This window comes from Myodes glareolus, chromosome 15, assembly GCF_982192425.1.
Source record: "Myodes glareolus chromosome 15, mMyoGla1.1, whole genome shotgun sequence".
Taxonomy (NCBI): Eukaryota; Metazoa; Chordata; class Mammalia; order Rodentia; family Cricetidae; genus Myodes; species Myodes glareolus.
In genome coordinates, this window is record NC_142040.1 from 12,305,363 (window position 1) to 12,449,541 (window position 144,179).

At 38.2% G+C, this 144,179-nt stretch overlaps 1 protein-coding gene and 1 long non-coding RNA gene across 6 annotated transcripts; one reads left to right on the top strand and one right to left on the bottom strand.

The window, feature by feature from the left end:
• Positions 1 to 16,149: 16,149 nt before the first annotated feature.
• Positions 16,150 to 23,084, bottom strand: LOC125414078 (uncharacterized). The gene is made up of 2 exons (XR_007236138.3): positions 22,974 to 23,084; positions 16,150 to 22,675 (listed from the first exon to the last, which is right to left on the bottom strand). It is a non-coding gene; the product is annotated as an uncharacterized LOC125414078 (long non-coding RNA).
• Positions 23,085 to 23,121: 37 nt separating this feature from the next.
• Positions 23,122 to 106,303, top strand: Tmem161b (transmembrane protein 161B). 5 transcript variants are annotated; one of them, XM_048455854.3, is made up of 13 exons: positions 23,122 to 23,270; positions 24,920 to 24,978; positions 59,695 to 59,798; positions 71,615 to 71,698; positions 74,294 to 74,391; positions 83,157 to 83,313; positions 95,887 to 96,038; positions 96,469 to 96,529; positions 97,126 to 97,266; positions 99,879 to 99,992; positions 102,899 to 103,073; positions 103,896 to 103,992; positions 105,072 to 106,303. In XM_048455854.3, exons 3-13 carry the CDS (start codon positions 59,725 to 59,727, stop codon positions 105,344 to 105,346), a joined length of 1,428 nt encoding a protein of 475 aa, XP_048311811.1. In that variant the 5' UTR covers positions 23,122 to 23,270; positions 24,920 to 24,978; positions 59,695 to 59,724; the 3' UTR covers positions 105,347 to 106,303. The 5 variants fall into 5 exon arrangements, with proteins under 5 accessions (XP_048311811.1, XP_048311809.1, XP_048311810.1 ...); XM_048455852.3 differs by lacking the exon at positions 24,920 to 24,978 and having other exon boundaries at positions 23,138 to 23,270; XM_048455856.3 differs by lacking the exons at positions 23,122 to 23,270; positions 24,920 to 24,978 and adding an exon at positions 68,085 to 68,151.
• Positions 106,304 to 144,179: the final 37,876 nt, after the last annotated feature.

Here is a 144,179-nt window from a genome sequence, read left to right on the forward strand (position 1 = left end):
TGGATATTTGAATCCACAGAAAGCCTGAGAAAGTTTAGGAAAGAATAGAGTAAAGCATGTTTTCTTGGTGGCAGCAATTTCTCAGGTCTGTGCTGCTTGCTAGAGGCAAGCAAGCGCTCTCATCTAAGAGAGGCTTCCTGACTCAGCTTTAGCTGCACAACCCTACAGCTCTTTTAAGAGATCCTGCCATGAAACACTTAAACGGTATTGATGAAAAGCTGAACGCATGCTTTTCAGTTCTCAGCCGTAGCAAAAAAAAAAAGTTGTGCTGTTTTAAAATGTCGGCTTTCTGGGCCGTCCTGCCAGGGCAATCTCTGACTCTTTCAGGCAGGCAATTTGACTGAGTGTGGTCTGTGAGCAGAATGCTGCAGCTTGCTTGCTGGCAAGGACCTTGAAACGCCGTAGAGTTGTGGCAGTGAACACAGCTCTGGCTGGTATCTCAGCCACGAGGTTGGAAAGCTAAGGAATGGGCTGGATCTAACTGTCAAAGACATGGCTTTAGTCCTACCCATTAAAGACTCATGTGGTCAGAAAAAGAGAGATATACAGTAAAGAGAGATTCAAAGACGAAGAAAACCTCTAAATGGTTTACAGTGTCTTAAAAATATATGCAGGCTAAAGGTTAAAGTCATTAAAAATAAAAAAGAAAGAAAGGGAGAAATAGGGTGTGGTGGCACACACCTTTAATCCCAATGCCTGGGAGGCAGAGGTATGTTGACCTCTGTGACTTCAAGGGGCAGAGGTAGATTGACTCTGTGACTTTAAGGTGTGGTAGCACACACCTTTAAACCCAATGCCTGGGAGGCAGAGACAAACAGATCTCTGAGTTCAAGGTGTGGTAGCACACACCTTTAATCCCAGCACTGGGGAGGCAGAGACAATGAGATCTCTGTGAGTTCAAGGACAGCCTGGTCTACAGAGTTATTCCAGCACAAAGATAGATACAGAGAATCTGTCTCAAAAAGTAAAAGTAAAAATAAAAGAAATAGAGGTTAAAGTAAAGCCACATAAAGATGGAAAATATACAAAGAATCTTGATACTGTATGCTATTATGCTCTCTTTGAATTGTTTAAATGCTGAGGAAGGAGCAGCAGCTGCTAAAAGACTTTTGTTTATAAATGCTGCTGAACTAACCCACGACTGGTATTTTTAAAATACCTTGGCTTCAAAATTGAAGTCAAAAGGTATGCTACTTTGGAGAAGAGATTTTGCTTGTGTTTCCACAGAAAATGAGAGGCTGTGGATTCATTCTGAGTTAAGAAAAATTAGGTTTGATAAAGGAAGACCACCTGAGAAATCGCCGGTAGGAACAGATGGCCTAGATGTCTGAGTTCTACATCCAGAATGGATTCAACATGCTGCTTGAGATGATCAAGACACAAAGGATTCTCCCGTCAGGACCTGATGATAATTCGAAATTTTCTTTAGGTCCCCATAAGATTATCAACGCCCCCAACCAGCAGGAAGGAGCCTGAAATACTATGCCCACATTCCCTACAAATGGACTATGGGTATTTTCCTTTGTGTTTTTTTTTTTTTAAAAAAGAGGGAAATGATGTGGGGGAATTGTCTGTATTCTGTCAATCATATTTTAATAAAATGCTGATTGGCCAGGGAGGCAGTATAGGCGAGAAAGTCAGACAGGAAGAGGGGTGGAGAAAAGAGACTGGGAGTATTCTGGGAAGCAGGAAGCTCCCTCCACCATTCCGCCACTCCAGCCCAGATCATCAAAGAAGCAACATGTAAGCTGACAGCTGAAAAAGGTACCAAGCCACGTGGCTAACATAGATCAGAATAATGGGTTAATATAAGCTATAAGAGTTAACAAGAAGCCTGAGATAATGGGCCAATCAGCTTTATAACTTATAGAGATCTCTGTGTGATTGATTTTCTCTAGGACTTGCCAGCTGTGGGGTACCGGGCGGGAACAGATACCCCAACAAGCCAGCCCTCATGTTACAAGCCTGCTTTCTTATAGAACCCAGGACCACCAACTCAGATGACACGGCTCACAAAATGGGCTGGGCCCTCCCACATTGATTAGTATTTGAGAAAATGCCTTAAAGTTAGATCATTTCCTCTGTCCTTTCTTCCTTCAAATCTTCCTTTATACCCCTCCTTGCTGTCTTTCAAATTCATGGTCTCTCTCTCTCTCTCTCTCTCTCTCTCTCCCCCCCCCCCCCGTCGGTTCGTCCATCCATCTGTCCATCCTTTCTTCCTTCCTAAATTATTTTTTATTTTCAATACATCCAAACTGCAGTTTTTCCACCCTCCTGCCATTCCCCCCACCACTCCATATCTCACCATGCCCCAGGTCTACTTCTCCTTCATTTCCCTTTAGAAATGAGCAGTCCTCTCAGGGATATCCCGCCAACACTGTGTAACAAGATACAATAATATACCAATATATCAAGGTTGGATGTTGCCACCCAGTAGGAGAAAATGGGTCTCAAGAGCAGACAAAAGAGTCAAAGACACCCCAGCTACCACTGATAGGGGTCCCACAAAAACACCAAGCTAAGAACCATATTATACAGGAGAGGACCTAGTGCAGACCAATGCAGGTGAATTGATTGCTGCTTCAGTCTCTGTGAACACCTACAAGGCATACTTAGTTTACATTGGTAGACCGTGTTCTCCTGGTATCCTTGAACCATCTGGCTCCTACATTTCTTTCTCCCCCTCTTCCCAGGGTTCCTCAATCTTCAGAATCTCCAACTTGGGTTCTCTCTGCAACTAATGTTTACCTATGGGTTTAGCATGTACTCTCATTATCTGCTCTTGGTAGCCTCTTCGAAGATGACTGAGCTAAGCACCAATGAATGAGTATATAAAGATATCAGTAGCAATCATTTTATAGATTTTTTTCTATCATAAGTTTCTGAGCTATATAACCTCAAACTCCTGGTCATCCAAGCAGTACTGGGCATGAGTTCCATCTCATGGTCATTGTTCTCAAATTAGACCCATCATTGCTTGACCTCTCCTTCAAGTTCTGTGTCTGTATGTCCATTGCCCTGTACATCTTGCAAGTCGGACAGATCATAGTCCAAATGTTTGGTGGCTATTTTGATGTCTTAGTTCCACCTCTGGAAATCTTGCCTAATTAGACAGGAAGGTAGGTTCAAGCTTCGGATCCTCAGTAACTAGGAGTCCTCACTAGGGTCACCCTCACAGAAAAGTGAGAGTTTCTATTAACTAAGTTTCCACATAACACACCCCCAAAATATCCTCTAATTCCAGTACTTTCTATCTCCACACCCCAAAGAACCCTTCTTGTCACTTAGCCTTTCAGGGTTCATGGATTGAAGCATGATTATCATTGACTTAACAGTCAATATCTACGTGCTCTCTTTTTTATCAATTATTGTTAAGTGTATATATGTATCTACACATATTGATGTATAATGTATAATATACCAGTAACATTATGCAGACTGAACAGGTTATATTTAGGAACACACACACACATACACACACACACACACACACAGATATACCTTTTGGTATTGGATAACCAATTGGTGTGCTCTTCCTTGGAAAGGATGATTCCTCCCATTCTTAGCATTTATTTTCCTATAGTCTTTTGTAAAGGATTGAGGCCTTGTGGTCTTTGCCCTATTCTGTTTGACATACCTAACGTTGTTCTTGTTTAGTTCATGTTTAGGCAACCATTTATTTATGTGTATGCTTGCCTGCTTATCTATATGTGCATCATGTACATATGGCTGTCCACAGGAACCAGAAAGAAGTGCCTAAACACCTGAGACCATAGTTTCAAGTGCTTTTTAAGCCACCTGATATGTGTGCTGGGAACCAAACACATGTCCTTTGCAAAAGCAGAAAGCGCTTTTAACCACTGAGCAATGTCTGCAGCTCTCTCCTTTCTCTTGACTTCCATTATGAAATACATAGCTTTGCTCCATCATGCATTCTCAAAGTGATGTTCAGCATTACTACATCCTAAAACCAATCAGCCAATTAACTGTGCATGGAAACCTGTGAATTTTAAGTACAAATGGATCTTTCATCCTTATAAAATTTCTCATATTTTGTTACAGAGTAAAAAACCTAACAGAATTAATGAAAACAAAAGAGAACATGATATATTTCTCCCCCCTTTCTCTGTACAGATATGTGTCATGATACCTACATAAATGTCAGAGAATAATTCTCACAACCTTAAAATAAACAATTATTATTGACGTAGTTCAATATATTTTATTATATGCAATATCATATAGACCACCATAATTAGGACACAGAACTATTCCATCATTCTCAATAAACTTTCTTACATTATTTTTCTTTTATAGTTACACTTCCTTTCCAAATCTAACTTTGGGCACCACTGACTGACATGTCCATCACTATGATTTTGCTATTTTGAGAATGTCTTTTAAATAGAATCATACAATATGGTAAATGAGATTGACTTTTTAAAATCAGGGCAATGCCCTCAAATTGCTGTATGAATTAACTGTTCTTTTTCACTACTATTGCCCCACGATGCGAATGGGCCACAGTTCATTCTTTTCTTTAACTGAGGGCATTGGAGTTGATTTTAGTCTTAGGCTATCACAAATAAAAGTTGGTATATAAATGATTTTCTGTGAGATTAAGCTTTCATTTCTTTACAAACTTAGTAGTTGCAGTTATAGAGTATGTGAAGAATATATACTCATTTAATACTACTAGGTTCATTGTGCCCTCTTATATTTCCATTTGCAACTTGTGGGCACTTGCATCAAAAAAAAATTAATTTTATGTTTCATTTTTTCTTGTATCCGAACTTAAGTATTTATTATCTGTGGTCACACTACATATTACTTTACACTCCTAGAAGGCCATGATTTATCAACTAGTCCACTTTAATCCAACAGGGGAGAGGTGTCATGATTATCCAATGCCACACAACTAGGAAGCACAATTTCTGCACTAGATTTTATTGCTTTTTGTGTACTGGATATTCTAGTATCAAATGTCAGAAGAAACACACAGAACAGTACCACAGGAGCTATAATGTAGGTGTGTAGGCTTCTTTAAGGAGACGGGGACAACCAGAACAGGGAAACACACCCAGAACTTGACTCTAGTAGAGAATAGAAACTGTTTGGGTGTGTGTGTGTAGAATGGGGGTTTGGCTTTGAGCTTGGAACTCTCCAAGGAGTTGGGGGATACTCAACCTCTTCCACCCTGAGTCCAGAGGACTCTGGTAGTGCTTACAACTGCTGTTTCACAGTCTGGAACTATTGATCCCTTTCATTCTTATTGCAGCATGGTCCTTTCCTCCTTGTCAGATCAGATGACCACTGAAAATTGAATTGTAAATGAACTGGCATGTGTTGATTAAAACTTATAGCAATTATGGGAACTTGACTGGCCACTTCGTTCAAAGCAATGTCAGTATTAGTTTCTGGACTAGTTGGCCTTGTTAAGAGATTGAGTCTGAGATGTGCGGAGAGCTAGAACCAGGGCCATCGTGGCCTTCTCCATCCATGTATTTTCAAGGCAGCATTCAATAAGCACTCTGGAACTAAGACCATCAAGTCCCCTCATTCTATTATCAATAACAATTTGTGTTGAAGAATTCAGAAACCCTTTTTGGCTTATATGATTTTCAATAGCTTCGTCTGTAAAATGGGTATATCTCCAAGGAACCTCTGGGCTTTGTGAAAACTCAGATATAGTTTAGATGGTAAAGTACCATACACAGAGTAAATGCTCAATAAATACCCTTCCTTAAACTCTTTGAACCTTTTTTTTATGCTGTATCTTATCCACACATCTAGGCCCGTTACAAGCAACCTCCCTATTCTCTATTTATTCTTTGTGTCTTTCACATCAGACATCTTTATTTATTTTCTTTTCCCTTTGTATCTACATTTTTCCCTTGCTATCTCTCCCCTATAAAATAATAAAATAAAATTTAAGATAAAAAAGGAGAAAAAAAGAAAAAATCTCAGTAAGTCACATAATACACCCTTTTCTCCATGTATCTGTACTTGTAAATATTTACTGCAAAAAGTCGTTCATCTGGTTCAGCCTCTGGTTTCTGATACCCTATTGATACTGATGTGCTGTGGAATAAATCCTTTTGTACACTATGAAGATTCATCACTGTGATTGGTTTATTAAAGAAGCTGACTGACCAAGAGCTGGAAAGGACAAGGTTAGACAGGAGAAGCAGAGTAAGGACACTGGAAAGAAGAAGCAGGAGCCAAAGGAGATGCAGAAAGAAGTGAGATGAATGTCTTGTGTTGGAAGAAGACACTGCTACATGGCAGAGGTTAGAGAAGAATTATGGGTAAATTTAAACTGCAAGTATTAGCTAGTAAGAAGCCTGAGCTATTGACCAAACATTTATAATTAATATTAAGCTTCTTTGTGGTTATTATTTGAGAACAAGTGAGTATGGAAGAAATGTCTGCCATATGGTTCTCTAATGTGGGGCCAGAATTTCCACATAAGACCTAACAAAGCTTAATAAAGGATTCTAAACACACAAAAACAGAGTCAAGCACAGCTTTTTGGTAAACATCTTTTCTTGGTAGATTCTGCTTGCTATAAGAGATGCAAATGGGCAGGTTTTTTTTAAGAGGCTCTGCCACTGAACAATTAAATGGGGTTTATGAGCAGTGGGTGGCACACTCAGTGGTAGCATGAACCCAAAGAATTCCCAGAGTAGTGGCAGTAAATGTGACTCTCATTAATACCTCCTCCATGAAGCTAGGCTCTCAGGGAACCAAGCAGTGTGGAAACAGCTGCCACAGCAGAAAGATCCTAACCATGATGCCTACCAGTTAAAGATTCATGCAGATTATAGATACTCAGTGAAGGGAGAATCAGACAGAAAAAAAAAACTTAAACAGTGTGTTTTAAAATGTACAAAGGCTTTGGAGAGGAAAAAACAAAGGATAAAAGCAGTCATTTAAGAAAGAAATATGTAGTTTTAAAATAATAAAGCCCTTAAAGGTAGTAAAGTAATATAAAACAATAACAACAACAACAAAAAAAACCGCAAAGATGGGAAGGACACAGAGTCTGGATCCTGTTGTGATTTTGTTGTCTTTGAATTTTCTGGCTTCTAAGAGACACTGGATTATGAAAACTTCTTGATTAAACCATCCTATACTTTTTAAAAATATCTTGACTTCAAAACTTAAAAGGTGTGGTGCTTTGGGGGAAAGATTATACTTTTATTTTCACAGAAAATGAGAAGCTGTAGGTTTGTTCCTGTAGGGCTCTGTCTTTCCTGTTCCTCAAGGCCAAAGCACAGGATGCAAGAAAAGTTTACACTAACCAGCTTAGCTTCCCCTGCTCGATTCTGCAGGTGGCCAACATTATGATCTCACTCCCAGGTGGGAGGGGGCTCTCATCCTTTTTCCCCCAAGTATATATACCCAACATGTGCGCAATAAAGTCGACATTTACCCTTTGGGCAAATGATCCTGGTCTCTGTGTGTGTGTCTGTTTTCAATTCCTAGGATATTGATCCAGTCTCACGGTTTGATATGGGAAGCGCGCCCTGTATCGGAGAGTAGGATTTTGCAGATTTGAGCGGGACATGTTCCAAGCTAAAGGAAATCAGGTTAGATCAGGGAAGACCCCCTGAAATTCTGGGTACAAATATAAACAAAAGAAACCTTGGGAGAACTACAAGACACATAATGAATATTTTACCTGCTCAAACATAAAACAAAAACTCATCTTTTAATGACGTGTCCACATCACATATTCCATACTTACAATGTATGTTACCTATAAAAGTTTACATATTTTCTGAACAAGGGAACCAAACACAAATGAAAATGGATGGTCCAGGTGATTCAGTATTTCTTTGTTACAGCCTCCTCGGAATTCTGTATCCAAAACATCTTCAAGGCTGCTGGCTGAGATGTTCAAACCTTACAGATGACTCCAGCTGGGACTTCATCATTATCCCATTTTCTCAAGGTTTCCTGCCCCACAAAACACCAGCACCACAGACAACAGAAAGTACTCTAGAGAACAATGCCCACATTCCCAAACTATTGGTTATGGATGTTTATTATCATTTAAGGGAGCTTGGTTACAAGAATTATTAGTTGTGATTAGAGAAAAATAAACAAAGAAGATTAGATTCAGGGATCTTGTTCTGAAAATAAAAAGGGTGATATAGAAATGATAGGACAAATGGGTAGATTATTGAATCAAGTTTTAAACTATAAAGGCAACTTCTAGTCTTAAATATTTTACATTGGTATAAATTTTGGTTTATTGATGAAAATTTAAAGTTATCTTTCCTATGCTAGATGTATGCTTCTATTTTGGGGGGGAATATTGCTCTTATGGGGCACATTTAAAAATGTAATATATAATTGAAAAATTATATATTAATTACAGATTAATTGTCATCTATAATAGCAAAACTTATGGATAGATGGTCTTCAAACACTTCAAAGACCTTCAGAATGTGGCATTTAATTTGTTTAATAACCTAAAGCTTCTCATGACAGTGAGATGCATCTATTCCTGGCAACACCATTTTACTTCAAAAGAGGATGATGGGTATTGAAGAAACTCAACGTGGAGATTGTTTTCTTTATGGCAAAAGCTAGTCATCTGGGCAAAGAAATTGCCCTTGCCTCAAGTTCTGACAGTATATTGTTCAAACTGGGCTAGAAAAACACACACAAAAAAGGTAACTGGCAAATTTTGCCAAGACAAGGTAGGACAATCCTTCAAAATTCCCTGCTTCTCAAAAATGTCTCTCAGATATACAGGACCCGTAGGCCAAAGTTGGATGTCACAATGTTACAGAAGAACTTTGGGTAACTGTCCAAGCAGTCAGATGTCCATGTCAGGAGATAACATTATATCCTTCTGGGGTCTTTGTTGGCATTAAAAAACTAAATAATTAAACTTGAAGTTTTCCTTAGTTATGGCAAAAGGTAAATTAGTTATAAAAGTTTAGACTCATGAAGATAAGATAAATAATAGAATATTTTACCTAATTTTGATAAATATAAATGAATTGGATATTATAACTGTAATTCTTGATAACTGTTTTTGTTATAAAATGTTTTATTATATTAAAATTAAAAACTTCCCTTTTAATTAGACAAAAGGGAGAAATGCTGTGAAATAATTTCTTTGTATTCTCTGAAGATTTGCCACCTTGGTTGATTTAAAAAAGAAGCTGACTGGCCAATAGCTGGAGAGGGTAAGATTAAGGAGAAGAATCAGACCAAGGACACTGGGAAGAAGAAGAATGGAGTTGGAAGAATTGAGAGAGATTCAGAAAGAAACAAGGTGATCATGCCATGCTGATGGTAGATAAGAATTATGGGTTAATTTAACATGTAAGAGTTAGTAAGAAGCCTGAGATTTCAGTTGAGCATTTATAACTAATATTAAGCCTCTTTGTGGTTATTTAAAAACTGGTGGGTGAAAAAGAAAAGTCAGCCTACACTGGTCCCTCACTAGGGCTCCTCTTAGATATTCTGTCGTTGTGCTGTGTGTGGAAATCCTGTAGCTTTAGGTCTGTAGGACCAGTCCATACATGTGCTCTAGTAGATCACAGATGCAGTGGATGTTGGGGTTGGCCAGCTCATAACCTTGGTTCTGGGCCTGGGTAGTTTCAGGGATGGTCAGTCCACTATCTTCATCACAACGGTGAGCTCTCCAACATTTCCCAGGCTAGTTCACCCCTTGCAGCAATAAGCAAGGGACAGGGCCTATTCTCCTGCTTTCATGTCCTCAGAGTTGGCTTTCCCACACCTACACCATCAGGGTCAGCTCTACTGTGCTGCCCAGAAAAGGTGCAGGGGCCACTTTTTCAAGTGCTACAACTGGTGAGGGGGTGAGGGGTTAGGACAGCTCTCCAGCATTATGACCTCAGGGCCAGTTCTCCCATCGCAGTAGGGAGGGTCAGGTCAGATCCTCCAAGCTCACATTCTCAGAATGGTTTATCACACTCCTGCCAATAGGATCAACTCTGCTGTGCTGCCCAGCCAAGGTACAGGGCCCACTTTCCCTAGTGCTACAGCTGGTAAGTGGGAAGCTCAGCTCCCTAACCCATCACAGTTGGCAGGGTCAAGTGGGGAGGGTATCTTTCCCTCACACTCATCATATTATGTCTTTTAATACGTGTATAATAACAACTCACTAAGGTATTGTAGTTTCTCAATGTCCAGCTATATCAAAGTAGAGTGACACTTTATATTTACATTATGTTTTGCACTTTTACAAATAATATAAAGGTATAGGAGGTCCTTCTGTCTTTGTGTTGCTTTCATTGGTTAACAAAATAACTGCTTTGGGTCCTTCATAGGGCAGAACTTAGGTAGGCAGAGAAGACAGAACTGAATTCTGGAAGGTAGAAAGCAGAGGAGAGAGTCACTATGGAGCCACCAGAGTCAGACATGCTGAATCTTTCTGGGTAAGCCACTGCCACGTGGCGATATACAGATTAATAGAAATGGGTTAAATCAAGACGTGAGAGTTAGCGAAGAGGCTAGAGCCAAGTAGTGATTTAATTAATACAATTTCTGTATGGTTATTTCAGGTGTAACCTAGTCGGACAGCCGGGACAAACAAGCAGGCCGTCTCCTTTGCAACATCTTAAACATTTGTATTCATTCTCATAAGTATAGTATAATGTGCTTCAAGTGGTAGAGCTGGTATTGAACTTGTGAAAGGCAACAAGATATGTCTAATTGCACCAACAGGGGCTCAAAACAATGTTAAGTGGATAGGAAAGGTGAAGTGAATTTTCAAGGTTCTCTGTTGCACAATTATGCAATTGTCATTTTCTCCAGAACATGGTATGGTTTTTCACATGCCAGAAATCATAATAAACCACTCATGATGTTTGACTATCCTTGAGTATTTCCCATCTAATAGGTGGCAATTTGAGTCTGAATCTTTAAATTGGCTAGGAATCCACTCAGTTTTTTGCTCTGTACTTTTAGGAAGTATCTCTTGATACTGAATGAAATTGCCTATAAACAAGTGAACAGTGTAAGTATTTTGGCATTGAGCTAAAATAGCTTGCTATATAGGTCCTGTCAATAATCTCATGCAATCCTTTGAGATGATCTGGTAGAACTGTATTTCTTTCCACACGGCAAGAACTCAGACATTTGAAAGCAGTCATCCTGACCTCTCAAATGTATCGCAAGCTAAACATTCACATTTCCCCTTCAACCATTCCTAAAGTAAGCTTCTTCACCATGCTCCTTTTTTCTCATGTGGGGTAGTCCTAGATTTATTATTGGGCAAAATACTAAACAAAACATTTCTAGTAATACAGTCTATCTATCTGTATCTACAGAAGAATAAATAAAATGTGTTTTTCATTGATAATATATAGTTTATGTCATTCAGACATTTGGAAAAATAGTTTGTAATTTTTTCACTTTAATTTTTCTTTTCTTTTTGGTTTTCCAAGACAAGGTTCTCTGTTTCACCTTTGCTGTCCTGGAGCCTACTCTGTAAACTAGGCTGGCCTCAAACTCACAGAGATCCATCTGTCTCTGCCTCCCGAGTGTTGAGATTAAAACCATGTGCCACTGCCCAGCTATATTCCGTCTTAAGCCAAAAATATTATCATAAATTGTCATTATTTTTCAAGTATTACATGAATATTTTTGGAAATTTGCTACATTAAAGAAGATATATAATAAAATACCATGGCCCTTTAGTTGGATGGGCTGTGATGTGTTCTGCTTGATTCTTTTAAAAAGCACACTTCTTTACAAGAATATAGTATTTTTGCATTGTTATACCATCATCTTTTTTAAAAGTCATATTAAATTATGTTGTAATTTTCATACATTTATACAAATCACTTTATGTTTATATTTTATATTAATTTTAGATTCAAAGAAGAATATTGCTTCATCAAATAGCATTGGTTTGGATAGAACAGCGCTCCATACACACCTTAAGTTTCATGAGCAGCATGTAAGTGTTCATCTATGGCAAATTCTTCCAGCCTATCAAACTTTTAGTGGTGTTTCACAAATGTTAATGCACATCCAGTCTGTATAACTGAATGTAGCTTTTAAAACTTTTACTAAACTAAGGCATCAGCCTTAGAATGTTGTGTTATATTTTACTTTTTACAAATCTGTTTCCATTACCAGATTTTAACATTTAGTCATTGTTCTAAATCTCAACAGAGATATACATGTGGACTATTCTGTAAAAGTATGACATTTAAATGAGTGAAAGAGTGTGAAAATCCCTGCCAGCTTGTTGGATTCTATTTATAATTTGAAATGTTAGCTCTGTCAGTTTTGGCAGCTCTAATTAGGACCATTTAAAAGTACACCCTTCCTGACTTTGAATCAGGTGTAATTTGGATAAGTATAGGTTCTATGTCTTCATTCATTAATGAAACACAATATTGTCCAAGGAGAAAATGTAGGTCTGTAAGAATGCCCTCTGGAGAGGATGTCTTCCATTCAAAAGTCACTGTCCTCTGGTGTTACCATTTTCTGACAGTACTATCATCTAACTTGTCCTTCTGCCCTCTGCCCCAACTTTTATGTTGAAGAATACCAGAATCCTACTGGCCCCAGGGAAATACTGTGTACTTTTTACTGTTTTATTATTCTATTTGCCTAGTAACCTTATCATGAGGAAAATTAGAATGCAGCCAGTTATTACAGGTAGTCATACTGTATTACATTGATTAATGTGTTCTATTATTGTGCTGGCTGGTTTTATGTCAACTCGGGGCACCTCTACTACTACTGAGACAATGTGTCCATATGATCATCTGCTGTGGGGAAGCCTGTTTAGGGCATTTTCTTAATTAGTGATTGATAGGAGAGGACCCAGACCACCTTGGGTGGTACTTCCCTGGGGTGGTGGTTCTGAGGTCTATAAAAAATGAAAAACAAACAAAAAACAAACAAACAAACAAAAAACAGGTTGAGAAAGTCAGGAGGAATAAGTCAGTGAACAGCACCCTTCATGACCTCTGTATCACTTTCTGCCTTCAGGTTTCAACTTTGTGTGAATTCCTGTCCTAACTTCTTTCAGTAATGGATTACAATGTGGAAATATAACAAAATAAATTATTTCCTTCCAACATATTTTTGCTCATGTTGTTTCATCATAGTAACCCTACCTAGGACAATCCCACATTAAGACTCTTGCCAAGGAACAACATGGTCCTATCTTGGCATACAGGTTATCAGGAAATCTTAGCTGAATGAACAAATTCCCAGTTAAACAAATTGAAGGGACAGTTTGTAAGTGATATAATTTCCACTTTATACCACTTTCAATACCTTGTCTATAACTGTATATTTGAGGCTTAAAAATATTTTTGAAGTATTTTATCCTATATTTTGAATATGATTGATTTAAATATATGCAGCCACAGATTCACTTCCTCTACAAACAAAAGAAACAGGCAGAAACATTTGTTAATCAAACATGCTTTCTCTGATTACCTGACTCTGGGGAACATTGGGCTTTGCCTTGCTGAAACATGTCTTTCTGCTGCTGGCATGTTAACCCTGTGGGTATCCTTTGAATTCTGGTAATCCATATTACCACAGAGACTGTGCGACCTGTCATTTAAAACCTACATCTTGGTTCAAATAATCACCCTGAAACCTATCTCAGACCTTCTTTACCCTTCTGTGTCCATTCCAGTATCTGTTATTCCCTCTAATTCCACTCAGACTCTCTTCACCCTCTGTTGCTCGCTTCATCATCTATTATTTCCTCTAAACCTGACTGTGGTGACTAATTTTATGTTCCCAGATTGGGCTAAAGGATACAGAGATAGCTAGTAGGTATTCGCGTGTTTATATTTCTGTAAGAGATTAGTCTTTGCGTTGTTGGTTTGCCCCATCAGTGCCAGCAGGCCTCCTCCAGTTGATCACGGACATGCCCAAACAGGTACTCTAATAATGGTTTCCTTTGGCGTTACAGAATCAGTGTCCTTTAGCCTGTCCGATACCAGAGCTGGTTCTGAACATTTGGATTTATGACAGCACTCACTGACCTCATTGCCGAGCCTTGGGGTAGGAGTGACATCATTGACCCTACAGGTTTTGAGGCCTTCAACCTTCAGCTGAATCATATCACTTACTTTGTTGTATAGGAGAAACACATATATAAAACAAAGAAATTAATTATTTTTATGTGCTTGCAAATCAAGCAATATTACATTATAAAGCTTAACTTCTTTTTATTTTGCTCCGAGATTCTTCAAGCAATATTTTCATTTTAATTATTTTTCTCTCCACTCTTTCCTTCCTTTCTTTCCTCCTTCCCTTTATTTTCTTTTCTTTATCTTTCCATTTGTTTTTTTTTCTCCTCTTCTCACCACTTAAAAACAGGAAGATTGCCTTTCCTGGCATTCTAAGTCAAGACTCCAAAATCATGACCTTAGCTGTAAGAATTACACCTCTACTGGAAAGGTATCCTGGCACCCAGGAGCCAAGAAATATCACAATCACACCACACAGCAAACTTCACACAGGAAATACCACCATCACTTCACACAGGAAATACCACCATCACATCACACAGCAAACTTCACACAAGAAATACTACCATCACATCACACAAGAAATAGCACCATCACATCACACAACAAACTTTACACAAGAGGTTTATTGGGAGGGAAACGTAGGAGGGTGGCTGCTTCTGCTCAGGTGAGAAAGAGCAGTAGACTGATACAGTTTCTTGGAAAGTGGGTGGAGCTTTCCAGGATGGAGATTAATGGGATTTCATGTCCAGAGACTGGGCTTTTTACTCCATAGGATGGAGTCAGGGTCCAGCAGTTAGGGCAGTTAAGAGTACACAGTGGGCGGAACCTGGCAGTTAGAGGTCCTTGTGGGAGGGGCCTGGCCACTCCTGTGACTCAAGGGGCTTACATTCCTAGGCTTGGACTACCTCTTGAGATCCCAGAACACGTTCTTAGTTTTCTCCACTTTTGGCAAACATCAGTGTTCATTGATCTGTGGCCATATTATCCCATTCCGTTTCTATGATTAAAATCCCTTTTTTTTTCCTTTTTGTCATATAAAAATGTTATTGGATTTACAGCTCACCAAATGATCCAGGATAATCTCAACCAAAGATTTTTAATAACATCTCTTCCCGATGAAATAATGTTCACAAGGCAAAGATTAGGATATGGATTTACCTTATAAGGGCCATCATTAACTACTACTTCCTGTATAAGGTCTCAAGCTTTCTCTCCTTTTCAAACTGCCTCTTACTGCCTTAAAGAAATCAAGAGACCTGTTCTTTCCACACCACCTTAGTTTCTAAGTATTACATTTCCACTTAAACCTTTATTCAGTAAATTTATTCTTTTGTTTCTGTATATTTGGAAATCTCTGTCCCTTGGGCAAATGGACATAGGCTATACTTACACAGAGCTCAAAGACATAGGTCAGTCAACTCATCTTCTCGAAGGAATCAAGAGATGCGGTAAACACATATCAGAGATACTTCTGGCTCATCACAGTAAATTGTTTTACAGTAAAATTTTTATAATTATCTTAAGTTTATTTATATTTTATGTGAGGGTGTGGTGAATGCCACAGCCTGTGTATGGTCAGAGGACAACTTATGGGAGTTGGTACACTTTCCTCCCATCTGTGGGTCTCAGAGACTGAACTCGGGTTGTTAGACTCAGCAGCAAGCACCTTTACCCATTGCACTATCTTTCTGGTGCAGTAAAGTTTTTAAATAAGTAGAAACTACACTCAAATGTGATAAAAGCACATCGTAATGGTTGGTGTTATGAACTTGACAGGCCCTAGGGTCACCAATAAGTCAAGCCTCTGGCTGTGTCAATGAGAAAGTATCTAGCTGGGTTAACTGAGGTGAAGATTCAGTGTAACAGTGGACCACACCATTCTCCTGTGTAGAGTTCTGGACCGAATGAAGAGGAGAAAGCAAACTGACTATAGGCACTCATCACTCTGCCTCCTGGCCATGGAGGCAATGTGACCAGCTGCCCCTTGCTCCGGACCCATACCGTCCCTTCCATGGCATTCCAGCTCTGGAACTATAAGCTGAAATCATGTCTTCCTTCCTTAAGTAGCTTTTGTCAGGTCTGTTGTCAAAGGGATTTAAGAAACTAAAACACATAGCAAATACATAAACCAGTGAGATAAGTGCTATCAAGTGTGGACTATAGTCTTATACAACCAACAGTACAGTGCGTTTTCTTACACCAAACTACCACAAACGTAACAATTTTACAATTTTAAAAATGAGTTACAATTTTAGGATGGCTGACATCACACGGCCATAGAAATTTTCTCTATATAATAATCCAGAAGTACTATGATCATTTATATGACATGCTGATGACCAAAATATCATTATGTGGCACATGAGACTTCCATTTCTTGAGCTGGAGAGATGGCTCAGGGGTTAAGAGCCCGTGCTGTTCTTACAGAGGACCTGTGTCTGGTTCCTGTGCCCACATGAGGCAGTCATAACTGCCTATAACGCCCGCTCCAGAGGATCTACCACTCAGGCACATGCAGAAGCACACACATAAACGTTAATACATATTTTTAAAAATAGCTTCATCTCTTACCCTAAGGATATACATTAGCTTAGGTTTGGTTTAGTTTGCTCTATTTGTTTCCTGCAATCCCTTCAATAAATGCTGTTCTCAGACCCCTTTAAGTTTCCCTCCAATGCCTGGAATGGAACTCCCATAGCAGATGATGCAATCTAAGCTTGAACTGTTAGGAACTGTCAGAATGCCTTCGCTATTTAGGAATAGAGTTGCTTTTCACCACCATTTAACTGAGGAGAAACAGCTAGTTGGAGTTACTATTTCTTAGATACTATTTGTGTGATGGTTTGAGTAGGTTTGGCCGCACAGACTCATGTCTTTGAATGTTTGGCCCATAAGGAATGGCACAATTAGAAGGTGTGGCTTTGTTGGAGTGGGTGTGTCCTTATTGGAGGAAGTATATCACTGTGGGAGTGGGCTTTGAGGTCTTATGTGCCCAGGCTTTAAGGTCTTAATGACACAGGCTCCTTCTGCTGCCTGTGGGTCAAGATGTGGGACTCTCATCTCCTTCCCCAACAGCATGTCTGCCTGCACGCCACCATGTTTCCTGCCATAATGACAATGGACTAAACCTCTGAAACTGTAAGCCAGCCAAAATTAAATGTTTTCCTTTATAAGGGTTGCCATGGTAATGGTGTTCCTTCACAGCACTACAACTTTAACTAGACAATTTGTGAGCCTGATTCGATGCTTTAAATGCGTTATTTCTATTATTCAGGAAATTCCTATGAGAAATGGTATGTCCATCTTATAGATGGTAAGAGCACCTACCTGGAGTAATAAAATTATTTGTTGCCAAATGTCAAAATCACAACACATTTATCTTAAAGACTAGACTGGTTTTTATAGATATTTCTAAAATTGGGTAGTGTCTCATTCTATAATATAGGTGAGCCAATAAGCAGGGATAAGGGGTGGGCTCAATAAGCAGACCAAGGCTAAGGAAAGTACAAACAAGGACTATGAAGCCAACTGGTCACTTCCAAGTTACTTTGCTAACAGGGCGATGAAAGAACATATTCTTTATCACGTGTGTCACACTAGCATGTTTGGAGATATGGATGCTTTCAGTTTGGTGATGGCCAGCCTTAGCAGCAGGGCTCTGTTTTTGCTTGGGTTGTTGGAGAAGCTCAGTACATTTTAATAGTGTGGACAGAAATTAAACCCAGGTTCTTGACACGCAAACACGGCTCTTTCACCATGTCATCGTGTGCTTCCTTTGTTACTAACGGAGCCAGACAGGGAGCTCTGCTCTCTCTCTCAAAACTAAGGCAGTACGAGAAGCTGCACATGGCTCACCCATGATTAGCTGCTTCTGCGCAGAATTGTAAAAGGTCCATTATTTGTCCTCTCTTAGATTTTTTTTTCAAGTCTAACCTCATTTGGGAGCTTTGGATTCTTAACACTATGCTTTAGTGTTCATGCTACTTTTTATAATTATCCTTGGTATGCTATTGCTTTCTCCCAAGGTTCCTGCCACTTTCAATTAGACGAGCAATTCCTCGTTGTTGGTCAGTGTCAGGTTCCCCAGGTGCTGTGCCAGAATGCTAAAGCATAAGAAAAGCATGTGAAAAACCTCACTTTGCTTCTTAAAATTTTATCTCAAGGAAACTTTTAAGTGTGTTCAGTTATCTGAATTTCCTTTTCTGAGTATGGCACAGCTAAAGGTATTGAAAAATTGCATATGCTGTATGGTAATGTATCAACAATAAATTATTTTATGAAGAATAGCCTGTGGCAGTAAATGTCTGAGATAGATAGGCATAAAACCGTCTGTATCAGCTGCAAATTTCCTCTTGTCTATATGTGATTTTGGATGCTCTAAGACTCACTTCTCAGCTCACAAATTCACTAATAAACTCTAATAAACTGAAGGTATTTGCATATGACTTTTTGATATAATCTCAAGCCAGAAAGTAAGAGGTTTTGTGAAGATGGTCTTTCTGAAGTAAAATATATGTCAGGAATTCTGCAAAGTAAGATTAAAATCATAAAGCAGGCTTTAATTAAGTTGAGAAAAATATTAACCACCTACTGTCTGCTATTTTATTTACATCAGGGATTAAACACAGGATCTGATACACACTAACCGAGTGCTCTCCTTATAAGCAAGTGTGAGTGTTAAAGCTCTGGACCTGCAAAGGTATCCTGATTTATCGGGAAGCCAGGCAATACCTAGAGCTGCAATAGGACAGCTCTGGAAGCTGGGGCTGCAATAGGACAGCTCATCCCTGGAGGAAGAGGTATCTTGACTTGTGGGAAGCCAGGCTACCTGAAGCTGGGGTGTGGTGAGGAATGTTTTTCCCGGTGGGATATAGCAATCCTGCTCTTCACCAGAGAGCCTCTACAGCTGAGCTTTGCTCTGTTCCTCAGAGCACTCTTCTGAGGCCCAGTATGTTACTTCTGACACACCCTGCTAAGGGGGAAACCCCTGCAGATATGTATCAATCTCTGGCTACCGATAAGCCAACGTTTCAGCAAGGTTTTTCTGTTTTCTGCACAGGTGAATGAAGGTATTCACCTAAGACTCTAAAGAAAGAGATTTCTTTGGGAAGGAGGAGTCCAAGTTAGTGGCTGTCACTGCCAGGATGCGAAAGGACAGCCTGCAACTGAACAGGAAGAGGGGCTTTTCTAGTGCTTCTTAGGAGTGAAATTTTCTCAGGAAGCTTTGCTGCTCAGGGATTGGCTAGTTTTCCTGCTCAGGGATTGGTTAGTTGGTCAGGGACAGAGATGGCTCTGATTTCAGGGCCAAACTGTGTTTCTTTCTCAGGCTCTTTTTAGGCTTTTGGCTCTAATCTTAGGATCAGGGCATATTTCTTTCACTGGCTCTGATTCTAGAAATAAAGTGTGGGGTTTTTTGGCACTCACTTCAGATCAGGGCGTTTCTTTGGTTTTGAGTCCAGGGATAAAGTGTTTACTTTACTGGTTCAGGTTTCAGAACCTGGGTGTGTTTCTTTCACTGGTTCAGGTTTCAGAACCTGGATGTGTTTCTTTCACTGGCTCTGGGTTAGAGTGAGGATGCTCAGGGATTGATTGGTTTCCTGCTCAGGGATTGGTTGGTTTCCTGCTCAGAGATTGGTTGGTTTTCCTGATCAGCTATTGGTTGGTTTTCTTGCTCAGGGGTTGGTTGGTTTCTTTGGTCAGTTGGTCATGGGCAGAGATAGCTCTGATTTCAGATCCTGTTTCTTTCACTGGTCCTTATTTTAGTCTTTTTGCTCTAATTTTAGGGCCAGGGAATATTTCTTTCTGGCTCTGATTCTAGAGACAAAGTATAATTCTTTGACAATGGTTCCTGAGTTAGGGTGTGTTTCTTTGGTTCTGGGTTCAGGGATACAAGTGTTTTTAACTGGCTCAGGTCTCAGATCCAGAGTGTGTTTCTCTCACTAGTTCTGCTTTCAGGACCGGAGTGGGTTTCTTCGGCTGGCCCTCTTTCCCTACACTCCCACTGACCCACACCATATCTGTCATTTCTTTATGCTGAGCATGAAACACAAGGTCTCAAACATGCTCACCAAAAACTTTCATGCTGACACACACCTGCAGTCATGTCTGCTAATGTTTTTATTCATGTTGGGGATCACACAGGATTCTATACATGCTAACCAAATGCTCTCCCATGCTGGGGATCACACAGGATTCTATACATGCTAACCAAATGCTCTCCCAATGACCCAGTCCTACTATTTTCGCTAACTTCTAAATAAAACCTAATTTCTTCCAATAGTGAATATAGACAATACATCAGTATTACTACTGTACTGGTCACTTTTTTTGCCTATAAAAAGTTATATTTTCCTATCACATTATCATAGTTATGAGTCTCAAGACACAACTGATAGTTTTTACTCCAGAATTTTACAATTAGATCCTCCATTAATTAATAAAATTAATTTAGAAGTACATGCCTACACTTAACATATTTATTGCTGTATCACACACAATTGATTATAATCTGATGTATTTTATTTTAGTACTGAAAAGTATTATGCTAAAGGGGGCTCTCTAGACTTTATCAGACATTAGTGATAGCTATGGCATGCACAAAGAGCTAAGAAAGTGCACTATACTTTCTGCTATTATGGTTGAGAACATATATCACCATAAAATCGATTCTCATAGTGATCAAAAGTGGATTTGAAGAGGGCCCTCTTCATGGGGTAGATGAGTTCTTGCTCTGTTCTCACATGGTGCTGACTAAAAGGGAAACAGCTCTTCTGTCTCTGACAAAGGCACTAAACAGATCATGGAGGTTCCACACTCATGGACCCTCCTCTAGCTTAAAGACAGCCATTTTTCACTATTGAGACTAGTGGCTTTTTAGAACAATTACATAATCTTCCATTAACTGTACATGGCAGCATGACCAATATTTTACTGCTACTGGAACACAATTGCTCCTACTATTGCCTATAAAGAATTTTAAGTACAATTTTACTACAGGACTAAAAGCCCAAAACACAAGGACCACATAGCCACAGATAAATAGCAAAGGAATGTAAATCACAGAATAAAGCACATAATCACATTTAGTAATAAGAAAACAATGGAACTTTTTAAAGAGGTGAAACAAATCTATACATTTTGTAAAAGACAGAAATTAACTTTGAAAAAGTGATAGATTTTAATAAGAGTTTCAGATCAGAATGGGCACTGATAAGTAGCTTTCTGTTGATATTTACACATATTTGAGATCAATTCTCAAAGAAGACATTTCTAAGTTTTCACAAACCAAATGGTAACAGCCAAGACTTTTCTTTAGATTGTATCCATGACTTCTTTGCCAAAAAGATCTTTAAATTGTTACCATAACATCTCCCCCTTCCCTTTCATAATTCTCTGTATCTGAAACTTTATCAAAGACCTCTACTGACTTAAGAAATGGGAAGTGGTAAATTCATTATTTTAAGAAAAAAAGAGAAAGGCGATACATAGAAAATACTGTTTTATAGGATAAAAGACTTTATGTAGCTATAATGTAAACATACACAAACTAATCTTTAAAATATTACTTGTTTAATAATTTTGTAACAGAGATAATCATGTGATATTAAAGGATTTTAACCAAGGATTGGCGATCAATGTGCCATGCAGAAAAGAAAGAGCATAGGCTATGACAGTCTACTCAAATGAAGATAGCAGAAACTGCATGACTTCTTTTCTTGCTTTTACTCTGGCAGGAATGGAGTCTACACTGTTAATAATTTCCATCTTACTGTCATATAGGAGATGTTTTGTGAACCTCCATGAGGCTTCCAGGTTTAGGACAGCAACAAGACCCACAATGTCATAAATGAAAGAGTAAGACTTCAGAGAATGTGATGCCACTGACAGGCTGAGGGCCTGTCACTGAGGGCCACTCTCCTCCACCTTTTCTTCCTCAACTGCTTCCCCCAGATACCCCAGCAGACAGCCCAATCCGTCTTTACCACACACAACCATCCGCAGTTGGCCAGGAGCCGTATTTACAACCTTTTCTCAGGAGAGCAGAAACAGAACCCTTGGGGGTAAGTTCTGGATTGATCATCAACAGAAATCTATTTCACAAACTACTCCCCAAGGCCACTGGAGTTGCAGCGGCTTGTGACATTTCTTATCCTTTCTCTATCACCCCCACCCTGACCTAATTGAAAACTAACAAGTTATAAACTTTGTCTCCTGTACCCTTTTCAAACAGCCCCATCTAACTTCCTTAGGTGGCTCAGAAGTGATTCCTAGCGCCCTTGGGCATTTACAGGTTGAACAACATTACTTCTAGGTACTCTTTCAGGACGAAAATCACATTATGGTGATATCTCATGGATGAAGGTTAAGGTAGGCAAAGTTTCGATAAGGCTTCTCAAACTGTCGGATAAATTTCTGAACCAATGATGCTCTGTGTAGTTATTTCAAACTTGCCTCCAATGTTAATTCTCATCACAATATAGAGTTCGCCAGTACATATGGTTTTGTCCCCTCCAAAAATATATGTTTTGGGACACCCCCTCCATGTGTGCATGAGAATTTCACTCTTTGCCGTGTTATAATGTCTTTTCTGTTCATATTGGAATTAAGTAGGTGGGACGCGTCCACATTGAATTTTCTTCTCGGTTCTGCTCTTGGTAGATATCCACTGGCCTCTGTGGAGAGCAAAGAACTTACAAAGGTCAAATTCCCTAAGAGAGGTCGGCAGGACCGGGGTTTTAAACCAAGACTTCAAGGTACCGCTTAATTAAAACCGAAAGACAGAAAGGACGCTGGCTGACCTAGACGATTTCTGAGCTACCTAGAAACGAATACAGCCGCGAGGTCACGCTTTATCCTCACCCAACCGAGAAGGTGCGAGATCTGCTCCCACCCAGCTGACCCCGGCTCGGGGAACAGCGCCCAGCCCACCTAGGAACCCAGCGCGCTCGGCACCCCGCCCCGCCCACCTACCTGTGCGCCTGCGCCCTTGCGCTCTCAAGGTCAGCCCCGCCCCCCGCCCCAGCCCGGTCCCCGCGGAAGTCGCTTTAGAGGACGCGTTGCGTAGCCTCCTCTCCGCGTGGCGTGGGGTCGCGGGCGGTCAGGAGAGGGAGGAACTTCCTGTCCCGCGCGGGCAGGACTTCCGGCAGAGCCGGAAGACCTTTTCCCTCGCGGTTTCGAGAGATCCGTTCTGCAGACCCTGGAGCGGGAGGTTCAGGACGCTGCCGGCGACTCTCGAGTGTCGGTCTCACGACCTATCCCGGCGTTATGGTGAGTCCTTCTGTGAGGACCAGAGTGACGGCCGTCAGGAGGAAAGGGCGGGGAGGTCAGTCCGTGAAAGGACCGGCTGATGCCGCTGCGCTGAATGGAACCTGCGGGAGCGTTGGGGTGAACCGGCGGGACCCCCACCTGCCCGGAGTGCGCGCGGCCACGGCAGGGACCCGTGGGGTCGCGGGAGGGGCGGGTCTGTCGGAGTGCCCCGACTTGGTAGCCCGCAGCGCTCGTGGCCTGTGGCACCAGGTAGCCCCCCGATGACCTTGCTCAGCTCTCACCTGTCCCTGTCACCTTTGTCACTTTTCCCGCTGCGGGCTTGTGACCAAGATTTTAAGAATATAGAAGTACCCTTTGGACATTGCCTGTTTGTTTCTTGGAGACAAGCAACGCTAGGCACGTAAGATAAAATTGACTTTTCTTAAAACTCTACTATTTCAGAACTGGAAATAATGTCATTTCTAAAAGGACAGTATCCAAGTTGAGTATCAACAGATTTAAACAGAAGGAAAATTTGTAAAGGTATTGTTTTGAGAAAAGAGCAATTACAGCAGAGAGAATAGCTTCAGACAGACTATTTGCAAGTGTCTTAAAGGTTAGGTGAAAAGGATTTCTTAGAGAGCCTGGTGTGGGAAGATAGAATGGAAAGGAGTATGGTGGGCAGTAAGCAGAGGGTGTGTGTTTTACTGTGAGGCCAGCCATCCTGAGAGTTCCTGCACTGTTTTAGGCTGAAAGCAGGATAAAGTTTAGGGACCTAGAAAGGAAATTTTCATCAACTTTAGTTAAGAAGCAGTGGGTGTTGACTGATCACACAGTTTGTAAGTTAACTTATGAAATGAGCAATGGAATTTTGACAGGCCTGGGTTTTGCTTTCTAGGAAAATGGGAGGAGGGCAAGTAGTTGTGTAGGGAACATGATTGCAGTAAACTATTCTTATGTTCTGGAACATAAGAGGATTTTAAAAGCAGACTCGATGTTTCCAAGATCACAGGGTTCTGGGATAGTTGAACAGACAACTGACATGAAAGATTTCAAACCCTCATCCGCAGGCACTTCCATGTTTGATTCTTGCTTCATTTGGCCATGTCGCCTTCTATGTCCAACAGACTGTCCTCCAATTCAGAGATACCTCTGCCACTGCTTTCTGAGTGTTGGGATCAAAGGCAAGTGCCACCACTCCCAGTTTGGCCGTGTCTGTTTTTCAGAGACAAATATTGCCAGTTTTAACTGTTGTGTGTGATGATTTTAGAAGGACTTTTGAACTGTCTTGAGAATAAAATCTTTCAAACTCATCTGGTTCCTGTTGCACTCTACCAGGTGACTTACATTTCTTTTAGATTTTTTTAAAAAAAATGTTTTGTACCTCTGCATAATATGACTTAAATTCCTTAAGAGAGTTCTGTTTTCATTTGGCATAATGAAGTTAGAGAGGGAACATTAGAACTGGAAGGAATCAAAATCTAGCCAACCTTCCCACCACTTCAAATTTTTCAGAAGGAAGAATGCAGAGTCTGGAAACAGGCAATGGTATACTTGAGGTAATATCTAATGAACTTGGTCTCAGTTTCTTAAATGTAAAGTGAGTTTTTGACTTCTTAGTCTAGAAAGTTAACAATAGAATGTCAATAAAAATTTTCAATATGTTCTAGTCACAGAGAAGTTGGATCAGAATGTGTTCCCTGAATTCTACTCTTCCAGCTTCAAAGAAGTAGGTATATTTCCAGCTAATCTGGTGATTTTCACAATGTCAGGCTGGGTAGTTAACTGTCTTCATTGTGACCTTGACCTTGTTTTTGAGTTGTTTGACTGAAGTTGTTCACAGCTATAGAATTGATCATGTTTGTGTATGTAATTGCAGTCAGTGCTTGGAGTCCTGAGAATTGAATTTAGTGAGGATGGGCTGAATTTAGTGAGGATGGGCTGAATTTAGAATGTAGCTTAGTTGAATTAGCGTTTCTTTTAAATTGCTAACCATACAGTGAGCACCTCCCATGAACTCTGAAGACCCAGTCTTCCCATTAGTTACATGATTTTGGTAAGATTCCTCAACTCTGTAAGAAGTTCTAGATTCCTGGGGCTGGAGACATGGCTCAGCAATTAAGAGCACTGGCTGCTTTTCCAGAGGACCTGGGTACAATTCCTAATACCCAAATGGCAGCTCACAACTGTAATTTCTGTTCCAGGGGATCCAACACCCTCACACAGACATACATGCACGCAAAATGTCAAGGTATATAAAATGCAAGTAAAATACTTAAAAATTATTTTTAAAAAACAATAGGTTCTAGATTCTTGACAAAAGAAGTAGAGTTATTCTTTGAGTCATCTTCTGATTCTTATATTCAATGATTTAGTACTTTGTTTCATAATATATAGATATTTCTGATTAAGATTTGTTTTTCTTGGCTCTTTAGCTCTGTTTTTTTTTAAGCCTCATTCTCTTTTTTTAAAAAAATATTTTTATACATGATTTGGGTGGTCTTAAAACCTTTTTTCTTATATTTGGCTTTCAGTTTGTGAAAATAGTCTATAGAAAATTTATTAAAGGTATACTAATTCTTTTATACCCTCTGTCATGATGGAAATCGTATTCATGCTAATTTGTGAGAGAACAGTAAAGTTGAGCTCACATGTTGAGTTGTGCATGTTCCCTGGCTTGTTTAGTTGATGTAGCAGTGTATAGTTATTAGCTGCTGTTAGCTAGCTGTGGGGACGGAAAGCTTTGCTATAGTCAGTTAGTGAGGACCTACTGGTGGGCAGAGATGATGTGGTGTGCTACACGTTAGGAGAGAAATACATACAGCACAGATCAATGAATTGAGTCCAAATGGGGGGAGTCATAGAATAGGTGGCTTCTAATGAAACCGGAAAGAGTGTTAGGATACTTTTACTTAAGAATGTCTGGGTATGGTGGTGCATCCCTTTCATCCCAGCGTGGCACCTGTGAGTTCGAGGCCAGTCTAGTATACAGTGAATTCCATGCTACTTAGGTCTATGTGGTAAGATTCAACCTCAAAACAAACAAATAACAAAAAAACCCAAACCAATGATTCTTGGTAAAAATGTATATTTGGACCCCATTATTGAGTAGTGAAATTTCAGAGTCTGTACTTTGAAACATGTTCTTACTCAATAACTCAGGCTGACCTTCAACTCCCTACTATCCTACTTCAGTATCCCAAGTGCTGGGCTTATTGTATGAGCTATCACTCCCAACTCAGAGTTTTATTTCTAATAAATTCTGTAATTAAGTCTTAAACAAGGAGTCTTCAGGCCATACACAGTGGAAGATGGGATGTATTTATTAGAAGTTCTTATGCCTTTGAATGAAAATCAGACATGCAATTTGAAATACAGATTCTAAGGAGGTTTTAGCATTAAACATGCAGTGCCAGAGATTTAAGTTTCTTCTGAAGTTTTCTGACTTCCTTTTACTGAGATTGTTCCTTGCTCTTTTTGTCCTTCAAGAGGCCTAGTGGATGCTTGTATTGAGACTTGTTATTTCCCCAGTTAGTATTTGGTTAATTTAGCTTGTCCCATGAGCACCTTTGTAGAAATAACCCTAAAACGTAAACTACTTTTCTCTTTTTATATACCACTTGTTTTATTCTCTTCTCCATCGCTAATAATATGGCACCACAGATTGTGTAAATTCTGAGAAATGGGTTTTGTGATTCACAGTCTTGGGCCAAGGTTGATGGACCTCATCTAGTGATGATTTTACTGGCAGTAGTGAGGTGTTTCAGGTAATCATATGGCAAGAGATGAGGGAGAGGGGTGTGTGTTTGTGAATGCATGCATCCTCTCGTTTCCTTCTCTTCTTGATTTAATATAGGGACTTTATTGTGATGACCTTAACTATTTGTAATCACATCTCAATGACAATACTCTGAAACATGAGTTCTGTTAAGCTTCTACCCTCTTAATGCAATGGAAACTAAACTCTAGCATGAATTTTAGAGAGGACAAACCATACTTTACCATTTGCTCTGGATTTATAGTAAAACAACAGTTTTCAAGTCCTTGTGAAGTGAATCTGAATCCATATGTGAGTGTTCTGAACCAATCTCTATCCTCTGCAAGAGCAACAAAGTGCTCTTAACTTCTGAGCCATCTCTAGCCCCTTGAAGCTTTTGTTTTTTAACCCAATTAATTTTTAATTAACTGATTATTTTTATGTATGTAGGTGTTTTCCCTGCATGTATATGTATGCAGTGCCCTGTAGAGGCCATAGAAGGAGGTCGGATTCCTTGGGACTGGAGTTACAGTGGTTGTTAGTGGTCACAGCTTCCAGGAATTGAATGAGGGTCCCCTGGGAAAATAGCAGTGTCCTTAACAACTAAGCCACCTCTCTGGCCCTGAAAGGTATTTTTTAAAGAGGAGCTTCAGATTAGCTTAGCATGCCTAAGTTTCGGTTGTTTTACATGTCCTTCCTATTTGTAGCTTTCATCATTGTGGTATATCTCCTTACTGTCTTAAAAATAATATATTTTTACTCATTAAGAATTTCATGCAACAGATTTGATCATATTTACCCCTTCTCTCCAGCTCTTCTCCAATCCACCTCCCTATCTGCTAATTCCATGTTTTTGTCTCTTTTTTTTTTAAATCCACAAGTAGAGTCTTATTTTTGCTGTCCAGCTGCTTACAGGCGTGGGTGCTGCTGTGGAGTGTAGCTGACCTATCCTTTTTTAAAAAATAAAATTATTGTCGGGTGGTGGTAGCCTACGTCCTTTATACTAGCACTTGGGAGCCAGAGGCAGGTGAATTTCTCGGAGTTCACAACCAACCCGGTCTACAGAGTGAGTTCCAGTGTAGGCTCCAAAGCTACAGAAAAACCCTGTCTCAAAAAACCAAAAAAAAAAAAAAAAAGTTCATTTTATTTTTGGAGATAGGTTCTCACTGTATAGCCCACACTGGTTTTGAACTTGTGATCCTCCTGTCTCAGTTTCCACTGTGCTGTGATTGTAGGCATGTGTCACTGTACCCATCTCAGAATGGTATGTTCCGTACAATTGATATGTTATAATCACCCTGAGTCTATTTCTGTATTAGGAATCCTTTTTTAAAAAACATGTTTGCTTGTGTGCACTTCCACCTTAGCGTGCATATGGCGGTCAAAGGGCAGCTAGTGGGAGCTGATTTTCTTCTTCTACCACATGGATTCAGGGGATAGAACTCTGTTTATCAGGTTTGATGGCAGTGGCAAGCACCTTTGTCTACTGAGCCATGTCACCAGCCCAGGTCTCATTTTTAATATACTTTTTGTGGGTTTGGATTAATTGATCATGCTGTCTCTATTATTATTATGTAAGGTTATTTTAACACCCCTGGAAGTCTCTATGCTTTACTAATTCATACTTCATCTTTCCCTTTCTCTGGCAACCCCTGATATTTTTCACTGTAATCAAGACTTTCCAGAATGATGTATTATTGGAACCACAATCCTTGCAGACTGTCTTCTGCTCTGAAATAACTATTTAAGGTTTCCCTATGTCTTTGTGTCTTGATAGTTTTCTTCTTCCTTTCCTACTGTTTCTTCTATCCCTCTCTTTTCTTTATTCTAAGACAGACCCAGGGCTTGTACTTGCCAGTCAAGTGCTCTGCCATCATGGTACGTGAATTTCAGGAGTGTTGCTATGTGTCAAAACTTTTCCTGGAGAGACACAAGTCTACTCATCCCAGATAGGGAGCCCATGGCAGACCTAAGTAGAGATATCACCAAAGTCCAACTTGGTGAGTTCTCTTGGAGTTACTTATGGAATATGGGTGTGGGCTTGCTAACAGTAGCAGAAATGACTCTTAAGACAGTTGTATCACCAGGCCCCTCCCCCAGCATAGATGGCAGTCCACAAAATTGGGAATTTGGAGCACTCTTCATAGCTTGCAGACAGCTCAGCAGGTGGGAGAGTGTCTGATTCAGGTGCCTCAGTTAGTCTGAACCTCTTCCGGGCAGTGTGGCAGCTTCTTCAGGCAGCTGCTGTGGGCTCTGAGACTTTGCAGCCTGGCTTCCTTCTATCTGAGGGGGACACTTCAGCTTTATTGCCTACTCTGCCCCGGGGGAGGCCTAGTGAATCTGGTTAGGTCCAGGGGCTTTCTAAAGCTATTTTGAGTTGTTCACCTTTGTGTTTGAAAGCTTCTTCCTTAAAGAATGTAATGTTTCAGTATCTGAGGAAACTTTTACCAACAGGGTGGACTAAATTATTTTTAAATACTTTCGTTGTTCCTGGGTGGTTTGCCTGCATGCATACATGTGTACCACATGCATGCCTGATGGCTGTGAAGGTTGGAAGAGGGCCTAAGATAGTTTTAAAGACAAGGTCTTGGTCTATGCTGGTGTGAGGACCTGATTTTTGTATGTTAGATTGTATTCTGCAACCTTGCTATTATTGTTGGGTTCACAGTGTGCCACAAAGTACTCTGCCTCATTCAAGTTCTGAGAAAAATATACCTCAGACGCCAATAATCTCAGTTGTACCTTCACAACTCTTAAACTGAAAGAGTAATTCTATTATTAAAGTAGATGGGATATCATTTGTGGTTTTCTGGCATAAAGTGTAAGGTTTGGGGAAAGGGGAGAGCAATTTCAGTGTTTCCTAAGAAAATTAACCTTAATTGTGGTAGGAAGGCCCCCTCTCTGTAGGTGAAGTGTTCCACAGGAAGGAGAAAACAAGGTGATCACTAGCCTGAGTTTGTTGGTTCCCTGCTGGGTGATCTTGACTTCACTTCCTGCCTCTTCCTTCTCTGCTCAGCTAGACTGCAGCTAGAACTGCAAGTCAATAAACCCTGGCTTCACCGAGTTACCTTTGTCAGGCTATCACAGCAGCAGGAAGGAAACTAAGAGAGTCCATAAAGCCAAAGACTTTCAAAGCACTACAGGTGATCAAAATTGAGTTTTACTTTTCATCAGTAACTGTAATAGCTAAGTGTATTTAGCAGTTGGAATTTATCAGGTGTTCTAAAAGTGAACTTCACTGAAATCCTTATGAAGTATGTAAGTTCTGGGGTTTTATGTTCTTTTAATTCCATTTTATAGACTGAGGCACAACAAAATTAGAGGAACTTGTCCAAAGAAATAGCAGTGACAGAATTTGACTTCTAAGCCTGTTTTCCTGTTCCACTGTGCTGCTTAGCCAGGCTGATTATTTTTTAATTATTTTTTAATTATTCTTAATTTGATAAGCTTGTAAAAGAATTAGATTTCAAAAGTTTAATCCAATGTTAAAGATTAAAAACCATTTTCTTATAGAAATAATATTATAATAAGAAATAATCAGATTATTTTTGTTAGTCCTGTTGGTTCAAACTTAAAATCCTAGCTACTCTAGAGACTGAGGCAAGAGGATCACCGATTCAAGCTAGCCTGGACTATAGAGTGTAAGGCCAGCCTGGACACTGTACTCTACCCAATTTCCAAGTAGGCTGGAGATAGATCACTCAGTGGCAGAGGACTTGCATAGTCCAACACGTATAAGACCCTAAATTCAGGCCCTATTGTTATCATTCATGATGCACATGACCCCAGGGTGGTCCCACAAGGGATAGCAGTGGGCTGGTCCTTTGGGCTGGTGGGATACAGATAGATGGGCCTTGCAGAGAGAGCTTGGGTATAAAGTTTATTTCGGGGGGGGGGAGAGAAGGAGAGAGAAAGAGAGAGAGAGAGAGAGAGAGAGAGAGAGAGAGAGAGAGAAGGGGATAGGGAAGAAGGGGGAGAGACAGAAGCTGCCTCTCTAAAAGAAAGATAGACAGAGTGGTGGGAGATCCCCTTGCCTGGCTGGAGGGGAAAGATTGGGAGTGGACGGAGCTTATCTCTTAAAGGGACAGGGTACCCAGGTGTCAGGCCAGCAGATTTCTAACTTCTATAACCACAAAAAAGAAGAAAGAAAAACAAAGTAGTAATTTTTATAGCTGTTATATACTTACTTTTGGAAAATCTTCCCAAGTCTAGTTGATACCTAATATAACAAATAGTATTACAGGAATTAGTTGTTACTGTTAGGAATAGTATGGTTGCCATTTCTAAGGCAAGTGCTCAACTTCTTTCACTGCTACAGTGAGTCACAGTGTAGATTCCTTAGTGTCTCTTTTGCCTTAACTGTATCCAGGGAAAAGATTCCTTTATACCAGAGTATTAATCATTTAAGTCTGGACATGGATGTGAAGGGTATGAGTGAGAAGGAGATGGAGATGTGAAGCCCTGAACTGGAACTCCTTCATTACTGTAGGCTTTCTTTATCACACTCCTCCCAATCCTGTGGCACCCTGCTTTTTCCCCTTAGTCTCCAGCAGTTGTCTCCCTCCCCTTCCATGAACTGGTAATGACCGTTGAAATTACAAGCTGAAATTTTACTTCCATGGGAGCTGTAAAATCTCTAATCTCTTAGAGACTCTTCCCTTCCATATGGTCATCCGACCCAAAGACCATCTCTCTGTGTCACTTCTTCACCACCACTAATGTGTTAATCAGCACAGAGATCTTTTTTCAGAGGAAAAGTAGGACTTTTGATGAGATATTGTCTTTTTGTTTATGCTCAACAACTTTGTATTTGAGTTACAAGAGAAGTCACATTTTAAAAACATGTCATATTTTATATAAATTTATAACTGTTGGTTCATATTTATAGTTACTCTGCCGTACATTTCTCAGGTTCAAACACTTGCTGAGTGGCAGTGATAGTATCTTTGCATCAAGTTCTTGGGTGCAGAGGTTTGGATGGTGAAGAGGTGGCTAATGTGGATGGGCACTGGGAAAGAAAGGAAAGGAAACCCTTACCAGTGCAGCCAGCAAGCATGTCATGAGGAACCGTTAGCAGATTCTGTTTTATGTATATTTCATTGTAGATTGCCAACAGTTGATGCCTGCCATGAATACTTAGCACCATAAGGTTTTAGTTTTAATATGTTCGAAATGCTAAGGGAAGGGTTTGACTACTAAGGTACAACCCTGTGTTTACCTTTTAAAGCAAACTTCACATTTTTATCTCTGTGATAAGTAGTCTTTAATAATCCCAGTTATCTGAATTATCTGCTTGTCCTCCACACTGTGTCGTGCTCAACTGGTGTTTGTAATCTTTATTTGATTGTTGGCTCTAATGCCACGGTCTACTTTTGAAAAGCAAGGTCACCTTCTGTTTTCTGCTTTCTTTCTTTTTTTTGAAGGAAAGTCACACTGGGAGATTTTTTTCCACCAAAGCCAAAACTCCATTAGCTTGTCATATTTAAATATTTTTATCATTACAAAGACTTGAACCATATTTATGATGATTATAAGTGATTAATTACAAATAGTTCATATTCTTCATTCTTGTGGGAATGTCTGTGTAAGTGTTCTGTCACTAGAACTATTCCTTTCTGTTTAGCCTTGTTCAAAAAGAAAACTAATTTCTTATAGGAATTGCTTTTTGGTTTTTGCCACCGTTTCTTGCTAATGACTAGACTAGTATGGGACTTACTCTATCCTTCCTGCTGCCTCGCTCTTGATTGCCCTACCACAGCCTTCCAGGAGCTGGGATTACAGGTGTATGCTACCATGTCCAGCTAAGGTTTTTAAAATTTATATTATATTCTTTAAGACAAAAAATGTAGAAGACTTGGGAACTAAATTTTGGAAGTAATTGTCATCATGTTTTTCTGATCATTAAAAACGCAGGAAAAAACATAAAACATTTCATTATACTGTAGATTGTGATCTTAATTTTAAGACATTTTTTTAAGGATTGAGACTATTTTCTAGTATAATTTCAGCTAATTTTATTGTGTGCTTGCATTTTATTTTATAATTTATCTATTAATCATTCATCTAGAAGTGTTTTTGGTCGTTATAGTTCTTATGTTCTCTGTACCTCTCCCTCCAATGTGGACTTCAGGCCTTGAACCAATGTCCTGATAAAAATCTCCCAAGTGCCGAGATTACAGATGTGCGCAGCGCACCCTCAGATATGAAAGTTTATGTCATTTTCCCCAGTGCTATGTGATATCACCAGCTACTTTCTCTTCATACCCACTGATTAGAGAAAAATGTTGTACCATTAAAACAAATAAACAAAAACCCAAGTTGTTTAAAGAGAGAATTGACTAAGTTTCTGCAATGGGTTTCAAAAATAAAATAAAGCTTTAGGCTTTCGTAAGTCATAAGTCTCTGTAGCTCAACTCTTGGTTTCCTTTTAAGTTTCTTATAAATTGTAGCTTATTCAGTCCTTTTAAGGAAAAGATAATTATGTATTACCACTAGTTGAAAACCTCAGGTTTAACACTTCTAAGTGCTAGATGTGTATTAGGTTAAAATTGCTACAGTCATAAACAGTAAGAATTGCTTGGGATCTGAGAGATCATTTGCCAGATTTTTAGAGATAAGAAATAAGTCTGGGAGAGAAAACATTTCTAATTATTGTGTAGCTAGTGCCAGAACTCCAGGTACAGTGTGTTTGTTACTTAATTTGTTAAAATATTCACAATAGTTAATTTTGGGATATATGTTTAAAGTTTCTTGGCTTTTCTATTTATCACTTTGAATTATAACTGAATTTCTTAATTTAAGTTTGTTTTAGAAACTATAAGTGCACTTAACATGGTTGTGATATACATGATTGAGGTAATCATCACACACCTTGCCTTTATCTTGTCATGTGAAAACTACCAGGATAACCTCCCGAGGTGCAGTGGGGTGGAAGAAATGAGGGTAGCACAGTTTTAGCTGGGAAGCTCTTTCCATCAGTGGTCAGCAGGCACAGCTGAGTATGCCAGGTGGCAGATGGGAGGTATACTTACTAGTTTTAGGTAGAAAAGGGAAAATTATAGAAGGTTTCACAGGAACTGAACATTAAAGACTGAGTTGAAATTGTTTTGAACAAGATGGTTTCTCACAATCAAATATATTTTGTTTTCGCGAATAGCTTTATTAAATTTAGACACAGAGACTCATTTTCTGCCGTGTCAGAAAACATTCTCACAGTTAAGGGAAGTGGGAGGATTTATGATGTCTTCTTCCGCTGGGCCATTTGTTGTTACTTTTAAGTACAATGATGGAACATTTATTCATGTCTTGGCTAGAGATGAAGTGTCTTAAGTGACATCTTCAGAGATACTTGGTTCTTTATCACTGTTTTAATGGCTGTAGTTGTACTGGGTGGTTTTGGGTGTCAACCTGACACAGGCTAGAGTCATCAGAGGAAGGAACCTCAGCTGAGGAAATGCCTCCTTGAGATCCAGTTGTAAGGTATTTTCTTATTTAGTGATCAATGGGGGAGGACCCAGCCAATGGTGAGTGGTGCCAACCGTGGGCTGGTAGTCTTGGGTTCTATTAGAAGATGGGTTGAGTAAGCAAGCCATGGGAAACAAGCCAGTAAGCAGCTCCCCCCTCCATGCTTCTGCATTAGCTCAGATCCTGCCCTGTTTGAGTTTCTGTCCTGACTTCCTTCAGTGATGAACAGCAAAGATGAAGTGTAAGTCCTTTCCTCCCCAATTTGCTTTTTGACCATGGTATTTTGTTGCAGCAATAGAAACGCTAACCAAGGCAGTAGTATTGCTTTCTATGAGGTATTGCATAATTTATTCAACCACTATCACTGGACAAATATCCTTCAAAATAAATATTAATGTCATCACCAATATGTTAGAATGGTTTGTAAATTGTATTTACTTAGCTTGCCATCTATTCTTGTGAAACTGTATCTTTAACTTTGCTGTCTTTCTTACTGTTTCTATCAGCTTATATTGAACAAATGTCTTCTGTTATTTCTTAATTTAGTCAATTCTCATATATGTCTTTATTATCATCTTTATCAAAAAGTCTGGAATTGCTAGTTTTTAATAAGCTGTCATAAAATGCATTATGCTCCATTACTGCTTTAACTTATCAGAAATTATTTTGTATTTTGGCATTTTTTGAAAATGTATACTTTTTAAACATCAGTTTTATTAATTTTTAAAATATTCATTACTATTTTAAAATTATGTGTTTGTCTGTGTCTGTGTATGGATATGTTCCCATGAGTTCAGGCTCCTACAGAGGCCAAAAGTACTGGACCCCTTTGGAGCTGGATTGCAGTGTGAACTGTCCTCTGGGAACTGAGCTGAGGTCCTCTACTAGAGCAGTGTACACTGTTTTTGGTTTTCTTTTGTTCCTTTTAAGATAGGATCTCTGTGTAGCCCCAGGTGTTCTGGCACTCAGAGATCCGTCTGCCTCTGCCTTTTGGGCTGTGGAAGTAAAGACCTGTGCCACCATGCCTGGCTATATGTGCTCTTAACTGCTGAGCCATCATTCCAGTTCAGAACTTCAGTTTTAAAATGTTAGCTTTTTTTTTTTCTGAGTTAGAAAATAGTAAAATGTATACGTTTTTATTTTAAAGAAATTGAAAAGCATTTTGTCAATGGAATGTTGATACTGGCAAACTAAAAAAATCTGTAAACAGTTTGGTTTAAAATTTATCTTTTGAGCTCAAGTCCTAGTTGATACATAGGCTTCTATTTGTAGAAATAAATTGAACAATATCAAGTGACTGTTTTATAGGTGAAGATAGTTAACTGTCAGCTATTTGATATGAATTCATAAATTAATGAACCAATATTATATATCAAATGTCAAACTTATTCTTAAGACTGCTTGTTTGTTTTCTGGTCTCTCAGACCCGAACAATCACAGAGAAACTATATTAATTACAACACTGCTTAGCCAATAGCTTAGGAATATTTCTGGTTAACTCTTATATCTTAAATTAATTCATTTCTATGAATCTGTATATTGCCATGATGGTGTGGTCTACCAGCAAGATGAGCCTCTTTCTCCTTTGGCAACTACATGGCATCTCCTTGACTCCACCTACTCTCTATAGATCTCTGTTCAGATTTTCCGCTTGACTTTTTTCTGCCCTGCCATAGGCTGAAACAGCTTCTTTACTAACCAATTCACAACATAGAGAGGAGAATCTCACATCAATTAAGCTTAAAACTATAATATATATACAGAGGACCTGTAGGCTTTGTTCTTGCTGCTTTACTCTGAATTCATAGCAGTTTTGCTTAGTTGATTCAGAGGGCGTTGTTTTCCTGGTGTCCCCTGTTAGCTCTGGCTTTTAAATTCTTTCTACTTCCTCTTCTGCAGGGTTTCCTGAGCTCTGAGGGCAGGGATCTGATGAGGACCCCCCCACCATGTGTGTAATATCTGGCTATGGGTCTCTGTATTTGTTCCCATTTGCTTCAGGAGGAAGCTTCTCTGATGATGGTTGAATAAGGCACTGATCTATGAGTTTAGTAAAATATCGTTAAGAATCATTTTATTGTTACTTTTTTAAAAGTTTTTTTTTTTTTCCCAGATCCATAGTATTTGATTTTACCTTAAGTCTCTGAGCTATCTAGTGTCTGGTTCTTGGTCATTTAAACAGTGTTGGCTATGGGGTCCATCTCTTGAAGGGACCTCAAGTCAAATCAGACACTGATTGGCTACTCCCTCAAGTTCTGTGCCACTGTTACCTTAACATATCTTGCAGACAGGACAAATTGTAGATCAAAGGTTTTGTAGGTGGTTAGTGTTTAGATTTTTCTTTTGGTGGCCTGCAGAGTACTTTCCTGCATCAAAGACACTAGAACAGAGATAAAGACGTCATGTAAGCTCCAACCTGATTTCTCTATATTCTGGCAATGGGCCCCCCCCCCCCCAGTCAGTTTGCAGAAAACAACCCTTTTTCTTAGCAACAGCCTGGATTGTTTGAGGATTTCCATGAGACCCACTTGGCCAACAACAAAATTGAATGCAACCAGTCTCAGTACTAGTAGTAGTGTGCCTGTGTTGTGAGACCCCTAAGCAAGACCACCACAAAGCCGGTATCTGTTGCAAACACAAAGGAGTTTAATTGATTACAAGCCTGAGCTTGGTCCACTGTCCAACACTCGGGCACAGCGGGTGGAGGAGAGTGGTCCTGAGCATTTACAAGTTAGGGTTTATATAGGGAAAACCACAAGTGGATCACAGCCCTGTCAGAGGGTTTCCCAAACCCTGACATTTAACCTGATTGATTATAGTGAGGGGAGGTACAGAATTGAAGAGTAAAGTAGTTAAAAATACATCAAGCTTAGTTGAGGCGTGTAGTTAGTAGCTGCCATTAGCCATGTCGTTAGTAGCTATCATCAATCTTACCCTCATCAATTATATCCAGGGTGAAGTTCCACTCGTTTCTGAAATTTGGGAGAACTTGGGATCATTGAGAGGGCATAAAATGGGTGGTTAATAGTTTAGTTCAAATTTGACCCTTACAGTATGACTTGCTTGATGACAAGGGATGGCCAGCAAGGACTCCATCACCTACCTCCACTATTAGGAAACCTCCTTAGGATCCTCTTCATGTATTTTAGGGAATTTCCACTATGTACCTCAAACATCCCTTAATTCTAGCTGTACTGGAGACCAACTTGGACAAGGATCCATCCCACTTACCAGGTTAGGGGCACGGGGTTTAGAAAAATAAGTAAAGAGAATGAAGATGAAGTGAAAATAACCAGCAGAAGCACAGGATAGTATGGGAGGGGTTCCAGTGAATACTGAAACCACCTGCATTTAGTTTCCTTTTGCTTTAAAATACCCCACCCTAAACGGTAGGAGTAAGATTAAAAAAAAAAACTGTATTAGCATGATATAAGGAAATGAACAGACCAGTTGAAGGTTGTGGGCTACATTCTTAGTTAAACATTCTTTTGCTAGAACAAGACAAATAATACTCCTACCCTAGATCACAACATTCTGTAGGCAAACCACTCCTTGTGTGGAATCTGCTGTTATCTCCCTAAAGGAGTAGGAACTTAGTTGGATCTTTAGACTTTTGTTTGAAGTAGAAATAGATCCACTTTTCAATACCTGAAATCATGGGCTAGATATTAGTCACACCTGTTGCCAATAACCTTGAGAAAACAGAACTCTGATCTAAATCAAGGTAGGGCCTTTGTTTGAGATAGAAACAGACTATAACCTTGAAGGAAACAAAAGTCAGTTTCAACTCTGACCTTTAGACAAGGTGGAAATAGGCTCACATTTTTGGGCCTCCATGTAACTATCTCTCACCACATTCTCTTCCTCAACCCTATCTCCCTTCCCAGTCCCCACGTGGTTCTCCATTAGCATCTTGCCGTGCCCCCGGTCTACTCTTATTTCCTTCTCCCAGGGAGATCCATGCATCCCCTTTAATTCCTGCCTCCATGCTTAACCTCTCTGGGTCTAAAGATTGTAGGTTGCTTATCATTTATTTAATGGCTAATATCCACATATAAGTGAATACATAACAAACATATTTACATTTCTGGATCTGGGCTGTCTCATTCAGAATGATTTATTTCTAGTTCCATTCATTTGCCTGCAAATTGTCTGATGTAATTTTTTTTAGCAACTCCATTGTACCACATTATTTAGGTTGCTTCCAATCTCTGGCTGTTATGACTAGAGCAGCAATGAGCATGGCTGAGCAATATCCTTGTCATAGGATGGAGCATCCTTTGGGTATATGCCCAGAAGTGCTATAGCTAGGTCTTAAAGTAGATGGATTTCCATCTTCCTCAGGAACCACCATTACCATTTCCATAGTGGCTGTACAAGTTTGCACTCCCAGCAACAGTGGAGGAGTGAAGTTCCCCCTATTTCGCATCTTTACCGGTATGAGCTGTCATTTGTGTTATTACGTTGATCATAGCCATTCTGACAATGTAAGATGCAATCTCAAAGTAGTTTTGATTTGCTTTTCCTTGATGGCTAAGGATGTTGAACATTTAAGTGTTTTCCACCAATTTCAGATTCCTCTAATGAGAATTCTCTGTTTAGATTTATACACCATTTTTAATTGTGTTGTTTTTTGATGTCAAGCTTCTTGAGTTCTTTATATATTTTAGATATTAGGCCGCTATCAGATGTGGATTGGTAAAAAAATCTTTTCTCATTCTGTAGGCTGTTGCTTTGTCTGGATGATGGTGTCCTTTGCCTTACAGAAGCTTTTCAATTTCATGAGGTCCTATTTATTAATTGTCGGTCTTGGTGCCTTCGTTAACAGAAAGGCTTCCTTTGTACCAGTGTGTTCAGAACTAGTCCCCACTTTCTCTTCTGTCGGATTCACTGTACCTGGTTTGACATTGAGATTGTTTGATCCATTTGGAACTGTGTTATGTGTGGGGATTTGTGCAAACAATTAGCCATCCAATTTGACCAACACCATTTTTTGAAGATTTTGTCTTTTCCAGTGTATATTTCTGGTTCCTTTATTAAAAATTAGGTGTCAATAGGTATGTTTGTGTTTATGTCTGAGACCTCAGTTTGAGTCCATTGATCAGTGTGTCAATTTTTAATGCTGTTATTGTTTTGTTTTGTTTTGTTTTTTTACTGTAGCTTGGTATTATAATTCAATAATGGCTAGACCTTTCATTACGTTTTTTTTCTTTTTTTTTTTACTATAACTTGGTATTATAATTCAATAATAGTTAGACCTCTCATTGTGTGTGTGTGTGTGTGTGTGTGTGTGTGTGTGTGTGTGTGTTTTTATTGCTCAGGATTGTTTTAGCTGTCCTGGGTGTTTTGTTTTTTCATATGAAGTTGAGAACTGCCCTTTCAAAATTTGTGAAGAATTATGTAGGAGTTTTGATGGGGATTGCATTGAATCTGTAGATGTTTTTGGTAGGATGGCCATTTTTACTATGTTATTCCTACTAATCCATGAACACAGGAGATCTTTCCATTTTCGTGTATCTTCAATTTCTTTGTCCAATGTCCTAAATATTTTATTGTACCAATCTCCCACTTGCTTGGCTAGAACTACTCCCAAGTTATTTTATATTATTTGAGCCAATTGTGGTAAGTTTAATTTCTCTGACTTCTTCTCAGTCTGACATTGGAAGGTAGGAGGTCTGCTGAATTTTGTGAGTTAATCGTGTATCCAACTACATTGCTGAAAGTGTTTGAGTTCATTGGTGTTTGAGTTCATTAGTGGAATTTTTAGGGTCACTTATATATACATCCATATCATCTGCATAAATGATACTTTGACTTCCTTCTTTCCAATTTGCATTCCCTTGAGCTCCTTTAGTTGCTCTGGCTGGTACTATATTGAATAGGTATGGAGGGAGTGGCCAGCCTTGTCTTGTTCCCGATTTTAGTGGAATTACTTTGAGTTTCTCTCTTTAAAAAGAGAAAATTTTAAAAAGTTAAAATTCAACTCAATTTGATGTTGGCAGTTGACTTGCTGTAAAAATAAAAATGCCTTTATTATGTTAGGTATGTTCCTTGTATCCCTAGTCTCTTCAGGGCATTTATCATGAATGGGTGCTGGATTTTGTTAAAGGTCATTTTTACATTGATGAGATGATCATGTGATTTTTTTTCTTTCAGTTTGTTCATATGGTTGATTACACTTACTAATATGAATATACACTGAGCCATCCCTGCATCTCTGGGATGAAGCCTTGATTATGGTGGATGATCATTTTGAAGTGTTCTTGGATTTCATTTGAAAGTATTTTATTGAGTATTTTTTTAATCTATATTAATAAAGGGAAATGGGTCTGTAATTCTCTTTCTTTGTTGTATCTTTATGTGGTTTGGGTACCAGGGTGACTGTGGCCTCCTAACATGAACTGGACAATGTTCTTTCTGTTTTTATTTGTAGAATAATTTTGGAGTATTGATTGGCATCAAATCTTCTTTGAACGTCTGATAGGATCCTATGCTAAAACCATCTAGTCCTATACTTTTTTTTTTTGGTTGGGAGACTTTTAATGAATGCTTCTATTTCACTAGGGGTTATAGGTCTATACAAATTACTTATCAGATCTTGATTTAACTTTGGTAAGTGGTACCTCTCAAGAAAATTACCCATTTCATTTAGTTTCATTGATTTCTTTTTAAATATCCTTGTTTCTATTTTATTGATTTCAGCCCTGAGTTTATTTCAGGCTATTTACTCTTGGGGTATGATTTCATCTATTTGTTCTAGAGCTTCAAGTGTGCTGTTAAATACCTAATATGAGCTCTCTTCTGTTTTTTGTTTATGTAGCTTCCAGCTATGATCTTTTCTCTTAGCACCACTTTCATTGTGTCTCATCAGTTTGGGTATGCTGTGCATTCATTTTCATTGGGTTCTCGAGAAGTCTTTAAATTCTTCACTTCTGTTGTGTGCTCAGTTTTGGAGAAAGTTCCCTGAAGTGTTAATAAGGTCTTTTCTTTTGTTTGGTTGAAATGTTCTTTAGATATCTGTTAGCTCCAGTATTTTCTCTGTTTAGTTTTTATCTTGATGGCCAGTTCAATGACGAGAATTGGGTAATGAAGTCTCTTACTATCACCGTGTGAGGGTCATTGTGTGATTTAAATTGTGGTAGAGTTTCTTTTACAAACTTTTGGTTGGAATGTTCTTTCCTCACTCTGTGTGGCTGGATTTGTAGGTAGATATTGCTTAAATTTGACTTTATCATGGAAGAATTTAAATTGTCATTTTGGTATCTTCGTGGATGTTCCTTTGAGTATGTGATGTCCTTCCCTATTGCTTCTGATTAGTTTTCGTTTGAAGTCTGTTTGTTTTGTTAGATATTAAAATGGCTAAACCAACTTTCTTCTCAAGTCCATTTGCTTGAAATAGTTTTTTCCAACTCTTTGCCTTGAAGCAGTGTCTGTCCTTGATGCTGTGGTATGTTTCTTTGATGGAGCTTCTTAGAATGGATCCTGTTTTTTGAATTGATTTTATTAGTCCATGTCTCTTTATTGGTGAATTGAGACCATTGGTATTGAGAAATATCACTGACCTATGGTTGATTCCTGTTGTGTGGATTGCTGTTGGTGGTGGTGGTGTGTGTGGTGTGGTATTTCCCTTTTGATTTTACTGGTGTGCAACTATTCCATGTGTTTTCATGGTTCTAGTTAACCTCTTTTGGTTGGAATGTTCTTTCATCACTCTGTGTGGCTGGATTTGTAGGTAGATATTGCTTAAATTTGACTTTATCATGGAATATCTTATCTTCTCCACCTTTGGTGATTGAAAGTTTTGCTGAGTATAGTTAGTAGTCTAGGCTTGCATCTGTGGTGTTTCAGAGTCTGCAGCTCATCTTGCTTTTAGAGTGTCTACTGAGAAGTCAGATATAATGTAATTCTGATAGCTTTGCCTTTATATGCTATTTGATCTTTTTCCTGCAGGTTTTAATATTCTTTCTTTGTTCTGTTTTTTAATGTTTTGATTATTATATGCCAAAGTGACTTTTTCTTTCTGGTCCAATCTATTTCGTGTTCTGTATGCTTCGTGTATCTTTAGATTAGAAAAGTTTTATTCTGTGATTTTGATAAACATTTTCTGGACTTTTGAACTGGGTTGCTCTTTCTTTCTCTATTTCTATTATCTTAGGTTTGATTTTTTCCTAGTGTCCCCAGTTTCCTGGATGTCTTGTGTCAGGAGTTTCTTGGATTTAACATTTTCTTTGACTCATGATCCTCTTTTAGCATATCTTCAGCCTGTGAGAGTCTCCCTTTTGTCTCTTGTATTCTGTTCATGAAGCTTGCCTCTGTAGTTCCTGTTTCAGTTCCTAAACTTTTCATTCCCAAAATTCCCTTAGTGTGTTGTTTTCTTTATTGATTCTCTGTCTTCAGGTCATGGACAGTTTTATTCATTTTCTTACATTGTTTTTTTTCCTGTTTTCTTTTTCTGGATTTCTTTAAAGGGTTTATTAACTTCTTCTGTACCTCTATAATCTTCTTACAGGTGGTTTTAAGGTTTATTTCTTGTGCTTCAGCTATGTTGGAATATTCAGGACCTGCTGTGGTAGAATAGCTGGGTTCTAGAAGGGATGCATTGCTCTGACTGTGTTTTTTTTATTGTGACTTTTAACACTGGTTAAACTGGTTAACACTTGTTTAACACTGGTTTTAATCCTAGGCATCTAGGATTGAGTTGATTATAGGCATAGGTGCTGATTTCTGTATTTGGCTTTGTTGGGTGGGTGTTTTGTTCCTTGGTTTCTGTTTTTCTCTAGATTTTTGGGGGGTGTCATACCTATGTGTTTCCTGGTAGGAAATTTTTTATGGACTTGATAGTTGTGGCCACTGGGGGTTCCAGGTAAAACGTTTTTTCTGGGTACTAGGAGCTGACACTTGGGAATGGGCATAGGCTGGCTAGAGGTCGAGGAGAGCAATGGTCAACAAAGATATGCTCACTTTGTCTCCTTGGAATGGGGAAGTGGATGGTCAGTGGTCACCACAAAGGCTCTGCTATAGCTCTTGGAGTGGAATTGGGGGGTGGATTTAGAGGAAATAAGGGAGAGGAAGAGCTACGGATGGCCTTCCTGCTTTCTTGGCAGGAGTCGTCAGTGGCTTCACAGAGAGTACTTGCTGGAGTTGGAGTCTGGGATAAAACAACAAGTGGGGAGATGGAAGTTGGAGAGGAAGATCTGTGGGATCCATAGGAGATGTGGGTAGAGGGGAAGGGAGGCTGCAGCAGGTGATCCATTACAGAGCTGGGATTGAGGCTGGGATATTGGATCTGTGGAACATAGAGAGGAGAATCTACAGGTAGCCTACCTGGTTTTCTGTCATGCATAGTCTGAGCCTGCTCGAGTTGGGAGATGAGATGGAGTGATGAGTTGGGGGAGGGAGTTTAGAAGGGGAATGAATACACAGGACATGGATCTACAGGACATGGGAACAGGAAGCAAGGAGTTCTGCTGGGAAATTGGATTTGACAGGGAGGAGGGAGTGATGAAAGTCTTTAGCTGGCTTACCTGTTTTCTGGCTTGTTTAGCAGGTGTGTTCCCAGGAAATGCCTGCTGGTGTTGGAGGCTGGGATACTGGGGTGAGTTGGAGGAAGGAAGTTTTGAGGAGATGTTGTGTTCTGTTGGGGATAGGGTCAGAGAGAAAAGGCAGACCTCAGCAAGTGTTCTGCTACAGAGGTGGAGATGAGACTGGGGGCAGGGTAGGTTGGATCTAGGGAGAAGTGTAGGTATGGATCTGCTGTAAATCTATTTGTTGCCCTGACTGGGGCGGCCCTTGAGTGGGGTCCATTTTTAACCTTGTCAGACTAGGTCAGATAGCATTCCTTGAACCAGGCTTTCCCAACCACATTTGGTAGGCTTAATTTTACCTTAGGGTTACTGTAATGCTAGACAATAATGTTTATCACCTTTGGCTTGTAAGTGGTGGTATGGATTAACATTTGGATGAAATCAACATACCAGGAAATAAGTATGTCCTTTCGCATTGAACTTAGACATTGCTTGGCTCCTTGGCCTGCTCGCTCTAGTAGCTATATCACACTTGTATTTACATGTCAAAAGGAGTAGTGTTTCATTAGTTTTTATCTAAAGAGCAGAGAGATTTGTGTTATCAGTTGGAAGTCTAAAGAAACAAAAGTTTAAGTAGCCAAGTAAAACATATTCAGAACTATTTGGGGTTGAATATATTTTATACACTATAAAGATCTACTTGTATGCATTTTTTTTTAATCAGTCTTAAGCATTGCCTAAGTTAAATGTCCTTCAGTGTTACTTGCTGTGTTCTGTGCTATATTCACCAAGGATCCTGGGCTTTTGGTTACTTGTGTAACTCATACATTAAGACAGTAATTAAATGGGTCCTTGGTAAATGTAATGCATACCAGCTTACGTTTTCCTGTAAATTACGTCATAGCATTCTTCCAAACCTGATTTCCATCAGTCTTCTTCAAGCAGATTGATTATCCTTACCACACCAGTAAACACATATTTTCTGAAAAGCTGTGCTGTAGCCAAGTGTTTTTTGGGAAGCCTCCCTGAGGCTTGTCAGCTGCTTCTTGTGATTCTTTCCGTCTACCACTTCTTATATTCTACCACCCACCCAAATGGAATCAACTTGCTGAACTATTGAGCCTTCCTCAGCTGTATCCTTTACACTCAGTCATATTCAGTTTGATTTTTGTCTGGAGTGGTCTCTCTCTGTTCATCCCTCCAGGGTTAAACTGCCCTTTTGTCCTAGAGTTTCTCTTTAATTAAGCAGCTTACTAATGTGTCTAATTTTGTATATGACGTGTTCATTGCCTTATTTCTGATTACTTAGACTTCCAAAGTGATACTTTCATCAAACAGGAAATGAAAGTTATATATCTTCCAAGTTTGATGCTTTGTTGCCGTGAAAAAAAAAACCTGACAAAATTGTTTTTAATTGGTTTACAGTGTTAGAAGTGTCAGTCCATGTCTGATGTAGGAGGGTCATCTGTCTATGTGTTACTTTCATTGGTTAATAAAGAGACTGCCTTGGCCTTTTAATAGGGCAGCATTCTGTTCTGTCTACTCTGCCTATCTAATTTTCTGCCTCACAACAACATCAGAAACAAGGGAGCAGCTGACATATGTTGTAAGGGGGGGGGGGCTACTCTCCTCCGGCTCGCGTCTAGCTTTACTCAAAATAATTACACGGAAACTGTATTCATTTAAACACTGCCTGGCCCATTAGTTCTAGCCTCTTATTGGCTAACTCTCATATTCCGACTAACACATTTCTAATAATCTGTATGCCACCATGAGGTCGTGGCTTACTGGCATGAGTTTAGCCAGCGTCCGTCTTGGGAAGGGGAATCATAGCGTCTGGCTAAACTCATGATGTTGTCATGAGGCAGGAGAACACATTTCATTACTGAAGACGGAAAGGCAGGTGGGAAGGGGCTAGGAGCAAGTTGTAGCCCAGGGTGAATACCAACTTTTTGTAGCCAAGTCTAGCTTCAAACTTGTAATCTTCCTGCTTCAGCTTGCTGAGATTATAGGCATGTGTTATTATAACTAGCAAGACAGTGTATTTCTGCTTTTTAGATTTATGCTTATTTCTATGATGATATGATTTGATTCATAGTGCTTTATTATTGTTCAAAGTTATTAATTTATCTCTGTTACACTATACAGACACAGACACAGACTTACATAGTTCTTGTCACTAAAGTAAGAAAGTGGTGCTTCACTACTTCCTACTTTAGGTCCACTTCTCAGGTTTGAGCCAGTTGTCCAGTGTGGCTGGACTTTCCTTGTTTGTTCTTGGTATCCAGAGGAATATTTCTGAACTATTCATCATATCATACCACTTTTCATGGTATTATAGCCTTAATGTTAAGTTTTAAATTCGATAATCTACCTTTTAATATCTGGTTTTGCCTTCTAATCTTTCTCTTAAGGCAGTTAGCATTGTTGATTGACTAAATTACTGCCTCTTGAATACTACATGACCTTCCAAGGTAACTTTTCATAGTTAGTTTGTTCGTAACTTCTCTTTCCTTTTTGTTGTGTTATCATAGACATCCTATCCACTTATCACTTTTGAATATAATATGCATCTCTTATCTGAGGTATGTGCCAGCTGCTCATTAAAGTAAAAAACATGCATTAGTTGCTTCTAGTATTCTAAAGCACCATACAATAGCTTGTTCTTTAATGCATATTAATTTGGTAAATTCAGTAGACTTTAGTAGAAAAATCATTACATTTGAAATTAGGTGCCAGGTCTATAAGCAGATAGTTGTATGATTTTGGTCATTTAAATTTTGCTTTCATTTGCTAATTGTCTACAGGCTTGTTTAAATGTTGAAAGTGTGAGTTCTTAAGTTTTTTATTAATCTAGGTTGAAATTCCAAGTCCTGTTTTTGGAGTAAAAATGATTTTTACACGTTTAAGAAATCTGTCTCAGTCTCTCTTGATCTCAGTCACTAAAGTGCTTTAAACAGTTGAGAAACAAAAAAAGGGGGGAGGGGTTGATGGGTAATAAATAGCTTTTCCCTATTTTTGTAAGGGAGATGATAACTGAAACCATTTGGGGTGATCTGAGTCCCAAGTTTATATGCAAATATACCCTCTAATAGTAAACAATGTGTGTTTCCTTTCAATTTGTTTGTCAGCTGGAGAGCTAGTTTAATGAAACATAACAAAATGTCAGTTTCACCAAGGGTGACATAATTTTCAAAGTTTGAAATTTAAAATTGCAGCATGTTTGTATTTCACTATTGAAGTTTGTTTCCATTACTGACAAGCAGAAGAAACAGTTGGTGTTTGGTATATATTTTACTTATTGGAGAATTAGTTTTCACTGGTAAGATTTTTAACCTACTCAGAAACTATTAATGACAAAAATTGAATGATCATTCTTCACGATACTAAAGATGTAACTCTTCCTTGCTGTCCATGGCCTCAGGTTAGTAGACCTGTAACCCCAAGGTACTGTAGACTTTACCCAAGTCTTGGGTCCCTAAACTATTTCATAAATTAATTTTCCCAGTTTTAGTTGTCAAGGAAATCTGAACCTAGAGGCAGTGAATCCAGATAGGAACTATCTGTTTGGCCAAGCTACTGTTTTGAAGCATTAATAAAACCATTAAGGCCGCTCTGTCATGGCACGTTGAAATTCAACTGTGATAGTCTTTGTAGCTTCAGTGTATCAGTATTATAAGTCTTTTGCTGTGAAATTTGTTTACTTCAGAGTTATATTTATTTAAGTATCCCCTGTTAAAGAAACAAGGAAAATTATTCCCGACATTTAAGAGACTTTAAAATGTTCAATTCTGGGATGAATATTAAAATTGCTAATGTCTAAGTTAGTACTGGTAAAATAGCAAATTAATGAAACATTTCTCCAAAATTTATAATTTGATAATGTACTCTGGGTGGTTTTCCTGTATGTGTATGAAAAAGAGTGTATCTGTGGTCAAGTTTTTTTTCACATAAATTTAAAATGAACTCTTGATGTAGGTTCCTATTTTAGGGTTAAAGTTAGATTTTCTTTTAGTATGACGTTTGTAGTCATCTAACAGTGACACATATTCTAGGAAAGCCGAACGATTGCTGTTGTGTAAGAGTGTGTTTAGCACAGCAGGTAGATGGAGTTTTGAAAGTTATTTTCAACTTCATTTCAGAAGAGGAAAGTGGCATAGTAATTGAACAGATTAGAATTATACTTTTGCATTGATCAGTTTTTAGTCATACATGAACTAGAATACTGAGAATATACCAGCTTTCCTATAGCTAGTTCCTGTGTAGGCCCCAAAGCTACAGAGAAACCCTGTTTGGAAAAACAAAACAAACAAATAAATAAATAAATATAAATAAAACGCATTTGCTTTTCTCAAGTTAAGTTCCTTAGTTCTCTTCTGTCTCCATATTTGATCAGTTTCTGAATTTTTCAACATCATCCCTAGAATGCTGGGTACAAAGGTACAGCGTCATTATTTTCTTTTTTTTTTCCATTTTCTTTTTTTTATTTTTCTTTTTTTTATTTTTTAAAGTTTATTAAAATATAAAAGTTTCCATTTTCGCCCCTCCTCCCAACACCCTCCAACTCCCCCCACTCCCTCTCCTCTTCCCTCTCCATCTCTAAGAGCAGTCAGGGTTTCCTGCCCTGTGGGTAGTTCAAGTTCCTCCCCGCTCCCTCCAGGACCAGGAAGGTGAGTATCCAATCAGACTGGATCCCCAAAAATCCAGAATATGCAGAGGAAACAAGTCCCAGAGTCATTGTCAATGGCTTTTTAGAAAGACTTCGGGCCAGCCACATTCAGAGAATCCAGCCTCCTCCAGAGAATCTGGTTGGATCAAGTGCTCCTTCAGTCCCAGTCAACTGGCCTTGGTGAACTCTCATTAGATCAGTCGCCTTGTGTCAGTGGGTTATCGCTCCCCTTGCGGTTCTGAATTCCTTTTTCATGTTCTTCCTCCTTCTGCTCCTCCTTTGGACCTTGGGGGGCTCAGTTCTGTGCTCCAATGTGGGTCTCTGTCTGCATCGCCATCCATCGCCAGATGAAGGTTCCCTCTGATCTTGCCCTCCCTGCTCACGTTCTTCTTCCTTCTGCTTCTCGGTTGGACCTAGGGAGTTAAGTCCAGTGTTCCAACGTGGGACCCCGTCTCTATCTCCATCTATTGCCAGATGAAGGATCTATGGTGATAAGCAAAATATTCATCAGTATGGTTATGGGCCAAGGCCAGTTCAGGCACCCTCTCCTCTGTCCAGAGAACAGTCTGGGGATCTCTCCTTGGACCTGGGATCCCATTTACAGTCAAGTCTCTAGTAAACCCTAAACTGACTTCCATAGTTGAGATATATTCTTCCCTGAACCCATATCTATCCTTCCTCCCTCCCCTCCTCCCAGTCCCCCGAGCATTTCCCATTCCTCCCCTGCTCCCTTCTCTCTAACCTCCTCCCCTTCCAACTACCCTCCCAACCCCCCATGCACCCTTGGTTACCTGGAACTCTTGTCTATTTCCAATCTCCAGGAGGAAAACTACCTGAATTTTCTTCAGGTTCACCTTCTTATTTAGCTTCTCTAGGATCACGAATAATAGGCTCAAAGACCTTTAATTATGACTGCAATCCACTTATGAGTGAATACATACCTTATTCCTCTTTTTGGGTCTGGCTTACCTGCCTCAGTAAAGCGTTTTCTTTTTCTTTTTATTTATTTATTTATTTATTTTTATTTAATTTTTACTGGGAACCCCTCAAGAATCAAGTCTCTTGCAAACCCTAGAATGGCTCTCTTAGTTGCTATATAAACTTCCCTGCTCCCATAACCATCCTTCCTCCCTCCCCCCCTCCCATTCCCCCAAGCCATCCCCAATTCTCGCCCACTCCCCTCTCCCTAACCATCTTCCCTTACTTCCACCCCCCCACCCCCATGCACCCGACTTTGCTTGGCAATCTTGCCTAGTTCTATTATCCAGGAGGATAACTATATAAATTTTCTTCAGGTTCACCTTCTTATCTAGCTTCTAGGATCACAAATTATAGACCCAAAGACCTTTAACTATGGCTAGAATCCACTTATGAGTGAGTACATACCATATTCCTCTTTTTGGGTCTGGGTTACCTCACTCAGTAAAGCGTTTTCTATTTCCATCCATTTGCATGCAAAATTCAAGATGTCATTTTTCTTTACCGCTGAGTAAAACTCTAATGTATATATGTTCCACACTTTCTTTAAGCATTCTTCTATTGAGGGGCACCTAGATTGTTTCCAGGTTCTGGCTATTACAAATAGTGCAGCTATGAACATAGTTGAACAAATACTTTTGTAGTATAATAGGGCATCTCTTGGGTATATTCCCAAGAGTGGAATTGCTGGGTCCTGAGGGAGGTTGACTCCCAGTTTCCTGAGAAACCGCCACACTGATTTCCACAGTGGCTGCACAAGTTTGCATTCCCACCAACAATGGATGAGTGTTCCCCTCACTCCACATCCTCTCCAGCACAGGCTATCATTGGTGTTTTTGAGTATGGCTATTCTGACAGGTGTAAGATGGTATCTCAAAGTGGTTTTGATTTGCATTTCCCTGATCGCTAAGGAGGTTGAACATGACCTTAAGTGTCTTCTGGCCATTCGAAGTTCATCTGTTGTGAATTGTCTGTTCAGATCAGTACCCCATTTTTTAATTGGGTTAATTAGAGTTTTAGTGTCTAGTTTCTTGAGTTCTTTGTATATTCTGGAGATCAGACCTTTGTCTGATGAGGGGTTGGTGAAGATCTTCTCCCAGTCAGAAGGCAGCCTTTTTGTCTTACTGACAGTGTCCTTTGCTTTACAGAAGCTTCTCAGTTTCAGCAGGTCCCATTTATTCATTGTTTCTCTTATTGTCTGTGCTACTGGGGTCCTACTTAGGAAGTGGCCTCCTGTGCCTATATCTTGTAGACTACTTCCCACTTTCTCTTCTATCAGGTTCAAAGTGGACAGCTTGATGTTGATGTCTTTAATCCATTTGGACTTGAGTTTTGTGCATGGTGATAGATATGGATCTATTTCATTCTTCTACAGGTTGACATCCAGTTATGCCAGCACCATTTGTTAAAGATGCTTTCCTTCTTCCATTGTATACCTTTAGCTCCCTTGTCGAAAATTAGGTGTTCATAGGTTTGAGGGTTAGTATCCGGGTCTTCTATTCGATTCCATAGGTCGACGTCTCTGTTCTTATGCCAATACCAAGCTGTTTTCAATACTGTAGCTCTGTAATAGAGTTTGAAGTCAGGGATAGTAATGCCTCCAGAAGTTCCTTTATTGTATAAGATTGTTTTGGCTATCCTGGGTTTTTTGTTTTGCCATATCAACTTGATTATTGTTCTCTCAAGGTCTGTGAAGAAGTTTGATGGGATTTTGATGGGGATTGCATTGAATCTATAGATTGCTTTTGGTAGAATTGCCATTTTTACTATGTTGATTCTCCCAATCGAAGAGCAGGGGAAAGACCTCTGCTTTCCATTTGCTGGTATCCTCCTCAATTTCTCTTTTCAAAGGCTTAAAGTTCTTGTCAAATAGGTCTTTTCACTTCCTTGGTTAGAGTAACCCCAAGATATTTTATGCTATTTGTGGCTATCATGAAAGGTGATGTTTCTCTGATTTCCCTCTCCGCTTCTTTATCCTTTGTGTATAGGAGGGCCACTGATTTTTTGGAGTTGATCTTGTATCCTGCCACGTTACTAAAGGTGTTTATCAGCTGTAGGAGTTCTTTGGTAGAGTTTTTGGGGTCTCTTATGTACACTGTCATATCGTCAGCAAATAATGAAAGTTTAACTTCATCCTTTCTAATTCGAATCCCCTTGATCTCCTTATGTTGTCTTATTGCTATTGCTAGAACTTCAAGCACTATATTGAAGAGGTATGGAGAGAGTGGACAGCCTTGTCGTGTTCCTGATTTTAGTGGAAAGGCTTTGAGTTTCTCTCCATTCAATTTGATGTTAGCTGTCGGCTTGCTGTATATTGCTTTTATTATATTTAGGTATGATCCTTGTATCCCCAGTCTCTCCAACACCTTTATCATAAATGGGTGTTGAATTTTGTCAAATGCTTTTTCAGCATCCAATGAAATGATCATTTGGTTTTTTTCTTTCAGTTTATTTATATGATGGATTACATTGATAGATTTGCATATGTTGTACCAGCCCTGTCTCTGGGATGAAGCCTGCTTGATCATAATGGATAATTTTCCTAATGTGTTCTTGGATTCGGTTTGCCAGGATTTTATTGAGAATTTTCGCATCGATGTTCATGAGTGAGATTGGCCTGTAATTCTCTTTCTTGGTTGTGTCTTTGTGTGGTTTTGTTATTAGGGTGACTGTAGCTTCCTAAAAGGAGTTTGGCAGTGACTCTTCTGTTTCTATATTATGGAATACATTAAGGAGTATAGGTATTAGCTCTTCCTGGAAGTTCTGGTAGAATTCTGCATTGAAACCATCTGGTCCTGGGCTTTTTTTGGTAGGGAGATTTTTGATAACAGCTTCTAATTCTTCACGACTAACAGGTCTATTAGATTGTTCACCTGTTCTTGGTTCAACTTTGGTATATGGTACTTATCTAAAAAAATGTCCATTTCTTTTACATTTTCCAACTTTGTGGCATATAAACTTTCATAGTAAGATCTAATGATTCTCTGAATTTCCTCTGTGTCTGTGGTTATGTCCCCCTTTTTATTTCTGATCCTATTAATTTGCATGTGCTCTCTCTGCCGTTTGATCAGTTTGGATAGGGGTTTGTCAATCTTGTTGATTTTCTCCAAGAACCAGCTTTTTGATTCATTGATTCTTTGGATTGTTTTCTGTGTTTCTATTTTGTTGATTTCAGCCCTCAGTTTGATTATTTCCAGTCTTCTACTCCTCCTGGGTAAATCAGCTTCTTTTTTTTCTAGAGCTTTCAAGTGTGCTGTTAAGTCTCCAATGTGTGCTTTCTCCGTTTTCTTTAAGTGGGCGCTTAGTGCTATGAACGTTCCTCTTTGCACTGCTTTCTTAGTGTCCCATAGATTTGAATACGTTGTGTCTTTGTTTTCATTAAATTCAAGGAAGAGTTTAATTTCTTTCTTTATTTCTTCCTTGACCCAGGGGTGATTTAGTAGTTGACTGTTCAACTTCCATGAGTTTGTTGGCTTCCTGGGGGTACCATTGTTGTTGAATTCTAATTTTAATCCATGGTGATCTGACAAGACACAGGTGGTTACTAATATTTTTTTGTATCTTTGGAAGTTTGCTTTGTTACCAAGTATGTGGTCAATTTTCGAGAAGGTTCCATGAGCTGCAGAGAAGAAGGTATATTCTTTCCTATGTGGGTGGAGTGTTCTATAGATATCTGTTAAGTCCATTTGATTCAGTACCTCCAATAAATCTCTTATTTCTCTGTTAGGTTTCTGTCTGATTGACCTGTCCATTGGTGAGAGAGGAGTGTTGAAGTCTCCTACTATTAGTGTGTGTGTGTGATGACTGCCTTGAGTTCTAGAAGAGTTTCTTTTACATATGTGGGTGCCTTTATATTAGGGGCATAGATATTCAAGATTGAGACTTCCTCCTGATGAATTGTTCCAGTTATGAGTATGAAATGTCCATCTCCATCTCTTCTGATTGATTTTAGTTTGAAGTCGATTTTGTTAGATATTAGAATGGTCACACCCGCTTGTTTCTTAGGTCCATTTGCTTGGAAAACCTTTTCCCAACCCTTTACTCTGAGTAGGTGTCTGTCTTTGTGGTTGAGGTATGTTTCTTGTAAACAGCAGAATGTTGGATCCTGTTTTCGTATCCAATCTCTAAGTCTGTGCCTCTTTATAGGTGAGTTGAGTCCATTGATATTAAGTGATATTAGTGACCAGTGATCGATGACTCCGGTCATTTTTTTTGGTAGTAGAGTGTATGTGTTTTCCTTCTTTGAGTTGTGCTTGTGAAGGGTCGCTAGATGTTTGAATTAATGTAGGCAGTGTTGGGAATGTTGGATTCCTTGGGTTGTGATTTTCCTTCTAATATTCTCTGTAAGGTTGGATTAGTAGCTACGTATTGTTTAAATTTGTTTTTATCCTGGAATATTTTGTTTTCTCCGTTGATAGTGAACGAAAGCTTGGCTGTGTAAAGTAGTCTGGGCTTGCATCCATGGTCTCTTAGTTTCTGCAGTACCTCTATCCAGGATCTTCTGGCTTTCATGGTTTCCATAGAGAAGTCTGGTGTAAGTATGATAGGTTTACCTTTATAAGTTACTTGACCTTTTTCCTTTGCAGCTCTCAATATCCTTTCTTTAGTCTGAATGCTCTGTGTTTTGATTATTATATGGCGAGGGGATTTTTTTTCTGATCCAGTCTATTCGGTGTTCTGTATGCTTCTTGAACCTTCATAATAATATCGTTCTTTAGGATGGGAAAGTTTTCTTCTATAATTTTGTTGAGTATATTTTCTGGACCTTTGAAATGCAATTCTTCTCCTTCTTCTACTCCTATTTTTCTTAGATTTGGTTTTTTTATTGTGTCCCACATTTCCTGAATGTTTTGTGATGAGAATTTTTTGGATTTGCTGTTTTCTTTGGTCAGAGTGTTTAATTTCTCTATGGTGTCCTCAGAGTCTGAGATTCTTTCTTCTATCTCTTGTATTCTGTTGGTTATGCTTGTTTCTGAAGTCTCTGTTTGTTTACCTAGATTTTCCATAGCCAGCCGGCCCTCGGTTTGTGATTTCTTCATTGACTCCATTTCAGTTTTCAAATCTTGAACTGTTTCTATTACCTGTTTGATTGTTTTTTCTTGGTTTCCCAGAATTTCATTTACGGATTTACTCATTTCTTCAAACTTTTTGGTATATTTCTCTTCCATTTCTTTACTCATTTCCTCAATCTTTTTGTTATACTTATCTTCCATTTCTTTAAGGCAGATTTTCACCTCCTGTTTAAGTTCCTCTATTATTTTCATAAAGATCTGCTTAGAGTCGATTTCTTCTATTTCTTCTGAAGTAGGGTGTTCAATTCTTCTAGTTTCGAGCTCCCTGGATTCTGGAGATGTCATGTTGCCTTTCAGGTTGTTGGAGGAATTCTTGCATTGGCGCCTGCCCATCTCCTCCACTCTGGATGAAACTCCTCAGCACTTTCTGGATAGAACTCCTCAGCACTCTCTGGGTAGGACTTCACAGCACTCTCTGGATAGAGCTCCTCAGCAATCTCTGGGAATAGCTCCTCAGCAGTGCAGCAGGGCTAGCTGGTCTTCCCAGGACCCGGGAGACAAAGGGCCCGCAGCAGTGGGGGGAAGTAGGGGTCCCGTGGAACACCGAAGACCCTGCAGCAGGAGCTGACGGGGGAGGGGCTGTGCTCTCTTCCTGGACAGGCAGGCTGCCCAGGCGAGCATCCACTCACCTCTCTGGGAAGAGCTCCTCAGCAGTGCCCAGCGCCATTATTTTCAAATCTAGATCATTAAAACTGTTTCTCCGATTTTTGTTGGATTATTTGTGTCTTACTTTGTTTGTAGAAGGAGCAACGGACTGCTTTTCTGCCACCTGGATCCCAGCTAGCTTATACCCGAAATAATTACATGGAAACTGTATTCATTTAAACACTGCCTGGCCCATTATTGGGTAACTCTTACATATTGATCTAACCCATTTCTAAAAATCTGTGTAGCACCACGAGTGGTGGCTTACCGAGAAAGGTCCTAACCTGCATCTGTCTCGGAGAGGAGAGTCATGGCAACTGCCTCATTGCCTTCTTTCTCCTAGCATTCTGTTCTGTCTACTCCACCTATCTAAGCTGTTGTCCTATCAAAAGCCAAGGCAGTTTCTTTATTAACCAATGAAAGTAACACATAGACAGTTAACCCTCCTCCATCATTACTTACATGGCCTACATCTTTAGCAGTAAAACTTTTAGCAATATCTCACTACAGTTTGTGATTTGAAGGAAGAAAAGCAATATCTTTCCCCTAGTTTATCACATTCTTTCATATACATCTTCTAGATAAATCTTATTGGAGTAGCTTTTTATAGTAGCGACTTTTATTAAATACAACTAAAATATGGTTTTACTATTGGACAGAGATGACTGAACTGTCACATTGTCTGTGTCTGTGAGAGCCAGTACCACTGACCTTGAAGACTCTGGGCAACTGTAATTTTTCAAGGCCAAGTCGAGTGAGGCTCACTTTGTCTATAACACTTTACTAACTAAAAGTGGTTTGCTTTTTAATTTTATAATTTCGAGAAAACCATTCTTCTGGCATACTGTTAGGAGTTTTATGTGCTTATATGCAGGGTTCAAAGATGCAGAACTTCTGTTATGAGCAATAGGAGAAAGAGTGGAGAATGTGAAATAAAATAATATATAGCCTTGGATGTGACGGGAATGAAAGATGCCCGATCTGTAATCCAGTTGGTGGAATTTAAGGCATTGAAAGATCTAGAAATAAAGTAGAGTTGAAATAGTAATCCTGTTCAAAAACCACCTCAACTCCTTTGAGATCCTGTTTCCTTATGGTGTTAATCACAACAGCAAATAATAGTCATACAGAGGACTTCTTGCTCTGTAAACAGTTGAGTGAAGTAAATTGAATCATTATCTATTTGTAGACAAGGAAACACAGGTACAGAGGAGAGGGTTTAAATGGTGTGCCAAAGTCACACAGCTATTAGATCGAGGATGGAAGAGAAAATCAAAGTTCTGCCATTACACTTCATATGTCTAATGCTCTTTAACTGTCCACTTTGATCAGTCGTGTTGAACTAAAGAGCTGCTTTGTTTTTGTCTTTCTGTTTCTTGGTGTTTCTCTCTCTCTCTCTCTCTCTCTCTCTCTCTCTCTCAATAGGGATAGTCAAGCTTGACTTCAGGCTCTCAAGTTTCTTCTTGTTTCCTTTAGCATTCACCACCATGCTCACTGTAGGTCCCACTATGTAGCCTCTTGCCTCTGTCTCCTGAGTAATGGAGTTAAAGGTATTGCCACCGTGCCTAGCCTGCTAGTTTTAAAGTTTTATAATGTTTCCATTGTTAAGTGAATTAGAGAAAGATGAAGAAATCAATACTTTCACCATATTTGATATCCTTATTTTATTGTTTTTTCCTTTTCTTGAAAATGGTATGTTTTTTCTTACATAATATATCCTGATTATAGTTTCCCCTCCCACTCCTCCCAGTTCCTTCTCACCACTCCTTCTGTCTCCTTTTCTATCTCTAATTGGAAAAAAAGTCTTCTAAATGACAATTATAAAGTAAAATGAAGTAAAATAAAATAAGAAAAGCACTAATAAAATTAAAAAAACATTAACACATTAGAATAGGAAAAAACAAACAGAAGGAAAAGTCACGAAAAACAGGTATAGATACAGACTCACTTGTTACTTAGAAGTTACACTAAAAAACAGACAAATTGGAAGCCATAAATACATACACAAAAGACATGGAGGATAAAAGAAAAAAATATGTATATATAATTAAAAAAAGTAAAGTCTTGACATAACATTATGAGACAAGGAACCTCCAAAGATGCCCTTGGAGTTTCCTTTGTATTGGCCATCTCTTGCTGGGCATGCAGTAAGAGTAGTTTGTTTCTCTCTGAGAATCCCCAAGAAAAACTTAAATTTTCATTTGCAAGTGGTTGTCACTTGGAGATTATTTCTTGGTGAAGGATAGGGCATGTGTCAACTTCTTTCAGCTCTAGGACCTCATTTGGTGCAGACCTGTGCAGCTCAGTGCATTCTGCCTCAGTCTCTGAGTTCATATGTGCTTGAATCCTTGTGGTGGAGAAGACTTGGTTTCCTTGGTGTCCTTCATCCCCTCTGGCTCTTGCGCTCTTTATTATGCTTACAGCTTCTGCAAGATCTCCTGAGCCTTGAGGGAATGGACTTAATGGAAGTATCCCACTTATGGCTGGTTATTCCAAGGTCTCTCACTCTGCATAATATCTACCTGTGGGTCTCACAGTTGTATTTGTTCTCAACTGTCTAGGAAGCAGCTTCTCTGATGTTGGTTGAACAAGGGCACTGATGTATGAGGATAGGAGAATGTTATTAGGAGTCATTTTAATGCTGTGTTCTTTTCCTAGATCAGTAGTGTTTGATTTTACCCTCGGTCCCTGAGCTATCTAGTCTCAGATTCTTGGTCACCCAAACAGTGTTGGGTAAGGGTTCCATCTCATGGAGTAGGCCTTAAGTCAAATCAAGTATTGGCTGGTTATTCCCAAGATTTGTGCTCTCATTGCCACTAGCATATTTTGTAGGCAGGACACCTTTGCTGACCAAGGATTTGTAGCTGTGCTGGTGTTTTCATTTCCCCTTTTACCAAAAATGCTAGTATGCAGAAAGTTCTATGTAGGCACAAGGTTGACTTCTCCATGTTTAATGAGTTTTGTAGGTGTTATCTTCAGTAATAGGGCCTTGTCATCAGTTTGGCAAGGACAACCTATAGTCTTGGCAACAGCCTGGGTTGTTTTCAATCGCAATAAATGGAGAAAATTAGACATTCCTGGATAAAACTAAATTTAAGTACTGTCTGTCTATGAATCAAGTTCAACAAAAAGCGCTGCACATGACAAAACACAAGAAATAGTAATCCCAGACCAGCAAATCAAGAGAGCACACACGCACACACACACACACACACACACACACGGTTAACAGTAATCAACAAACACTGTTCATTGATATCTCTTAACCTCAGTGGTCTCAATGTCCAAGTAAAAAGACATAGACCAACAGAATGAAAGCAAAACTAGAATTCACCTTTCTGCATCCAAGAAACACACCTTAACATCACAGATGGACATCCTGTCAGGGTAAAATAATAGAAAAAGATATTCCAAGCAAACAGATCAAAGAAGCAAACTGTAATATTTGACAAAATAGACTTCAAACTAAAACCAATCAGAAGATAATAGGGCAGGACACTACATACTCTTCTAGGAAAAATCCACCAAGACATCATTTAAATTCATAGCATTTATGTAACAAGCACAAGGGCACCCAAGTTAGTAAAAGAAACCCTACTACAGCTTATCACATATTGACCCTCACATCATGACTCCCACTGAGTGGGAGATTTCACTACCTCACACTTACCAGTTGGGTCATCCAAAGTAACACTCCGCAGAGAAACACCGGAGCTAACAGACATTAAAAAGCAAATGAGCCTAACATATTCACAGAACATTTCATGAAACACAAAAAATACCTTCTCAGCACCTCAGAATTTTCACCAAAATTGACCAGATGTCCTTAATTTATATAGAGTATTTATTGGGTATAAATTTTGAGTGTTTAGTTTATTTCACTTAGATTTGTCTGCATGTGATACTGTAGCAGTCTGAAGGGGTCTATGGGCGTGACATCCCGTACTGTGCATTAAGTTTAAACTATGTATGTGGTCTTGGAAGCCTAAATTCCAAAGGAAGAATTTTTAAAAAAAAAAAAAAAAGATTTATTTACTTTTCTATGTCTACAATGTTTTGTCTTCATGTGTGCCTACTCACCAGAAGAAGGCACCAAATTTCATTGTAGATGGTTGTGAGCCACCATGTGTTTACTGGTAATTGAACTCATGACCTTTGGAAGAGCAGTCAGCAGCCAGTGCTCTTAACGTCTAGCCATCTCTCCAGTCCATGAAAGAGATACTTTATTGTTAAAGTCAGTTTTTTTTAAATATAGTTTTCAAAATGTATAGAGAATTTTCCAGTAGGGTCCTCAAACATTAATTAACTTATTGTTAAATTTGTTTCCTTTTTCACACAGGGTGTGATAGGTATACAGCTGGTTGTTACCATGGTGATGGCCAGTGTCATGCAGAAGATTATACCTCACTATTCTCTTGCTCGTTGGCTACTCTGTAATGGCAGGTAAGTAAGGGATAGGCTTTTTGTAATGGGCACTTTTCGGTTTGTTTTGAGAGAGGCTTCATGTAACCCAGGCTGGTCTCGAATTTATTATGTAGTTTAGGTGTCTTCACCTCTCCGTCTTTCTCTTTCTGCCTCCCAATTACCAGTATTGTAAGCATATACCACCTCACCTGGATAATGCCTGGTACCTGCGGTCTCCATTCAGCTTACCAGGCTGAGTAATGTCCTCCATGTACTAATTCAAATCTGTTTCTAAAATTACAGTGAAGGATTTTGTGAGAATCTTGCTTTCTCTTTCTCTTAACATAGTAGTTTATATGTATTGCACAAAGGCAACAGAGCAAGCAATAAGAGTTCAGTTCCTATTTCTAGTCTTCCTTTTTCTTCTTTCATCTATTCTCTGGCCACTGAGAGTAGGAAGTTTCTCTTCTAGTTAAAAAAGCTGGTCAGCATGAGGGTGAAAAGTTAGAAATCCAAGTGGTGAATTAAATGTTTGAATGAAATTAGAAAAACTTCCTACTTTGGGTGGTTTAATTAAAAAAATTAGTATAAGAACTAGATGTTCTTTGTTTTATTGTTTTAATGTCCTTAATTCAGTATGAGCAGAGTGGAATTATGTTGTATTCTTTAAATATATCTGTTGTACTGCAAACTTAATACTGTTTATCTCCACTGCTTTCAAAAAAAGACCTAGGATGACATGCTAGAATTGTATACTTTAATAAAATCAGAAGAAAAGAAATTACATGATAGCTTTACAGAAAATCTATATAAGCCATATGTACTGCCTGTGCCCTTAACGAAAGGTCAGTGATGAATTTGGTGCCATGACTTCTTCAGTAACTGACCAGATGCTGACCGTGTTATTTTGTTTAGACCTTTTGAGATTTGAACACACTGGGTGGCTCTCTTACTAATACTTTCTTAGAAAGCAAGACAAATAAGCTTTTAATTTAGAAGGCTATTCTCTTTAAAAATTTAAGTTTCCTTTATCTAATTTATGTTCCATTTTATTTGTGTTTACTGTTTCATACTTTTTGTGGACAGTCAAATATAGAAAAACATTCAGTCTTAAAAGTTTTAACATGGCCCACTTATATGTATATGTATACTGATAATGTGAAATAAACTCTTTGAATGTATTTTAAATAGTGATAAAATATTTTTATAAAATTGAAAAGCCCGTGTATCTATGCCTAAAATTTTGTTATGTTGGTTTAATATACCTTCCATTATCTTGTTTACTTACTTTGTATTCCATAGACTACGAAAAAATAAAATAACAGTTGCACAAATGATCATTAGTTCTAAGTGAATGACTTAGAATAAAACATGCAAACCTTAAACTGTATAAAATAAACTTGTTAACTGGAATAATGTGGTTTTTTTTTTTTGTGGTGCTGGGAATTGAACCCAGGGTACTGTATATGTGAAGGGTTCTCACTGAGCTATCCCATCACTTAGAGTTTGATCTTTTACAAGAATGCATCATATTGACTTGTTCTTGTTAACAGATTGTATTTTGTAGTGTTAAAGGTGTCTTTTAATGCTTAGTGAAGTTCTATTAGTAGACATATTTTAATAAGATTACTCTGTTCTTTCATGTCCTTACTGTTTTATGTTTTAATGTTATCTACATTTGTAGAGTTTGATACTAACATTTTGGAGTCACAAAAGCCAACTCTCAGCACTGTCAACTAATTGAGTAGAATATGGTCATTGATTTTATAGCATTCAGAATAATTACTGTTTTGTCAGCCTTCATTGCTATGAAACAATACTGTATTAAAATCAAAAAACACTCAAATATCTTCTTAGTGACTTACGTATTATTGATCATTTAAATGATAATTTTCATTGAAAGCCATTTTAGCAATTGAAAACTATTGTAGGATGACTTGAATGACTATGTTTAATAGAACTGTTTAGCAAGATCATTTATGTGAATGAACACATGTGTAGATACCACTAATCAACAGTATGCTAAAGAATTTGAGTGGATTCTTTTTTATTTTTGTTTATATCGTACTATTCATTTATTCCATGATAATATAAATAAGTCATAATTTTCTTAAAACTTAGGACTTGGGTTCATGTAGACTTATGTCCTGTATCTCTCTGACCCTGTGCCTTTGCAGTGCAGAGGTTAAAGTGGCACTTGAGTCAAGCGACTGACCTCATAGTTAAGACAGTTTCCCAAAGATGTCAGTTCGTTCAAGGAATAAGCAGTTGTACCTAGCAAAATGAGCAGTTTTTAAAATTAATAAGACTTTTAATATAAAAAATTCATTATTTTTCCAGTTTTCACTAAATAACATTTCTATAATTTTTAGCAGTACTTTTTGTTTGTTTTAAACAAAACCACTGTAAAGTCTTTAATCTGGCTTAATTCCATTGTTACTACCTGACAGATCTTTTAAGATCTAGTGCCTCATTTGGACATTCTGAGTGAAGCAGAAGAAGAAACACAGTGGGACATGTTATCCCAGCTTATAGAAGTTGATATGTAGGTTTCACTTCTGCCAGACATGAATGGGGTCAAATGGGAATCAGTGTGACTGGACAGCTCTTCAGGTGAACTCTTCACAAGATGTTGATTAAGGAATGTAGTTCTCTTTTAAATGGTGAAAATTAGGGATCCTAGCTGTCTTGCTTGTGGCTTTTGTGTTCTTCTAAGACCTTAATGACCACTGTTTAATGCTGTGCTGGGTGGCAAATGAGAAGAGGGTGGATTATGGATCAAGAGCTCCTGAGGTGTGAAGCTTTAAAATATTCATTTCATAAGCCGGGGCCTTTGGATTAGGGCTAGCTAAAGACCGCAGGGAAGTGGAAATGGTGTTTTCATTGTACCTCAGAAATAAAAATAAGATTATTGGATAATTATTTCATTTTTGGAATAGATGATATTAGTTCCATTTTAACACGTGGGAAAACAAGCTGTAAATAATTTACTCAGATCCATATAATGAGAAATAAACAGCTCCAGACCTTCCTGGACAGCCTAGTATAACAGTTTTCCCCCAAACCTGTGATTTTACTTTCTACTATAGTTCATCCCAGTCTAAAATGCTGAATGGAAAAAGCTTCAGAAATGAACAATGAAACTTCACTCTGTTCCTAACTGACCAACTACATGCTACCTACCTATTAGTTACTTAAGACTCATGTCAGGGGATGAGGCTTACTTGTGTGGTATCAGAGTGCTGCATTCAAAGAATTTGTACATCATAGATTAGGTTGTCTATACCATGTACCCCTCACTTCATCTGATCACTCAGGCGTTGTTTACCTCACTCCATCACAAGAAGACTTAGGATAGTACAATGAGGTTATGAGAGGCAATATTAACTACATTTATTACAATTTCTTGATATAATTTTGCTGTAATTTTGTATAATTTTGCTGCTTATTATTCATTGTTACTGTCTCTAATTTATAAATTAAACTCTACCAATAAATATATATTAGGAAAAACATAGCATATATAGGTTTGATAGTGTCTGTAGTTTCAGGAGTACCCATTAAGGGTATTTTGATACATACTACTAAGTTTAAGGGGTGAACTCCTGTATTTGCTGGATTGATAGCTTCTCTTATACTTTACATCTTGTCCTGGAGCTGTCATATGTGAACAGTGTTTAAAATGTGACATGTTTCTCTAACCACAAGTAGAACTATGATTTCTGTTGGCAGTTGAGTAATTTAGGATTATTTCTTTGCCTTTTTTTCTTGCAGTGCTTTGTCTTAGAATGTCAGGAATGTGTAGTATATACTCACATGTACACACACAGGTAGTTATTGCTAGTGTATAATTTCTTTTCACTTACTATGTTCTTTTTGTTATTCTTTGGCATCTAGCTTTGTTATATTCTAAATCAAAAAGCACATCAGCACTGATTATTGGATACAGAATCGTTCTAACTGAAGTAGAGCCTAAGTACTATCTATTGCTCAGTCTACACCTCTTGTCATTTGAAATAATTTTTTTCCATGTGTTTAATGTTCCATCCCTCCAATATTTAATAGGAGAATACATAGTGACCATTCAGAATTGAAAATTCCCAAATCTAAAATTATCTAAATCCTGTTTTAGACAACTGTGTTTAACACCACAAGTAGTCAGTTTGATATATCATGTTTCAAGTAATAGTGAAAGTATATGTACATTGGAGACACTGTTTAAAATTGCCTTTGGACTGAATGTATATTATAACAAATGAATTCCACAATTAGATTTGTATTCCAACCTCAGGATATCATATGTATATAAATATTGCAAAATCTGAACCCTGAAACCCATCTGGTTCGGTTGCAGGTGTACTCAGCCACTATTACATGAAAAGTTAGTTGTAGTTGAAATTTTTTAAGGTTATCAGACCCGGTTAAAGAAATTTCTCCTTTGTGAGAAACTGAGTAGTTTAGTAAGGAGCATTTCCTAGGCCAGTAACCCATGAAGTGTATTGCTGACCTTAGAAAGCAATGGTTCTTTCAGTCTTCCAATCCCTTACCTTCAGAAGAACAATCCTAAGAAGTTGAATTCTTTGTAAAGTTAGAGTGAACAGCTTTCTCTATCTAACCACTCACTTGAGCCAAAGAATTCTCTACTTTCTATTGTAACAAAAGTTACTTTTTGTTTTGAAGTTTGCTTGGCTCCTCTTTGCACAGAGGTAAGTGATAGGTTACTGTCTTCATACATTTGAATAGTGGGTTTGCATGAACACAGAGTACTGCTGACTCATGATAGTTTCTTGACCATCTTGCTTTCCATTTTCCTTGTTGCTCAGCTTAAACCTCATGCATGCATCTCTTTATACTTTGATTTTTCTAATCTCTCACTTTGGTTTGCTACCGTCCTTCCTGTGTCCCTCAGCAAAACTTTTTTTTTTGCGGGGGGGCAGTAGTTATGAGATGGCCCAGTGGGTAAAAGTGCTTGATGCATAAACTCAAAGACCTGAGTTCAATCACTAAAACTCATGGTCTGAGAAAGCTGACTCCCACATTTGTGCGGGGCATGCGTGATCTTGTACTGTCTGTGCTCTCTCTCTCACTCTTTCTCTCATGCATCTCACACATTAATAATAGCTTAAAATTAAATTATAATTTGGTCAAATGTACTCAAATATTGTTTCATTCCATATTAAGTAAGTAGGGTATCATAGCTCCTTAGTGTTCAATTGTTGGAATTTTTGTCTGTTGTTTGTTGCATGTTGCCTGAGTCAACAATCTGGAAGTTCCCTTTTGTGAGAAAAACCTACTATTCAAATGCACAGTAGGTAGGACCTAAGACTAAAGGAAAGATTTAAATCTTCAGCTGCTGCTTTTATGGAATGCTTGAGTTCTTGTTCTCTTTGCCTTAATAACTTCCAGGTCCAAAATATTCATGATATTCTTTGAATCTTTTAACAAATAGCAGAGGATTATCTTATCCCCACCTAATAAAATTATGGGCATTTAGAATAAAAACTGAAATTGTAATTAGTTACTGCCTTTGTCAGTTTGGGCTGCTCTAACAAAGTACCATCGATTGAGTGGCTTGTGCAATTAGAAACCTGTCTCATGATATCAGGATGCTGACCTGTAAAGATTTATCACTTGTATTGGTTTAATAAAGTGCTGCTTGGCCAATGGCTCAGACATATTCCTAGCTAGCTCTTACATCTTAAATTAACCCATTCTATTAGTTCATGTATTGCCACATAGTCGTGACATTACCTCATTTCCTATATGTCTTGTTTCCTTTGCGTCTGGCTGGCATCTGCAGACTGAGCCTTTCCTCTTCTCAGAATTCTCCTAGTCCGGTCACCCCTCCTATATTTCCTTCTGGGTACACTGCTACTTAAATTTTGTAGTAAAGTTCAGACCAATAATTCTTTAGTTTCTGTTTTTTGACATTCAGTGTTGCTGAATTATTATAGTGGTGAGATATTTATTTAAGTAGCTAATATGAGAATGATCATTATAAACTTGATTCAATAATTTAGTTAAGTACAACAACAGCTAAACTTTATTATCTGAAATATTTCTACTAATAGAAACTCAACATAAGTGAGAAAAAGCACAGAGTAGCCAGCCAAATGCATGAAAATTAATATATTTAAATGTGAAAGGTTCAGTTCTTAGTGAGAACCTTTTTAAATTTATTTTTGTCTATTACTGTTTTCCACTTCAGCATATACATACTGTGCGAAAAACAAAGATGGCAAATTGATAAAAAAAAATTTTTAAAAAGTAAATTAAATGCCCATGACCCAAAGGTAATAATAATGTAAATTTTGTTTTATTTCTTTTAATCTTTTTATTTAATTTCCTCCATTAGTTATGCCATAATATATGTACAAATTACATTATGCTTTTTGCTTAACATAGTAAACAGTTTTCCTCTAAGTACATTCCTGTAGCTCTGTTAAGAAGGCAGAGTGCAGCTCTTGCAAACATGCAGTCATTTTCCTGAGACAAAATATAGAAAGTGGGAACCATGTCGTATTGAATGAAACTGCAAAATACTGACTATTATTATTAAAGGAAATTGGGCAAGCATCCATCTGAGTTTTGCCTGGTGAATTGCTGTCCAGAATACATCTTCCTGCTATTGTTTCTGGCCTCCCACTGATATACAGAGCAACAAAATAAATCTTAAAGCATAAATGAAACGACTCCCTCCCAAGGTTGAGACTGTTATTTTAGCATAAAGTCTATACTCCATACTATCACCTAGAAGACTTGGCACAATCAGGTCCTTTCTTACCTACCTCTTGAGTTTACCGCTTAGATATTTTGTTGACATTTTAGTTACTGCGTTGTTATGTTTCTTAAAGCTTCTATGCTTTTTGGACATGCTATTACTTGCTTGAAATACATTTCTCTCCATTTCCTAACCATTAGGATGCTGTTTATATATATATATATATATATATATATATATATATATATATATATATATATATAAAGTAAAGTCTCATATTTTCACTATTTTTTATGTGCTATCACTACCTGCAATTTAGTTTTTATTAGAAAATGGTTAAATTCTACTCTGACTAGAATAGAAGCATCAAAAAGGCAGGGCTTTTGACTTTATTGGACTTAATTTTGAATCAAATCTATAACCAGGCCAAAATACCTCTAACATGATGGACTCTTTATAAATGCCTGTGGATGAAGGACTGAGAGATAGACTAGAAATAGATGTTCCTAAAGGGTTCTAGTATCATTGGAGTTGAGCTATAAAAATATCCTAATAAAATTAATTTTGAGTTCTCCAGTAAAAACTATACTATATACTCTATTTTAGAAAAATGGACTTATATTTTGGGGCTAGAGAGATGCCTCAGTGACTGAAGCACTTGCTATGCAGCCATGCGGACCTGAGTGTGGATCCTAAGCACCCACAGAACAAACAAAGGTAGTTTCCTGATGTCCTGTCACCTTGTTAGGTTGGTGGGCAGAGACAGCAGGAGCTGTAGCCTTAGTGCCTGTCTGACAGAATACAAACACACTCAATTTGTAAGCTCTGTTCAGGTTTCAGGAGAGACTTTGGCATAGGGCAGAAGTGATGGAGGGAATACCCAGTGCACTGCCCCACTAGTTCATCAGTGCTTGTGAACATAAACACACATGCATACACCACATTGCACACACACCGGAGTCAGTATGTAGATAGAGCCTTCCTAGTGAGTCATGGACTTCTACAGGGTGGTACAGAGTTTGTGTGGACCTACACATATCTTCCCAGTTGGGAAGACACTTTTCCTGCTTCTTTTGACGCTCATAGTAGACATCCTGTTTGTCTTGTCAAGGCTGCTTTTATTTCAGTTTGACTTTTTGTTGATAGTTTTGCTATTTAAAAAGCTGACCTCTAGGCCAGGCCCAGCCATGCTAGCCTTAATCCCAGCATTCAGGAAGTAGATTGAGACCAGCCTGATCTACATAGTGATTTCCTGGACAGCCAGGACTAAATAGAGAAACCCCGTCGCAAATAAAATAAAATAAAATGACCTGCAAACATAAGGTTGAGTCCTTGTCTAATATTCATAAGCACACAAAAGTTGTAATGTGTCTCAAGATTATGTTGGAATGATTCACAGAACACAGGAAAATGATTATGCACATTAGAAAGGCTATATTCAGGCCTGAGATAGTACTACTTGCTGTGAAGTTAATGTTAATGAATCAACAATCTTAAATAAAACCTTTTAAAGTAGAAACACGTATAACAAGATTTTGTTGATCAGTTGATGAAAGCTGTTGTGACCAGAGGCTCGCAGGAACCTAACCCTGTATTTCCCCTAGGAGCAATGGTTCAGTGTTTCGCGGCGACTTAATAGACCATAACTACCGCGAATAACGAGAATCAACTGTAAGTTAAAGTTCTGGGCTTGATTAGAAATAACAGGAAGTTCCTCCTCATTTGTTAATTGTAATTTAGAGACGTGTGTGTGTGTGTGTGTGTGTGTGTGTGTGTGTGTGTGTGTGTGTGTGTCTGTTAAACTAAGAGGAAAACTGAATTACTTTGTTTCAGTGATCCTTTTTGAGCACTTACTATATGCCAGTAACTATACTACCTTTGCAGTATACACACACACAAAGTAAAATAGTAAGTCAGCTTCAGAAAAATTAGAGTACTGTTCTGTTTTTAACTGACCATCTGGCAGCTGGTTCTGCTATGATTCTACTGAGTGACTCATAGAATTCAAGAAACTTCTATACTTATCATTCTGTAAAAGATGCACATAAGATCTGGGGAAAGGCATGTAGTTTCTGTGTCCTTCACATACAGAATCAGAATATTACCAGAAAATTTGGGGAGGACTACTAGAGTCCACAAGCAGACCCCACCCCCTCTTGGGTTATTAACCTCATTAATAAAAGACTTTAAGAGCACACTCAAAAGGAACTTTAGAGTAATTTTATTGAGGGCAGGCAAGCTATAAATTTCAACAATCACCTGGAGAAGAGAAAGTGCCTCTTAAAGTTAGGCCTTGATTCAGGAAACCACGGCCACAAACAGGGGCTGGAAAACTTTAGACAGAGTGAGAAAACTCAGAACATCAGGTCCACATGTTTTCAAAAGAAATGAAGAAAAGGGAAATGGAAAGAGAACAACTGTACAGAAGGTGAGGACTGGTGAGTTCTGTATCTCACTAGAGGACTAGATATTCCTCCCGCTTTTAAAGATGGCATTAGGTGAAACTGCCTTTCTCGGGGGTGACCCTTTAACCCTTAACCAATTGACTTGCTCAACTGAATTAACTCCCAAAGGAGGAAACAATGGCTTGTTTCCACTGAGAGGTAGCTTTCATATCTATGACTTAAAGGACCTTTTCCTGCCACTTTAACAACTCTTCTCTAAAGAGGTAGCCCTATAATTGGGAGATGGGTTGAAATTGGGGGAAATATGTAATAAACTTATATAATAAAAGTTTAGATATCCAGTTCCAAAGCTGCTCACTAGAAGTAATTAATGTAGCTTTAGTTCTCCACTTTACACCTTTGTGTTGAACATCAAGGCAGGGGTTCGTAGGAGGCAGGACAGCAGAAGTCCCTGGTTTTCTTGGACAGAGAGCTGAGGTATGAGATCCAAGTTCCATGCCAGGGAAGAAGGCGGGCCATGGGGGGTCTGGAAGTTTAAGAAGTCAGTAGTCCCAAGCAGGTAAGATAGACATAGGCTGTTCACTCCAGCAACGGCCTACAGGCACACACAAAGCCATGCACAGGAGGACACAGACACATGCAGACAGGCATAGAGATAGACACATGTGGGCAAAGACCTCTCCCCTCAAGACCACATTTATATAGATCCCATGTGAAAGTTGCATTTTGACAAAAATAGCCATGTAATGGATAACATCACTGTACCCTTAGGGTTCCCCGACCTGTGGTATACTTGCTTCATGGCCCCTTGAATGTCTAGCATTAGCTATGTTGGACATCCATAATATCCGTAGCAATGCCATATTGTCAAAACATAGATTGTCCTTTGTGGCCAGCCCTCTGCTGCCAACACAGGGACATTTCAGGAACTGGTCTTTGGGCTCCCTATCCCGCCTGACCAGTTTCCACTTTTCACCTTGAAGGTTTCCCTTTCTGGGTTCATCCGTGTGATAACCAACCAGAAGATTACAGCAAGCTTTGACATATAGAGTTGAGGGAGTTTCATCCATGGATAGAATTTTATGTGTAGATTTTATATCATTGATTTAAATATTTGAACTCAAACTCTGGTTCCTTTCCTGTAACTGAAGGTTTAGTGATTGAAAATTCCAAACCTTTAATCATGTTTTTGGAGTTTCCTGTGACTAGATTCTATAACAAACTGTCACTTTGAGCTTTTGAAGCATCGTCCAGGATGAGCAAAGAACAGATGATACATTTTGTATTATAGAACTGAAAGACTGCCTTGTGAAACAGGAAATTCACTGAAGTCTAGGTGTTTATAGCCAGAAAGAAGAGTGCGTGCAAAAGCACCAAAAGGTGAAAAAATTTGTGAGAAATAAAAAGTCATTTTAATCAAGGTAGTCTGGCCTTTTGAAGTTGGGAATGATTGAAAAGTTGAAAAGTGAGCTCTGAGCTCATCATGCAGGACTGTGGGAGCAGGAAGTCACAAGTTCTGTACATGTTAAGGCCTTGGGGGCATGCCTTATAGGAAGTTTCAAACAGAGTAGACAGACGAATATCATGAATTCCTGTGTCCTCAGACATGTTTCTTCAGTTCTTGGCTTCATCTACCCTTACCCCAACATATTGTATTGCAAATTTTAAACATTGAATTATTTTAACCATAAATATTTCAGTATCTTTCTAAATGTAAACTTAAAAATTAACATAATCCCAAAAACATCTCAGAATTTTTATCAAGTTCTTTTATATTAAATATCAGTCATTGCTCAGATTATCAGTTCTGTAGGATTTTTAAAAGAGCAAGTTAGTTGTTGATATTTCTTTCCATTTAGACATGTCATATTATAATCTAGAGTTTTATGATTTATAAGATAGTGCACAAGGTTTGTGTTTACCATTCTTTGTAACAGTGTAGTGACAAGGACCTTGAGAGTCCTGGCATAGCCGACTCATTGTGCTGCCTTGAGTAGCCTTGGGAAAGATTACACATGCTAATGTACTTTGATGAGATGTCCATTATGGGAAAAGAGCCAAGTGGGCTCTAAGTGGGTGGATTGGAAGGCTGTCCAGGGGAGCACAGATCAGGGAAGGAGTTTTGTGATAGTCATGCCACAGAAGACTGTTAAGTTACACTCAGGTTTGCAGTAGAGTGCGGAGAGTTTAATACATTGGATAAACTGATGGTGACATTTGATTACCCTAAGAGTAAGATAATGATTATTAAATTTAAGTGACTGGTAAATAGTGAGACCACTCAGTAAAACAGGAAAGTCTTAGTGAAGTGGTTGGTGCTTGGGAAGATTAAATGATCTTTGTGTGGTAGAAAGGAAAAATAGAAAGATGATTTATAAATTTGAGGGAACATTCTGCTCTTTTAAAGATAACTATCACTTCATTTAAATGAGGGATAGTGGAGAATTAATGTGCCCAATCTCCTGCAGAGTTCATGTCACTTTGGTTTATGTCAGGACTCCATGCAGCCTGCCAGGGCCTGGCATCTAGTAAGTGCATTAAAGTGTTGCCTGGGTATGCATCTAAGCTTTGTAAGGCTTAAGTACAGTGTCTGCATTGCAGTTGTCACCTGGTTATTTCCCTACAGTGTCTTCACAAATTGGAAACTCAGTAAATATTTGTAGAATAAATAAATTATCTGGTAAGTTTCAGTGATTTGTTTTAAAAGGGCTTTTTTTCCCCTCCCTTAGTTTGAGGTGGTATCAACATCCTTCAGAAGAAGAATTGAGAATCCTTGCAGGGAAGCAGCAGAAAGGAAGAAGTAAAAAAGACAGGTGAGTTAACTTGATGAGCTTCTAACATGAAACATTTAACATCATTGTGCAGATATAGTTTATGCTTTGATTAAAGGGATGTTTATCAACTTTGTTGTGAATAGTTGATAAATTCCAGATTGAACCCGTGCAAATTCCAATAAAATAGAAATTAGAATATAGCACAAAATAACAATTATTTTACTCAGAGTTACTTTATTCTTGAATAGTTAATGTATTTGACATCAGAACCCATGTAAATCTCACTAAGTGAAATCAGTATGTAAATGCAAGACAATTGTTATATTATTTAAAAGTTGCTAACTTGTTTCTTATTTAAATTATGAAAACATATTTACATGTATTTACTTGGGTTGATTAAGAGAAGAGTTGCAATGATGTCTACAAATCTTTTGAAGATGTCCTTTGTGAATCTTTGCTACTACTATTGCTGGATATCATGCCCCTGCCTTTCCTTGTGTTTCTGGGTAGACTGGACTATCGACTTAGTGTCTTCATATTCAGAATAGCGGTAGATATGACTTTGGAGGTTCCATTCATTGCTTTTCCTCTAGGTGCTACTAAGCAGAAGCTCTAGCAGTGAGCTTTTACCCTCAGCCCAGCGCTTTCTATTTTGAATATATACTAATAACAAGCTTCATTGTTAGTAGTCATTGTTGACTACATTGTTGATTGGACATAGTCATATCGAAGAGCTTTTTGAACTTTAAAATTGCATACCTGTAGTTAATTCTGAGAAAGTGAGCTGTTGTGAGGAGCTGCGGGCAGGCCTGCTTTTCGTCCCGCCCGGCTCCCGCACAGCTAGCTTAGCCCCGGAAATAACAACACACAAATTGTATTCATTTAAACACTGTCTGGCCCATTATCTCTAGAGACTTAGTTACTGGCTAACTCTCACATCTTGATTAACCCATTTCTAATAATCTGTGTAGCACCACGAGGTGGTGGCTTACCGGGAAAGATTCAGCATGTCTGACCTGGTGACTGGCTCCATGGTGTCTACCTCATTGCCCTCTTCCCAGCATTCTGTACTGTTTACTCTGCCTACCTAATTTTCTGCCCTATCACAGGGCCAGGGCAGTCTCTGTATTAACCAAAGAAAATAACGCATAGACAGAAGGCCCACCTGCATCAGTCAGCATTGATGCCCTCTACACGTTAGCTTTAGTTTCCTCAACTGGGCTTCAGCTAAGGCTTTTACTTCTTCACTTATAATATACACTGAAGTTCATTGAATTATTAGTCTGAACCTTACTCTTTTTAAGTTTCACTAGTTCTTCAAAAAAGTATCAACCAATGTTCTAGTTTCCAAAATACTTGATATACAATTGCCACTTAATAGAGATAACCACTGTAATAATTTAATTGACATTTTCTCCAAGAACACTGCATGTATGTAGTACACACATTCTGACAGAAACTCAATAAAAATAATTTTTAAAGTACGAAATGAATTTCCCAGGTTTATATATTTAAGGACCTGAAATTTAATTCTGTTAGTTAGTTTTTAGTTGTTTTTCTTTTCGTTTTTAAGCACTGAAACTCTGCTGATGACCGTTGTTACCATGTCAAACAATTGTGGGAATTAATTATGCAGTATATTATTCGTTTTGTAAATATATGGAGGCTTTTTGCATGCCTTATAATCTGTTGTTTTCCTTTTTTAGACTGGGTTTCATGTAGCCCAGACTGGTAGCAGAAGAAGACCTCAAACTTTTTGAGCCTCCTGCTTCCAGTTCCCAGTAACAGCCATGTATCACCACTCTTGGTTTATGGCATCCTAGGATCAAACCCAGGGCAGACAGGCAGTGTTCAGCTGCGCTGCATGTCCAGCCCTTACAGGATTTCCTGGTGTTGTAATTACAGAAAGATGCAGTGGTGATGCTGTCATCTAACTTACAGCAGTAGTCATGGTTGGATTTGCCTACTGAAATTTATCACCAAGATCCCCCCATTTTTGTTTATTCGAGTAAATATATTATTAAAACAATAAAAATAATCTTATTAAAACTCAGCTTATTGCTTTCTATATTCATTTGATTGTCCTTACAATGTAACTTTAGGAGTGACACAAGTAAACTTAAAGATTGCTGGTCTTCTCTGTCTGTAAGTCTTTGTAGTTCCCGCCAGTGGTTGCCTTTTAGTTTCTGAATGTCTTACGAACATAAGTTTTTATATACTCATTCATCTCTGGCCTGCTTACAATTACAGCTGTGTTTGTGTGTATAGGTGTGTACATCATTTCAGGGAGAATTTTATTTTCTCTTCCATTCCTTCAGTCTTGTGCCTACGAAAGAGATATTAAGTTGTTTTAAAGTCTGCAAAAGAGAGTAGGAAAAATGGGTGTGAAACACTATACTAGCCAGCAGGATTTGCTTCTCTTGCTAGTTTAAATAATTTTTTTTTCTGGCCAATTATATAGTAACATGATTTACTTCAGCATTTTGTAGCCTCTTTGGGAAAACTGTTTTTGAGTATCTGACATCATCTAGGGTAACATTAGAATGAAACTTAAAATCTCTTTTGCGTTTAGTAGGATGTAAGCACTTAGATAACTAAATAATTTGGTTTTGTGTTGCTTGTCTAATTTTGCAGAAAATACAATGGTCATATTGAAAATAAGCCACTAACCATTCCAAAAGACATTGACCTTCATCTAGAAACCAAGTCCGTTACGGAAGTGGATACTCTAGGTAAGGGAGTCTTGTACATGATCTGCTTACAGTCTATGGCAGCGAGTACCCTTTGTTTGTTGTGGCTATGGTTTTGTTTGATTATGGGGTAAGATTTGTGTATTTTCCTAATCGTGAGTTCATTCTGCAGAGTGTGAAGTCTAACATATGAACTTAACAGCTCCAAATAACTTTACTCAAATAAAATTTTTCTTTTCTCTTTATATGGTATTATTTTCCCCAATTCTGACAAAATAATAAGTAGGTAAGTAGTTCAGCCTTCTTATAGCTTCTGGTTATTAGGCTGAAATCACAGTCCTGTAATCGTAACTTCCAAAACTTATTTTCTATAATAATCTACTTTAATAATGCAATTTAACTACATTTGCATATTGAGGCATCTGCGTTTTAATAATTCAACTATTATCATAGTGTTAGATATTAAGTTGAAAAAATTATTCACAAATTAATTTTATCCATTGAATATATCAAAGTAAATAATTTACTTTCCCTTCTCAGTTTCTATAATAATATGACTATAATGATTTTAAGTTTACAGTGAATTCTATATGAAGCTAATTGAATCCTAGATGGGGAGACTTCTGATGTGATGTTCCTCACACTAGTTTTCAAACCTTATATGTGCATATTACTGAAGAGATTCGTTACTCTCTTTAAACATTCATTGACTCTAGAATAGGCTCTGGACATTTGACTTCAAAAGTGAAACAAATGGTTATGATATATAACTAGATGTGAGACCCACTGGGTTATATGAAAAATGAGAAAATAGTACATTCATTAATACTTTTTATTGAAAAAAATGTCATACTGTAGTCTAATCAGGATTCCCCTCTAGGTCCTCTAGGCCCTCCCCACTTCTCCACCCTCTCAACTCTGTGCGCTCCCCCTCTTCAGAGAGTAAAACAAAACACCACCACCAACAACAAAAACAAACCAGAATTTAAAAAAGTAAAGTTACAAGAAACATACAGGCACATCCCCACTACCAAAACACAAAATTTGGAAGCATAATAAATAAGCAAAAGATAATTAAGACAAAAGTGGCCATAACACTCTGAGACAAAAAGTATACCAAACTGCCATTGAATTTGTTTTGTGTTAGCCATCTCTTGCTTGGCAGGAGGCCTGCCCCTAATATATTGGTTAATATACCCTATGAGACGCTATTGGAGAAAACTAATTTTTCCTTTGCAAATCAGTGTCAGTTGGAGATAGCCTTCTTCATTAGAGATGGAGCCCCATGTCCATTACCCTTTCTCAACATGGGGACCCCATCTGACATAAACCTTTCCAGGACCTCTGCATGTTGCCATCGTCTTCATGAGTTCATATGTATATCAGTGTGGTTATTGTGTCTGGAAGACACGGTTTCCTTGCAGTCATCCATCATGTCTGGCACTTAAAATCTTTTCTCCTCCTCCACCACATGGCTTCTTGAACCCTATTGGGGTATCTGATAGAGAGCAACCAATAGCCTGAGATGTTTGGGAGTTTTCATGGGGCTCCTTTGACCAACAATGCATCTAGATGTAACCCTGACATTGAAGTTTTCACTTGGTGGTAAGAGCTATCTAGTTGGGGTATTGTTATTGGTGACACCAATTATATTTCATTCATATGTGTATATGTACATATGTATGCATGTGCTCATACACGCATATACACATATTACATACATGTTAGGAAGCTTCTATAGTTGTAGGCATCCATATGAACCCGCAACTAGCCCTTAGTGCCACTTTGTCTGAATGATGGTGTCCTTTGCCGTACAGAAACTTTTCAGTGTTATGAAGTTCCACTTAGTAATTGTTTTTGGTGCATGCATTATCTGTGTTCTGTTCAGAAAGCCTTTTCCTTTGTCATGTAGTTTCAGACTATTCCCCACCTAACCTTCTATCAGATTCAGTACTTGGACTTATGTTGAAGGCCTTGATGCATTTAAAGTTATGTTTTTGTGCATGGTGATAAATAGGAACCTATTTTAATTCTTCTAGAAGCAGCCATCCAGATGACAAAGCATCATTTGTTGAAGATGCTCTCTTTTTTTACCATTGTATATTATTGACTTCTGTTTCCATAGGTGTATAGACTTATGTGTGGGTCTTCAGTTTATTCCACTGATCAGTATGTCTATTTTAATAACAATACTTTGGTGATTTTATTACTGTAGCTCTGTTGTACACCTTGACATAGGATATGGTGATACCTCCAGCAGCTCCTTTAGTTTTTATATGAAACTAAAATTGTTCCTCTCGATTTCCATGAAGAATTGCTTTGGAATTTTTATGGGGATTACATGGAATCTGTAGATTAATTTGGTAGGATGCCCATTTTTTACTGTGTTCCTACCAGTCAATGAGATATCTTTCCATCTTTTGATATCTTCTTTAATTTCCTTTTTCAATGTCTTAAATTTTATTATACAAATATTTCACTTGCTTGATTAGAGTTATCCTAAGTGTTTGTGGTTTTTTATTGTTGTTTTGAGGCTATTGTGAAAGGTACTGTTCCCTTACATTTTTTTTCGGTTAGTTTGTCATTTATATACCGATTTCTGTTTGTTAGCTTTGTGTCCTGCTACTTTGTTTAAAGTGTTTATCAGTTATAGAAGTTTTCTGGTAGAGTTTTTAGGAATTTTTTATGTATAAAAGTCTATCATCTGCCAATAAAGATACTTTGACTTCTTTCTTTTCTATTTGTATACTATTGATGGTCTTCAGTTGTCTTACTGCTCTAGGTAAGATTACAATCACTATATATTGAATAAATATGAAGTGAATAGACACTGTTTTTTTGTTTGTTTGTTTTACTGGAAAGTCTTTGAGTTTTTCTCAGTTTAGGTTGATTTCAGCTATGAATTTGCTGAAAATCGCCTTTATTATGTTGGATCCCCAGTCTGTCTAGGATTTTTATCATGAAGGAGTGATTGAATTTTGTCAAAGGCCTTTTCTGCATCTAATGAGATTATCATGTGGTTTTTGTACTTAAAATGCATATTTGATGGATTGCATTTATGCAGTTACATATGTTGAACCATTCCTGCATTTCTGGAATGAAGTCCACTTGATCATAGGGGGTGATCGTTTTGATGTGTTCTTAGATTCAGTTTGCAGATATTTTATTGAGTATTTTTGCATCTATGTTCATTTCTTCAGTATCTGTTTTGAGGAATAATTTGAGGAGTATTGGTGTTAATGCTTTGTTAGTATTCTGTGCTAAGTTAGGTTTTCCTGTTGATAAAGTACAGATTTTTAAAGTCTCTTCTTATGAGTCACTGGATTTCCTAGTTGTCTGTTGTGATGACTCCCTTTTTATCTCTCATTTTAATAATTTGGATATTCTCTCCTGTGGGGGTCGCCGTTCCACACCACCCACCTCCCACGAGTTCTATATTTCCTGGGGGTTAAAACACAAGACGCACACACAGATACAGAGTTCGAGTCATCCTCAAGAAGAGAATGCCCAATTTATTCAACTTAATCCAGGGTTAAATACTTTTGGCCCCAGTAAAGAAAAACTCCTCCCACTCAGAGGGGGCTGGGGAAACCGGTGCCTGTGAGAACTTCTCCTCAGGCAGGTGGTCAAGAGTGCAAGGCAGTGTCAGACAGGGTAGATGGGCCTTGGCGCCTGAGCTTCTTTTAGGCAGGTTGAGAAATTATCATTTTAAAGTAAAATAGACCCCTCAGGCTGTAGCAGAAGCAAGCATGGAACTTAGCAGGAAGCTTAGCTGGTTGGCATAAACATTTCTTGCATCCTGTGTTTTGGCCTCAAAGAACAGGGAGGACAGGGCCTCACACTCTCCCTTTTAGTTAATTTGACTAAGGGCTTAAGCAGTCTTACTGATTTTCTCAAACAATCACCTCTTCATTTCATTGGTTTATTTTATTGATTTCAGTCCTGTGTTTGATTATTTCTTTCTGTACCCTTTTGGGGTGTTATTCCTTCTTATTTTAGAACTCTCAGGTGTGCTGTTAAGTTGCTCGTGTGATCTCCAGTTTTTTTATGTAGGCATTTGTGTTGTATGAATTTGCCTCTTAGAACTGCCCTGATGATGTCTCATCACAGATTTGGGTGTATTGTGTTTTTATTTACATTCATTTCTAACTGTTTTTAATTTCTTTCTTAATTTCTGTCTTGTAACACATTTTTTCATTCCATACTGTATTGGTCATTTTCTGTGAATTTGTAAGCTTTTTGATATTCCTGTCATTGTTATCCATCTTTAATTCATGATGATCAGATAGAACGTGGGCTGTTATTTCAGTTTTCTTATACCTGTTGAAACCTGTTTTATAATCAATATGTGCTCAATTTTTGAGAAAGTTCCATGAGGTGCTAAGAAGATATTTTTTTGTGTGTTTGGGTGAAATATTTTGAAAATATCTGTTAGGTCCATTTGGTTTAAAATGTCAGTTAGTAGCTACAGCATTTCTCTGATTTTTGCCTGGGTGACCTGTCTATTGACTAGGGTAGGTATTGACGTCGTCCACTGTCACAGTTTGGGGTCAGAATGTGATTTTAGTTGCAGGAGTATTTCTTTCATGAACTTGGATTTGGTGCATAGATGTCAAGGATTTCAGTGTCCTTCTGGTGGATTTTCCTTTGATGAGTTTGTAGTGTCATTCCTTATTCCTTCTTTTGGTTTGAGATATGTTATGCCACATATTTAAATGGTGACATTAGCTTAAACAATACTTCAGATAGTACATAAAATGTTATTTTGTAATTTAATTTTTCCTAGGACTGAGTCATGCCAACTTCAACAAAATGATAGCAGATTTATCTAGCATCTTATATAAAATTATTTTATGATATAAAGAAACATCAGAATCTTTACTAGTTGAAGACTGAGTATTCATCATATAAAACTTACAAGTATCTGTAGGGGAAACCTATAACCCTCAAATGATAGTGAAGAATTTTGTAAATCCATTTCATGAGCTCATTTAAATATTGATAGCCATCCTTTCTTTTTACTTTCTCAATGTAATTTTCAAAACACCTTGTTATTTTGATCAGCCATTGTCACGTTTCTGTGAGTTCTGTTTGTGTGTGTACTTGTAAAAGTGTTCACTGAGTTCTGTATATTGTTGCTGTCTTTATTATCAGCTAATATTTAGTGAAAATTTACAAGCTACTTAGCCAAACATTGTGTCAGTGTTTTTATACTCAGATGTCTTGGTTAGGTACCAAGCCTCCTTTTTTTTCTAAACTCATTTATATAAAATTTAATAGCTTGGCAGTTACAGTCTGTAGTTACATAACAAATCGATGAGAACGTGATTACTACCTTAAAGAATGCACTTAGCTGATATAGCTTTCACATGTAGTTTCTTAACATATGATATCACAGACAGTTTTTAGAAGTACTTACAAATGGTACTAGATTAGCAACTGGTTATTTAACATCAAGAACATTCTTGTTAACTAGAGAAGCAGTGGCATGTTGCTTGGTGATTGTGTGTTTTTGCAAATGTACATGTATGTGTATGGCTGTGCAGATAGGTTTTGTCTGAGCCTCTTTTCTTTTCTGTGGTCCTCCTTATTGAACCAAGTGCCTCATACAAGTAACCACTTCACAACTGAGCTCTCTGCCCTCTGATCTTATTTTGACTCCTAGTTTTCTATTGAAGGGACAGATATGGTTATATTATTAAATAGAGATAAAAGAATTTGATCATATGGGTTAATATATGGCTAAGAATATCAATTTTACTTTAGTTGCCTGTATGCATATTGATAACTATCACAATCTGAACTATATAAAATACACTATATTTTGTAAAAAGTTCAGATCAAATGAAATACACAGAGCAATAGAATTGCATGTCAGAATTTTTTTTAAATTCTTCATTTTTTTCTTTTTTTTTAGTTGTTTTTATTGAACTATATGTTTTTTCTCCCCTCCCTTACTCACTTCTCTCCTTTTATTCTCTCTTGTGACCCCCCCCCCACGCTCCCAATTTACACAGGAGATCTTGTCTATTTCACCTTCTATGTAGCTTCTTGTATGCCTTAGGGTCCTCTTTGTTGTCTAGTTTCTCTGGGATTGTGGCTTGTAGACTAGTTTTTCTTTGCTTTATGTGTAAAAACCACTTATGAGTGAGTCCATATTATTTTTGTCTTTCTAGATCTAGGTTACCTCAATGTTGTTTTTTTTCTAGATTCATTCATTTGCCTGTAAATTTCAAGATGCAATTATTTGTTACTAGCATGTAGTTCTCCATTGTGTACAAGTACCACATTTTCTTTATCCATTCTTCGAATAAGAGGCATCTGGGTTGTTTCCAGGTTCTGGCTATGACAAATAATGCTGCAGTGAACAATGTTGAGCATATGTCTTTGTGATATGATTGAGCATCCTTTGGGTATATAAGGTATTTATTACTGGGTCTTGAGGTAGATTATTTTCTAATAATTTTTGAGAAATTGCCATACTGATTTCCAAAGCGGCTGTACAAGTTTGCACTCCCACAAGCAATGGAGGAGCATTCACCTTACCCCACAACCTCTCCAGCGTAAGCTGTCATCAGTGTTTTGATCTTGGCCATTTTTAGAGGTGTAAGAGTTGTTTTGATTTGTGTTTCTCTGATGGCTAAGGATGTTGACCATTTCCTTAAATGTCTTTCAGCACTTAAACATTCGTCTGTTTAGAGTGCTCTGTTTAGGTTTGTACCTCCCTCCCCGTTTTATTGTATTATTTGTTCTTTTGATGTCAAGTTTCTTGAGTTCTTTGTATATTTTGGAGATCAGTCCTCTGTCCAGTGTGGGGTTGGTGAAGATCTTTTCCCATTCTGTAGGCTGTCATTTTTGTCTTGTTGACCATGTCCTTTGCTTTACAGAAGCTTCTCAGTTTTAGGAGGTCTTCTTTATTAGTTGTTACTCTCAGTGTCTGCTAAGGCGGTTATATTTAGGAAATGGTATCCTATGCTAATGTGTTCAAGTGTACTTCCCACTTTCTTTTATGAGGTTCGGTGTGGTTGTTTTTATGTGGAGGTCTTTGGTCCATTTGAACTATATGGATCTATTTTCTTCCTTCTACATGTTGATATCCAGTTATGCCAGCACCATTTGTTTAATATGCTTTTTTTCCCACCTTTTATTTTTAGCTTCTTTATTAGGTGTTCATAGGTGTATAGGTTGATATCTGGGTCTTTGATTTGACTCCATTGGTCTTCCTGTCTGTTTTTATGCCAATACCAGACCGTTTTCATTATTGTACCTCTGTAGTAGAGTTTGAAGTCCAGGATTGCGCTGCCTCCAGATGTTCTTTTGTTGTACAGTGTTGTTTGGGCTAACCTGGATTTTTTTTGTTTTTCCATATGAAGTTGAGTATTTTTCTTTTGAGGTCTGTGAAGAATTTTGTTGGGATTTTGATGGGCATTGCATTGGATCTGTAGATTGCATTTGGTAAGATTGCCATTTTTTCTATATTAATTCTGCCTACCCAAGAGCCTGGGAGAGCTTTCCACTTTCTGGTGTTCTTCAATTTCTTTCTTCAGAGATTTAAAGTTCTTCTTATACAGGTCTTCCACTTGTTTGGTTAGAATTACTCCAAGATATCTTATGCTATTTGTGGGTATTTTGAAGAGTGATGTTTCTCTGATTTCTTTCTCAGCCCATTTATCATCTGTGTAAAGGAGGGCTAATGATTTTTTGAGTTAATCTTATATATTACTATATTTCTCAAGGTGTTTATGAGTTGAGGAAGTTCCTTGGTAGAATTTTTGGGGTCACTTATGTAAACATATGATATCATTAGAAAATACTGAGAATTTGACTTCTTTTCCAATTTGTATCCCCTTGATCTCCTTTTTTTTTTGTCTTATTGCTCTAGCAATAAGAATGATATTGAATAGATATTGAGAGAGTGGACAACCTTGTTATGTTTCTGATTTCAGTGGAATCACTTTGAGTTTCTCTCAGTTTAGTTTGATGTTTGCTGTTGGCTCGCTATATAGTGCTTTTATTGTGCTTAGGTATTTTCCTTGTATCCCTCCTCTCTTCAAGACTTTCATTGTGAAGGAGTGTTGAATTTTGTCGAAAACCTTTTTCAGCATCTAATGAGATGCTCATGTGTTTTTTTTTTTTTTTCTTTCAGTTGGTTTATATGGTGGAATACATTGACAGGTTTTTGTATGTTGAACTATCCCTGTATCTCTGGGATGAAGCCTGCTTGGTCGTGGTTGATAGTTTTGTGATATGTTTTTTGTTTCGGTTGCCAGTATTTTATTGAATATTTTTGCATCAATGTTTATGAGTGAGATTGTTCTATCAGAAAATTTTATTTTCAATGATGGAATTATTTGTTGAAGGGTTGTGGTTTTATGTAAAATCAATATAGTATCAGTTTTCCTTTATTTACTCTTATGTGCAGTAACTCACACATTACTAGTCCTTCATCAGTGGTTAAAAGCAAAGTTTAAATCTGAAATGAATGTAAACCTTTTGTATTTTAAACCAAATTGAATTTATTGAAGTTAACATAGTTAGATAGACCAAAGAAAAATTATTTACATAACTTTTATATAAATAAGCTGATTGGTTAAGAACACCAATATATTTGTATTCATTTTAATAACAGTTTAAATAATTTATAGGATTCAGTTCAACATTGTTTTTATTACTTAATTTATGAACTATCAAAATTAATGTTAAGTGCTGAAATATTTGGTCTCCTGCAAGCATACTTAAGGTTATACGGATAGATCCTCATAAGCTTTAAATTTAATTGAAACTTTCCTTGCCCTTTTGTTTTTCAGCATTGCATTACTTTCCAGAATATCAGTGGCTGGTTGACTTTACAGTGGCTGCTACCATTGTGTATTTGGTAACTGAAGTCTACTACAGTTTCATGAAGCCGACACAAGAAATGAATATCAGCTTAGTCTGGTGCCTCCTGGTCTTGTCTTTTGCAATGTATCCTTCAAACCATCATTATAATGTTGTGAACTTACTGTTTTTTGAACTTAGACATTCAATGTAATATGAGGGCCTACTTCTTTTCTGCCTAGAATTACTTCCCAAGCTCTCTCAGGTTTTATGTGGACGCAGTTGTCCACGTGGGCGCCATTCTGTAACATGAGGGCCTGCTTGTTGGGTTTTCTGTCTGCCCGGTTCCCCAGCCATTTAGTCCCAAAGAAAATCACACAGAAAGTCTACATTAGATATAAACTGATTGGCTCATTAGCTCAGGTTTCGTATTAGCTCTTACAACGTATATTAGCCTTATTCTAGTATATGTTAGCAACATGGCTCAGTACCTATTTCAGTGGGCCAGGTCACATCTTGCCTCTTCTGTGGTCTGGGCAGGACTCAGGAAGAGCTTCCTTCTTCCCAGAATACTCCTGTTCTCATTGCCCCACCTCTACTTCCTGTCTGGTTTCCCGCCTATACTTCCTGCCTGGCTATCGGCCAATCAGCATTTAGTTAAAATATAATTGACAGAATAGAGAATTGTCCCACACCAATTCGACCTTGTGTTTAATTTAAAACAATTTTGTCAGTTGTAAGAGAATTTTCCTTTGTTGAATACAGAATTTTTAGGATACATTAAATTTATTCTTCAGCAGTTTCTTCCATATATAGTATAATTTGATCATATTCAATAGATATTCTTTATGTAACTTCTTAAAATTTCAAAGTAGTTGCGTAGTTTAAAAATTTAAATATAGAGATAGATGCCACATCTTTCCTTTCTGTTTTCATCCTAATAGAATGTCAGAAAGGCCAGCAGACATTTTAACCTCTTAAAGGGTCTTTTTGTGCTGGCGGGTAGGTGGCTTTCCTGCTGAGTGCTTAATTACTCTTTGAAACTGGAACATTCGATATTACCATTTTTCCTTTGCTCTTACATTCACCCCAATAGAGATAGCATTTTAATAAGTTTCAGTCAGTTTTACAGTGCTACTTATAAAAATATTGTTGAAGCAAAGCATATTTTTTTTACCTTCCTTGAATGGTTTATTTCTACTCTATGGAGACTAAGCTTTGCTAGAGCAGTGGTCCATCAGTGGATCAGCACATCATTTCCATTTTGTTTCCTATAGAACTGTCCTTCTGCAGCCTTGCTGTTTTTTATTTAAACTGTCCAGTTAGTGCATTACTTCATGTGTGCGCACATGTGTGGAGAGCAGAGGACAGCTTGCGTGAGCCAGTTTTCTCCACCGTATTGCTCTCAGACTGAACTAGGGTCCTCAGTCTCAGTGTCTAGCACCTTCTGCTTGGGCACCCCCAGTTCTGACTTCATAAACTTCTACATAGCTCTTGTCCTGGAACATTGTCCACTGCTGTGTTCCTGAAAAATTCCCTGATTCCTTCTTTAGCTGCTTTGGTCTCTTCTTCCTTGACTCACTTTCTTTTTCAAGCTTGAAGTCTTCTGCGATATCTTTAGAAAAGGTTTTTGAAGTTTTGTGTGCCTTAAGATGTCTTTATTGATTGATAATTTGACTCATTGAAAAATTCTAAAGCAGTTTTTTTAAAGAATTCTGAAGTGTTGGAGAATTGGATGCACTTCATGTTGTACATCCTCCTAATTCAGCCTCATGGAACTTGTTGTCTTTGTTACTCCAGATTAAGCAGACAAAAAGTAGATACTGTGCTTGAGGAAAGAGCTGATCTTATTTTGTAGAACTGCCAGTTTTGGAAATACATGTTCATGAGATCAGACAAGCTATTTTGTAGTTATTTGATGAGTTCCTTTTCATTTTGAATGTTTTGGGGATGTTTGTTCCTAGAGAAGTAGAATCTCCTACATTAGCATCTAGAATTGTCATATCTGTATTTCATACATATAGTAATCATAATTTTAGGTTTCCTAGGAGATATTCTTAACTTTCCCAACTATTTTGTTATGTTTCTTGTTTACACTTTCTACAGTTTAAAATGCTCATAAACTCTTCATTTTTTCCCCTTCTATGAAACTCTGCTTGTTTTATGACTACATTATTTTGTGTCTAAATATATTAATTATAGATATTTTTGCTTCTTTCTCTGCTCTGGTTACAGTTTATACATGTATGAAAGTGTATATGGTTCTTACACATATTATTTTATGTGGTGTAGCCATTAGTATATTACTACCTGAAGCAAACACACACTTATAACTAGCTACTCACATATTTTCTATCATTTTTAATTTTTAATTTTATTTCATATTTCTTAGTGTGATGGTGGCAATCATACAGTCTTTAGCAATGAACTACCTCTATGCCATTTAAGTAGTGTTCTTATGAAAGGTACCAAACAAGAATGTGGGGGTTTTCTGTGTGCTCATAGGAGAGCGTAGAGAAAGTGGTAGAGTTTATAATCCAGGTCATTTATTTTTCTTTGACTCTCTATGAAAAGGTTAGGGAAGAAGAAGGAAGTAGAATTGTATGGCTGAGTATGTGAGTTTTATTTATTTATATTGCTGTGAGATAATAACCTACTATAGTTATGTGCATTCAAGAGACCAGAATTAAATACCAAATATCTAGATTTGCAGCAAAGAAGAGTCCTGACAGCCTGTGCTTGTTCTAGCTGCTTTCAGCTTTATCTCTGTAAACTGAGTCTACTAGAGTGACTTCTATCTGGGGTTTCTGTATTTCATTATTGTATGCCCCTATTTATGAATCAAACTAGGTCTCCATTGACTTCATGGGACAAGAGTTCTGCTGAATTCCAAGCACATGTGCAATAATTGATTCAGAAAAATCTCTGCAGTTGTTACTAATGAAATAGTCTTGGTTAAAGTAGTTCTCAAATTAGATACATGTAACTTAATCAACTCTGTGGATAGTCATGAACCAATTGCGTTATTTCCATAATCATTTTGTTTTCTTTCTTCCCTGTGTTGACGTGCTTACATAGGACAGCAGAAATGATTTCTGGATATCTTGGCAGTCCTACAAGGATGAGAATGACATTTTGAATGCTTGATACTAAAGCTTGAGTGTTGGAAGCTGGAAGTGTCACAACTTGTCATTAGTTCTCTCTCTTGCCCCCTCCCCGTCTCTTTTTTTTTTTTTTTAAAGACAGGGTTTCTCTGTGCAACAGCCTTGACTGTCCTGGAATTCACTCTATAGACTAAGCTGGCCTCACACTCAGAGATCCACCTGCCTCTGCCTCCTGAGTGCTGGGATTAGAGGGGGCACCACCACGTACCAGTATGCTCTTACACTCATAATAATTCTTCACTCCCCCCTCTTTGATTTATAGCTCTGAGCACTATCGGTGGACCCAGTCCTTTTTATGTTCAGTCCCATTTTTGCCACTTGTTCCAGTGTAAAGAAGACTTGTATCACAGAGAAGCAGCTGTAGTAACCATCTTCACTTTGTATTGACATCTTAGAATTATGAGGAAATTTCTGTTGGTCTTATGATTATAAAGCATATTATTCTCATTTATGAATAAATGAAAAATAAAAAGTAAGATAGTCATAAAGAAAAGCCAGTGATCCTGTGATACAAATAAATGAGTTAAATGTTAAAGTAGTTTACAGCATACAGGTAGGATTTAAGAACCTTTCTTGAGAATAATCTGTACAATGTTGAGTGAATTACATGAATTCCAAGAAGAAAACTATGTTGCAAAGAATTCTAAGGCTTCTCAGTTGGACCTGTTTTGCTTGGCTAAAGAACTAAATCAGTAGTTACATTTCCACAATGTTTGTATTATACAGTGTCAAAAGTGTAAGCTACAAAAGGCTAAGTTATGCATATTTTTACACTTCATTTTTAATTTGCCGTGATTGTGGACATGCAAATTTTTATAAAACCAAAAGTTGTAAATAATTTAAGTGAAAATAAGTTCTAAGGTTCTCCAGTTGAGTCAGTTTTATTTATAGACATGCAAATGTATATAAATTAAATGCTACCTTATTTGCTTGGGAAATCTATAGCTTTAACAAAGTAGTACAACTCAGTTGCCATTTCTAAATTCCTTAAAAGGTTGCAAATTACTATATTCTTCCTCTGTACAAATGCTTCTTCTTTAAATTAATATGGAAATTGGAACTCTGAATTAGATTGCTTTGTATGTCAAATCTAGTGAGAAAAGAGAATAACTGAATCTTAGTCAAGGTACTTACTTGAATGTGAGGACTCCATATAACAGTCATGTTTAAGCTTGTTGTGTTTGTATGTGCACATGTGTACATGCACACATGTGAAGGTCGGGACATCACGAGGGAGTCATTTCTCCACCCCCCACATTGCCTCTTGGAGATTAAATTGAAGGTTGTCAGGCTTAGCAACAAATGCCCTTATAGACTGAGCCAGCTTGCTTGCTCCAGGCTTGTTTCTTAAACATTTACAGGCCTTTTGTGACATTAGTCCTTTCAGGGTACTATGATTTCTGGCCAGAACCCCAGAATGAAATAGGGGAGCTGAATCTGAATAACAGGACCTTTCTTCTGTCTGTTGACTTATAATTATTATGACTTTCTCCTTTTACCTGGGAAATGATAATTTTCTTTCTGAATCTAAAAATTCATGGGTGGCCTTCTATGTTTTATTTTAATCTAGAACCCTGATCACTTTTGTTTTTAATATAAAGCTCATATTTACTTATTGCTTTTAGATATATTTGGTTAGTATTTTCCTCTATAATCTGGTTAGATTGAGCCTGGCTAACTATAAGCTTATCTTGTGACATAGTTTAAAACATGCATGAAAATTTTACTAACATCTGGACGAATTTTATGTTCCTTTTTCTCTAAGTAATAATTAAGTCTGCATATCAAAGATTAAGAATAAATTTTAAGGTAATGTTACAAACTTTTTATACCACTGAATAGAAACAATTGTCTTTAATATGATTTTATTAAATCATGAATGAGTATGCTTATTGTTAGCTTTAAATAAAAATCTGTAATAGAATTTTAGTATTGTTTCTCTAGCTTTGTCTATTTGTTTTGTAGCGTAGAATGAAAAGTGTAGTGTGTTTCAAGTATTTTAGTTGCCTTTCTAAAAAAAAAATACATGTGGGAAGATTAATCATTTGAATGGGAGTGGGGAGGTCTAGCTTTTTTTATAATAGTCACAAAAAGTATATATAATCTTGCTTTCCACAATTGAACAAATTTCAATTTATATGAAAATCACTTAAGTAGAACATATTTTAAAAATAATTTCAAATTTGTGAAACATGATGGAGAATATTTTAGGCTTATTCATTAGAATATTAATAACATTTGCATATTGACTAATATTTCTTCTTAGAATATAGTTTTCTTTTTTGTTCTATTTGAATGATTTTAGTGGTTACTTTATATTCGGTATTGCTACACGTGCCAGAATTAAATATTTGATAATGACAATCATGCTATTTTCTGTTTCTTCCATTCCAAAAAAAAGAAGACTGGTAAAATATATTTGATTTCAGTATAACAAAAGCCATGTTTTCTTGATATGAGATTTGATCCTTTTTTAACTGTGTATTTGTCTCTCAGAATATATGCCATGAAACTGCAGGTTCAGAAGTAAGTAGCTGGTCCCTTGGAGCTGGAGATGTAAGTGGTTTTGACCTGCTTGGTGTGGGTGCTGGGAGCTGAACTCAGGTCCTCTACAAGAGCAGTGAGCACTCTTAACCACTGAGCCATCTCTTCAGCCTGGAGAATTGGGTCTTTAAGACAGTGAATCATTTGAGCTGGCTCCTAGCAGTACCCCAGCATGCTGAGACTAAAGATGACGTAGGACTTCTATAACTTGAGCTGGCTCCTAACAGTATCCCAGGGTGCTGAGACTGTCGATGACCTAGGACTTCTATCACTTGCATATATCTCCATGCGTACTTTAAATCCGGCCTCTACGCTTTTCTATTTTATCTCCCATTGTTGCTGTTTCTTCTCACTTTTAAAAAACAAGATATTTTAGAATCCAGTGAGGTGACTTAGCAGGTAAAAATACTTGCTGCTCAAGTATGATATCCTATGTTTAACCCTTAAAACCCATGTAAAGTGGATGGAGAGAACCAGCTCCACAAAGTTGCCCTCTGACCTTTACATACACGTGGGTAGTGCATGCATATTGCATATGCTTTCTCCCCCCCCGCCCCGTGCCTCCTTCTCTCTCTCTCTCTCTCTCTCTCTCTCTCTCTCTCTCTCTCTCTCTCTCTCACACACACACACACACACACACACACACACACACACACACATATCTCATACATGTGATCATAAATTTTTGTATTTCTAAATAAAAGATTACAGTCCTATAATTTATCTGTTACAGCATATGAAGACTTTCTTCCCCTGAACAGTGAGTTTAGTTTTGGTTTGTTGTTTTAAGACAGGGTCTATTTGTTTGTCCCAAGCTATCTTAGAACTGAAAATTCTTCTGTATCAGCCTCAGGCATGTGCTGCCCTGGCCAGAGAGGATTTCGTTTTCTTATAGTATACTATTCCCTCTACTGTTCCTTTTCTTATTGCTTACTAGCACACTTTGTAAACTTGGTGAAATCAGCAGTCATAAACTTTTTTATACCTAAGGATTCAAGTGTGAGCATTTTAAGGCACTGTGTTTCATTTGTGAGTTTTTCATAAATTACTGCTCTTTGTAAGCTTTTACTATCCTTTGCATTTATTGTTAATTCCACCAGCTTTTCCATAGTGGCCTACCCACTCACTTGTACCTTTATTCTTTCTTATGCCTTGACCCTATTGGGGTTATTTGCCTCTCAGACCAGACGAGGAACAGTTATCTTGGAACTTAGTTTTGTGGATTTTGTAAGAATTCCCTGTTCCCTTCTCCCAATCTTCACTTCTCATCTTCAGAAATCATTCCCTTTCTTGATTCATTCGAATGGTTTGCTGGAACTTTGAGTCATAGTGCAGACAGTGACCAGGTTTGGGACTTTGGGGATTTTGAAGGTGCCTTACTTTTGTGCTGTCGTTGGATTGAGTATAGAGTTCTAGATTTTCAGTATTCCTCCAGTGCTGGAATATATGCCACTGTCCATAACTTTCAACGATTAAGAAAAGCGTTCTTGTTGTGATGTACATAGGGCTTATCCCCCCAACCCAGGAAGCAGTGATTATCTGATTTGTCCCACTGCTATAAGCTAGTTGCCACATACCTTGATTGAGATCTTACGTCCTTGGACTAGGCTTCTTGAAGACTCCTCAACATTATAAACTTCAGATTTGAAAACTTTCTTTAATTGTATCTTTGAGGTCTTCAGGACTGCCCCCCAGCCCCACCCCCTACCCTCAAGTACACTTAATTCCTTTTGTCTTTTGTGAGACAGTGTGCCTCCTGCATTGATTCTCTTTTTATTTTAAGCTTGATGAAACTCTCTTTAGTCTAATTTTTTTCTTTTGTTTATCATCTTTTATTAGCTAACCATTTTTATTGCATTTTGTTCTTTGAAAGATGCATTTACCTTTATGTAGTTAATATGAAATATATGTGTGTGTATACAGAAACATACATAATTTACATATTTGAAATGTTTTGTGTTGCCTCATCTTTTCACCAAGTTAATTTTTCCTCAGTGATAATTTTATCTTTGATTAAATATGATACAGTACTGTAGAAGTAAACAGGGCCTATATTCACAGCTTGTTTTGTATAGCTCTGGGGCCAAGAATAGTTTATTAACATTTTTTAAAAATATTCAAGGTAGGGAAAAGCATACAAAATTTATATGCAGAATTACAGTGCATATGTTTCTCACAAAGCCCCAAACATTTACTATTTGAAAATTATTGATCCCCACCTTAGTATATAAGGATTCCTTTTATATTTAAAACTGAGAGTCTAAACTTAAAGAGGAAAAATGGAAGTTCTGTATGTAAGAAGGGTTGGATAGTTTCACTGAAGAATAATTTGGTAGTATTGAAGTTCATTTTGTAAAAAGGCCATGATCTTTTGCAGTGATTTGGTTTATGTAGTTCTCAGTCTCCTACCTGCTTGCGTGCCAACTCTTTCCAATGATGATTCAGTGAATACCTCAAGTCTCCTTTCCATTCCTTTCCTTTGGTTGTTGAACCAAAAGTTGTGTGAACATACTGCATTCTGTGTTAACCACATTTGAAAGTTTGGTCTTTACTTGAGTTAGTAATATATGCTGCCTTATTCCCAGGGAGTCTGCCAGTTAGGCTACTATTCATTGTGTGTTCACAATAACAAATAACCAGTCATCCACAGTGCAATGTTTCTTAGCTGCAGTGGTCAGTAGATTAGGGGTAATTTGTGCATTTTTGAGTTTAAATATTTTCAGCTTATTTGTGGGCTTCTCAGTATGCACCTTTCACTGAAGCTGAATTGAATATCTTTAGTGTCTTTGCATATATCATTTAACCGTTCTGCTTTTAGTATAGTGACCTAATCGAAACTCTGTTTGCCTCAAATTCATTTTTTTTCTTCAGAGGCAGTTTTTAGTTTTAGAGTCACAGTGGGGTTAGTTCCCTGCTTTCCCAGGAAGAGTTTTAACTGCTCTCTATCATGGAGGTCAGTTCACCTCTATTTTGAGCTCACAACGTGGCTATTTTACTTTGTGGAATCTTTTACCTCTTAAAATTTCATGGAAAAGTTTAAAAAGTTGAAGCATTATGTGATCTGTCAGTTCGTGTGTACGTTATCCTTTCCTTCCTATTATCAGAGTTCAGTTGTCTAGTTATCTAGAAAACATTGATGTATTGCTGAGATGAGAAAAAAATTCTGATTTTCAAACTAGACCTCTGAGGTCTTGACTGGTGGCTGCACTTCCCAGGTGAGGAACTAGGAACTCCGAGAGGTTAATGGAGACGGTCACAGGTAGTGTTGGAGGTGGTGAGAGTAGAAGCGCCATGCATCCAGGCCCTGTGGAGCAGGAGCAGTAGAGTGCTCTTTACAGCTTTGTTACAAAGCAGTCCTCATCGCACATGGCCGCCTCGTGTGTGCATTGTAGAGCTCATCGCTGTTGTGACTGCAGAAGAGAGTGGTGGGGTGTGAGTCTTCGCTTCAGTCCCTGGTTAGGTAGGCGGGAGGGAAGAGGACAGTCCAGTTTGTAGACTATGGCCAAAGACAGTGTGTGGGCTACTTCCAGAAGATGGTGGATTTTAATTCAAGAGGAGGTTTGGGGATTGTTGAAGAAAACTTGAAGATGTGAATTCACCCAGATCATAGCATTGCATTGCAGAATATTTTTTGTGTATTTTATAATGAGTTATGAGGAAGGTTTATTCTAATCTGGTATAAATAAATACTTGGTTTTATAATTTATCTAGTATGCAGTGTGAATTGATTCAGAGATTATTGTGTTTTAAGCATCTGTGGTATTGGATTATATTTATTAATAGATAAATTGTGAAGGGAAGGCCATGTTTAATGCCTGGGTCAAGTTTTGTCTAGTATTGTTTGCTTTTGGTGTGGATGAGTTTTGTAATTTATTCAGATCTATAGTTTGGCATTAGATGTAGTCTTTAGAAATGTCATTTTGGTCATTTGACATCACTTTGGCCAAAGACATTTTTTCCCCCGTGTCAATAGAGGAGTTGGAAATTGTCTCATTGAAAATTCTAGTTTCTGTTTTCAATAAAATGAAAGTGTTTTTCAAATCAGGGGTTAGGCCCCTGAGGCATTGAAAGATGGCAAAACTGTATCTTGGAAGTAGTTTGGGTGTGGGTTTGGAGATATTATATTCTCTGCTTTTTACCTTTACTCTCTTTTCTTGTACATTCCAATATAATGTCAAAGAGAAGGAGTTGTAGTGTTTACTTCTATTAAAAGAAACCAATGGATTTGCTTCTCTAATTTTGTTTTAGAAAAGATAAATAAAGGAAATGTGGTTTAGACTCATGTGGAAAGAATAGGGAGTAGTTTGAGCATCTGTATTCTAGAACCCACTGTTGCTCTCAAACAGTGCCTTAGCTGGGTGGATTCTAGCTAGTATGTTAATTAGGTGAAGAGTGTTTAATGTGTTAATTAAATAAAATTTCTTTTTAAGACTTAAAATGTTTCCTAATTTGTTATTGTGGTTTTCTCTTTAATTCAGTACTCAAATTCTTAACTTTTTTTGACCCCCCGGACAGGGTTTTGCTGTAGGACAATGGTCTTATATCCTGTAAAGATTTGTTACTTGTATTTTAATAAAATGTTGATTGGCCAGTAGCCAGGCAGGAAGTATGGGCAGGGCAATCAGGCAGGGAGTAGAGGCAGGGCAACCAGAACAGGAGAATTCTGGGAAGAGGAAAGAATCAATCTGCAGTCGTTACCCAGATGCTGAAGAAGCAAGATGTGAACATCTCACTGATAAAGGTACCAAGCCACATGCCTAACACAGACAAGAATAATGGGCTAATTTAAGATGTAAGAAAGAGTTAATAAGAAGCCTGAGCTAATAGGCCAACCAGTTTATGATTAATGTAGTAGACCTTTGTGTTTTTTCTTTGGGACTTAAAAGCTATGTGACCAGGTAAGACAGAAACCTCGCTCAACAGGGTTTTTCTCTGTAACAGTTCTGGCTGTCCTGAAACTCGTTTCGTAGACCAGGCTGGCCTCAAACTCAAAAGAAATCCACCTGCCTCTGCCTCCCAAATGCTGGGCTTGCACTACCACCACCCAGCCAAATTCTTAATGTTTAAATGGCAAATTATGATTCGTATGCATAAAAATTTCAGTAGTCTGAAGTACTGAAAATTTTTTTGTCTGTTTGCTTCCACGTTTTTCACCATAGGTTGGCTTTCAGTTCTATTACTAAATGTCTAATAATAATGTCCTGAAACACATAGTTTAAAGACTAGTTGTGTACGAGACTTTCATATATACATTAGATTTTGCTTTCTTTAGTGACAAGCTAGAAAGTCTAAACAGAGAAAAAGCTTACTTTGCAGTTTTTTTATTAGCCTACTAAAATAAATGCAAGTTACAGTAAGTTTATAATTTGTTAACTATGAAGTGGCTTCAAGATCTTAGACTATGCAAGATGGTTATACGCAATGGTTTTATGGAATAGAAACTAAAACAATCTTAAAATAACATGAAACTCATGCTACTGATAAACCTCTATGAATCATTTTAATTGAAATAGGGTAATCAGGTTAAATTTGATAGCACAGAATCATGCCAGAGTTAGAGTGCCATAGTATACTCTTAGCTGCTTATAAATAATTGAGTAGATGTTAGTCAAAGTAGGAAAAGATTGACTTCAATGTTCAGGTAAGATTTATTTAGTAATAGTAGGGATTTTAGAAGAAATGAAACAGAAACAGCACAAAGTACTGCACTGCAAGATATGTGTGTCGGTATTGCTTTTTAAAGTCTTTTTGTACTTTAGATTGTCAGCTTTCCAGAGTCAGAAGACTTGAAGATTTATTCTGTGCTATAAAAATAATGTAGCAGCATGTGCATATGTCTCTGTGGCCCAGCACATGCCTAGAAAACATAGGGTTAGAACCCAAAAACCATTTATCCTTTAATTGATAGGTTAATTAAAATAAAATACAAAAAAAATTTAACTTCAGCTTTAGCATAGGCCTTTGAAAAATATAGCAAGAATGCTTAACTAGTTTGAAATGATTCCATCTTTTATCTCTGAGCTGCAATAATAACTGTTAGGTGCTTTGTATAATTTATGGAGGCAGATAAGTGAGTGCTAAATGCCCAGGCTTTGGATTATGATGGCCTAGGTTTAAATCTAAGTCATTTCAAATCTGTATAACATTCAGGTCTTTACTTAGCCCCCACCACAGGTTTGTTTAAATGTGTTCTGTTTTGTACATGACTCATACTAGGTAACAGCTCCTTGTTTCTAGTGCTTAACATTTGTGTTAAAGTTGCTTGTGTCTGGATTTGTTTACTGGCTTCATTATTTCATGTGTTTGGTTCAGCCTTTCAAGAAGCATGACTTGTATACATAAGGTTCAAGTTCTAGGTTTAGGTTATATTTGATTTGATCCTAATTAAATGGGTGTGTGTTATGTTAGGCTCAGGTAACATGATATTTTAGGTTGACTTTCAAGGTGAACATATTGAAACTGACTAGTTTGGAATCTCAAGTGGAACTCATCTTTGTTTAACCCTCCTAGTTTTCATTTAACAGGCTACCAGCAGCTATTAGTAATTTTCAATTTTTAATTTATTAAATGGTTACAAATTAGTCCTGTGGTGTTATATTAAGTATCTAACTATAGATGTAACAATAAATATAAATGTTTGATAAATCTGCCCAATAAGAATAACTGCCTAAAATCTCTATGCCTTCCATGCTACTGTTGTCATAAACCTGTTAGCATAAAATTCTATAATCACCCCCATTATATTTGAGTCATACACAGAAGAAATACATTCTGTAATTGTAGCTTAATTCTAATGTACTTTTCCATAGTTTAAAGTATAAACTCATATTAGATTTTCTCTTTGTCTGTTCTATTTCCATTAGGGTTTTCACTTCCAAAATACATCTGACAGACATACCAATAGAATCAAAGTGTATCATGTTTGCTTTTGGGGGCATTTACATCATGTAAAGGTGTTGTGCATAGCTCCCACAAGTTATTTGTGGTTTTTCCTGAACTTTTCCTTCTGCAGCAAAGTTCTATTTTCATTAACTACACACTATTTTAAAGTAGAAGATGGTGGTGAAAGGTCAGTTTGTGTCACCTTTGGATTTTTTTTCTTCGTTAAAGCAATGGCAGTTTTGATCGTAACAGAGAATTACCTGGAATTCGGGCTTGAAACAGGTAATAGTTTTACACAACTTTAAAAATCAATTTTATTTGTGTAGTATATTTTGATTTCAGTATTTATGTTAATTTTATGTCTAATAAATACTTAAAATTGAAGTTAGTTTATGTTCTAGTTAACCTTTATTAATCTTCAATGAGATCTTTATTGTTGTTTAAAGTGTTTATTTACCTTTTTCCCAAAATATTACAACCTGAGCTTTTTTCGTAAAGTTAATTTATGTAATGCTAAAGAATTAATTCAAATTTTATGTCCTTGTGGAATATACAAGTATCGAAGGGCTAGTTTTAGAGACTGTTCTTGTTAATAACTGATTTTATTGCATTATAGCTTACTAGTTAACACACACAAGGCTAGTCATTAGCCTACAAGATGCTCTGCTATAGGACTCTGTATTTCATCCTCATGATCTCTTTTTTCCTACAGGGTTTACAAATTTTTCAGACAGTGCGATGCAGTTTCTTGAAAAACAGGGTTTAGAATCTCAGTAAGTTTTTGAAAAGTTGAACGTTATTTAAATTTAACATTTTCCATTCTTAAATAGAGCAATATTTACTGTAGTTTTTAACTATATTTGTATGTGTGTGTTATTTTAATTAGTAAAGATAATCCCTTGTAATACTCCCTTCTCTCCCTCCCTCACTGCAGTTTGGGGATCAAGCCCAGGGGCTAACCCATTCCGAAAAGCAAGCACTTACCCTAAGCCTGCCTGTCCAGCCCTGGGTCACCACTGCTAGGAACAGCTTACTCATACTTTTACAGCTGTGAAGTTAGAGTCTTCCATCAGATTCTTACCTGTATTTGCTCTTAGAATCTGACTATCTCCATAGATGAAACCAATTTATATTCTAGCCATATATCATTTGAAAATATGTTGCTTGAATTGGTGGTTTTCATTTAAGAAATACCTGGTTTAGTTTATCATTCACCAAGATCTATTATGAATAAGATCAGTATTTTTGTTGATATATATTCTTTGATATTCTAATATTATTGTGATTTGTAAATTAACTGAATGGGGAAAATGGGTTCTTGGTAAGTTAACTAAATATTTATCCTTCTTTTTTAAAACTTTATTTTTAGGGGTCCTGTTTCAAAGCTTACTTTCAAATTTTTCCTGGCTATTTTCTGTTCACTGATTGGGGCTTTTTTGACATTTCCTGGATTACGACTGGCTCAAATGCATCTGGATGCCCTGAATTTGGCAACAGAAAAAATTACACAGTAAGCGGAAAATGTACATAAGCACATGCAGATAAATATATGTTTTCCATCTTAATTAAGGTATATTATTGTGATAAAATAATAAGCTATTTTATTAAAATTACTATTAAATATTTGTCACACCACTTCCTCTCAGCTATAGGTAGTTTCTCCTTTAAAATTTCAAACCTGTGTTAAAAATGTATTTGTTGTTAAACATACTTTTACTTGAAATACAAAAGTTTATGTTCATTCTTTTTAATTCAGAGATTTATGATATCGGTCTCTACATTGGAACTAAAGAGCTGTGGAAATTTCCTTTTTAAAATTTATTTAAAATACTTAAAGTTTATGTGTTATTCAATACTTTATTTTTAAACCTAAGAGTTATGTTTATAAAAAATGTTTCCTTAATTTGATGATCTGTGAGTTAGACTTAAAGTAACTCACCACTTTGTTTTTCAATGGCGAGTAATGTGCACTGTCTTAGAGCAGATTAGTTTTAACCACTAGATTCCATTTTAATTCTGAAATGGAGAAAACATATTAAACTTCTACCTATAATTCCAAGCCTTTCTTTACTGCTTTCTTTGTAGTCGGTTTTGTATTTGTTTTGTTTTGTTTGGGGGGTGTTTATTTGCTTGTTTGTTTATGAATGGAGACATTGTAACAGAAAAGTGGGCTTGTGTATACTTTCCTTTAGTTCTTATCTTACCTGCAACCCTGCTTGAGAATATTTCTCATGCATGTTTATGGTCATTAAGCTTCTCCAGACAATCAGAGTTCTAAAATTACTCTTCTGTAAAGCACTGTATTTAGTGATACTGACTCTACTGCCTTTGCATTCTTATTTCTTACCTGTGTTTTTTGGTTTTCACTCCTCCTCCTTGACTTCATTTTTCTGTGTGTTTAATAGGTATTTGCTTATCTTAACCTCATCCCCATTGCACACTACTTCATCTTCGTGTTTGTTTTTTAACTCACCATGCTCTTTCGTATGTCCTGCCTTTCCCACCACTCATCTCTCTAACAGCTTCTTTGAAGACAAAACCTGGTTCCCCTCCTTTCTGTACATACACTGCAGCCCACTAACCCCAGTGTTAGGATTTAAATAAGCTGAAAAGGATGGGTGGAGGGGTGCCCTTAACAAGCTACCGAAACCGCTGTGGGCTGCTCCTTGATACTGGTGTGTTCCCTAGCAACACTGCATACCTAATACTCCTCTTTCTTCCTGCCCTCATGGTTTACCAAGGCTGTGGGATGAAAGATTCACTTTATAAAACGTAAAGCGTTTAGTGGTGGTTAGAGAGAGGGGTAGCACATCTATCTTCAGTATAATGTGGCTTCTTTGTAAGTGTTTCCCTTTGGGGATTTGGGATTTTGTTTTATTTCCAGTTTATTACAGGCTGGTGCTGTAGTACAGCACTCTGCTGTGCTGTACCAGTGGGCATGCTAGTTCTGTTGTGGGTACCTTGGGTGGCAAGGGAGCAGCTTTGTCTCTACTCCGGGGCAAGGCACTGGGACTTATATAGTAATAGGGATTGTGGCTTTCCTTGGCACATCACTGTCCCTGACTCAGCCCTGTGTCCTCACACCCATCACTACCATTTCTGTGTTAAAATCTGTGGGTTTGTGTGTATGTGAAAGCCTGTAGTTTAGCCCTGTCTGAGGTTTAACTATGTTTCTTAATCATGAAATTAATAATAAAATTAAGCTATAATTTCTTGATAATGGAAACAGTATGTTGCAACAAAACAGTCTGTCGAGTTTTCCTGTTTTTATAAAACAAAATTTTTAGCAACCATGTGTATATGTGTAGGATACAAATTCAGATTCTTTTTAACAATGAGGTGTAACTCAATCCTGAAATCACCTTTCTGCGGTAGGAGTGTAGCTGTGTCTTGAGTAAAGTAAAGCTGGGTGCCAGCGGTGGCTCCTGTCTATAGTTCCAGCCCTTGTGAGGCTGAGAGTATCATGGAGTGGAGGCCAAAATTAAAAATAGAAACAAAAGGTAAATTACCTTTATTTCAATATGCTAAAGATTAATTTCAACTGTGTTTGTAACAGTCCAAGAAGAAATACAAATTTTGAGTCACTTATAATTTTGGCAATATAATTTTAACATTATAAATGATCATGACATATTTATTGCAAGGTTCCTCAGTCATAAGTTGTTGTGTTTCATTTGCCATATGCCTTCTGGTATTATGACTTTGCTAATCACTGTCATTTATTTGTGAATTATTAGCAAGCATTTTGTTTAGCTGTGCTGACAATTATTAGATGACGTCTGCGTATCTACCATTGGAGTTACTGACTCTAGGGAATTAGAGAATCATTAAAATATCTGTTTGTTGAGTCATGGATTTAATAAGGAATTGCCAAATGCATCTAAAGTAAAGTGAGCAAATCTCAATTGTAATCTTATCTTTAATCTTTAGTCTAACCTTCTAAATGGCCCTGAGCCAGCCACTTAACATTCTACCCAAGTTCTCAGATGAAAAACTAAGAAAATAGCCTTATTTCTTAAGGTCTTGGATTAATAGTAAATGATTAAAAATGTAATATACAAGTACACTATACTAGCACATTTTGTTTCTGGATCTTTGTGTTTATTTCCTGTATTCTTTCAGAACATTACTGCATATCAACTTCTTGGCTCCTTTATTTATGGTTCTACTCTGGGTTAAGCCAATCACCAAAGACTACATCATGAACCCACCACTGGGGAAAGAAAGTGTTCCTTTGTAAGTATGGAAACTTGAGCCCTGACTTTTGTTTTGTTATAAATCAAAGCTGCTTTCCTAAATGCCACTTAACTGTATTTTAGATAGGTTTGTTTGTTTGCTTTTTCAGACAGGATCTCGGTGTGCAGGCTTGGCTGAATTGGAACTCACTATGTGAACCAATCTGGTCTTGAGATCTGCTTGCCTTTGTCTCCTGAGTATTAGAATTAAAGATGTATGCCACTACCATGCCTGGTTTATATCAAAGTTTTTATTTATTTTGTTTTTTGGATAAATTGAAGTTATTTGTTTGTTTTTTAGTATTTTAATATTAAGGATATACTAAAAAGTTTTTGAAGTTGAAGCTGCAGGCCATCATATAACCCATTTTTGATCTTTTCTGAATGAATACTAATGATTACTACTCTACACTACTATTAGCCTGTACACACCTGGAGATTTATCTCCCAATAGCCAGTTGTCATCTGACATATTTTGTTATTTTGTTTGTTTGGATCCTTGTACTTGTTGTCTGCTTTTATTGTTTATTGTTCTGTTGTGGAATTTACGGAGGACAGTGCTGTCGGTGGAAATGTAAGTAGTATTCATTTCTTTGCTCATGGAAATTTTTAACATCTCCTTTTGTTTCGTGTCGTTTTGAATAAAATGTTTTTCAGATAAATTAGAGACATATTTATACAGTAAGTACTGCAGTTTCCATCTCTACCAAATGAGTTCTGTCTACAACATACTTAGGAAAATTAAAAATAATGTCTTAACGTTATGATTAACTTGTTCAGATAGATAACTGTGGTAGATAACTGTTTTAACAGTATAAGATGTCAAGAAAATATAGAAGCATTTTATAGAAAGACATTAATAACTACTTTGTGTATTAGGTACAGTGTTGTGGAATTATGCTACAGTTGTACAAAGGTTTAGACAGCTGGTTTGAACTCTAGCTTTGCTCCTCCCCAAAATTACCACATGAGGTAGCTTATTGAACTGTACTAAGCCTCTGCATCCCAGTTTCGAAAATGAAGTGGTGTGTACCTCACAGGGTGATTGCTAGAATTAGTGAAACAACACACGTAACAGAGTCTTTGGAAATGAGTGCTAAGTCCTATTCTTTTCACTGTTGTCTCATCAGAATTAAAATAGAAAAGCCTGAGTAGTCATCGACTCCAAAGTGTGCATTGTGTAGTATGTGCTTCTTTTCAATTCTCTGTGTTTGTTTGTCTTGGAGAATAGAACCAATAAGACCATGACATCTCTTTTTACTTCATATTCTTGAACTAGGGATATAGCTACTCAAGAAGTAATGTTTATCCTCCATATAGCTAAACCAGCTAGATAATAGTTTTAACTGGACAGATTACAAACAGAATTTCTGAAAACAAGGAAACTAGTATTTGACATAAACCAGTTATACCATTTATCAGTGATCTGGACATTTTATCTTGGTCTTTTGCACAGTAACCGTTTGTAGTTACTGTTCCTATTGTCTGTATTATCCTTATTTCTTCTGCCCCTCACTCCGCTGTGTGGTAGCAGGACATTGTTTATGTGCAGCAGCCTGGGATCTTCTCACAGAAACCTTTTCCTTCTTTCCTTTTTTGTCTCATCTTTGCTTCTGCCCTAGAGTTTTTTTTGTTTGTTTGTTAGTCCTGGAAGTACCTCTGTGGACCACCAAGCTGACCTTGAACTCACAAAGATCCACCTGTCTCTGCCTCCTGAGTGCTGGGATTAAAGGCTTGTACCACCGCGGCCCAGCTATATTTTTAAATAGTCAATTAAAATTATAACCTTAAGTATGCTTCATCTCATTTTTTAGTTGTGATTTAATAATTCAGTTTAAAATTTCTATTTAAATTTCATTGTCCATGTGGTAGAAGATGAAATAACTATATACCAGTCAGAAAGGAAATGATGGATGTTTCTGTTTCATAAACTAGTTTATGGAAAAGTATTTGTGGTCAGAAGCAGAGATGTGGTTCTGTTCAATTTTGAAATGTACATTAATTTATGCATATAGTCTCATACTGTACTGAAAGTAAAAGTGTGGCTTTGTGCAGCATTTGTGTGTTTATAGCCCAAGAAGAGAATCAGTAGTTACCATGAAACCCATCATTACCTTGGAATCGGGAAAGAATCCCTTCCTCGCGTTCTCTCTAATTGACTGATTGAGACAGCCTCTCACTTCAGGCCTGGCTGGGTTGAAACTCACAGAGATCATGTGCCTCTGCCTCCACCTCCACACTCCTCATACCTGGACTTCTTTTTCACTTTTTGATAGTCTCAGACTTTCCAGGAATGATTATGTAAGGAGTGGGCTACCACATTCGGCTTCTGCCTATTCCTGACCTGTTATTTTATTCTCCTTGAGACACCCCATCTGATGGAATTATCATATATTTGAATTACCTTAGTATGAGTTAGAAGATGCTTAATAGCTGTTATATCAAATCTAGAACTTGTAAAATGAATCAGTCATTAGAAACAGAATAGACTGAAATCCTCCCCTAACCAAATAAGTATATAAACAGGCAAAACTATAGCAAATTATAGATTAGTCATTGATTTACTTAGTTCCTATGGTCTCCTCAGGGACTCTGATCTCTAAGAGCATTGAGACTCACTGCCTGTGTTAATAGCTTATATTTCTTCCATAGATATAGGTAGATAGAAAGAGGAAAAAAAGGGCTCTGTTGTGACTTGTACTTTCATTATACATTTATCTACTTAATTATTTTGCACAAGTGAAGCCATTAGATATGTTATTGGCAGAATGGAACTCTTGCTCAGGTCTACCTGTTGACTCTGGGGAAGTGTAGATTTCCTGTATTCTACATGGTGAATGGTAGCATGACTGCTATGTTAGTATATGATGGTCCCTGAGAGCACCATATCAACTTTTTGATCTATAGAATGACAGAAGCCACATTCGATACTCTGAGACTCTGGTTAATAATCCTGCTATGTGCTTTGCGGTTGGCCATGATGCGAAGTCACTTGCAAGCATATTTGAACTTGGCCCAGAAATGCGTGGATCAAATGAAGAAAGAAGCAGGCCGGATAAGTACAGTTGAGCTACAGAAAATGGTACGTTTTATAACGGTCAAAATGAAAACCAAAATAGCACAAGCCATCTCATGTCCTTACAGTAAACAGGTGTGGAAGCTGTAAGCTGACATTTGTCAGAGAGCTAGTCTGATTCTGGTGCTGAATCAGATCTAACTTACCTTCCTGCTCTTGGTGCTACAAGTGTCAATGCAGGTGGGTACTGCAAGGCTGTGATAAGCCTGAGCCGAAACCCATCTACTGATCGGGAAGGCGTTTGAGAAGTTGTCAGGCCTCATGACTAAAAGGGTAGGAAATTCGGTGCCTCAGAGTGTTCCTTTTAATGTTCTTCCATGTGCTTTCATATGAATTTTAAGTACTTAGTAGAGATTTTAGAGAAGAAAAATATAATCTATCACCATTGCAGTTGGCCTGTAATCCAGTTTTTTTTTTCTTTTTAGGTTTGCTATGATGTTGGCCCCTATTTTTGTCTTATGTGTCACGTATTTTCGTGTTATTCTATGTTCATATGGAATGAAGATTTAGTGTTTCTATTTATAAGGAGTTCCTGTTCGTACATGCCTACTTGTCACAGTTATTTACTCTGATGTTTAAGTAGCACTCTGTACAAATTTTAGTATTTTATTCTACCTCTGAAATGTTTCTTTGAAATTTTTTGTAAGATTTTCAAATTCTAAAAGCTTATCTTTGGGTTGAGCCTTTCTGAGGCCAGGGTACATGTATGGTGAAATGAAAATGAATGATATTTGTTTTTAAGCATTTCAGTTGGGTAATTTTATAAAAACTTAATTCACTCGTAACATGTCAGCTTTATTAGATACTTAAGCATCTTGTTGGTTGCAGGTGGCTCGAGTCTTTTACTACCTTTGTGTCATTGCCCTGCAGTATGTGGCACCTCTGGTAATGCTGCTTCACACAACTCTGCTTTTGAAAACACTAGGTAGGCATGCCATGCAACTGGAAAACAGCTCTTGCTTTCTACCTATAGTTAATTCTTTTTCTATTACTAGCACAGAAATACACCTCATGATGTTGCTGCTGTTATTGTAGCTTTAGGAGGAATCAGGGAAAGTTTTATCTGTACAAGTTGATAGGTTGAAGCCCAGGTGTATATGGTTTTCTTATTTGCTGATTATAAGGCTTTCATTTTAATGTTAATTTCCACATTTCTCAAGTAATGTGGGTAAGCACTTGTTTAAACATTGGGTAAAAGCAGGTGAATTAAAGGTTTGCTAGTACCTAACCTTGAAATCATCACATAGTCTATAAATTTGGCTAGACTGCAGGACTGTGTAGAATTTGACTTTAGGTAACTTGTATAGAAAGGGTGAAGGGTTTTCAGGGAATAAGGAAGGTCTGGACTGTTAGGTCTCCTTGTGTGGTAGTATCCAGGAACTGCCCGTTGTTGCCCTGTTTCTCTTTTCTCAGATTGGGCAGCGTGCCGTTGTGCAGGCTCGGAAGCACCAAGAAACTCTTTTAAGTATGATCTGAGTAGCCTCACTCATGGCAGGGGACTGATGCTAAGTGTATTTATGCCTTAGAACCTGTGTCCATACTGGGCAGGGAGCTCAGTGAGCATGTGTGAGTCACATCCTGTGCAAGGTAGAAAAGCTATGATGAGACTAGTTAGAAAAGCCACTAGTAGTCGCTCCCGTTGACATCCTACGTAGTTTCTCAGAAAGACATTTGTCATGATATTGTAGAGCTAGAAAGGATTTCTAGGAAGTTAATGAAATCTGTTCTGTTAGTAAAAGCAGTCGATTCATAGCTTATGGATTTCCAGATTTTACTGCAGTGAATGAAGAGTCTTACCAGGCTTGTTTTTTTTAATACTTTTACTTTAAAACCATTCTGTGATATGGTTCAATTAATCATGTTCTTTTAACAAATAGCAAAATTATTTTCAAAATACAGTGATTCACTATATCACTAACTTTTTAGTTTCTAATATGGATTGGAGATTTTAGGTTTCCTGCTGTTAGTTTGTTTTTATCAAGTTTTGTGTCTTAAATATTCTAGGTAATCATTCCTGGGGGATCTATTCAGAAGCTGTCTCTGTCTCTCCAGTGGACAACCTCCCTCCCAACTCCATCTACTCTGAACTGCCGTCAGCTGACGGGAAGATGAAGGTGACTGTCACACAGATCACGGTGGCACTGAGCAGCTTAAAAACCATCTTCACCCCTCTCCTTTTTCGAGGACTTCTGTCTTTTTTGACATGGTGGATTGCTGCTTGCCTCTTTTCTACAAGCCTTTTTGGGCTTTTCTATCATCAATACCTGACAGTGGCATGAATTTCAATCAAAAATGGATATCCAAGTCACACTTTAAATTCAAGTATTTGTGTCCTTGAAGGGTTGACGAAAGAAGAATACAAATACAAAGGAGAAAGAAATTCTTGGAGTGTCTTGTTTGGAATGCTCCCTCTGTACTCTCAGGGTGAATCCTTGTTGTAATCTTTAAAATCCCAGGATAGGTTGTTACACTGTTACACTGTGCCATTGGAATCGTAACTCACTGTAGTAACTAATGGGAGAGGGCTATTTGCAGGGGTGATCCTTCTGATTACCTTGGTTTACAGTGCAAACCTCCAGCTAGGACTCCAGTTACTGGTTACTCTTCATGGTGTTGTGGTACTGTTATTACTCTAGTTGCTGCCTATAGAACAATCTTCAAACTGAGCCATGCTCTATGGGAGGGAAAGGAATTAAAATCACTTCTGTTGGTAATATATTAGTCTTCAAACAAACAAAATCCAACAGAAAGGAAGAGAAAGCTACTGTATATTACAGTAAGAAAAGCTGAATAGTTATTTTAAATTGAATGGAGATATAAATACCTAATGTCTACAAGTACTGCTACTTGAAAGTAGCAAGAGTATTGTTTTAAAGTGTATGGCACCCAGGTTGAAAGTTCTGTTCAAATGATTGAGCATTTGAACATTTGCAGTCCTACTGTTAGTGTTGGGCCTGCTGTATTTTATTTCTGTGATTCTACATAGTTATGTTTAATCTAAATATATTTATCAATACTGATCAAATTTTAAAAATTACTTTGTAATCCTGCTGACTATGTGTATGTATTGTTTATATTATATATTAAATATATAATATATTGAGGCTATAAAAGATGAAAATATTGAATCCTTATAATATTTTAAGTTGCAGAATGTTAAAATGATTTTAATGAGATGTATTTGAATTGAGAAATTTTGTTTGGAATGAGATTAAAATACTTTTTTTAAAGCTCTACAGAGTGTAATTTATTTGTTTTGTATATATGTATAGATTATGTGATTTCTCCCAAATTAAGTTTTTTTTTCTTTTTTTTGTTTTTGCCTTTTTTAAACATAATTTCTTTTCTCATACAATATGATCTGAATAGTTTCCCTTCCCTATGCTCCGCTCAGTCCCTCCCCACCTCCTCCCCCACCCACAGCCACTCCCCTCTGTCTCTCATTAGAAAAGAACAGACTTCTGAGAAACAGCAACGAAACATAACAAAATAAAATATAAGATAAAATAAAAACCATCACATTGAAGTTGGACAGGCCAAGCAAACAGGAAAATAAAGAGTACCAGGAGCAGCCCAGACTCAGAGGCCCACTCTTCATACATTCAGGAGCCCCATACAGTGCTAAACTGAAGCTGTGGTATACATGCAGGGGACCTGGTGCAGACCCGTGTCAGCCCTGGGCTGCTGCTTCAGTGTGTGTGTGCATGTGTGCCTTGCTGAGGAAGGGGCTTATTCTAGTATCCTCTGTTGCCTTTGTCTCTTCAACCAACACCGTCTGTCTCTTCTTTGGAGTTCCCTGAGCTCGGAGAAGAGGGATTTGATGGAGACATCTTGTCTCGAGCTACGTGTTCCAAGGTGTGTGCCACCCCCCATAACGTGCGGCTATAGGTCTCTGTATTTGTTCCCATCTACTGTAGGAGGAAGCCCCTGTGCTGACTGCTGAATAAAGCACTGATGTATAACAGCTGATATCCAGATATAAGCGAATCATGCCATATTTCTCTTTCTGGGTCTGGATTACCTCACTCAGGATTACTTTTTTTTTTTTTCAAATTCCATCCATTTACCTGCAAATTGCATTATGTCATTTTTTTTTAAAGCCGAGCAATATGTCATTGTATAAATGAACCATGTTTTCTTTATTCATTCATCTGTTGATGGACATCTAGGTTGTTTCCACTTTCTGACTAGAGCAGCAATGAAGATACTTGAGCAAATACATCTGTGGTAGGATAGAGCATCCTTTGAATACATATGCTCAAGAATGGTATAGCTGGATCTTGAGGTAGATCACTTCTCAAATTTTGAGGAATCACCATACTTATTTCCATACCACCAGCAATGGAAGAGTGACCACCTTGTTCCACATCCTCACCAGCATGAGCTGTGGCTTATATTATTGATCTTAGCCATTCTGACAGGTATAAGACAGAATCTCTAAGTAGTTTTCATTTGCATTAACCTGATGTCTAAGGATGTTGAACATTCTTTAAGTATTTCTCAGCCATTTGGGTTTCCTGTATTAAAAATTGTGTGTAGAGCTTTACCTTATTCGTTAATTGGTTTATTTGTTGTGGGTTTTTTTTGTTTTTGTTTTTGTTTGCTATCTAGTTTCTTGAGTTCTTTGTGCATTTTGAATACTGGTCCTCTGTCAGATGTGGAGTTAGTGAAAATATTTTCCCATTCTGTAGGCTGCAACTTTGTCCTGCTGACTGTCCTTCACCTTACACAAGCTTTTTCAGTTTCCATTTGCTAATTGTTGACCTTAGTGCTTGTGATAGTAGTGTTCTGTTCAGGAAGTTGTCTCCTCTGCCAACGAATTCAAGGCTCTTCTGCACTTTCTCTTCTACCAGGCTCAGTGTATTTTAATTCTATTGATGAGTGGATATATTTTTATGTCATTGCTTTATACAAATATTACTATAGCTTTGTAATACAACTTGAGATCAGGAATGGTGAGACCTCGTACTAGGTTTTTGTTGCTGTTGTTGTTGTTCAAGACTTTCTGGTATGCAGGCTTTTTGTGCTTCCATATGGAATTGAGAATTATTCTTTCAAGATTTGTGACGAATTGTGTTGAAATTTTGATGAGGATTGCATTGAATATGTAGATTGCTTTTGGTAAGATGGCCTGTTTTACAATGTAAATCCTACCAATCCATGAACATGGGAGATTTTTCATCTTCTAATATCTTCTTCAGTTTCTTCGTACAAGTCTTTCATTTGCTTGATTAGAGTTATTCCAAGATAGTTTATATTATTAGGTTATTTTAAAAGGTGTCGTTTCCTGATTTCCTTCTCAGTCCATTAGTCATTTGTATATAGGAAGGCTACCAATTTTTGTGAGTTAGTCTTATATCCATCCATATCATGCTAAAAGCTGTAGGAGTTCCTGGTGGGATTTGTAGGGTCATTTATGTATACTTTATATCATATGCAAATAAACATCTGATTCTTCCTTTCCAATTTATCTTCAAGAATAGATATGAAGAGAGTGGCCGCCTTGTCTTGTTCTTGGTTTTAGTGGAACTGCTTTGAGTTTCTCTTCATTTAATTTGATGTTGGCTGGCTGCCGGCTTACTTTTATTGTGTTTAGTTATGTTCCTTGTATTCCTGATTGCTCCAAGACTTTTTATCATGAAGGTATTGGGTTTTGATAAAGGCCTTTTCAGCATCTAATGAGATTATCATGTGCTTTCTTTTTATTTTTCAGTTTGTTCACATGGGACATTATGTTTATTGATGTTCATATGTGGAATCATCGCTGTACCACTGTAATAAAGCCTTCATGATCATGGCCTGGAACTCAGATCCACCTGCCGCTGCCTCCCAAGTGTTAGAATTAAGATTATGTGCCACCATGCCTGCCTACCAAATGATACTTTTGCATCTGCCAATTAGACCAGTACAGTTCTTTGTGATACTTAAATTAGACTATAATCATCAGAATATGTTTCAAAGGCCAAGTATTTTATTTTAATCTATTTGTCACACATTAAATGGGAAACTATAACACTGCCTTGTACAATTTGTATAATTTAAGATGGGCAGTAGTGGCACACACCTTTAATCCCAGCACTCCTGAGGCAGAAGTAGGTGGATCTCCATGAGTTCAAGATCAGTCTGGTCTATAGAGCAAGTTCCAGGATGGGCACCAAAATTATAGAGAAATCCTATCTCAAAAAACAAAACAATAAAAACACCCGACAATTTGTAGAATTCATTTCACAATTTGAAGAATTCATTTGACAATTTTTGGTCTTAATGTTTCCTCCTCTTCCCACATTTCTGAAATGAAAAGCATTTAATTTTATCATAATATTTGTATGTATTTTTATTATCTTTTCTTCAAATTCCAGTTGTGCTTGGAGTGACCAGTGCATGCAAGCATGGTCCCATTGTCTTATTGTTTCTCAAATAAATATCATGGTAAAAATATCGCCGTTTCTTCCTAGAGTCATGATTCAGAAGAGATAATTATCTATTGATGGAATTATTAGGTCCAGGAAGCAGTGAGTGGAATTCATTATAAAATAAATTAGAATATCACTAGATAGATTTTCTTCTTTTCAATGGAAACTTTAAATTCCCAGTATTCGGAAGCATAAAATCTCAACATTCTCTGAATTTGTACACATTTTCTGAGCCATCACATAATTGAAAATATTCTTATGGTATATGACTGTATTCAGCAATAAGCAAAATGATTTGTTTTTAAATGTGGTTCATTCTGCATCTTCAGAGAACTTCAAGTAGCTTGAAGAATCAGGTTTTAAGACCTGCAGCTCAAACAGTCTCTCTTCTACTTTCCTCACTGTGCGCTATGCTGCTTACAAACAACATGGGCACGACTGATGCCTAGAAGGCTGATGCCAGCCTTTCATTAGAGTAGTAAATGTTCTCAGTCCTCTGTGTTCTCTTCCTACAGAAAGGGAAACGAGGCAGAGCCTTTATGACTACCTTCTGCTTCTCTACTTGTAATAGCACAGATAGTTTTTACATTTTGTATTACTTCCATATAACTCCCATTTGCCAAAAGATGGTTTATTTTCTTGAATGACCCAACATGATTTTTCAGAAATATTAATCTAATAATAAAAATAGCTCATTCCATTTCTGTTTATAATTAGCCTTTTTGTCTTTTTGTTTTTGAATGCACAGGGGCCGCAATTCCTGCTCATTAAATACAGCTTAATTGTCTTGGAGGGAATCTAGTGAGGGATGCAGAAAGTAAACAGGTACATAAGACTCTTACAGGGTGTGTTCAGTAGCTCTGAGATCTGGTGATGTCAGCGTAAAAGGATAAACCATGGAAGGGAATGTGCAGTTGGAGATAAAGTTTCAATTTTCAGCAAGATAAGAACAGAAAGCATCACAGGATGATTTACCAGTATTGAAGGAGATGAGAGCATAGAGGAACGTAGATTGTTAGTATCATTATTGCAGTGATTCACTACAGCTCAAACAGCCTGATTGCTGAATCTTTGCCTGCTATGAGACTAAGGAAAGAAATACTTCTATGTCTTATTTTAATTTATACATAAAGTGTTTTAAGTGTCGTAAAAATGAAGGACAGCATTGGGAGCATGAGCAAGTTGAATCTCCACTACTTTTTTAAAGAGAAAAAAGTTTATTGTTTTTGATGTTGTCTATCAAAATTAGCTTTAGCACATATTTTGTGTAAGTTTTTTTTTTGTTCTTTAATTGTACACTGAAGTAATTCATACTTTTGAATAAAAAATTCCAAAATTAAATATATGAAACTATAAATTAGCAATGAAAAGATACAGGAATTGTTACAATTATTGTTATGTAAATGTGTTTATACTTACTCTTGCCTTGGTAGTTTTAGTAGTTTCTTCAAGCATGAAATAAAATATTTACCAAATGTTCAAATTTCTATCATTATGATAATAAGTTCTTATACCTAATTTAAATAAGTGGTATATAGTTAATGTTCTGTTATGGCTAGAAATCAGAGGGCTAGGTTACAAAAAAGAATAAAAATTATCTTAAAATTTTAATTATTAGTTTTAAAAGCTTACTCAAAATTTAAAAAATAATAGCACTGTGGAGGAAAAGGGAAAATAATTTAAATGTTAACTTTTTCTGTATTCATATACTTGAATTATTTGAATCTTTAAGGTAAAGATCCTGCCATCTGCTAAATGCATATACATGCATTCATACATATCTCAAGTATGTGTTCCCAAAATGCAGAGGTGGGGGAACTCACGTAAACTCAGGGAGCCCCATTGAGCCCAGTGTATGACAGATCTGAGCTAAAATTCCACTGAAAAATGTCTTCTAACATGGTAGCACTTTCCTGAAGTCCCAGCACCTAGGAGGTGGAATCAGAAGTTGCAGGTTATCCTCTCTGAATTCAAGCCCAGCCTGGCCTATATGAACACTGGCTCAGAAGAACTGGGGAAGGATAGTTGGACAGGTGCTGCCTGAAGAAGTGTGAATAAGTAAGCGAACCCAACTCGCACAGTGCTTGCACAGACTGGCTGACACTTGGAAGTCCATGAATTAGACTTGCTGTCTGCATCTCAGATTTTCCTCAAGGAGATCTTGCCTTTCCACCCAAGAAATTGACTAGGGGGGGCTGTGTCTCTGTGTTAAAGCATGAGAGGTGTGCTATACGTGCTTTGTAGTTTTACTCGGAACTTCAGAACTTCTGAACTGTGATTTTTGAACTAATTATCACAAGATAAGTGAATTTCTAAATAAGACTCACTTAAATTGGATCACATGGTTAAAGGTTATTTTATTATGCTAGTGTGCCTAATGAGCTCAGGTATACTAGAAATGCATTTACTATAATGCATTAATAATATACTAGAAATGTGTGCTAGTGTATAAACCCCTCTTAACTATTGTCAGTACTGCCCAGTGTAAAACTCTATAATGTTCTTAAATGTTATCTTCTAATAGGACTTCTTAAATTTATTAGTTCATTGAAAATTTCATACAATGTATTTTAATCATATTTACTTCATCGCCCCTATTTCTCAGATCATTTCATACAACTTGTGTCCTCTCTTTTGTTTATCAGGTTCAATTAGTGCTACCCATATACTCTTGGATGTGTGGACTTCCACTAAAACATGGTTGACCTTTCAGTTACTTCATCAATAACAGCTGACTTCCTTGGCTATGGGTGGGACTTCATACCCAATTGTTCACTCTCCATCATGGAGTTTTGTCCTGCTTGCTGTCCCATAGCTTTGAGTTCATATGTGTAGCTGCTCTCCTTTGGTTGGGAAACACTGCTTCCCTTGGAGTTATCTACCACCCCTGGCTCTTAGAATCTTTGTACCCCTTCCTCCTCAATGATCCCTGGACCATGGGGAAAGAGTGTCAATGTTTACTAGAAATCATTAGTACTTTGCATGTATTTGCAAAATTACTAGTTTTAACACTGGCACTTATTTTGTGGAATTTTAATATAGAAAACACATGAGGAAAGAATTAGTCTGAAGTTCCATGGAGGATATTTTCAAGAAAAAAAAAAGCCATATAATACCTGTAAATCTGAAAGTGGTGCTTCTGTGTAATAATCAGTCACGTGATAGAGTACAAGGAGGTTTTCAGCAGTTCGCCCTCCAGGGCTCCACAGGATATTCAGCTAGTGCCGTCCTTGGCAAACAGTGATGCATTCATTCCTCTTTCCAGCTGCGTTTCAAAGATCGAGGGAAAAGGTTTCACAGGGTATTTTTAGAATAGAATTTAAGTTGATTTATTTTTCAATTAAAAATGCAACAAGTGTAATTCCTTGGAATCAGTAGTAATAGATGGGGATTTCCAAGGTCTGAGAAGAGTTTATTCCCCTTGTTGGAAATAATAAGCACCCATGGCTTGTTCCTCAGCTAACATTGCTCTTTGTTTTTGGCAATTCCTCGATGAAATGCTATTTTGTACATTTTTGATACTGTTAATAGAATGTGCATATATTTATTTTTATACTTTTTTGGTTTTTTGTTTGTTTTGTTTTTTTTTTTTTTTTGCGACAGGGTTTCTCTGTAGCTTCAGAGCCTATCCTAGAACTAGCTCTTGTAGACCAGGCTGGCCTCAAACTCAGAGATCCATCTGCCTCTGCCTCCTGAGTGCTGGGATTATAGGCGTGTGTCACCACCACCCACCTGTTTTTATACTTCTTATAACTTCGGATAATTTTTAAATAAATATCTGGCCAGTTGTAGGTAGAATGGATGCAAATGTTTTTCTCAGTCAATCATTTGATCTGTCAAAACTACTCATTTTATGTCACTATTAATCATAAGTGAATGAAACATTAAATTATTTGGTCACCTAAAAGGTTTTGTTTTAATATACAGATTATCACAAGTCAGATTGGCAAGGTAAAGTTATATCAGGTCTTTACAGCCATTTCAGTGGGTAAGACTAAAAGGAAAGACTGCTTCAGTAGTTCATAAATACAGCTAAAACTTTTGATGGAGCAAGGAGAATCTTGAGAGCTGCTATTAATGACCATTTGTTCCAGTAATCTATTGCCCCAAAACTATGACAACAAACTTGTGACTTCAATCAGATACGTTATTACCAGTCAGTTGCTGGGTCGTAACGTCTTCCTAGGGGAAGTGGGTGAGAAAGGGCAACATCAGTGAACAGGAGTCGGGTAGCTGTACAGCAAGCTTGTTTATTTAGCACTGGGGAAAACATATTCTCCCAGCACCGAGGCAGTCTGATCCTTTGACAGTTGACATCACATGGTCACCCCTTATTGGCTAGGCACAGTCAGGAACTCTGACAGCTCCTGTTGCTAGACCCTGAGGCAACATTGCTTGATCCCTCATTGGCTAGGTATGATCAAGAACAAACTCCAGATCTGCTCCTTTTGGCCTGGTAGGCTTTAACTTCCTACATATTCACCCTTTTGTATTTATACATGGATGCTCAGCAGGAACCAGAGTTCTTTGCTCATGCCTTGTTTTCCCTGCCTCAGGTGGGCTCAGCAACTAGACTTCCTGTCTTAGGTTGACTGGCCAAACAAGCTCTTGCCTGTCATTGACTACCATCCCTCAGAGTATTCATTCCTGGAGAGCTGCTGTGGTGGTGGTGGTGGGGGGGTGATGACTAGGCAGCAGCCTTTTGAATTATAAATAACCTGGAATGCATAGCATCCTGTGGGGGACTGTGAGGATGCCTAAGAGCCTTAAGCATCTGAAGAGATGCCTTAGTTGCTGTCTGCTAATGTTGGATCCCCTGCAAGAGACATTTTTTTCAGAATACCCAGTCTCGTGACATCACTTTAATACTATTACAAACTATAGTAATAGTTTCCTTAAATCCAGTCTGCAGGGCATAGGAAAATGGGAATACATAGACAAAACTGCCCTAAGGGGCTGAAGAGATGGATCAGTTAAGAGCACTTGCTGTTCTTCCAGAGGACATGGGTTCAGGTTCCAGCACCACATGATGGCTCACAACTGCCTGTTAATTCCAGTTTTAGTGATCCAATGCCCACAAGAGACATTTAAAGAGACTAAGGATTAACAATGCCATCCCACCAATTAATGCATATGTGAGGAGGGATCCAATAGCCTTTTTATATTATGCCAAACTTTCTCAAAAAATGCAGAGTCAAAGGCCATAACCTCTGGCCTTAATAAATCAGTTTGTTGGGGGCCAATGAGAGCAAGAAAGAAATACATACATATATGTATGTATGTACATATATATACATATATGTATATTATTCCTTGGGTAATTTCCTGCTTGGTGGAAGCAGGCTGATTTATGGCTGTGCGTACATATCTTACTAGGATTTATTTTGCTGCCATGGCTATCTGAGGAAAAATACAAGCGTACCCTCTCCTGTGGGTTAGCAGAGGAGCTGGCAGCTGCCATTGGAGGGAGATAGGATCTCTCCATTTCACCGGGGTGGGGGGGGGGGCATGTTCCTTGGCAGAGGTGCTTGTAAGCTAGGCTGAGCCCCTTGTCATCAAAACTGAGAAAGTTCATGTGGGAAAGGACGTCTGTTAAAGCTGGATGAGGCTCTCTCCTAGCCTCTGGTGAGATAGTCCTGGCCAACACCACCTTAAGAGCTCTGTTGGTTCTGTCCACAATGGCTTGTCTCTGTGGACTGCAGGGGATGCCAGGACTCCAGAAAGGCATGGAATTGTTGAGAGGCATAGTCAGGGCCATACATGCAGACACATAGACACTCATACACTTACAAATAAGATAAATATGTTAAAAATACACTATTTTAGTGAATATATATCACATCTATCTATCTATCTATCTATCTAGGTTTGCTTTTTTTTTTTTTTTGCCTGGTATGCCTTAACTTCCTACACCTGTCCTGATGTTTTGAGTTATTTCCAAGCAATCCAATGAACCCTCCTCCACATGGCACAGATTGAGATACTCTGTCGTATTCAGCTGGGCTGGAAGGGTCAAAGTGAGTCAGTATATATTCCTGTTGTACTGTCATGACAGATTGGGTGCGGGGTTTGGCCTCCCTTTCCAGTGCATTTCTCAGACACTGTTCCTGGGGTCACTGCAGTTGCTGTAATCACTTGGTTTCCCAGAGACCAAAGAGAATCTACCGTTTTAGAGGTAGGACTGGATTGAGCACTGTTCTCTACTGCTCAGTGCAGTGAAGGACCATCCTTGAAAGAGTGGGAAACACCACTCAATGAAGAAAGGTCAGATAATTACCTCAACATTCCTTCCTTCCTTCCTTCCTTCCTTCCTTTACTTTTCTTTCCTTCCCTTCCCTTCCCTTTTCTTTTCTTTTCCTTTCCTTTCCTTTCCTTTCCTTTCCTTTCCTTTCCTTTCCTTTCCTTTCCTTTCCTTTCCTTTCCTTTCCTTTCCTTTCCTTTCTTTTCTTTTCTTTTCTTTTCTTTTCCAGACAGGGTTTCTCAGTGTAGCCTTAGCTGTCGTGGAGCTCACGCTGTAGATCAGGCTGGCCTCGAACTTGCAGAGCTCTGCCTGTCTCTGCTCTCGAGTGCCAGGATTCAAGGCGTGTGCTACCATCAGCTTCCTCAACATCTCTTTACAAAAATACTAACAGCTATATTATTGTAATCTAGAAATTAATTACTGAAACGACTGAACAATTTTGAGCATTTCTATCAAGAAAGGTTTTTTTTAAGTTATTCTTTAATTCCTGCAAGTATTGTTCAGTGATCATCACCTCCTAAATAGATTAAACTAGAAGTCAGCTTAGGATATAAATGAGCACACCTGGACCCTTAGATTTACAAAAGAAGTTTCTGTTTTATTGGTTTATTTATAGCATATATACATATATGTAATATAATATATATTGGTTTATATATAATTTATGTATGTAAATTAGGTCCGCTGGACTGGTGGATGAAAGATACATTAAAGAATGGTCAAAGATTTAAGTTCTAGGTTATAACCCTGACAGTTCTTTTGTACTTATATTCTTGTTTCAGAATGGTGGCTTCAGGTCCAGAGATCCTGGATTAAGCTATGTTGAAATGACTATGATATTACTACTATTTTAAAACTTAGAAATAAATCTTTACCAAGTAAGTATTATAGTTTTTTTTTGAAAAAAGCAAAATAAACTGTAGACATTGGATTAGTACCAACATTATTCAGCAGTTGAAATTTCCTTCGGGCTATAAATATGAGCCTTTTCTCTCTACCACTAGTTTGAATATACTAATTAAAAATATAGTATTAACATGTACATGAAAACAAACGCCAGTATGGTGTATATGTGTGTTCCTTATAATGATAGTATACCCATGATGTGTATTTAGGGACTCAATTTAAATGTAAGTGAATATGGGTTCTTCCCATCTAAGTTCCAACATTAAGATTTGGTGTTTTCGAATGATAGCTTATGCTAGAGAGGAGGTGGAGTAAGGGGAGCACTCATCCATTACTGGTAGGAATGAAAACTTGTGCAACTACTTTGAAAATCAGTATGGTGGTTTCTCAGAAAATTAGAAATCAACCTGCCTCAGGATCCAGCAATACCACTCTTGGGCATATACCCAAAAGATGCTCAGTCATACTACAAAGACACATGTTCAACTATGTTCATAGCAGCATTATTTGTAATAGCCATATCCTGGAAACAATCTAGATGCCCCTAAACCAAAGAATGGATGAAGAAAATATGGTACATTTACAATTACAGTTCTACTTATCAGTAAAAAACAATGACATCTTGAATTTTGCATGTAAATGGATGAAACTAGAAACACCATCCTGAGTGAGGTAATCCAGACCCAAAAGCATGAAGATGGTCTGTACACTCAAAAGTAGATAAAGCTATAAGCAAATGATATTGAGCCTATAGTTCATGATCCTAGAGAAGCTAAGTAACAAGGTGAACCCTAAGAAAGCATATATTGATCCATCTGGAAAGTCGAGATAAACAAGATCACCTGACCAAATTGGGGACCTAGGGGTGAGTGGGGTGAGAAGGGAGGGCAAAAGGGGAGAGGTGGGGAGAACTTGAGGGAACAGGAAAGTTGAGATGGAGGAAGGACAGAGATAAGAGCAAGGAAAGAGATATCTTGATTGAGGGAACCATTATGAAGCTAGCAAGGAACCTGGCACTAGAGAAATTCCCAGGATTCCAAAAGGATGACCCCAGCTAAGACCCTAAGCAATAGAGGAAAGAGTGCCTAAACTGGCCTTGCCCTGTATTCAGACTGATGAATATCTTAAATATCATCATAGAATGTTCATCCAGCAACTGATGGAAACAGAGGAAGAAAACTGCATCAGAGCACTGGACTGAGCTCCTAAAATCCAGTTGAAGAGTGGGGAGAGTGAGAATATGATCAAAGACGTCAAGACCGTGATGAGAACACCCACTTAAACAGTTTACCTGAGCTAATGGGAGCTCACCAACTTCAGCTGGACTAGGAAGGAACAAGCATAGGACCAAACTGTTCCCTCTGAATGTGGGTGACAGTTTCCTGACTGGGGCAGATTGAGGGGCCAACTAACAGTGACACCAGGATTTATCCCTACTGTTTGTACTGGCTTTTGGGGAACCTATTCTCTTTGGATGGATACCTTGCTCAGCCTAGATAGAGTAGGGAGAGTCTTGGACCTTCCACAAAGCAATGTGTCTCATCCACTCTGAGGAATGACTGGAGAGGTGGAGTGGGGGGTAAGTGGAGAGAATGAAAGGGGGAGAGGGAGTGGGAACTTGGATTGGTATGTATAACAAAAAAAAACTAGTTGGTTTTCTTTTTTAAAATAAATAAATAAATAATAAAAAAGATTTGATGTTTTGATTTCATGCTTTAATTTTTGGATAAGTAAAGCATAGTTCAGAAGACAAATACTTGCAAAGAAGCAAGGCAACTGGGGCAGCTGCTTATGAGTCCAAAGTCTGGTGTGGGCTGTGTGTTTCATTCTGTTTCCCCAAGAAGAGTCTGAGTTAGTGTTCTCCTAGGCAGTTGACTGGACTCTGGAGAGACTGGGAACTGTGTGCTGCAGAATGTCATCCCACTTTCAGTGTGGTCTCCTGCTCACCAGGGTTAAAAGAGATCAGCTGGTTTCTGTATTTCTCAAGAATTCACTGTATACTGATGACCTGGTATGTCTCCGGGTTGGGGAAGAAGAATTTGGGACTTGATACTCTGCTGTTTAGCTGCTGTCACTCTCTGTTTTGGAATTGCTACTTCAGTGAGTTAAGAGAAAGTAACACACTGAATGCTGATATAGGACACATAGAACACTGTGCTCTATAGATAAAATGCTTTGTTTGTCTTTAGAAAGTCTATGGTCAACAGGACTACACTAAAACAACAACCTAACATAGGAATTCTGCAGGATGAACCCTCACTAAAGAGGGAAAAGTGACTGAGGATAGGAAGACAGGAGACACTAAGAGGGCATGGGAGGACAAACCCCGAATATGGTTGCCTTTCACCATGTGAAAGTCAAGATTTTGGCACAATTAACAAAATTCACTGTGTAGGTTGATTATATAGAGACAATATTTCATTTATATTAGAGATATTTCAAATAGAAAGGATGAAATAGCAGTGAGCCTGAGTTTATGGACAAACATAAGCTCTTTTCCCCAGTGTAGGCTTGCATTTGTAGGAAGCTCATGGGCAGGACTGTAAACTCCACTGCAGTTGAGGACATGCCTTCGCCACATGTGCAGTCTTTATGACCCATGTTGTTACTTATCAAAGTGTAATCCTCTCAGGGGCACCTTAGGAAACAATAGACTTCCTTTAGTTGTGTTACCGGATGTAACTTCTGAAGCCACGCAGACCATACATAAGGCTATTATAAGGAACACAAGTGTGACTCTTGAATGGATTTCACCCTTTCTGGTGTCTATTTCTGCTAACGTGCTGAAATCACTTAAAAGTTTTGTAACACTAACTTAATAAGTTAATACAGGATGACAATGACTATCCTGAAATCCTTTTAGCAGTCAAGGAGCCCAGCTTCACGTAAGAGGTCTCTGATAGGAACTCAGGCTGCTACAGGGGACAGTTTGGAACAGTGTCTCCTGCTTCCACTCCCCCCTGACAGACTATCTGATGGTATTCTACAGATATCTGTAACTTCAGCTCTAGGAGATCAAATGTCCTCTTCTGAACTCTGCTGGCACTATACACATGTATACATGCATACGTGCAGGTAACACACGCAAATAAAATAATAATAATGTCTTTGGAACTGGAACCATGGCTCAGGTTAAGAGTACTCACTGCTCTTTCAGAGGTACTATTCCCAGCACCCATGTGGGAGCTCACAGCCACTTGTAACCCCAGGTTTGTGGTGTCGAGTGCCTTTTCTCACTTTCTCAGGCTCCTCCGTGCACATGCCACACATGCAGATACTTGAGCACACAAGCATATATATAAATTATTCTTTTTAAATTCAACAGGCCCAAAGTACATAGTAACAATGGGAAAGAAAAGTTAAAAAAAAGTTGCAGTTTGTGAAAGGAATTGGTGTTTATTTCTTTAAAAACAAATACACAGTAGAATCCTAAAATAATCAGTTTAAGAATTTATAATAAATGGAAGGGTAAAAAAGAATAGTGTTCATTCACAATATGAAAAAAATAGTGCAAATCAGAATAGTGTAAAATCAAGAGCAATGGAAATGCACACAGCTATTGCAGTAGTGGATTAGTGTGTGTGAGCCACATGACCTAAAATTATGTGCATTAAGATTACTTAACAAAAAGCACAGTCCAGTAGCAGAAAGAACACATGAACACACACACATGCAAAAAGAAATCCTAGATTCTGAGCCACCTATTTGTCCTGGATAAATCACTAAAGCAAACAGTGGCATTTGCTTTTAAGACTTCATGGAACTTTGTCAGCTCGACTCTGTACTTGGTGACACTAGGTATTTGGGCCATGGACACATAAATACTGCACATTCTCTCATTTATGATTTCAAGATTTAATGACATAAGACAGGAGAGTAGCAGCAAAACTACCCAGGGTAGCAAAGAACCGTGGGGCAGGCAGTGAGAGGGAGGAAAGAGGATCATGGTGGGAATGTTCTCAGTGGGATATGTGTGTGTGTGTGTGTGTGTGTGTGTGTGTGTGTGTGTGTGTGTGTGTGAAAAATAAAATATTCTTGTGTAACATACTGTCTATAAGGAATAAATATATTGAAAATTTAAAAATTCAGCTGAGAGCATTTGATAGCCCCCTGCCATTCCAGAGCTCTGGCTATGATATTAAATGGCTCTGTGTTTTATGGACTCCAGTTTCTTTTTCATTAACAATACTCTTACCTCATAGACATTGGGCTGCTTGGGCGCTGCTGGGCTGTGGCTTGATATTACAGTTAATAGTAGCACAATCAAGTATTTATCTCATTATTTTCCTTTCCAGTACCTTGCAACTTGTTCAATTCTATAAGTTTTTATTTAATATATGTTTGTGATCTTTAGTTTTGAAAATTAAAGGAGTATATTTGGTTTCCACTAATTTCTTTTTAACTGGATTGAAAGAAATACCTAGCTCCTGGTTTTAATTTCAGGTTGGAGAATATTTGTTTCTCATCAGTATTCACTGACAGGCTTTCAGATCACATATTATTTTAAAAGTTATGTCACTTGAAATCATTAACCATCAGAGAAATGCCAATTACAGCTACCAGGAATAACCACTAAACTGATGAAAAGTAAGAAGCCTGTCATCCCGAAATGTTGAGAAGCATGCAATACAGCCAAGACTTTGTGTTTTGATATAGTTATTTGGGAAATGTTGTCCCCACTCTAGAAAAGGTACCAGTCATTTTAGTTTTTATTGGAGTGTATTCATTACACACAGTGATCAGTAGCATAGCTCAAGTACACCATGTACTTTGACTGTCCCCACCCCTCTGCTTTCCCCATCCTCCCTCTCCTGCTTCTCCACCTTCTTCTGTGTCATATAGGCAAAAAAGACCCTTGACAAAGTTTAGCATCCCTTCATGATAAAAGCCCTAAAGAAGCTCACAAGAGAAACCGCAAAGCTCAACATGATACATAAACCAATATCCAACATTATTTTCCTGAATGCAGGAAAGCTCAAGTATTTTCTCAAAAATCAGAAATAAGAGTGTTTATTGTTTTCATTTTTATTTTTATTTTTTTATTTTTTTTGAGTAAATTTTATTAAATTATAAAAGTTTCCATTTCCGCCCCTCTTCCCAACACCCTCCCACTCCCCCCACTCCCTCTCCTCCTCCCTCTTCGTCCCTTAGGGCAGTCAGGGTTTCCTGCCCTGTGGGAAGTTCAAGTTCCTCCCCCCTCCCTCCAGGTTCAGGCAGGTGAGTATCCAAACAGACTGGATCCCCAAAATCCAGTATATGCAGAGGAAACAAGTCCCAGTATCATAGTCAATGGCTTTTCAGAAAGACTTCGGGCCAGCCACATTCAGAGAATCCGGCCAAATTCCGAGAATCTGGTTAGATCACCTCCTCGTTCAGTCCCAGTCCAACTGGCCTTGGTAAACTCTCATTAGATCCGTTCCCTTGTATCAGTGGGTGATAGCATCCCTCGCAGTCCTGATTTTCTTTTTCATGTTCTTCCTCCTTCTGCTCCTCATTTGGACCTTGGGGGGCTCAGTCCGGTGCTCCAATGTGGGTCTCCGTCTGTATCGTCGTCCTTCGCCAGATGAAGGATCTATGGTGATAAGCAAAATATACATCAGTATGGTTATGGGCCAAGGCCGGTTCAGGCACCCTCTCCTCTGTCCAGAGAACAATCTGGGGATCTCTCCTTGGACCTGGGATCCCATATATAATCAAGTCTCCTGTAAACCCTAAAATGACTCCCTTATTTGAAATATATTCTTCCCTGATCCCATATTCCTCCTTCCTCACTCTCCCTCTCCCAGGCCACCGAGCTTTCCCCATTCCTCCCCTACTCCCTTCTCTCTAACCCTCTCCCCTTCCAACAACCCTCCCACTCCCCCCCCCCCATGCACCCGAGGTTACCTGGGACTCTTGTCTATTTCCTACCTCCTGGCAGGTAGCTAAATAATCTTCATCAGATTTATCTTCTTATTTAGCTTCTCTAGGATCACGAATATTAGGCTCAAAGTCCTTTAATTATGGTTAGAATCCACTTATGAGTGAATACATACCGTGTTCCTCTTTTTGGGTCTGGCTTACCTCACTCAGTAAAGCGTTTTCTATTTCCATCCATTTGCATGCAAAATTCAAGATGTCATTTTTTTTTTACCGCTGAGTAAAACTCTAATGTGTATATGTTCCACACCTTTTTTAACCATTCTTCTATTGAGGGGCACCTAGGCTGTTTCCAGGTTCTGGCTATTACAAATAGTGCTGCTATGAACATAGTAGAACAAATGCTTTTGTAGTATGTTAGGGAATCTCTAGGGTATATTCCCAAGAGTGAAATTGCTGGGTCCTGAGGGAGGTTGACTCCCAGTTTCCTGAGAAACCGCCACACTGATTTCCACAGTGGCTGCACGACAAGGCTGTCCACTCTCTCCATACCTCTTCAATATAGTGCTTGAAGTACTAGCAATAGCAATAAGACAACATAAGGGGATCAAGGGGATTCAAATTGGAAAGGATGAAGTTAAACTTTTAATCCCAGCACTCAGAAGGTAGAAGCTGGCTCAGGATATCTACTGTCCAGTGTGTCAGTTGACTTCCTGTTACCTGCAAGCCAAGATGTAGTCAACATCAAGTCTGCCTGCATGCTGCCATGCTCCCTGCCATGATGATAATGGACTGAACCACTGAAACTGTCAATGAACCACCCCAACTAAATGGTTTCTCTATAAGAGTTGCCATGGAGTGGATTGCAGCAGTGGAAGAAGCGGGGGTTGCAGGAGGGGATGGGAGGAGAGAAGGGAGGGGAACCTGCAACCAGGGTGCAAAATAAATAAACAAATTTATTAAAACAGAAAATTGCATTGAAGATGCAGATAATAGGGAGAAAGCAATTGCCTATAAAACTCACAAAGTTCTGGGTTTAATCCCTAAGAATACCAAAGAATAAAGGATTATTTAGAAAATATTGGGTGAGTGTAACAGAAAATATTGTGGTCCAGCATGGACACTATTACACATAAGAGATGATTGAGGAAAGAGTCAACTTAGTGTGAAATACTGTCTAAATGGTCAAAATCTTGGAAGGTGTTGGTTATATTAATAATAATAAAATTAAAAAAAGAAAATGAGTGCCATTGTATCTGGTGATATAACATGTTAGTGATGTTGGGTAATATAATGATATTCATGTGCAGAATATGATACATTGTTATAAAACTGAAAGAAAATTCCATTCTATAACAAGTGCCATTTGCAGAGAGAGAGAGGACACATACAAGATGGGAGGCAAACTATCTTGTCTAATTTATACAAATGCCTCACATATACTTAGGACCAAAATTAAATAAGCCAAATTTTTCTGACCCTGTAGTTCCAGATTGAAATTATTTAAGTTAGCGTGCATCCAGATATGTTAAGAAACAAATTGAGAAGCCGTATAGCTGTAATTTACTCTTGGTCCAGCTAATGCCTATTTTGAGTATAAAACCACATCTTACTCTTCTTGAGTCACTAGGATGGGAACCCCTGATATGCACACCCATCCACATCTCACTTGCAGTGCACACCCATCCACATCTCACCTGCAGTACACACCCATTCACATCTCCCCTGCAGTGCACACCCATCCTGCATCTCACCTACAGTGCCCTGGACAGGTTCTTCAACTGTTGATTTTCACTCTTTTTCAGGTATTGCTTCACTGTGAAATATGAAAATCCATTTGATATTCATATAAAAAATCATTTCCTAAACATTTTGGCTTCTTATTATGACTTCCTTATGTACCTTACATTAGAAATGTTGAAAAACTTAAATCTGCGTTTCAAGAGTTTTAAAAAAAGAGAGTTGCTATGGTCATGGTGTCTCTTAGAAATCCTAAGAAACTTATCTTGATAGAATTTAGATTAAGTAGATGTGTGAATCCATCAGTACCACTTGTTTGTGTATTTTGCTGAGAATATTACTCAACAGGAAAGCATCAAACAACAATTGGGAGAGAGCTCATGTTTATTCTCCTCTAGTTAATGTCATGAATAGACTATTTATTTTACCATATGTGTTATGGTAAAAATGAACTAAAAATTAGGATAGGTGTCTAGTACCATGAGTGATAAGTTGACAGATATGTGAGATTCTGATAGTACAACCCAGTAGAAAAACACACGTATGTTTACTGTAAAATTCTGTTATAAAAATTTCCATTGCTTGAAGTATCTATAATGAAATATTGAAGAAAAATACATCATGAATAGCCCTAACTCAGTAAATTTGAGAATTTAGATATAAGTAAAAAAATACTGAAAAAATAGCCTCCAAACCATCAGCAGAAGAAGAGATAAAAGATCTGAATAACTATTAAAGAGAAATAAATTCATCATCTAAGAACTTTCCCAGAAAGAAAACGTCTGACTTAAATTGCTTCAACAGTAAATTTTAAACAGTAAACAGTAAACTTTGCCTAAGAGTTGAAGAAGCAGAAGTAACAGTTCTAAGCATAGTCTTGAAAGCACAGAGGATGACTATCCCCCTTTCTGTAAGGGACAAGCTACATGGTTGCAAATACTCAAATGTTTCAAGCTGTTCTGAGATTTTCCTGTTTCTTCATTGTTTAAAGTTTAACTTCTTCATGTCATAAACCTAAAGCAATATGAGGCAGTGTGTATCATGATCAATATATATGGAGGAACAAAACTGCTCATCCAATGGCCAGAAAGCAAAGGAGAATAAAAACGGACCAAGATTCCATTACCCTTTTATAGGTCACACCTCCTAACCATGTGTAAGCTGCACTGTCTCCTAAAAGCACCACCAAGCCCCAAACTTAAGATTCAACTACAGCAAATTCCAAATTGGCTTTACAAATGTTCTGTCCTCAAGGTGGGGGACCAAAAAGTGAGACTTGAATCCTAACTTCCTTACAAAAGGTACAGAATAAGGAAGGAACTGTGATAAGGGAATTCAGCCAATCACATTCTGTTCGTGGGGCATGTTTCCCTGAGGCAAAAGTTTACCTATAAACCTGGCGGTGAAAGCCCCCACCCTCTCTCTCTCTCTTCCTCTTGACCTGGCTTGGATCCAGCATTTCAGCAGGGTGAGATTCTGTGTAAGTTTTCCCTTCTGTTTTTATTAAAGCTGTATCTTTTGTAAGATAGTCTAGGGACTTTTCATTACTGATCGCCCTGCATCATCATAACTGCAGTGACAATGTCTAAAAAATGTACACTCTTGGTTTGGTGTGATGAGAGCAGAAATTTACCTCTGTGCTCTTCCTCCTAAACCTCATATCAACTTCATTATGAAATATAGGCTTGGATTATTTTTAAATCCCATTTAGTATCTCAAGAGTTAGCAGTTAGGAGCATGTTCTACTCTTGCAGAGTACCTGAGTTTTTATTCTAGCATTCACACTGAGTTGCTCACAACTTCTTCTAACTCCAGCTTGAGATCCACTGCCCTCTTCTGGCGTCCACAGGCATCTTTTGTTCATGTGCACATACCCACATGCAAATATGCACTTATACACATAAATAACAATGAGCCACTAAAATCCCAGGTGAGGGACATTTTAGAAAACGTTCCATCAATCCTCATAGAAATTATGAAGACAATAAAAAGGGAGAAGGAGAGGGCATAGAGCTAAGTAGAGACTGGGAACATGATGATTAAATGTAAAATGGCATTTAGAACAAAACTGCAGAATATTGGGTTAAGAATATAGAGAATCTGAGGGCTAATAAGATGGTTCAGTGGGCAAGGTGCTTGCTGCACAGGCATGAGGACCTGTGTTCAGATTCCTAGCACACTTGTAAAAAGCTGGACATAGAAAAAAGGAAGGTGGAAAGTGGTAGAAAAAAGATACCTGTGGAGCTGGAGGGGTGGCTCAGAGATTAAAAGCACTGGCTGCTCTTCCAGAGGTGCCTGAGTTCAATTCCCAGCAACCACATGGTGGTATACAACCATCTATAATGGGATCTGGTGCCCTCTTCTGGTCTGAAGACATATATACCAGCAGAACACTATATACATAATAATTAATAAATATAAAATAAAGATACCTGTGAGCAGATTGGTGACTACTTCAATTGTCATCAGAGAGCCTTTGTTGTGAGATATTTGTCCATTGTGTGAAAATGTATTGCTATGGCTGGTTTAATAAAAAGCTAAATCGCCAATAGCTAGGCTGGAGATGGTCAGAACTTTTGGACACAGAGAGAGGAAGTGGAGGAGATAATTGAGGTGCAGAGAGATGCCAATGAAGCATGAAGAGAGTCAGACATACAGAATGAAAGAAAGATAAAATGCCACATGGCAAAATGTAGATTAATAGAAATGTGTCAATTTAATTTATAAGAGTTAGTGGGACAAGCCTAAGCTAAGACCAAGCTTTCATAACTAATAAGATGTCTCTGTGTCATTATTTGGGAGCTGGCAGTACAGAGAAAGACTTATTGCAAGTCTCATCTAGTAACTGATGGAAACAGATACAGAGACTCAAAGCCAAACACTAGTCTGAGCTTGGAAAATACTGCTGAAGAGAAGAAGGAAGGATCATAGGAGCCAGAGGGGTCAAGGACATCACAAGAAAACCCACAAAAACAACTAATTGGATCATGGGAACTCACCAAGTCTGACTCAACAACCAAGGAGCCTACACAGGACTGACCTAGGCCTTCTACATATGTGTGACAGTTGTATAGGATGGTCTATTTGTGGGACTCCTAATAATGACAACACAAATTGTCTCTAACACTTTGGCTGGCTCTTGGGAACCTATTCCTCATACTGGATTGCCATGCCCAGCCTTAATACAAGGAGAGGTGCTTAGTCTTACTGAAACTTGATATACCATGCTTTGTTGGTACTCATGGGAGTACTGTCCCTTTCTGAACAGAAGTGGAGGAGGAGTGAATTAGGGGGTAGAGAGGAGGAAGAGGAGAACAAGAGGAGAGGAGGGAGGGGAAACTTCAGTCCAGATGTAAAATGAATAAACAAACAAATAAATAAATAGAAAAAGATACCTGATTTTGACCTTTGCCTTCATATGCATGTGCGCACACACACACACACATGTAAGAGGAGAGAGAGTGTGTGTTTGTGTGTGTGTGTGTGTGTGTGTGTGTGTGTGTGCATGTGTGTATGTGTCTTAGGGTTTTTATTACCATGAAGAGACACCATGACCACACAACTCTTATAAAGAAAACATTTAATTGGGGTATTCTCTTACAGTTTTTGAAGTTTAGTCCATTATCATCATGGTGGGAAGCATGGCAGTGTATAAGCAGGCATGGTGCTGACTACTATGTTTTGATCAAAAGGCAACTGGAAGTGGATGTGGCACTGGGCATAATTTGAGTATATATGAGAATGCAAAGCCCACCCCACAGTGACCCTCTTCCTCCAAAAAGCTGACACCTATTTCGACAAAGTCATACCTCCTAATAGTGCCAGTGCCTCTGAGCTTATGGGGGCAATTTACTTTCAAACTACCACAGAGAGTAATCTAAAGAAACTATACATTTAGTCAATAAAATGTATCCATGCAGGGTTCCTTAGATAATACAAATGGACCATCCTGAATAAGATAGTAAATAAGCAAATCTGGGTTCCACGTACTTATAGTTCACTACTATTTTTACTGTATTCTGTGTGTCTAAGATACATTATAAAATAATCTATTCATCTAAAAGTCTATTCAGGTTTTATGTAACAATTAGACTCTTATAACATAAGGGCCTGCTTGTCTGGGTTCCTGTCCTGCCCAGTTCCCACAGCCAGTAAGTCCCATGAAAAACACACAGAGAGTCTGCATTAATTATACTGATTGGCCCATTAGCTCAGGCTTCTTATTAGCTCTTAAACTTATATTAACCCATTATTATTATCTATGTTAGTCGCATTGCTCAGTACTTTTTCAGCAGGGCAGATCACATCCTGCTTCTTTGGTGATCTGGGCAGAACTCCTGAGGGAGCTTTCTTCTTCCCAGAATACTCCTGCCTCTACTTTCCTGCCTCTACTTCCTGTCTGGCTACTGGCCAATCAGCATTTATTTAAAACGTAATTTACAGAATACAGAATTGTTCCGCACCAGACTCTAAGAATGCAGGGAATGCAAGAACAATGCTCTCAGTCAAATTTCTGAGTATAATAGCATTTGCTCTGTTGCACCAAGATAGCATCTACAGGAAAATTTATATAGTCTTCAGGAGCTATATGGATGTTATCTAAATGAGTATTCTTTGTTCTGAGTTACAGTTTAGATGTTAAGCTGTCACTCTACCACTGAGCAACTCCAGCCCCTTAAAGTAACTTTTTCTATGAAATAATGCTAATCATAGTTTTGATCCTTCTATACAAGGTTGACTAGTGGTCTCTGAAAATAATAAGCAGGAGATTCACATTCCTTAGCAGCAATTTTCAGCAACTTTCAGAAATGGGTACTTCTGCAAGAGGATAAAAGCACAATTGCTTTATGGAGTTCCTTTAAGCCTCACATTTGGAACAATGACTCAGAGTTTAAGAGCAGGAGCTGATCTTACAGAGGACCCATGTTCGTGTTGCAACACCCACATCATATGGCTCACCCACCCTTTCCTCCATTTCTTTGAGGGAATTTTTTAATTTCCTCTTTAAAGGCCTCAAGCATTCTCCTAAAGTTATTTTTAGGTCATTTTCTTCTGCTTCATCTATATTTGGCTGTTCAAATCTTGTGGTTGTATGGCCACTATTTTTTATTGGTGTTGTGTTGCTCTTTGTGGTGCTGAATGTGCTCTTGCTTTGTGTACCTATCTTTTCCTCTGATTGTATCTGTCTCTGGTGATCAATCTTCCAGGTGCCAGTAAATTCAAAGTTCAGATGGTTGCTCCTCATGGTGCAGTCAGGGCCACGTTTCTAGTCACCTCGGAGGTGACTCACTGTTCTCACAGGTCACTTAGCACTTCTGGAGTTAATCTGCAATCCCTGGGTCATTCAGGCCTGTTCCCAGGGACCTTGCTTCCTTGGGGCTGCCTTGCTGATGTCACTGTCTTGGTCCTACTCCTGGAGGTCATTGGCTTGTGCCTGTCCCCTTGGAAGTTGCTGATTCACGTCTGGTAATGCAAAGGTCTCTGGCTCAGGCCTGCTCCCTCAGCAGTGGTTTCATTGAACCTGTTCCTGTGAAAGTCTCTGCCTTGGGCCTGCTCTCCTAGAGGTCCCTGACTTGTGCCCAGTTCAGCAGAGCTTTCTTTGCCTATTTGCTTTCTAAGGAGAGAGAAAGAAAAGAAGTTTTGTGGATTTGGAGGTGGATAGGTTTTGAGAGGAGATGGGGAGGAGAAAGAAAGCCATATCAAAATATATTATAATTAAAAAAATGTTCTCAATTTAAATTTTTTCAACAAACGTCAAATGTAAGCAACCACTTTAGAGTGATCTTGGCTAAAGTTGCAGGATTTCGTAGGTAACCATCAGAGAATAAATATATGAAGAATGTGTAGTTACGTACATCATTAACAAGAATGATGTCTTATTGAGTAAGACAGGCACATCTAACAAAAACACACATCATATATTTTCTCTCATATTTGGAAACTTGGCTGAGTGGTGCAGAATGAAAGTAAAAGGTGGTCGTGAATGTGGAAGGATATATAATTTTTAAAGGGGGAGATAAAATTTGGGGGGAAAAAGAAGTGGAGAGTGAATCACTGATGAGTTAACGGGAGAAGTGGGGAGCAAATATGAACAAAATACATTGTAAACATTTATGAAATTATCAACTAATAAAAAATCTATATTAAAAACATGAAGAAAAGGGGGTAAGGAGATAAGAAAGGGTAATAAGGCAATTATGATCACAACATATTATTTGTATGTATACAAATGTCATAATAAATGTTGCATATTATATAGTCAATATTTTCTTTAGGAAACAAGCATGGACAGCACTCAGTGCCCTCTGCTGCATCGTTTGGCATGCTGAAGGCATCTTCCATTGTGTAGGATTTTGTTCATCATAAAGCACTTGCGCCAGTGGGTCAGCACAAGTGCCCTCACCAAGCATTTGAACTTGGGAAGTCTCAAGTCCTTTTGCTTTTTCCTGTTCTAAAACTTGCCTCTTCTCTGAAATAGCATTTACATATCAGTCGAGGCCCATGATACAGGACTGCTGAAGCTAACTGAATCCATTCATGTGGTGTTGCTTGGATGCTAGAAGACCATGTCTTTACCATCTCCCTAACAAACGCGGAATGCAAGTTGTAAGTTACAATTGTTTGCTTATTCTTTTAGATCATTCATTCATATAGGTAGCCATCTACCTTCTTTAGATCCTTTTGGTCCTTTAGAACTTGATGATTTGTCAGAGTAGATTACAGGGTAGGAAGCTAAAACCCTGGGTAAGTCACCTCTGAAAGCTACTGGTGATGTTGAGTCCCGTCCTTGTACCTTCTTTCTTTGTTCATCAACTCCAATAATTTCCTCAGTTGGTTTTGAATCTTTTTACTGCTCTCTTTTGTAAAGCCTGAATCTCCTGGCCTTTATATATTTCTAGTGATTTCATTGAGACACCTACCCTCTGATTCTCATTCTGTACATGTGATTCCAAAGTCTGAAGTTTTTCCTTTAAAGATAACACCTCATCCTTGGAAGTTATTTGGATAGCATGCAGATTGCCATCCTGGAGAGATACTCTATGTGCTAATCTATCAGAACTTTTTACAATTTTTTATACCTTTTTATTGATATTTATTGAGCTTTACATTTTTCTCTGCTCCCCTCCCTGACTCTCCCCTTCCCCCTTCAACCCTCCCCCAAGGTCCACAAGCTCCCAATTTACTCAAGAGATCTTGTCTTTTTCTACTTTCTACTTCCTATGTAGACTATATCTATGTAAGTCTCTCTTAGTGTCCGCATTGTTGTCTAAATTCTCTGGGATTGTGGTTTGCAGGCTGGCTTTCTTTGCTTTATGTTTAAAAACCACCCATGAGTGAGTTCATTGATAATTGTCTTTCTGTGTCTGGATTACCTCACTCAAAATAATGTTTTATAGCTCTATCCATTTTCCTGAAAAATTCAAGATGTCATCATTTTTTTCTGCTGTGTTGTACTCCATTGTGTAAATGTACCACATTTTCCATATCCATTCTTCAGTCCAGGGGCATTTAGGTTGTTTCCAGGTTCTGACTATGACAAACAAAGCTGCTGTGAACATAGGTGAGCACATGTCCTTGTGGCACGATTGAACATCCTTTGGATATATACCCAAAAGTTGTATTACTGGGTCTTGAGGAATGTTGTTTCCTACTTTTCTGAGAAATTGCCACACTGACATACAAAGGGGTTGTACCAGCTTGCATTCTCACCAGCAATGCAGAAGTGTTCCCTTTTCCCCACAAAAACTCTGACATAAGTTGTCATCAGTGTTTTTGATCTTGGCCATTCTTACAGGTATAAGATAGAATCTCAAAGTTGTTTTGATTTGCATTTCTCTGATGACTAAGGATGTTGAACATTTCCTTAAGTGTCTTTCAGCCATTTTAGATTACTCTGTTGAGAGTTCTCTGTTTAGGTCTATACTCTATTTTGTTTTTGATTGGATTATGTGATCTTTTGTTGTCCAATTTCTTGAGTTCTTTGTATATTTTAGAGATCAAACCTCTGTCTGATGTGGGGTTAGTGAAGTTCTTTTCCCATTCTGTAGGTTGTTATTTTGTCTTGTTGACCATGTCCTTTGTTTTACAGAAACTTTTCAGTTTCAGGAGGTCCCATTTATTTATTATTTCTCTCAGTGTCTGTGCTGCTGGGGTTAAATTTAAGAAGTGGTTCCCTGTGCCAATACGTTCAAGTATACTTCCCACTTTCTCTTCTATAAGGTTCAGTGTGGCTGGCGTTATGTTCAGGTCTTTGATCCATTTGGACTTGAGTTTTGGGCATGGTAATAGATATGGGTCTATTTTAATTCTTCTACATGTTGATATCCAGTTATGCCAGCATCACTTGTTAAATATGCTTTTCTTTTTCCATTTGATATATTTTGCTTCTTTATCAAAGATCAGGTGTTCGAAGATGTGCGGATTGATATCTGGGTCTTTTATTTTGATTGCCAAATTCAACAGTATGAATTCTTTTAGATAATTTCTCAGTATCCTTTGACATGGATTCAATTTTATTGTCAAATTAATGTTACACTTTTCAATAGTATTAATTTTTTAGGTAACTTTTGATTTTCAATGGTATTAATCCTATCAGCTATCTGTTCATTATTAGTCTGTAAATCATTTCTAAATATGCTTCATTCTTGATTCTGTTATCAAACCATTTTCTGAAGGATATAAAATGAAGAAAAAAGCTGAGTCCCAATATCCAATGAATGGATGTATTACCATAAACATATAAGCCTTGCAGAATACAATCCATGGTATTAGCAAAATGTTTCTAAAAGTTTCAATGGTAATGTTGTCTGCAATTATATAACTTTCAAGTTTATTGATTCATTAATTACCTGTTATGAAATCCGGTAAATTGTTTTAGGTGTAATAATCTTTATTGTCCAGCAGGTGTTGCGGTTGCAGAGTTGCGACTAGGGGTACAACCTAGTGCCACAAACAGTCCTGAGTGGTTTTGGTTTCCCCACCTTGATGCTGGTTAAATACTGAGAAATATGCTTGCTTTGCTTGACAAATTAAAAGCAATTAAATCAATTTCATACGCGGAGCAAGAAGCCCAGAACTCAGGAGCTGGGAGTACAAACTGGATGTTGTACAAGTCGCTAAGCTGCAGAGAACTTGGCAGTGGGGGTGGAGGGGTGTGAGCACACTTGGGAAATTTCCAAGTCACCGCATGCAATTAGCTCCACTGTGGCGGGGGGTTTACAAAAAATTGCTTAGTAGGTAAAAGAAAGTCAAGCGGGTGGGGGTGGGAGACTTTCTGGGCTGTGGACCCTTTAGGTCTTTAAGCCGATCCACCTAGTAGGTGTGGCATTTGGATCCATGTGGGGCATCAGATGAATAAGGATGCTTAGAAGAAATCCCTCACTAGCTCAGAATTGAGTATAATAGAGGGTTACTTATTTAGGGGTAGACTCACAGATCACAGTCCTCTGCTGGAACAGGGAATAGCACCCAAATCTCACAGCCGGAAAAGGGGCTGGACGTGTGCTTTACATTACATTAGCATATATAGTTTAAGAGGTCATCACGCCCAAGTGAGTGGGTAACTTAAAGGCTGCTGGTGGTAGGAGTTCCTACAGCAGAGTAGAATCCACTCGATAATTTAAAGACCAAGAATGTGATGAACAGGACCGTGCTGCAATTCTGATCGGGTAGAACGGAGACTCCTCCAACTGCACACTCCACTTAATCCATCTCCAGGACTTACTTTACTCTTCCAGACAATGTGATACCTATCTCAAGGATATGCTTAAAGACTTACATTAGCAGTCTTTGTATCTTTAGACAGCGTCTTTCAGATTGTATAGGATCTTGGACAGATGCGTGTGCTCATTCAAGTGGTGCATGTGTGCACACAGAGAGGGGGTGGGGGCAGCAATGCAGAGAGACACAGAGAGACAGAAAGAGTGAGTCACATCTTACTTTGAGATTTCCAAAAGAAATATGTCTGTACCTCTCAGAATTTTCTGCAATTTGGTTACTTAATGCTGCTAAAGAATGGGGATTTTACGTGCTGCATCCTTATGATGAATTTTTGTTGTTTTGTTTGTGGTTTGGTTTGTGTTTTGTTTGTTTTGGTTTTTGAGGTTTTTGGGTACTTGATTAACAACAAGAAATAGGAGAGAGAGAGAGAGAAAGAGAGAGAGAGAGAGAGAAGGAGAGAAAATTTTAATGCCTAAAATTGAAGAAGTTGATTACTGTCATTTTGATGATATGCCTTTTGTACATCTGCAGTGGTTAAGAAAGACTTTAGAGTTTGGAGAATGCGCACTTTAAAGTGATTCAGTTATCGAAGAGCCACAAATTTTATAAAGTGCTTCAATTTGTGAGTGACTAGCACAGCAGCAGAAAGACTCAACAGAGCTTTTAGGTCTCTGCACAGCGGGCAAGCGCTGTTGTGCTCTCCTGGTGTCTCTCCCTTTACACCTGGGAACTTAGAACTCTTGGGACACAGAGACTCCCATCACTCACAGTAGTGGAGCGTCTGTTCTCAGAGCTGGGATAAAGCAGAAGCCCTGCTCTCACACGGGTGTAGTTTAGACTAATGCTGTGAACTGCAACCCTCTGTCTTAGGGTTTCTATTGCTGTGAAGAGACACCAGGATCACAGCAACTCTTGTAAAGGAAAACATTTAACTGGGGCTGGCTTACAGTTTCAGAGGTTTAGTTCATTATCATTATGGTGGGAAACATGGCCGCATGTGGGCAGACATGGTGCTGGAGAAGGAGCTCAGAGTTCTACATTTGGATCCTCAGCCAACAGAAGGAAAAACTGTCACACTGGCCCTACTTGAACTTATAAGACTTCAAACCCCACCCCACAATGGTACAATTTCTCCAATAAGGTCACACCTACTCCTACAAGGCCACACCTACTAATAATACCACTCCCAATGGATCAAACATTCACACATGAATCTATGAGGGTCATTCCTAGTAGAAAACCACCACACCCTCTATTATTACTTTTGTTCAGAAGAAATAGTTACTCTAATGAGAACAGAAGAAATAATGGTGCAGCTCTCCCTCTCTGTGTTTGGTGCCTGGAGTGGTGCAGACCGGGGAGAAGTACATAAAAGTCTAAACAGTTGAAAGTTGATGCTTCTAAAATGCTTTGTAAACGGAAAGTTTAACAGTTTCTGTCTGCTTTGTCAAATGTTTGTCCTTTGATTTGAATGTTTAAGTAACAATAAGCCCATTTCTATAAAACTGGAAAAGTAAGACACAACCTTTGACATTTAAAATGAACATCTGAATTAAGTATTAACTTGTAGAGTTCAACTTTAATGTGTTGATGGTTTTTGCATCTTCATATGGTTTTACGAAGCTGAGACACATCCTGAGTGCTATGTCACCCCTTGGTGTGGTAACTGTAAGCAGCACATTTTAATCTGTAGAATGACAATTGTGAAATTCAGGTAGTTATAAAAAAAGAAACATCTTCAATCAGAACAAAGATGAAGACATAGAAATTCAAGATGTATCCTATCGGGAGGGATCTGCCAGATCTCTAGTATGGAAGTATCTAGTATAGCTACAAATGTCTGGGAAACTTGGCTGTGTGTGATTGCCCCAACTTGACAAAGTGTTTCTCAGCTGAGGTTGGAGTCCACATGTTCCAACACTTATCTGTGTGATTTTTATTACCATGTTTGCACATTCTTTCCATTTAAAGTTCAAAATGCACCTCTGTAATATAAGACTTTTGCTATAATAACATATATAAATATGTTAATATAGTTAAAAACATGTTACCTAAGACTGTATTCATTATAGAGAAACTGCTTGTGTTAAGATTATTAATATAATAAATCCAAGTGTCCACAACCCAAAGTTTTAATGCTCCTTAGCATTTCCCATTTAGCTGTCTTGGTTGCATTTCTAGTCTGTGCCTGTATATACACTTTCTCTATCATAAACTGCAAAGTTGTAGGCTGTTTCACAAGACCTAAGGCTTAAGAGCCACAACAGATAAGACAAAGAAACCAACTCATTATACTTACTCAGAGACCGCAAAGGGAAGATCGTATGTCATTTTAGGGAAAGACAACAGTCTAAGAGAATAAATTCACTGCCCCCAACCCTCCATACACCATTTCCTTTTTTTTTTTTGTCTCCTTAAATGAACTAATGCATGTAAGGAACCTAGGGCAACTGAACCTTCATACCATCATACTTTCTCCCTTCCGTTGCCTGCCCCCATACTTTCTTCAGGCATGGACATCTCTGTTCTTGTTGTGATGCTGTTTTCTCTTTTGGGAAAATGAACTGACGGCTGACTTCCATTCAGAAGGAGGTCCTATTGCATGCACGTGTGGGAACCACAGCCAGAGCCACGATCTGTCCAAGTCAGCACAGTTATTGAATTTCAGCCAGATTCACTTGCCTCTGCCAAATTCACTGTCCAGTGCATTTGGTTCAAGGAAAGCACCTGAATGTTTGTAAAATGTCTTGGCATTTTGTTTTCAGTAAAGAAAATCTAGAGCCATGAGCTAAAATTGTAAAAACTTCACAAACTAATTGGGAACTGTATTTTCCCTTGCTTCCTGAACATCCAGCCACAAATAAGAAATTTTAATATTGAGCTAATTGTATATTTTAATCCATGCCCCAAACCAAGCATATATAGTATGAAACCGTTCTACTGTGCCATAAGAATATGGTTTTTAATATGACAATCATCTTTATGTCTATTTAAACTCTTCATATACTAGATCGAGAGGTGAAAACAAACCTCTGTTGTCAGTGATTTGTAAGGGAACTGTTTCTTTAAAGTTTGTTACTCAGGCTCCTGTTCTTTCTGTTTTTAGTTTTTTGTTTCTTTTTTTCATAAATACAGTAAATGAACATAGATATCCCACAAGCTAGATCTTACTCTGACTTAAGTCCTTTTTAAATTGTGAATCTCTTCCCTGCTCATTTCAACTTACCCAAATTCCAGCCCTTATTTTTCTACCAGGTATTCAGTAATTTTGGTTTAATGCACTCCTTCGGCTTTTGAATCCCTATGATTGCACTCACCTTAGGTGACCTATGTGACGCTTCAGTGCTGCAAATATGTATTCGCAGCTTGCAGCTCGCATGCACCATAGTTCTAATTCCTGCATATCAGTTTCTGAGCCTTGTTGGGATGTGTGTTCATTCAACATTTACTAGACCTGCATCTCCTACTGACCACAAAGTGCAGCAGTTTTGCCGGGCACTGGAGGTGTAGAGATGTAGAGATGGGGACTGTGAGGTTGATCCAGGGGTGAATTTTTGAGTCAATGGAAGAGTGCTGCCATTTGCAGGGTTATATATGGTGCTCTGGGCACCAAATGGCACTGCTGACACTTGTACGGAAGACTAAAGATCCCCTTTTAGTTGTAAGCAAACTTCCATCTACTTTAGATTGCTACTTGTTGGCCCAAATGATTGTGGCACAATCAGGATTTCCTAGTTTCTTTATTTGCTTTTGAAAAGATACAGGCTATAAATTAATTAAAATCAACTTGAAAAAATTTTCTCTAGGCTAATTTATTAGCAGTAAATGCAGGACCCTAGAAAATGAACTGCCGCACATTTGTTTTATGTTATCAACAGAAATTGAACATTGTGAGAGATCACTAAAATAATCAAAGCCTATCTTAGAACACAATGTCCCAAATTGCACAGTAAATTAATCTCAGACCCATGACTGGTTACCGTTTTCAATAGAAATCAATTAAAGGTGCTGTATTAAATAAGTGAAAACTAAATTTAATATTTTTAAAATTTTAAAACAAATTTCTGCTTCAATATGGCTCAATATGACCTTCCTGAAACATGAATAAAATATCAGAAATGATATAAAAATTCATAAAACACTCAACACTGAGAAATGATAAAAGCAAGAGAGTCACTTTGAACAGTACTCATAGTTAAACAAAAGTACGATGAAGCTGAGCCCAGCAGTGAAGGGTTGACCTTGCCAAGGACCTGAGTTCAGTTCTCAGCATCTGCAGGAGACCACTCACCAACACCTGTAACTCCAGGTCCAGGGATTCTGACAACCTTTTCTTACTTCCAAAGGCGCCTCACTAACAATACTCCTCCCACAGACATAATAAAACTAAAGAAAACCAATCTTCTTTAAAAGTGGAATGGAAAATGGTAACTGATGACCTAGGGCAGAAGCAACCGCGCTTTAGAGCTCACCCAGAGATGGTTCCACTGGGAGAGAGCACTGTGCTCAAAGGACATACCAAGGCTCACAGCTCAGGGTAGAGAGACAAGGAACCATGAAGGTGGAGTTGTGATGAAAATCTGTCTTTTAAAATTGATTTTTATGTGAAGAATCAATATCCCTTGTTATGGAGGATATAGGCCACCACACAGCTTTCTGGGCAAATAGAAGGTCTTCTGTAACTTGACAAAGTGAGTCCAGGAAAGCTTGCGCAGATATGGCTACTCCAGAGCAAAGACTTACAACTTACGACATGTATTGGTGTTTCATACATAGCCAACTTCCCCTTCACATGTCACTGCCTGAATTCCCAGTGAGCTATGAATCAGGATTACTATTGTTATTATTATGTGTTTATTTATTGTTTTACTATAACAGTGTTGTGTTATGTAGTCTGGATGGCCTCACAGAAATCCATCTGCCTCAGTCTTGTTAGTGCCGGACTTAAAGGTACGGCCTAACTTTCGCTATTTCTTAATTATAAAAGAAACAAAGTATTTCTAGTCATTTGAAGAAAACCTGAACTATCAATGAGAAAGGTCAAGAAAAAAAATGTTGTAAGAGAAACAGACAGAGCACAGCTCTGCCATGCAGGGAGCAGACAACTCAGGAACTACAACAGCACATCGTTGCATCAAGGACAGGATAGAAACAGTGCTTTGCACTGTGAGGCAAGTCACAGGAAGAAGGGAAGTCATATAAGCTTATAATTTTTGAACTGGCTTTTTGACAGTTCATAATAGAAGTAAAGAAAGGTATGACAAGAGACTGAAATTACTGGCTGGGCGATTGTGGCACACCTTTAATCCCAACACTTGGGAGAGTAGGCTGATCTCTGAGTTTGAGTCCAGCCTGATCTACAGAGCGAGTTCCAGGACAGCCAGGGATACACAGACAAATCCTGTCTCAGAGAGAGAGAGAGAGAGAGAGAGAGAGAGAGAGAGAGAGAGAGAGAGAGAGAGAGAGAGAAGGTTTCAATGTTCTAAAGCCACGTATATGCTTTTTCTTAATACAGTCTAAAATCTTAAACATGTAAAGCATCATGAACATGGAAATCCTTTCCCAGTGGGAAAAGAAATGATTAGAAAGTCTGTCAAGTTCAATCTCAAACTATCTTACCAGAGGCCTTTTCCGGCTGGGCTATCACACAAGGCAACACTTTCTGAGGAACAAAATGAAGGCAACTTTGCCTGTGAAATACAAGAGCCTCTAGCTGCTTCGTTTCATATTTAGTGCATCAGAAAACTCTCTCAAAGTAACAGACCAGGAAAGATGGAACCAGCATGTTGTGGAAGCAGTTGGGGGAAACCTGGCCTAACCTACCCAAATGCTGGCCTTTAAATCTCCAAATTAATCTCTGTCCAGATAGCATGTATCTCATGTTTAATAGCTGATAATAATAATAGTTTAAGTATATATGTATGTAAAATAGTTATAAGTCCATAGAGTTAACATTTTTACTGCCAGTGAAGAGTAGAAAAATTGAGGCTTAGGAAAGCCAGATTTTCCAAGGCCTCATCGTCATGGGTAATTACTGAACCCCGTTCAGTACACTCTCGGCGCATGCCACCATGCCATGCCATATTGACCCCTTTCCTTTCCACATCCCCTCCCTAATCTCCCTACTAACAGTACAACTGTTCTCTTTTAATTCTTCGAAGTGTTAGCTAATTCTCTGAATATCATGCTCACATACTTCTTCCAACAAATTGTTTAACCACCAGTTTAACACAGAGCCCATCTCTGGAGCTGGGACGTGTTCATTGAGTCTAAACCCCAGCGTCATATGATGCTGAACATGGAGTTAACCTCTCTTGGCATTGGCCTCTTACCTGTAAAATGACCACAGTGGGCCTCAGAAGGTTCTGCCAAGGGATGGAATAAGGCAAAGCGCACAAAGCATGAAAATATTGTCCAATATTGCAGCTTTCTAGATTTTACTAGTTAGTTTAGTTTTCACTTCTCCTGTTTTGCTGAACTGAATGGTTCTGGAAATTGTAAAATAATAAACAATTTAGCAATCTAAGTTCAGGTTTGTTAACTGTGTTTAGTGCTTTAGTGAATGCAGTTCATATTGTGAAATTCAAGAAGACTTCTAACATGGAACTGTGCTAGTAATCACGGAAGGCTGCTGATGTCCCCACTGGTCCACACAGCTATGCAAACACACAGATACTGGTCCCTGCAGGATTTCAGTCACTTGTTAATTCACTCCATCCTCAGCCATGTGTCTAGCAGGCTGGGAATAGTATGATATGGCCAGGTCGATGCTGCTAATCTTACTGTGTCTGGTTCAAGACTGGCAAAGCAACGGACCCAAACTGGTGTTGGAGCATCTCCCCTGTGTGAATGCCAGGTGAAGTAAAATCCAGATTGGTACCTGGAATTCTGTATATGCCAACCAAGCCTCTGGTCACAGGTTAGCATTTGACAATTAAGGTTGTGGGTGAATACAGCAGAGTGAGCCAAAAATCCTGTCAATGAATGGAAGAGTATCTTTAGCAGTGGACTGAAGGAAAATGAGCAGGCACGTATGAGTGAGTGAAGGTATGTGGTGTGTGGGGGAGGGGTACAGTTCAAATCTCCTGTTCAGTGTTTCTTCTGTGATGTGACGGAAAGCACCAGTGTGTGTGTGGCTAATGTGGCTTTTGGCCGCATTCCACCTTCTCTTTGGGGAGTTTCAGGGCCAGGAATCTCCTGTCCTGTGCCTGCCTGGATAAGAAAAGGAAAAAGGTCTTGGTGAAAGTACCACCTCTGCTGGCACAGTTTAAACACTGAATACCTTGTTCCAGTTAAAGCCATAACCAGATCGAATTCACATGATGGAGCACTTTCCTATGCTTGATCTGTCTGTGGCTGGTGTAATCACTGACACTTCCAAAGGGAAGCCTTTTGGTTATGGAAATGGAAATTAATCTCACAGACTTAGGACTGAATTGGGAAAAAGAGTCCATGGTCATCTGCTGTGAATCCCGGAAGTGTTGCTGAAGGTAAATACGCTTGGCCTGCAAGCCTGGACTTTGGTGAGGGCTGGGCCTGGGGAGCAGAGGTACCCAGAGACTAGGAAACAGAAAAGATTCTGTTCCTGGAGAAAAAGACAACCTCAAGGACATGACCAGAGAGCGTATTTTCAATATAATTCTTGATTCTTATAATTGTCGAGGTGAACCAGCTGTCTCCTAAAGAAAGTTAGAAAATTACCAAAGGGACTGATTCGCCAACTTCAACAGCTGACAGGAAAATTCAAGCTCTTTTTAGACTCACAGAATTCTTACAGATAGCGCCATCCCTGAGAACTTCATTTCCTCTGACTAAAAGTAGCAGTCTTGGAGAAGTTCACATAGCATTTGGTGCCCTTAAATTACTTTAAGAGACAGCCTTCTTATCCACGCAAAGGAAAAACCACATTGAGGAGCAGCACCAGTCACGAAGAAGTGAAGCCTGCAGCGTGGACTTCTTGTCATGACCGTTGCTCTGAAAACCGCTAGAGGGTTGCAGACCTTCCTGAGCCCTCATGGCTCGCAAACCCGTGGACTGCTAGGACTAGACGGCAGGTGGATTTTGTCTGGTTTGGCTTCTGATTTGTTCATAGCTGGAACAGGGTCCAGGAGGATAGAGGTCTCTCAATTTCACTTGATGTGCAGAAGAGGACTTGGGATTCCAGACTTGAATTCTCTAAAATGTTGAACTCAGTGCGCTCGTGTGTCCACGGTGTTTAGAGATTTCTTGTATCCACAGAGGACAGTAACAGTGCTGTGGCCATTGTTATGGTTTGGTTTAGGCATGTCTGAAGTACCGCGGAACAGTTCGTAAGCACCCGCTTATACACAAGGAGATGTGTGTGGAGCAACTGCAGTCTCCTTGTCTGGGCTCTGTAGACTGATAGAGTGATGGGTGATAGATCTAGTTAGGAAGTCCCTGCAGCGGGCCAACACACAGAGAATAATCGGTGTTAATTACATAAAAATATAAGAAAATGTTAACTTATTGGTATTATTACCTTATCATTTTATGTGATTGAAAAATTCATTGGCGTAAACTTTTTAAAACTTCATAACTCTCGAAGTGTGACTTTTATATAGGCCAAGCTCTTAAATTAACAAAACTGGGGTCTCTGGAAGATAAAAGGTTGTGTAGCTCATCAGTAATATCCATTCTGATTGACACACCAATATAGTGGACATTATGAAGAAAAGGGGATTAAATTATATATACAATTGCTTATCTCTACTGAATCAGAACATTTCATTACCATAAATATTATATATATGTATACATATATTTAAATATCCCCTACTTCTAATTCAATTTTGTAAAAAAAAAAATGTGATCTATTTACTTTTAAAAAGAACTTTTCAAGGAGAAATTTTATTATTTTCAGGGAAAATTATTTGACAATGGAAAGATTTTTGAATTGATAAATTTGTTAATAGTCAAATGGTTTCAACTCATGTGTCAGACACAAACAAGCAGAACAAATGACTAATAGATCAGGCGCCCTTGGGAAGGATGTCTGAGATTGCAGGCGTCACCGAAAGCCGCCTGGGGTGGGGCTGTGGCATCTGCCTGTGCTGGGGGCAGTTCATCTGGGTCTCACTCTGGGAAGCCCAGGCCAGGTCCTCAGCGGGCCTGTGGCGGCACGACCACCTCCTCCTTTGTTTTGAAACAACAGTGGCAAGCACAAGAACTGCCCCCACTTCTGCACTCCTCCCCCACTCCTTAGAAGGGAAATGATGTTGCTTTGATTTTCAATTCTGTCTGTGGGGCTGACTTCTGGAAGTGGATCGTTGCAGAATTCCTTTTCTGGAAGGGTAGTCCTCCTCTGCAAGGGTCTGTGGTCAACTCACCGAGGCTGGTGGCTTTCTTCCAGCCTGCCTGCCTGCTTGCCTGCCTGCCCGGGGGTCTGTGTGTGTGTGTGTGTCTGTCTGTCTGGGTCTTATCTTTGTTTCTGGGCCCACTGCTCGACTCACTGTACAGCTTCCTCCAAGGCCACTAACCTTATTCAGGTTCTGCTTCTGGGAGGTTAACTTTGAGCAGTACTCACTTCCCCAGAATTCGGATCCTGAAGTCAAAGGGATTAAAGGCCGGTAGCTCCAGCAACTACCCACCCAGCCCCCTTCCTAGACTGGGCATCACTGCACCATTTCCTAGAAGTTCTGACAACTTCACCCTGGTCGCAGCTCTCTTAGGAGGAAAAATAAAAGTCACCTGTGTGCAGGACCCGGAGCCTTGGTGCAAAGAAGAGTGTGCCCAAGTCCACCAGTGAGTTTCGGTCCAGTGAGTTTCGGTTCCCTCGCTTCCCGCTCTCAGCCCACAGTGCGCTCAGGCTGGGAGAAGGGAAAAACACAAGTGCCAACTCCAAGTTCCACATTCTCTTATCCTCTGGAGGACATCACTTTGACACATTTTTTTCTTTTCTTTTTTGTCTTTTAGTTTAACTTTCCCCCTTCTGTTTGGACACGTGCACCTGTATTTGTTAACCCCTTCCTCTCAATACATCGTCTTCACTTTTTTTTCTGCACTTCTAACCCCCAGGACGATTCGTGGGGGTGGGAGTGAGGGGGTGGTTTTTCTTGACTCTCCTCCAATGGTTAGAACACACCTCCCTAATCCGCTTCCCCAGACACACTAGGGCCCCCGGGCTCTAACCCTAGTCCCTAAAAGGAGTCCTTGGTCTCCCCGCACTCCTCCAGCGCTTCCCTGCCCAGGGCCAATGGAATCAGGAAACCAATG

Bases quoted from the DNA above. Each gene is read 5' to 3' on its own strand.
- Tmem161b (XM_048455852.3), top strand. The intron at 83,314-95,886 runs GTATCCTTCAAA...TTCCTTCTGCAG, and splicing joins CTGGTCTTGTCTTTTGCAAT to CAAAGTTCTATTTTCATTAA. The intron at 97,267-99,878 runs GTAAGCGGAAAA...GTATTCTTTCAG, and splicing joins GCAACAGAAAAAATTACACA to AACATTACTGCATATCAACT.